General features: G+C 51.7%; 4 protein-coding genes and 1 pseudogene across 12 annotated transcripts; all 5 read left to right on the top strand.

Annotated features, from left to right (window-relative positions):
• Window positions 1–18210: 18210 nt before the first annotated feature.
• SYT3 (synaptotagmin 3) lies at window positions 18211–31935 on the top strand. 3 transcript variants are annotated; one of them, XM_066374103.1, is made up of 11 exons: window positions 18211–18260; window positions 19021–19155; window positions 20726–20891; window positions 23715–24240; window positions 25303–25690; window positions 25883–26101; window positions 28367–28487; window positions 28631–28802; window positions 28903–29035; window positions 31195–31263; window positions 31431–31935. In XM_066374103.1, the coding sequence occupies exons 3-10, from the start codon at window positions 20741–20743 to the stop codon at window positions 31258–31260; spliced, it is 1776 nt and encodes a 591-aa protein (XP_066230200.1). In that variant the 5' UTR covers window positions 18211–18260; window positions 19021–19155; window positions 20726–20740; the 3' UTR covers window positions 31261–31263; window positions 31431–31935. The 3 variants fall into 3 exon arrangements, with proteins under 3 accessions (XP_066230200.1, XP_066230202.1, XP_066230201.1); XM_066374105.1 differs by lacking the exon at window positions 18211–18260 and adding an exon at window positions 18371–18410; XM_066374104.1 differs by lacking the exon at window positions 18211–18260 and having other exon boundaries at window positions 18960–19155.
• Window positions 31936–46772: 14837 nt separating this feature from the next.
• Window positions 46773–51809, top strand: LOC136398190 (small ribosomal subunit protein eS1-like; annotated as a pseudogene).
• Window positions 51810–73838: 22029 nt separating this feature from the next.
• Window positions 73839–113089, top strand: LRRC4B (leucine rich repeat containing 4B). Of its 2 annotated transcripts, none has more exons than XM_066374100.1 (3): window positions 73839–74184; window positions 89349–89680; window positions 110617–113089. In XM_066374100.1, exons 2-3 carry the CDS (start codon window positions 89384–89386, stop codon window positions 112456–112458), a joined length of 2139 nt encoding a protein of 712 aa, XP_066230197.1. In that variant the 5' UTR covers window positions 73839–74184; window positions 89349–89383; the 3' UTR covers window positions 112459–113089. The 2 variants fall into 2 exon arrangements, with proteins under 2 accessions (XP_066230197.1, XP_066230199.1); XM_066374102.1 differs by lacking the exon at window positions 73839–74184 and adding an exon at window positions 87296–87486.
• Window positions 113090–115522: 2433 nt separating this feature from the next.
• On the top strand, window positions 115523–117740 carry ASPDH (aspartate dehydrogenase domain containing). The gene is made up of 7 exons (XM_066374113.1): window positions 115523–115692; window positions 115927–116071; window positions 116336–116420; window positions 116513–116662; window positions 116745–116965; window positions 117035–117189; window positions 117474–117740. The coding sequence occupies exons 1-7, from the start codon at window positions 115542–115544 to the stop codon at window positions 117515–117517; spliced, it is 951 nt and encodes a 316-aa protein (XP_066230210.1). The 5' UTR covers window positions 115523–115541; the 3' UTR covers window positions 117518–117740.
• Window positions 117741–117799: 59 nt separating this feature from the next.
• Window positions 117800–122858, top strand: JOSD2 (Josephin domain containing 2). 6 transcript variants are annotated; one of them, XM_066374134.1, is made up of 5 exons: window positions 117800–118140; window positions 118677–118904; window positions 120485–120610; window positions 122309–122503; window positions 122587–122858. In XM_066374134.1, the coding sequence occupies exons 2-5, from the start codon at window positions 118759–118761 to the stop codon at window positions 122684–122686; spliced, it is 567 nt and encodes a 188-aa protein (XP_066230231.1). In that variant the 5' UTR covers window positions 117800–118140; window positions 118677–118758; the 3' UTR covers window positions 122687–122858. The 6 variants fall into 6 exon arrangements, with proteins under 6 accessions (XP_066230231.1, XP_066230229.1, XP_066230226.1 ...); XM_066374132.1 differs by having other exon boundaries at window positions 117884–118131; window positions 118742–118904; XM_066374129.1 differs by having other exon boundaries at window positions 117884–118182; window positions 118745–118904.
• Window positions 122859–136297: the final 13439 nt, after the last annotated feature.

The raw sequence follows: 136297 nt of genomic DNA, 5'->3' as shown, positions 1-136297 counted from the left end.
CTCCCTGACACACCTCATTTCTGAAAATCTCTGGGCCCTTGCTGCAGACACACTTGGGACACCCTTTCCCTCACCCACTCACAGGCTCTGTGCACACATTTATTCTCTGGAATACCCTTGTCTTTGTTCAACCCTTGCACATCCACTATCCTGTGCACCTCCCCTGACACACTTGCCTCCATTTTTTAAGCACTTTCCCCTCTTACTCTTGAACCCCCACTTTCTTACTCTACCCACCTCTCTGTCAGTGACACTTCGACCCCTCCTTATCCCACCCCCTCACTGTTACTTCTTATCACACGGCTTGCACACTTGCTTCCCAGGAACTGTTTCTCAGATGCCCATTCCTCTCCTCTTTGCCAGGCTCCCACACTCATACCCCCTCCTTTTCCAAATCTTTGTCCATCTCCATCACTCTTTTGTGGACCTTCCTGCACACTCACTCTTGCACATGTATTCTCCTCAGCATGTCCACTGCTTTTTTGGAGCCTTTTCCTTTTAACGATGTTCTTGCACACGTGGCTTTGCTGCTCACTGATTCTTTAATTTGCTTGCTCTTGTCAGCTCCTGGGTGGCTTTCTCCATCTCCAGTGGGGAACTCGACTGCCTCTTGCTTCTTGCACACTCGGTTCACTGCATACTCTTGGCCTGGATTATTGTCTCTTTTCCTGGCAGCTATGTTTTTGTCCCTGTGAAGGAACAGCTCTTGCAGCTGCTCTCACTCCGCCTGTTCTCCTGTCTTTCCGCTCTTTTCTCTTTCTGGCAAGAGAAGACCCTATGCACACTCACTCCTTGCTCACCATGCTTCCTCCTCTCTTCCTAGTCCTTCCTTGGCCGTTTGTCCTTCCATTTTGCACGAAGACCCCCCATACACACAACCCTTCAGTCTCTCCAAGAAACTCCTCCCTCCAGCATGGCTTTCCTTCCTGCACGCTTCCTCCCTTCCTTTATTCCTGGGGCTTGGGAATTTTGAATCACCCCTTCCCCTGGGAAAGCCCCCTCCCCTACTGTGGGAAAAGGGGGGAGGGCATTGCCCTCAGGTGCCCCCATGTTCAGCTGCCAAAGAAGGGAGCTCCCCCTCCTTCCCCCAAGCCCATTCCCCCTCTGCTGCCCCCACCCCAAGGGGGGGGGCTCCGTCCATGGGGGGAGGGTGCTTGCAGCCCTCTCCCCTCACCACGTCAGGGATCTGCGGGGAACCTCGTGGGAGGGTCGTGGGAGGAGGGAGGGGTGGCAAGGAGGGGGCGGAGGTCGCGCTGGGCCCCTACCCGCCCCCTCCCCCTTGTCGGATGCCCCCAGTCCGCAAGGGGCCTGCGCGGCGCCTGTCTATCAAGGGCTTGTTCATTCCGGATGGGTGCCGCGGGGTTGGGGAGGGTGTAGGGGGTGGGAAGGGGGGGGAGGAGAAGTCGGGTGGGAAGGGGGAAGGAACTAGATGGGGTTGCAGCGCGGGGCGGAGAGGAGAGACAAAGCAAAAAGAGTTACAATAGCAAAAGAAAAGACAAAAAAGAAAAAAAAAGAACCCTAACCACACACACACACACACACACACACACAAATTCCAGGAAAAAAAAAACCTGAAATAAAAGCCCGGAGAATTGTCTTCCAAGGGGGGTGGGAGGAGGAAGAGGAGGGGGACGGGTCAGGACGTCTGGTTCTCGCCGAGACGGGGATCGGCACGCGTTGAAAGCCCCGGCGCCCAGGTCTTCCCTCTCGCGGGCCTCAGTTCGTCCCTCAAGGAATTGGGACCCAGGCATCCATTTGCAGGGATCGGGGTAAGATTAGGAAGGCAGGATTATATTATGGGGGTTTGTCCCATACCCCCTATCATCTCCCCTGACTCCCCACCAAGATTTTGCAGAGAGAAATGGCTTTTGTACCAGGTCATTCTTTATAATTAAACTCACAGTATCCACCCCCTCGAGCCGGCCCGCCTCCTTTCTGGGGAGGCAACGCCCCCTTTCCTCCCGGGTTGCGGGTGAGTTGCTTGAACCAGCTGGGCGGTGCGCAAGCGCAGCCGGAGCCCGTCCCTACTTGTCAGTCTTCCACGGTTGGCTCCGCCCCCAGAGCCTCGAGCATGCGCTGTCGGACCAGGGAGCGGCGCAGGTGCAAGCGGTAATCGCCCAGCATCAGGTTGTCGTAGCGCACTAGGGGGTGCACGAGACCGCGGAGGCGGAGTCCGGAGCGCAGCAGGCGAGAGCGGGTCTGGAAGTCCTTGACCGTGATGAGCCACCTGCAAAGGGGCGGGACCATGAAGAGGGGGGTTGAAGACGGAAGTGTCCCTTCCCGCACGCTTCGCCCCTCCCTTTATTCCTGGGGCTTGAGAATTTTAAACTACCTCTTCCCCTGATGGTCCCAGTCTAGTCCCTGTTTGTTTACCGACTCTGGTCCTTCAAATTGTCACTCTGTCCCTAACCCCCTCTTCAGCCCAGCCCTCTCCCCAAGGTCAACCTGTACTTCGACCTTCCACTGGGTCATTCTAGGACTCGTCTTCTCTCTCAGCCTGGTTTTGTCCTCTAATCGAGGTCTGTCCTTTCAAACCGCAGCTCCATGACCAGACCTTCACCCAGCAATTCCAGATTCCTTCCCTTTCCAACTCGCTCCTTTTAGTGTGTCTATCAGGCCTGTATCTTGATCTCCGCCCCTCCTAGACCCTCCCTCAACTACACACCTATCATCTGAGCCCCGCCCCTACAATGCGCTCAGCCTAGGCTCCGCCCCCACACTTTGTTTTAGCCTGTCCCCGTCACCACCTGAGTCACTCCAAGTCCCTTCACTCCAGCTCCTGCCTACTCTCTGATCTCACCTGGCCCTGCCCCCTTACCTCGCCCACTCCCGACTCCGCCCCTTTCCTGTTCCCATTCTCAGCCGCGTCATCCCGCGCTTACACCAACTGGCCCTTCAGGCCCCGCCCCCCACTACCCGAACTTCCCGGACCGGCCCACTCAGCCCCTCCTTCCTGACTCCGCCTCCTTCCCCTGCTCTCGCTAGACCCCACCCCTCATCACCCTCAGTCCCGGCCCCATCTCCGCCCCGTCCCTCTAGTCACTCAGGCTCCGCCCATTTTGGTCCCTCTAGGCCCCGCCCCGGCTTTCCGTCGCCTCACCCCTTCTGGTTGCTCCAGGTCCCACCCCCCGCCGCGGGCTCACCGGTTCTTGCGCCCCGCGGTCCCACAGATGACGTTCATGTTCTCAAAGCGGATGCTGCTCACGCGGCCGTTGTCCATGGCCTCGGGTAATTCGGCCTCCAGCGCCTCCAGCAGCTCCAGATGGGTAAGGTCCTCCTCAGGCTGCGGTAGTCCGAGAGAGAGCCTCAGCCCGTGACACCGGGTTCACTCCAGGTTCACCGCAAACCCCACTTGCAGAACTTGCCTGAGTCCCAACTGGCATTTGAGAGGCAAGGATCACACCTGATCGAAGGGTCCTACCCCTCTTGTTAGATAGAGCGGGGAGGACAGGTATCTCTCAGGTAGAAAAGCTTCTACTCTCATTCAAGGCCATTCTCCAAAAATATCAATTCTCTACAGGCTAATATGTCAAAAATCAATGAACAGTGGGCTGAATGATTCACCAATTTGGCTGTTTTCCCAATCTACTGAAAACTTTTCCAGCAACTTGCATTGGATGGCAAGTTTTAGCAGCTCTTGAAGATCTAAGTCACACACTTCTTTTATATTCATATTAGCATTTTAGGGCAGTGGTCCCCAACTCCCAGGTCCCGGACGGTATCGGTCCGTGGGCCATTTGCTACTGGTCCGCAGAGAAAGAATAAATAACTTACCTTATTTCCATTTTATTTACATTTAAGTCTGAACGATGTTTTATTTTTTTTTAAATGACCAGATTCCCTGTTACATCCATCTAAGACTCACTCTTGACGCTTGTATCGGTCATGTGATACATTTATCCGTCCCACCCTAAAGGCCGGTCCGTGAAAATATTTTCTGACATTAAACCGGTCAGTGGCCCAAAAAAGGTTGGGGACCACTGTTTTAGGGGAATGTTCATTTGTCAAAAACTGAGGGTCACGGGGGTTGACTTTCTGTGAATCATTTAACATTCAGAGATATATAGTAATCACTATCATATTTTAGTGTATAAAATTGCTAAGTACCTAAAATGAGATCATAAAATTGGTCTCCTACAGAAGGCAAGCCTTCTATGTGTATAGGAGGGGAGGTTCCATGTTCAAAGCCATTAACATGAGGAGCCAATTGGGTGGGGATTTGTCCCTAAACAAAGACAGCAATCCTGTGTTAGGATAAAGTCACCCAGATCAGCTGAGGGAGAGCCTCTGAGCCCTGTGCCTGGCACGCAGTAAATGTCGCATTAATATCTACTCTTCTCACTTAACTTTTGCATGAGTGAGATCCTAATAGATACCTCCTCTGACTGGCTAGGGATCGCCAAATTATATGTATACTGAGTGACCAGTTAGCTGAATTTATTAAAAACATGGGCTTTTTCTTATGTTTTTGCTATATCTGTAAACTTGACAGAATTTCACAGTAGATGGATTAGCAGAACTCCCTTGTCCTCAGTCTCCCTTCTCTCTACTCCTCTGGGATCAGCAGTGATACACTTGATGAGTGACTATTTGACAAATTCACAATCAATATTCAGCAACCTGTCCTGGTGCCAAGCCCACAGCTAGTAAGCCCCAGGACCTGGATTTAGACTCTGTCCACCTGGCTTTGTGCCTATGCCCTTTCCACCACCATACCCAATGCCACAGGGGTGGGGGCTACTCACCAAGGCCTCCATGCACAGGCAGAGGGGCTGGGCAGTAGGTGGCTTGGGAAATTTCCGGATGCATGGGAGCTCTCGGTCCAGCGCCTCATATTCCACAATGACCTGGCGCAGGTACTGCTTCCTGGGGAGAGAATGAGTGGGCAAGGACCTCCAAGGCCAGGGGTCGCTGTCATCACCCTCCAGGGGCTGAAGTCAGAAATCATGGGGCCAAGGACTACTCACGAGGGTTTGCTGGGCCTGCCGAGGCTCCAAGCCTGCGTCTCTTCTAAGGTCTTGAGGTCCACAAGGAGGGCTCCTGGGGACAGAGAACCGGTGTCAGCTGCCCTGAGCACTCCTCACACATTATTCTGCCTAAATGGGCATCACCAAGTGCTATTCATGCCATCCCCAAAATAGCTCTTGTTATTAAGCTAACATCACTCAGCTCCAAACTCCACCCTTCTACACTGGGCTCTACCAACCCCATCTCAGCTCTGACAGCTCAGTCGCTATTAGAGTCCTATTAGGCTCTGCCTAAAGGTGGTGCTAGAGGGAGACAGCAAGGCAAGAGGAAGAGGAAGGAACTGGACTCTTTGCTTCCCAATGCAGTCGCCCTAGCCTCGCTTCTCTCAGCGTCAGCTCGCTCCAGCAGCAGCACTTGAATCCAGTCTGTGGGTTTTGTCAACACTCTCAGAAACAGCCTCCTAATTGGAACTTGACTGATCCCAGCTCTCAAATCTGGCTGCTTCTAGACAACCCCACAGTTGGCTAACTGGTTCTTTATGATCAGCTGCTAATTGCCACACATAATCCATTTTTCCCTTCCTCTACAGTCCTGGAGTTTTACTTGCACATGGCTGCCCAGCTAGAGACAACAGTTCCCAGGCTCCCGTGCAGCAAGGTGTGGCCATGTGACCAAGTTCTCACCCATAATGTTAGAGGGAGTGAGGGTGCATCTTTGGAGTCATTTGCTTAAAAAAGGGTTGTCTAGATGGGTTGCGGCCCTGGCCAGTTGGCTCAGTGGATAGAGCACCAGCCCTGAGTGAGGACATCCAGGTTTGATTTCCAGTCAGGGAACACATAAGAAGTGACCATCTTCTTCTCTTTCCCTCTCTCTCCCCCTTCTCTCTCTCTTCCTCTTTCACAGCCAATGGCTCAGTTGATTCAAGCATCGGCCCCAGACGAGGGTTGCCGAATGGATCCCGGTCGGGACACATGTGGGAGTCTGTACTCTATCTCCCTTCCTCTCACTTAAAAAAAATATAGTTAGCTAGATAAACAGACAGACTGCTTACCCCTTCCCTTTGCCCAGAATGTGGATGTGACAATAAACCATCTTCAACTATGCTAAAGATGGTCGGAGCCACAATACGAGGGAACCTTGGTCCCTGAGTCATCTCCTGTGGTGAGAGGTCCCATTGGTCTGGAACACCTGCTTCCCATTACAAAGAGAAATAAACCATCTTAATGCCATTGTGTTGGGGGGGGGGGTGTCTCTTTGTTACAGCAGCTGAACAGAGCGGAACACAGCCCCGGACAGCCAGGAGCTGGCTTAGCATCCTGCTGGAGTGCTGTCCTGTGGACAGAAACAATTTCACAGAACACCAACACCAGCCAGGGCCACTCTGTGACCAAGATGGACCAAGATAAAAGTAAAACTACTCCAGAATCATGTCTCAACACAACAAAACGCAAACACTGCCCAGATCACAAAAATGACCAAATATCCCCCTCTTGGCCCAGAGCTGCTGCTGCTGCTTTTCCATCGTGTCAGCTCTATTCATTCCTCCTGCCTCGGGAAGTTGCCCTCACTTCCTGCCAGCATCTGATCCAGAGCAAAGCCCTGCTTCCCGGAACCCCCCGGCCCCTGAAGTCACCCAGCTCCTATAAAAAGTCCTCTCTGATACCCTCTTCCTCAGAAGTTGCACGTGTTATTGTCTCCCTCCTTACAAGTCAATAAATTCAGCAGTGTGCCTCTCTCTCTCTCTCTCTCTTCCCTCCTCTCTCTCCCCCCACCTCTCACACACAGACACAGAGATTGCAGCATTTGCCAGTTTTCATAGTGTTAGTACTCCCACTATGGCTAATTTCATGCTACCCACAGTTTTAACAACCAGTTTGCAAAACTCAACCATGGGCTGTGGGCCGGTACAGGCTGTCTCCAGCACTCGGCTGTCACAACCATGCTCCTGGGGATCTCGGATTTCAGGGCACTGACATAGTTCCCAGGGGCAGTTTTACGTCTCAGCATCCCATACTTACAAGCCATCAGAGGCTTCCTTATGCCTTCAGGATCAAGTCTCTCTGTTTGAAACACAACATTGCAGGGTCCACCCCAGACCCACTGGACCAGAATCTGCATTTTAACAAGATCCCCTGTGAGAAGTACCTATGCTGTGTGTGGTCACCCCTGCTGACCTCTCTGATCCGTCTCCTCCAGCCTTGCTGGCCTCCCTTCCATCCCTTCAATACAATCATCTCCTCCTAGAATCCATCCACTTCACAATAATAATGACCACATGTTTACAGTTCCTTTTAAAAAACCAAACATTTTCAAAAGTGCTTTCCATTGCATCCTCGCAACAACTTTCTGAGAGAGTGTAGTGTAACAAATGATGGAATGAAAGCCCAAAGAGGTTAATTGGCTTGTCCAAGGTCACAAAGCCCAAAGTGATAGAACCCGGATAAAAATCTAGGTGTCTGGCCCTGGCCGGTTGGCTCAGCGGTAGAGCGTCGGCCTAGCATGCGGAGGACCCGGGTTCGATTCCCGGCCAGGGCACACAGGAGAAGCGCCCATTTGCTTCTCCACCCCTCCGCCGCGCTTTCCTCTCTGTCTCTCTCTTCCCCTCCCGCAGCCAAGGCTCCATTGGAGCAAAGATGGCCCGGGCGCTGGGGATGGCTCCTTGGCCTCTGCCTCAGGCGCTAGAGTGGCTCTGGTCGCAATATGGCGATGCCCAGGATGGGCAGAGCATCGCCCCCTGGTGGGCAGAGCATCGCCCCTGGTGGGCGTGCCGGGTGGATCCCGGTCGGGCGCATGCGGGAGTCTGTCTGACTGTCTCTCCCCGTTTCCAGCTTCAGAAATGAAAAAAAAAAAAAAAAAAAATCTAGGTGTCTGTATCCGAAGTCTGTGTTCCCAACACCTCTGTGTGCTGCTGTGCTTCTCACCCCACTCTTGTCTAAACAACAGCTTCCTAGCCTCTCTTTCTAGTCACACAATCAACAGAGCATTTTGAAATATAGATCTGATCATATCGATGACTTCCTCCCAAGACTTCTCAATTGGAGCATCCCAATTATCTTTGAGGTAAATTAAGTCCCAAGTTCTCCCTGCGGCTCACAAAACCACACATAATCGACCCTACTATTGTCATAAATCTGACTGCGCATGGTCGCCCTCATTTGCTGTATTTCAGAACCACTGCCCTTCTGTGACTGGAACTCTCCATATCCCCTCCTGCTTCAGGACCTTGGTCTTAAAGCAAAAGAGAATATAGTCATCTGCAGAAGCTTCCCAGAATTCTCTTCAACCCTAAGACTCAAGAGCACTTACGGCCACTGTAGGTTATTAATTATTTGTGAGATGACGTGTTTTGTGTCTGCCCTCCCTGCCGAAGAGCAGGCTCTGTCATTTCATTCATTAGCTCCCCAGGCAAAATGCTTGGGAGCCATGGACTTCCTAATGGACTAGGCCAAAGTTTGCAACCTGATAAACTAAAAATGTTATTGGTTTCAAAATACCACAATGAAAACAGCAAAACTGAAAATGAACAAATGTTGATCTACAAAGCCAGCCACTGGTCAACTCAATGCACTCAGCTTTTCTGGAGCTCTATACAGATTATATTGATGAAGTAAATGCCTCAGTCTAGTTAAAGATGGTGTCAGGTGAGGTCTTTAAAAGAAAGAATCCTTCACCCCGACCAGATAGCTCTGTTGGTTGGAACATTGTCCAGAAGCACAGAGGTTGTCAGTTTGGTTCCCAGTCAGGACACATACAGGAACAAATCGATGCTCCTCTCTCTCTGTCTCTCTCTCAAATCAATAAAATAAACATTAAAAAATAAATAGGAAACTTTTTTTTTAAAGAGTCCTTCAAAGACACTAAATGAGAACTGAGGACAGAGACATGGTGTCTGTTTTGCCACTGGCCATTTGTTATGCCTAGCATAGCACCTGGCACGAAGCAGGTGCCTACAGCAGACACCCAGTGGGAGGCCCCTTCAACCATTCCTATCTTTCTTCCCTCATTTGAGGGGATGGGGGTCCACTCCTCACCCATGCGACTCAAGGGAGACTCACTGAGCTCCAGTTTCCCTCCCTAAAATTCCATCCAGTTTAAATCAGTGCCTTCCAACCTCACTGTTCATCATAATTACCTGGTAAACATTAAAAATATACAGATGCTGAGACCCCAGTCCTAGAGATTCAGGTTAAATTGGATCTGAAGTGGGATTAGGTGTAAATTTATAAAAATCTTTCCACCTGGCTCTGGCCAGGTGGCTCAGTGGATAAAGCGTCAATCTGGCACATCAGAGGTCACAGCTTTGACCCTTGGTCAGGACACATACAAGAAACAATCAATGAATGCACAACTAAATGGAACAACTAAGTGGAACAAGTTGATGCCTCTCTCTCCCTCAAATCAACGGGGAAAATTTTTTTAATCCTCCCACCTGATACGTAGTTGGAGTTGAGGACCACTGACTAAAATAATCATGATAATTTCTTTTCTTTTGCCAGCAATTATGACAAGAGTGAGCACGTGACTGAGTGCTTGTCAATGAAATATGAGAAGATATCATTTGGGAGTTCTTAAGATGCAGATCTCTGGATGTAATGCCTGGAACTGTGGCAGCCATCCTGTGACCATGAGGTTAGCCAGTGTAAGGTTGGCCGAAGGAGGACACCCAAGTTCAGGCTAAAAAAAAAAGTTTATTAGGGGGTCATCTGTCAGGCTGACTCCTAAGGTGGAGGTCAGCACCTGGTTCTCTAACAGGTAGAGTTCAATAGGGGATTCAAGGGTGGGGGCTGGTAGTCATTAAGGAAAAATGTAGCTTTCAGCGATTTATGTAAGATTAACCGTAAGTAAGCTAGGGGACTTTCCACACCCGGATTAGTCATCCTGATGCCCAGAGGGTAGTGACCTGAAACATCCAGTTTGTCATTGTCCCTTTGTCCACTTAAGGGAGGAGGGGCTCATGGCCCCCACCTGCAACCCTATCAGGCAGCAGGCAGAGGGAATATATCCTGGACCAAAAAGCATGAAAATAGAAACTGAGTTCTCAGTGACATCATTGAGTTGCTGACTCAACCAAACCCAAACCCCACCCCACCTGTGGCCTTCTTTTTGAATGAAATAATGAATATCTTATTCTTTACACTACACTAAGTCTAGTTTTCTATGACCTGCTAGCCAAACACATTCTTACCAAGACATTATTCCATAAATGTTGAATGTGTGGATGAATGAATGCACTGTGCTAAAGTAGAATGCAAGCAGGGAGCCCTGGAGCATGAACCTGACGTTGTTGTCAGCAGGTGTCAGGACACAGAGGACCTCCAACACCAGGCTGAGCCTCTGGGACTCTATTTTTGGGGTGATGAGGAATGAGGGAGAGCTGTGAGCAGGGGAGAGACAGAATCAGCGCTGTTGTCAGAAAGACTCCTGTGGAGCCATGTAGGGGATGGCTGGAGGGGAGAAACTGGAGACCGGGGAGTCAGGTGGAGAAAGGGTCCATATGGAAGAGGACAAGACCTAAAGTGGGGCTGTGAGGATGGAGAAGCAGGGGTAGGGCAGAGAGAGCGGGCAGGAAGATGGGGACTGATGGCTGTGGGAGGGAATTAGGGGTGCAGCACCTGGAATCTAGCCCAGTGGTTGGGTTGGCAGCAGGGCCACTAGAAGTTGGGAAGCAGGGAGGAGGAGTGGCTTTGGGGGAAGATACAGAGCTCAGTGTGGGAGACAAAAAGGGTGTGAAGGACCAAGGCAAGGCACTTAGGGAGATAATGGCCTCAGAAGAGTAGTTAAGGCCCCAGAGGTTCATGGGAAATGTGGTTCTGGACCTGGAACATTGGCCAGGGGACTGCAGAGGCTCATGGGAAATGTAGTGTGAGGTCAAATGGTACTGTTCAGGGATCTGGTCAGCCTAAGAGTCTGGGTGGTTCTCTCTAAAGAAGGCCAGTGACTCATTTGAGGCTACAGTGGCACTCACTTGAGGACAGGGCTATGACACAATATATGAAGACAATTTTCACACACATACACACAAACATACAGATGTACGGGGTTTAGTACCTGCTTCCCTGTGCATAGCGGGGGTGCCCATGGTGGAGCAGCACAGGGGCTCCACCTCTTGCTGCATCCTGGGAAGGCGGGTGGGGGTTGTCTCAGGAGGATGGGAAGAAGAGCTCTGCCTGGGCCACCCAACCCAGTTCCTTCCCCCCACTGCTGCCTCTTCTTCCTTGTTGAAGCTCAGGGGAACACACACGGGAAAACTAGGGCGCTTAGACCATGCTGAGGCCCAGGCCCCCCTAACCTCGGGGAACACCTGTGTGCCCCGATTCCTTCTTTCCCACTTTCCTGTTCCTCCCTCCCTCTCTCCCTGTCTCTTTGAGTCTCTGTCCTCACCCCCCTCTCTCCGTCTCTCTTCCTCATCAGCTCCCTGTCTCTCTGGCCCCCTCCCTCTCTCCCTCTCTCTCAGTCTTGTTCCCCTGAGTTCTCCTAATCTCTCTCCCCATCGCTCCTCCATTCTTTCCCTTGATTTCTCTGCCTGCTTCCTCCCCACTTCTTTCCCCTTCCCTGGTTCCATCTCCCCAGTCTTCTCCCCTATCATTTTCCCCAGTATCTCTCTCTACCCCCATACCTCCCTCCACTCATAGTTGTCTGCCTCCCTCAAACCCCCTCACCCTCTCTCCCCATCTCCCCCCATCTTTCTTCTCTCATGGCTGCCTCTGCCCTGCCTCTTGGCTCCCCTCCTCTAGATCATTCCCTTTCTGTTCCCACTTGCCCTCCACTCATCCTGGTCTCCCACAGGAACTGGTTAGACACAGTCAAGATTCAAACAGAAACTGGATTCTCTATGGGGGAGGGAAAAGTGAGAAGGGGGTTTGGTTGCCATGGTTCCTACGGAAGGAGGGGGAGGGGCAGGGGACTCTGACTTCTGGGTCTGAGATTCTTGGGTCTGGATGGAAAGGACCTGGGGCTTCTGGAGCTCCAAATGAAGGAGTTTAGGGCTCTAACCACACAGGTGCCCGCTAGGCATCTTTTTATTATTTTTTTTTTTAATTAAATTTATTTATTTATTTATTTATTTCTTTATTTTTGTATTTTTCTGAAGTAAGAAGCCAGGAGGCAGAGAGACAGACTCCTGCATGCGCCTGACCGGGATCCACCCAGCATGCCCACCAGGGGGCGATGCTCTGCCCATCTGGGGCGTTGCTCCGTTGCAACCGGCCCCATTCTAGCGCCTGAGGTCGAGGCCATAGAGCTATCCTCAGCAGCCAGGTCAACTCTGCTCCAATGGAGCCTTGACTGCTGGAGGGGAAGAGAGAGAGAGTGTGTGTGACAGAGAGAGAAAGGAGAGGCGAAGGGGTAGGGAAGCAGATGGGCATTTCTGCTGTGTGCCCTGGCCGAGAATTGAACCCTGGACTTCCACACACTGGGCCAACCTTCTACCACTGAGCCAACCAGGGCTAGGCACCCCTTTTTGTGTGTGTCTGCAAAGCTCTTAGTGGGAACTGTGCCAGAGGAGGCTAGACTTTCTTTTATTTTTATTTTATTATTATTATTATTTTTTGTATTTTTCTGAAGTTGGAAACAGGGAGGTAGTCAGACAGACTCCTGCATGCACCCAACCAGGATCTACCCGGCATGCCCACCAGGGAGTGATGCTCTGCCCATCTGGGACATTGCTCTGTTGCAACCAGAGCCATTCTAGCGCCTGAGGCAGAGGCCATAGAGCCATCCTCAGTGCCCGGTCCAACTTTGCTCCAATGGAGCCTTGGCTGCAGGAGGGGAAGAGAGAGACAGAGAGGAAGGAGAGGGGGAGGGGTGGAGAAGCAGATGGGCGCCTCTCCTGTGTGCCCTGGCCGGGAATTGAACCCGGGACTCCTGCACACCAGGCCAATGCTCTACCACTGAGCCAACCGGCCAGGGCTGGACTTTCTTAGTTATCCTGTCTGTCCTCTCGGTATGTCTCTGTACCTGTATCTCTGGTTCTCTTTTCTCCACTTCCAGATGGTCACTGTCATGAACTGTCCATTATTTCTGCTTGACAAGCATCAGTTGCCTGCGCTCTAGGTAGTAGCACCTTGATTTTCAGAGTGATTTGTTCAGGGGTGAGCTTAAAAATCAAGGAAACAGAGTCAACCCTTGGACTTCTGCTGAATTTGTTATTAAAGATCTTTATTTTCCCCCTGAGGTTGCCAGGCTGGTCAGAGTCTCGGTTAGAGTTGGGGGGGGGGGGGCATCATGTTGCCATATGGTGAGACAACCTGCCTAAAAGCAAAGACCAAAGGAAAGCAGACACCAAAGACACAGTCAGATTCCTGATGATGATTGGGGTACCTGGGTCCAGCCATGCCTGAAACCCTCATCTACACAATTAGTTCCCCCTATGCTTACCTCATTTCTGTTTTTGTCATTGGCGATGAAAACAGTCTACATTTATGAATAAACTCATGTCCAGATTCAGTTCCTCTGTGGCCCTGGCTTCCTTTCTGCCTCTCCAAGTCTTTGTCTCCCATTAGGCTGTCCTCTGTTTCCAGTTGCCAAGTTTATCCGTATACGACGGGGACCATCTTTCATTCCCATGACCACAGGCACATCTAGCCCCCAGAGCCCATCATCAGTCCCCAGGCTCAATTCCTTCTGCCTCATGACTGCTTTACCTCCTCTTCAATTCTGTAGCCAGGACAGCCACTCAGGCTTTGTTCTCTCTGGCCTGAACCCTCTCCCCAGCCTCCTTCTTGCCCTCCCACCCCCATTTCTTTCCCCCACAGGGGGCTTTCTTCACCCAGAGCTGACCCTGCCCCTCCCCTGCTTGCAGACCTCCCATGGCTCCCCAGCATTGCTGAACAACATTTCTGCCCCTCCACTCTTAGCTGTCTGAGACCTGCATGATCTGGCCCCGCCCTCCTCTCCCCTCTCACCCCTTCTAAAATTCTCTAGTCACCTTTTATGAATTATTTTATTGAATGAGTGTCTTCCAGCCATTCCTGTCTTTACTGCCCACGTGCTGTGCCTTCCAGAATACCCTTCTATACTCTCCCTTTCCCACATCTTTTAATAAAAAGCTCCCTCCTCCAGAAAGCCTTCTCTAACTTCTCCCAAGTTGTGTTTTCTGTATTTTTTCTCTGCATGTTCTTTATCTGTTCCTTTCCCAGACATCTGAATATTGTCCCCTCCGTGTGTCTTGTTCAGGGATTCGAACCTCTGCCTGCCTCCCCCACCAGACCAACAGCTCCTAACCTTCTCTGACTCTCCAGCATCACTCCTCTCAGGGAGGTACAAAATGGTTAGGTTGAGTGAATAAATGAGTGACTATTTATTTCCTTCTATCACTGTGACTCACACTCAGCAGCTCCAACCCTGTCGTTCTGTCCCTTTTGGTCCTCCAAGACAACACAGGGTGAAGAAGAGAACATGGGCCCTGGAGCCAAACAGACCAGCATTGAATGCCACGTCCAGGTTGCGCAGCCTTGGGCAAATGCCATCCCTTCTCTGAGCCTAGATTTAGTTGCCTTTTCTAAAGCTCTCTCCTTCTTCCCTCCTTGGTGGGGCCCTCCCTCCATCCCTCTCTTTTTCTCCTTCTAAAGTCTGCATCTCTATGTTTCCCTCTGTCTGTCTCCACTTCTCTCTGTGTCTTTGTTTTTCTTCCACTGTCTACCTGTCTGTCTTTGGAACCCAGCCTCATCTCGCTCTGTGTCGTAATTTGAATTTCTATTTCATGGATCTCTAGTTTATGTCCTTCTTTGTCTGTCTCTTTCCCTATCTGCACGTCTCTGTCCCTCTCTGTGTTCGTCTCCATGGCCCTCGTTCACCATCTCTGTTTCTTTCTCTATGTCTATCTCCTTCCCTGTCCCTCTGCCATAGCCCCACCAGCCTCCCTCTGTCACTTACCCCATCTCTCTCAGGCCATATCTGTCCCACTCCCTGGCCTGGCACTCAGCCTGGAACACAAATCCCTGAATCAGCATTTTCCTCCTATTCCAGAAATTATGTCAGCACCACAGTGGGGGGTGGGGCTGGTCGTAGCCCAGTCAGAGGCTGTGCCTCCTTACATCCTCATCCTCACAGGCCCTGGCCAACCTGGCCTACCTCTCTTCCCCATGTTTGTTCTCTCCAAGAGGAGCACCAGAAAGGAACCTGTGTTTATACACATATGTGCACGTGTCTGCATTTATTTCCAGGTACATCTGTGTATGGATCTATAGGTATCTGTGCAAACTCCTTCATTCACTCATGCATCTATGCATGTATGCATGCATTCGTCCATCCATCCATCCATCCTGCCATCTGTCTAGCCATCCATTCATCCATCCATCCATTTATTTGCCCATCTGTTCATCCATTCTTCCATCCATTCATCCATCTGCTCATTTATCCACTAATCCATTCATTCTTCCATCCACCCAACCATCCATCCATCCATCTGCCCACCCATACTTCCATTCATCCATTCATCCATCTCTCCATCCATCCTTTCATCCTTTTCTTTATCCATACATATCCACTCACCTAGCCAGCCAGTCAACTATGATCCACTCACCTATCCATCCATCTAAACTTCCATTCATCCAACCATCTACTCTTCCTTTCTTCTTTTCATCTATCCATTCCTACATCTTTCCCTCCCTCCCTCCATCCATCCATCCATCCATCCATCCATCTATTCTTCCTTCCATCTGTCCACCTGTTTATCTATCCATTCATTCATCCATCCACTCCTCTATTTATCCATGCACCCATTCATCCATCCATTCACCCATCCATCTATTTATCCACTTACCTGTTCACTCATTTATTCATTAAACAAACCAATATTTATTCAGTGCCAACTGTGTGCCAGGCACCGCATCAGGCAGAGGGGACACAGCAGCAAACAAAACAAAGTGCTGCCCCCTAAAGCTTATGTGCTTGGCTGTCCCCTTCAGTGAGCCAAACTCCCTCCTGCCACAGGCCGTTCCTTCCCCCTGTAGCTGTTCACCTTCTTTCCCCCATCTTCACCTGGCTCATGTCTACTCACCTTTCTGAGTTCAGTGTAAATGTCACTTGCTCTGTGACCTCCTTCTCACACTCCCTGCACATGGCACTTCCCATTATGTCCCTTGTCCCAAGGCTGGGATTTTTGTCTGCCTTGTTCCCAGCTGCATCTCTGCTGCCTAGAACACTAACTGGCATATAGTAGATGCTCAGTAAGTATTTATCAAATGGCTGTGTGAATTGACTTGAATGAATATGGAAGACTCTCTCTGTCTCCTGGTTCCTTGTCCAGGGCTGTTCGCTACTCTACATTCCCGGTGGCGATGACAGGAAGGTCCTCAAACTTCCTAGATGCAAACAATGTAATGACTGAATGGCAGGACTCTAGGTCCAGACCCATGTGGTTTTGAATCTCCACTTTGATGCTTCCCAGTTGTGTGACCTTTGGCAGGGCACTTTCCTTCTCTGAGCCTTGGTTTCCTTACTTGTAAAATGCAGTTAAAGAATACATAAGCAGGCCCTGGCCGGTTGGCTCAGCGGTAGAGCATCGGCCTGGCGTGCAGGGGTCCTGGGTTTGATTCCCGGCCAGGGCACACAGGAGAGGCACCTATCTGCTTCTCCACCCCTCCCCCTCTCCTTCCTCTCTGTCTCTCTCTTCCCCTCCTGCAGCGAGGATCCATTGGAGCAAAGATGGCCCAGGCGCTAGAATGGCTCTGGATGCAACAGAGCGACGCCCCAGAGGGGCAGAACATCGCCCCTTGGTGGGCGTGCCTGGTAGATCCCGGTCAGGTGCATGCGGGAGTCTGTCTGACTGCTTCCCCGTTTCCAGCTTTGGAAAAATGAAAAAAAAAAAAAAAAAAGAATACATAAGCAAATGCAAATAATTGTGACAATACTACTAAATACTAACCATTTTTTACCTTGTATAAATTTAATTTAATCTTCAAAATAACTTAATGTCATAGAATCTGGGTTTTTAAAAAATTATCCTCATTCATAACTTGGTGAGTTCAATTGTCAGCCTCAGGTGCTGAAGATAGCTCAGCTGATTTGAGCATCAACCCCAGACAGGGGTTGCCGGGTGGATCCCAGTCAGGGCACATGCAGGAGTCTGTCTCTCTATCTCTCCTTCTCTCACTTAAAAAAAATCATTCTTGTTCACAATTAGGGAAACTGAGGCATTAAGAATATAAGTAATTCATACAAGGCAGTGCAGTGATGCCAGAACAGAGCTGGAATTTGAAATCTGGTGCTCTGCCCCCAAAGTCACACACATTGACTAAAGCTGCCCCTCTCGATGCTTGGACAGCCTTAGATTCTGAGTGTCTGGGAATGTACCACGGCGATCCAGCAAACCCACTTGTGCCCGTGTCTCTGATTCACGCATTGCGGCACACCTCCTTCCGTGTGTCTCTCCCTGTGGGACGAGGCTGCCTGTGGATCCTGGGTGGGCCCCAGCTGGCCGCCAGGGTTGCGCTCTGAGCGTGGCATTTGGGGTGCCTGGATTGGTGTGTACACATTTGTGACTATCAGCTCCGGACCTCATTCATTTGTCTCCTCTGTGAAATGAGAATAACAGAACTGCACCCCGTCCTAGGGCCACAGTAAAGATTAAATGAGAAAACCCTTTTGTCGTACTTAGCCCAGTACCCAGAACAGTGAGTGGCGATTATCATTAACTGCTATTAATACACCAGTAACTGTTTCTTGCTGCTTTTAAGAAATATTCATTAAGCACTTACTTGGTGCCAATGCTTTATTTATATTGACTGTTGTGTTCAAACCTCTGGATCCCTTAGGAAACAGGTTGATTGTCTATATTTTGTTGATGTGGAAAGTGGAGCTTATAGCAAAAGCGCAAAATGACAAAGGCACGAGCCAGCCCAGGCAGGATTCAAACCCAGGTCCCTGCCGGCACCTCCATACCGGGCTGAGACTCCCCGCCAGCGCTGAGGCTCCGCCTCCCCTCCCACCGCCAGCCCGCAGAGCTCCTTAGGTGGGAGGACTTGAAGTCCCGAGCCCGACGGAGAAGGGGGCTTGGCGGGCTGCGACTCCAGGGTCCCGGAGTCGGAGGGGGCGGGAGGGGTGGATTCCTGGATCTGAGATAGGAGATTGGGTGGGAGCTCCGTATCCTAGGTCCTGAGAGATGAGGTGACTGGGGTCCTGGACTTCTCTGTTTGAGAGAAGAGGGGCTGCGGGCTGGCACCCTGGATCCTAGGGGAGCGATGCCAGGTCTCTGGATCCTCTGAGGAAGCGCACTGGGTCTCTGACGCCTCGGTCTGGAGAAGTCTCTCCTTCCTCCCAGCGGCCGCGCGATTTCGGCTCTCAAGCCGCAGGTTCGGAGGGGAAGCGGGGGGGGGGGGGGGGGGGGGGGGGGGGGGGGGCAGGGGAGGAGCGGCGGACCTGCGCCAGGGGCGGGGGGAGGGGCCGAGCTGGCACCGCGGCGGGCGTGCGGGGCTGCTGCGGCGGCCGCGGTGGCGGCTCCGGTGAGTCCGCCCCCCTACCCTTTTGCCCCAGCCCCCGCCCCAGCCCGATCCAGGGGGGCAGCCCGGGCGCGTGGGGGCGGGGGGAGGTGCAGAGGCGCGCGGATCTCCCGCGGGGGAGTGGGAATGCTGCAGCGGAGGAGGGGCACGTGGTCCTGGAAGGGGGGTCCCGAAACACCTGGATGTACCCCAACCTCGCCCACCCATCCTCTGGCGTGTGGATCGTTTAGCCACTGCACAGCCCCTAAGGACTTGGGACGCTGCGGCCGCTCTGGGTACTAGACTTTATTCCTGTCCCCTGCAGTGCTTTGGGACCCCGGCATCCCCTAAACCGCCCCCCCTCCGAAAAAATTCCCATCCTCTCTGCAGCCGGGAGAGGCATTAAGGACTTCAATTCCCAGTAGACCCTGCAGCGCCGGGCCTATAAAATCGGTGCAGTGCGAGCGCAAGGCCTGCCGGGAATTGTAGTCTCTAAGCTCAATGGGAGGTGGGAGCCCGAGGGTGGGAGGCGGTGGCTGGGCCTCCCCGAGGTCGCCTGGGGTCGAGCAGCTGGCCAGAGTAGGACTAGATGTGAGGTTCAGACTAAGGTTTTTCTCCTGGCCACGGTCCTCAGATCCGGCACCCCCTCTCACCACCTGGCGCGCGCGTGGGGACGGGTCCACAGCCCCTTGTCTGCCCTCCAACCCCCATGGGCTGCCGCCAGCCGCCGCCTCGGCTGCCACCCAGGACACGGCAAAGATAAGCGCAGGTGAGTCTGATCGTGCCTGTCTCGGAGTCCTGGCCTTCTGAAGACCCCCCACGACACCTGTCCATCTGTGAGCCCAGGGCTGTCTGTCCGTGGTTTTCCCTGCACTCTCCTAGTCCATCTCTGATGTCTGGCTCCAACCATGTGTCGCTATTTCCCATTTCCCCACCTCTTTCTTCTCATTCCTTTTATTTATGTTTCCCCCCTCCAACCTTCCTTCTAGACCCATGCCTGTCTGCCCAGCCCTCCTGTGTATCCTTTTGTCCCTCTGTGCTCTCTGCCCATTATCTGTCTCTCTATTATTTCTGCACCCATCCATTCTCCTGTTTGCTGTTTCTGTCTCGGAGATATTGCTGCCCACAATTTGCCTGGCCCTCATCACTGCCCTTCTGTCTGCCCATCTCCCACACTCCTGTGAATTACACACCAGCCTATTCTCTCTTTTTATTTCACACCAGCCTGTTCTTTATAGCTGGCCATCCCAAGTCTCAGTCCGACTTCTGTCTGTCTCTTTATTCTTCCTTCTCTTCTGAGCCCAGTTTGCTCTTCCCATTATCTCCATCTCCCCTTCCCTTGTCTCTCCCTCCCTCAACTTGATCCCTGTCCCTGCATCTTGCAGCTCCATTCATCCCCAGCCACCACCACTCATAACCACATCTCTTCTCTCTCTACTTCCATCTATCCCTCTCTTTTAGTCCTCTCCCTGTCTATGCCGATCTGGCCTCCTCTCCATCGTTTGGACCTGCCAAGCCCTTTCCCATCCTGGGCTGTTGCTCATGCTGTTCCTGATGCTTTTAATGCTTTTCCCGACTCCAGCCCCCCTGGGCAGCTCCATCTCACCCTTCAGGTCTCCGAGATCCTCCCCACCCCCCACCCCATGACCTGCTGCCTCCCAGTTCCTTTGTGGCACACCCTCCCACTATTTTTTAAAGCACTGCTCACAGTCTGAGAGTGTTTTGTTGTTTGTGTGTTTGCGGATCTGTTTACTCTTTGTCCCTCTCGGTGGATTGTGACACCAGGAAGTTAGGGAATGCATGGGGTTCATTCCCTACTGGGTCTGCTGCAGCTGGCATAGCACTTGGCATGGAGTTGGCGCTCAGTGACTATTTGCTGAAAGCATGAGTGATGAATGACTGTCCCTTTGTCTGTCCATCCCTAAATTCGGTCTGTTCACCTCTGCACCCCTAATCTTTGTCTCCTTGTCTGTTCACCCCTTTATTTGTGCATCCTTAATGTGTGCTCCTTGTGGCCTTCCTAGTCTCTCCCTCCTGGTCCATTTGTCCCTATTCTCTGTCCTCTTATCTATTCATCCCATCTCTGTCCCCTTGTTTGTCCAATCCCTGTTACTGTCTTCCTGTTTGTCCACCCCTAATTCCAGTCCTCTTGTCCATCTGCCCCCAATTTCTTTTTCCTTGTTCATCCCTCCTTAATCTTTGTCCCCTTGTCCACAAACTCCCAATACCTGTCCCCCTGCCCATCCTTCCTTTTCTCTTTCTCTTTCTACACTTTATCCATTCTCTCTCCCCCATCTTGTTCCCCATCTGGACCCTTGCCTGACCCCTCCCACGCGCAGGACCCTCCGGTCACCATGTCAGGAGACTACGAGGATGACCTCTGCCGACGGGCACTCATCCTGGTCTCAGACCTCTGTGCCCGGGTCCGAGACACTGACACCAGCGACAGGTGCCAGGAATTCAACGACCTGCGAATTCGAGGCTATCCCCGGGGCCCAGATGCAGGTCAGCACCCCCAGCTGTCTTGACCAGCCCCCTGCGCCCTCTACAGCCAGGACAGAGATTCAGAACAAACCTGCCCAGCTTTCTGCTCCCTGTGGGACCGGTCCCTTCTAGAGTCTTGCCTCCATCTTACCTGCTGCTGCTCCTCCAAAATTCTGACCTAAGGAAAAGGAGTTGTGTGGTCCATTTGCCCCTACCTTTTGGATTTTTGCCCTGTGAAGCCTCCTCCACCCCCCCTCATACCGCTACCACACATTCTCCACAGACATCTTTGTGATTCTCACATAGTGCTTAGAAACTCAGGCTCTTGAGTCAGACTGACTTGTCTGGGTTCAAATCCCATCTCCCCTACCTATTAGTTGGATGGCTTTAGGCAGGTGACTCTTCTGTGCCTCAGTTTCTTCATCTGGACAATGGAGATAATGAAAGTGACTACCTCGTGGGACAGCTGAGAGACTCAAATGATATAACACATGGAAAGAGCTTAGAATAAGCCGGGCACACACTGGGCATTTCATAAATGTTGGGATGTACTTATTAAGCACCAACTGTGTACCAGGCCACATGCAAGGTCCTCCACCTGTTTCATTGACAACTCACAGGAACCCTTGTGGTACATATTATCCCCATTTGCAGTGAGGGAAACTGAGGCTCAGCAGGGTGAGTTAACTTGCCCAAGATTACCCAGCTAGGAAGCAGCAGGGTTCTAAGAGTGAGGCAGTATTGTGAGTGTCACTGTCCAGATGAGGAACCTTGCAGAAGCATGTGCTGGGAAGTTGGATGACAGTCACACTTGCTGAGCACTGGGCAGGGCTTGGCATCTCACGTGCAGGATGTCCAGGGGACAGGAATAAGTAGTGAGGCCCAGAGGACTGTGGTTCCTTGCTCAGGGTCTTACAGCCTATAGGCAGAAAAGCCAGAACATGACCTCAGGAAGGCAAAACCACCTTCAGGGCCAATGACTTCCTAGAAGGATTTACAGAATTCAGAAAAGCAGTTATAGTCGCGGTTACAGTTTATTACAGCAAAAGCCCGAAGATTAAAATCAGTAAGGGGAAGCCTGACCTGTGGTGGCGCAGTGGATAAAGCATGACCTGGAAATGCTGAAGTCGCCGGTTCAAAATCCCGGGCTTGCCTGGTCAAGGCACATATAGGAGTTGATACTTTTCGCTCCTTTCCCCTTCTCTGTCTCTTGTCCCCCCCCCCACCAAAGTGAATAAAAGCTTTAAAGAATTTATTTTTTTAATCAGGAAGGGGAATAGGCACATTGGGTAGGGTCCAGGAGAGACCAGGCCTGAGCTCCTAATTTTCCTCTCCTGGTGGAGTCACACGGACAGCACTTAATTCTCCCTGCAGTGATTTGTGACAACACACAGATTATTACCCACTACAATGCTCACCCAAGTCTTGGTGTCCAGGGTTTTTACTTGAGGCTCATTCATGTAGACATGGCTGACTGCCCATGTGGCTAACCTTGTTCTCTAGCCCAACCAGGGGTCAGCTGATACCACGTGGCCCAAGGACCCCACCATCCATCACATTGTTACACGGACTACCTGGTGTGACCCAGAGTTTCTCAGGTGAACAAAAACACTCAGGCACGATGTTCCAAAGGCTTAGAGGGTCCCTCAAAGGCCAACCTTTCTCTGGGCAGGGTGAATCTTACAGAATACCCTAAGGGGGGGTAAGACTCTCAGGGTTCTGCCCCTCCCTGCTGGATGACCCTGCGGAGTCACTTGCTCTCTTTTAAAGCCTCAGTTTCTTCATCTGTGAAACAGGATAAATCATCCGTAGGTTACACAGTGTAGTGAGGATGAACGCTGTGGGCTGCTGACTTATGCAGAGTCACTGGGCAATTCAGGACTGACAGGAATTCCCTCGCCACGGGGAGTCCCCTGAAGTGACACGACATAGCCATTCCACTCAGCTATCCTTGCTGCCAGGGCCTTGGTTACTTGCTCCCCTTGCCCCTTGATCCTCAGTCAGTGTGGATTAGGAATTTCCCCTCTGTTCTACCTCGATGAGACCCAAGATTCAATGTCAAATAAACGCCCAAAGACATTCCTTGAAGGTTTTTTCTGACACACATTACTCCTGGCACCAATTACAGAATGGGTCAGAACCTTTGGATCAAGAACTGTACTTTGTCTGAAAGGCACTTCAGCACATAGTTGGCATTCAGAATGCGGTGGCTGTGGTGGTGGATACACGTTTGAACTACCATTTACTGGGACATGTTGAGGTGTGGTAGCATAATGGTGGAAACAGTGGCTCTGGAGCCAGGCACCCCAGAGAGGCAGGACTGGATTTTCCTATCTGGCAAATGGCAAATGGAAGACTCAGAGTGGTTAAGATATCTTCCTGAGGCCACACGACAAGCTAGGATTTGAATCCTGACCAGCCTAACGGTACCATACACTCTTCTTTCTTTAACCATCTCTGAGCATGTTGGGGGACTTTGGTCCTATTTCGGATGGTGTATCCTCTTATAGAGAGACGTTTTGTGCTAGCAGTAAAGAGAATAAAATCTGGAGACAGACAGCTGAGTTCAAATCCCAGACCTGTCACTTATTACCTATGCAGCTTTATACAAGACCCTCAGTCCCTCTGTGCCTCAGTTTCCTCATCTTTCAAATGGCTATATAGAAATACCCACCTCATAGGGTCATGGAGTTTAAATAATATATGTAAACCACTTTGGGCAAGGCATGGCAAAAGCTAAGGATTATTTTTTAAATTATTTTAAAAAGCTTAGCTCTTCAGGGACAGCAGTGGGAGGGTAAATTGTGACCCCCCACCCCTGACCTCTGTCTTCACTCCCTCCAGACATCTCTGTGAGCCTGCTGTCAGTCATCGTGACATTCTGTGGCATCGTCCTCCTGGGCGTCTCCCTCTTCGTGTCCTGGAAGCTGTGCTGGGTGCCCTGGCGGGACAAGGGAGGCTCGGCAGTGGGCGGTGGCCCCCTGCGCAAAGACCTAGGCCCTGGGGTGGGGCTGGCAGGCTTGGTAGGCGGTGGTGGGCACCACCTGGGGGCTGGCCTGGGCGGCCATCCTCTGCTGGGGGGCCCACATCACCATGCCCACACCGCCCACCACCCGCCCTTCGCGGAGCTGCTGGAGCCGGGCAGCCTGGGGGGCTCGGACCCCCCTGAGCCCTCCTACTTGGACATGGACTCGTATCCAGAGGCTGCGGCAGCTGCAGTAGCTGCTGGGGTCAAACCGAGCCAGACATCTCCTGAGCTGCCCTCTGAGGGAGGGGCAGGCTCTGGACTGCTTCTGCTGCCCCCCAGTGGTGGGGGTTTGCCCAGTGCCCAGTCACATCAGCAGGTCACAAGCCTAGCACCCACCACCAGGTGAGACAGGCTGCTGGGCTAGGGTTCACTCTGAACACCTGCTCCTCTGTGTCTGTTTCCCCTCTATGGTTCTCCTCAGCTCTGGAGGAGGAAGAGTCCTGAGTCCTGGGGCAGTGGGGGGCTTAGGGTGTGGACCCCATGGATCCTGGGGATAAAATGAGCTGGGGTTCCAGACACCTAGGTCTGAAAGAGGAGGAGGAGGAGACTAGAGTCCTTGGACCTAAGGGAGGAGGAGGCTGGAGGTCTGTGCTCCTGGATCCAGAGGAAAATGGAGGCTGGAAACAGGACTCCAGAGTCAGGGAGGTGGAATGAGGGTTAGGCCACCCAGACCCTGAGGCAAAAGGCAGTTTACAAAGCCTGAGTGTTGGAAACAGAGATGAGCAGGCAGACCCTGTACCTTCATGTCACTCACAGTCTAAGGGAAGCAGGTCCCCAAATCAGCCACCCCGGTCCAGCCAGCCAGGCCAGTGCTGCGTAAAGCAGCTCAGAGAACTGCGCTGCAGGATGTGATGTATCATGTTGATTGACTTGTGGGTGTTGAATCATCGTTGCATCCTTGGGGTGACTCCCACTTGGTCATGGTGTATAATTTTTTTTAATGTATGTTGAATCTGGTTTGCTAATGGTTTTTTTTTTTGTTTTTTTTTTTTGAGAATTTCTGTATCTGCATTCATCAAGGATGTTGACCTGTAATTTTCTTTTCTTTCTTTTTATTTTTTTTGACAGAAAAGACAAGTTAGGGAGATCTGGAGGAGAGATAAGCGTTGAGGAGGTCTGGGCAGTGGGCTCCCCAGGGGTCCACAGGGAAGTTATTCTGAGTGACCAGCTTGAGTTTCAGAGGTGCCTGGAGGCTGCTGCCCAAGCAGGGCTGGGATGGAGCTAGCTTAGCGAAGGCAATAACCCCTTCCCCAATACGGCCGGGGAAACGGAGGCTCACAGGGCACAAATGGTTTGCTCCAGGTCACAGTGAGCAAAGGTGGGAGTTTGGGGCCCCCTGGCTGTGGGGTTTGGGGAAGAGAGGGGGAGCCATCCACCACAGCTAGGTCTCCCCACCCCCTGCAGGTACCCAGCCCTGCCCCGGCCTCTCACCCAGCAGACCCTGACCCCCCAGCCGGACCCAGGCAGTGAGGAGCGGCCCCCTGCCCTACCCTTACCCCTTCCGGGCGGCGAAGAGAAGGCCAAGCTCATTGGACAGATCAAACCAGAGCTGTACCAGGGGACTGGACCCGGCAGCTGGCGGGGCAGCGGGGCCCCGGGCTCTGGGGACGGGGGCACTGGAGCGCCCTGTGGCCGCATCAGCTTTGCCCTGCGGTACCTCTATGGCTCCGACCAGCTGGTGGTGCGGATCCTGCAGGCCCTGGACCTCCCTGCCAAGGACTCCAACGGTTTCTCCGACCCCTATGTCAAGATCTACCTGCTGCCTGACCGCAAGAAAAAATTTCAGACCAAGGTCTGGGACAGCGGGCTGGACACTGGGTCCCCTGGAGGAGAGGTCGGGAGTCTGGGCCCCCGGGGCTGAGGGAAGGAGGGTCCTGGGTTGTTGGGGCTGTGGGAACAGGGGGCTAGCTGTCAAGGCTCCTCAGTCCTGGGGAGGAAGGGACGATGGGCATGGTGTCTGTCTCTCCCCCGCCCCCTCTCTCAGGTGCACAGGAAGACCCTGAACCCTGTGTTCAATGAGACGTTTCAGTTCTCGGTGCCCCTGGCAGAGCTGGCCCAGCGCAAGCTGCACTTCAGCATCTATGACTTCGACCGCTTCTCTCGGCACGACCTCATCGGCCAGGTGGTGCTGGACAACCTCCTGGAGCTGGCCGAGCAGCCCCCGGACCGCCCGCTGTGGCGGGACATCATGGAGGGCGGCTCGGTCAGTGGCCCTGCACCCCCCTTGGTTTGCAACCTCCTTGCCTTTGGGATTCATCACCTTCTCACTTCTGGGCCCCCGAGTTTTCTTTTGAATTTTATTTGATTGCAAAATATTACAAGTGTGCAAGAAAGAATAGAGAACAGACCCCCAGGACTATCACACTTTGTCAAAACAGTAACATCAGGCCTGGGCCCCAGGTTTGCTCAATGCCGACCCCCTTGACGTCTGATGCTAACAGGCAAGAAAGCTGTAATGGACAACCATGTACCCACCAGGCAGCTTTATCAGAACTTCGTGCCGTGACCCTGTGGCTTCTGCCCTCTGACCCCGGGCCCCTGACCCTCCAACGTCCTGACCTTAGAGTACTGGCTTCTGTTTTTCCGACTTCCTGACTTTCCACTTCCCAGATCTCCTGAACCTCCAAGCCTGCTGGTCTCGGACATGTTACATTTCCAACCTTGAGCTTCGAACTCTCTCATGTAATGTCATCCTGTCTCTTCACAGTCTCCCCCTGAATCCTGACAGCCGGATCCCCCAGGCCTTAGACACTCTGGGACCCTCATGACCTGACACCTCCAATTCCCCAAGATTCCGATTGTAGGGCCCCCCACATGCCCCACTGCCCCCCTTTCTCATTTCTCATGCTCCTCACCTTCTGGAATCTCACTCTCCTGTATGCCAACCACCCCCAGCCCCACTTTTAGGTCCTTGTTGGGTTTCTTGACCTGAACTTCAGCCCTCTGTTCCAACCTAGGGATTTCCAACATCGCAGCCCTGCCAATCCGGGGAAAGCCGCGTGTGTCAGAGGGTGGGGGGTGAGCTTGTCCTCATACCAGGAGAGGGCTGGCTGCCCACATGATGGTCATGGTCAAGGTCCTTTCTTTCTCTGAGCCTCAGTTTCCCAATATGTACCAGGACACAGTTGCCCCGGTGGCCGTGGCTCTGCCTGAGGTCCCCTTTGTGGGGCTCTTTGTGGTCTACTTGCTCGGTCCAAGCCCAGCCTCTGAGAACCGAGTGCCTGATTCTCGAGTCCTTGTTCCCAGGGCCCCCCTCTATCCCGCCGGCCCTCGCTCCTCGTCATAACCTGAGGCAGCCCACATGAAAGCCCTCTCCCCGCATCCCTCTTTGTCTCCTAAGTCTGTCACCTGTCATTTTCTCTCCTTGTTATTACCCCGGGCCTTGGCTCATTCATCTATTCATTTATTCCTTCAACCACTGAGTTCTCTCTGCAGGATTGGTCCCGGGGGACCCCAGACTGCCCTCGGGAGCCCCAGGTCTAGGCAGTCACACAGTTCACTGTCGGGAGCCAGCAGTAGGAGGGACGGAAGGAGCATCCGCTCAGGGCTGCGGGGGCTCTGGGGGCTTGTGGGAGGAGGTGAAGGCTGATCGAGGCTTGAAGATTAAGAGGAGAGGAGAGTCTGGGGCAAGGCCTGGAGGGGGTGAGTGCGGAGTCCAGGACCAAGGCCCACGCCGGCGTGGTTGGGAGGCCAGGGGCCCAGAAGAGGCCACAGGGATGGGCAGGGCCGGCCATTGTCCTGGCTGTCTCCGGCCACCGCCCTGTCTGTGTGTCAGCACGGAAGGCTCTGTCTCCTGGGTCTGGCTGTGTCCCTTGCCCTCCCCAAAGCTGACTTCTCTGGGTCTCTTCTTGGTCTCTGTCTTACTATCTCTGGATCCCTGTCCCTTTCTCTAGGTAGGTCTCTTTCTCTCTCTCTCTCTCTCTCTCTCTCTCTCTCTCTCTCTCGGGTTGGCACCTCCTCACCAAGTCTCTGTCCCTTTCTGTAGCTCTCTGGTCCTGCCCCTGGGGGCTCTGGCCCCTGCTCAGGACTCTGTATTCGCCCTATGCAGTCTCTGCTCCCCCCTCTGGTTCTAGGCCTCTGACACTCTCCGGGACTCCATCTTTCTGAGCCTCTGTTCTTCTCACTTTAGAATTCTGTGGGTCTGTCTTTCTAACTGTCTCAGTGTTTTGGTCTCTGTCTCAGTCTATTTTTCACCGTAATCTTTTTCTCTGTGTGTCCCTCTCCTGCTCTCTCCCCCCACTCTCGCCTCTTCCCGTCTTTGCTGCAGAACAAACAGGCTTTGACGGTGGCAGGCAGCTGTGGCTGGGGAGTTACCAGATTTGGCCCAGAGTCAGATTGTTAAGTGGATCAGAAACCTGAGTCCTGGATGTTGGGGAGGAGCACGCTGGAGGCTCGGGGTGGGAGAGAAGTCAGAGAGAGATGGGGAGACTGAGGCAGGGTGTCACTAAGCCCCTGTCCCCAACTGCAGGAAAAGGCAGATCTTGGGGAGCTCAATTTCTCACTCTGCTACCTCCCCACGGCCGGGCGCCTCACCGTGACCATCATCAAAGCCTCTAACCTCAAAGCCATGGACCTCACTGGCTTCTCGGGTGGGTCCTGAGAAGGCGCTGAGATCTGAGGGTGGAGGGGACTGGGGGAGAAAAGGCTGGGGACCCAGACCCTTGGGGGAGGACAGGGGAGAGGGGTCCAAGGGAGGAAGTCGTGGTTCAGTGCTGTCCATGCCCACCCCTAGACCCTTATGTGAAGGCCTCTCTAATCAGCGAGGGACGGCGTCTCAAGAAGCGGAAAACCTCCATCAAAAAGAATACGCTGAACCCCACCTACAACGAGGCTCTGGTGTTCGACGTGGCCCCAGAGAGCGTGGAGAACGTGGGGCTCAGCATCGCCGTGGTAGACTACGATTGGTGAGAGGCGAGGCCTGGGCGCATGGGCAGGAGGAGGGTGGGGGGCGCACCGGGTTCGCCCCCGCCCTACCAAGATGCTCATCGCCCACCCCACCCCCAGCATTGGGCACAACGAGGTGATCGGCGTATGCCGCGTGGGCCCTGATGCTGCCGACCCCCACGGCCGCGAGCACTGGGCAGAGATGCTGGCCAACCCCCGCAAGCCCGTGGAGCACTGGCATCAGCTGGTGGAGGTGAGTGGAAGGCGGGGCCACCCAATGCCACTCCCCTCACCCTTCCCCCACCCGCCTCTTCACCCCTGCTTCACCGGACACATCACGTCCTGTTGGGCTTCAGAATAATATTGTCTAGATTCGAATCCCTGTTCTACCAACTTCCGCTGCGTGACTGAACCAGTTATTTAAGCTCTCTGTGCCTCAATATTCTCTACTGGAAAGCGGGGTTGTTAATAACATCTACCGTTAGCATAGATGTGAAGATTCAGTGAGTTAATGCAGGATTAAGTGTCTGCCTCCTAGTAAGGGTTCAGCAAATGGTCAGCTACTGTTCTTACTATTTCTCATAATGCTAAATCCAAAATAAAGAAGAAAAATTGAATGGAGCAGGGTTAGGGTTTATTTTTTTGTTTTGTTTTCTTTTAAGTGGAGTGTGAAATTTTGTAGATTGTGGTTTACTGGATGGGAATCAACAATTTTTTCTCCATTGATTTGAGAGAGAGAGAGAGAGAGAGAAGCATCAGCTCGTTTCACTTAGTTGTTCTATTTAGTTGTGCACTCATTGATTGCTTCTCATATGTGCCCTAATTGGGGGGGGGGTGGTGTTGAACCCATGACCTCTGGGTTGAGGCTTTATCCACTGAGCCACCCAGCCAGGGCCTCAACAATTTTTTTAATGAATAAGAAAATAAAGTAAAATAGAACAGAACAGAAAATTTCACAGAGAAGTACCCATTGTAAGGACCGTGATGTGGATTTTTCCCCCATTGCTGTGGATTGTGATCCAAAATGTTTGGTTGTCTGGAAAGAAGAAGGAATGCGGATGGAGAGTGGGGCTGCCCCTTAGGTGGTCTGGGAGGGCCTCTAGGTGGAGGTGACATTTCAGCAGAGGCCGAGAGGACGAGAGTGGATGGGCTCGGGTGAAGATTTGAAGGAGAAGGCTGCAGGAAGCTGCGCCTGGTATCCTCAGAAGCAGGGGTGCAGGCGGGTGAGCCCAGAACAGAGAGGGAAGGGGGCAGGGCGGATCAAACGAGGCCTTGGGGGTCACGCGGGAACCGGCGGGACAACTTTTTTAAATTAAAAATCATTTAAGGTCGTCACATGGTCCAGAGAAATTTGCAAACATGGCCACTCTCTCATTTGAAACCAAGAAAAACAAAGGAGTCGATTTTGAAATATTGTTGAGTTTGCTGCCTTTAAAACCAAGAAAGTAAAATTATACTAAATTCTGTTTAGGGTATAAATAAAACATTTGAACTGAAAATTATATAACTTTTAATACAGTTACTCTTCATTTTTTCAATATTTTCCAATTCTTTTCATATTCCAGAAAAAAAACAACCATAAAAAGGACGTAAAAATTGGGGTGTATTTTTTGTTTGTTTCAGGTTCTGATATGTCATGGGACTGGCCTTTATTAAATTTTATATTTTGCTCAGCATAGATCTTTTTGTGTTAATTTTGATTTTTAAAAAATATTTCATTCCCATAGTATTTATCCTGACTGCTAGTTTGGGCGCACCTTAAATTTTGCACCCTGGGTGAATTCCTCACTAGACTCGCTCTAGTCCAACCCAGCTCTGGGCTTTTTTCCAGGGGAGGGAGGGATTTAAAGCAGCTGATCATGGAACTCAGCTCTGAGTTTTCAAAAGATTGTGAATCTACTTAGACCAACAGATGGCAGCTCCTTCTGGCGTTCACTGTTCTCCTAATTCATTCACTCATTCATTCCACAGGCTTCTTCGGAAGCTTCCGTGGGCTGTACTCATACTGGGCAACGCTAGGGGCACAGGGAGAAGCTGAACCCTGGCTGAGTCTGGCCTTGACCCTGACTTTCAGCCGATGTCGTCCCAGAAGGTCTTCCATCCCTGGAGCTGACCCTGCCCCCTCCCTCTGCTCACAGCCCTCTGCAGTGACTCCCTAGAGCCCCCAGGCAGCCTGCCCCCCTCACCCCTGCAGCCTCATAGCTCCTCACATTTCCAGTGACTTTATTTTTTGTGCCTCAGCTTTCCCATCCATAGAATAGAACTATAATTCCGCTTGCCCCATCACTTCAGAATAGAGTGAAAAAAAGTCCTGTGAATGAGGAAAACAGGATTGGTGTCTTATTATGTTGACTGTTAGTGATTGTTTTGCATCTGTCCCCACTCCTGAACCTTCTGGATTTTCCTCTTTAGGAAAAGACTTTGACCAGCTTCACAAAAGGCGGCAAAGGATTGTCAGAGAAAGAGAACTCAGAGTGAGGGGTAAGGAACTCAGATGAGAGGGAGGGGTGGGGGCCTGGATTCCCACGTCTGAGGGAGGAGGGAAATGGGAACGGGATTTCTGGGTTCCTTGGGTGTGATGAAGCTATAGCAGGTCATGGGCCCCTTCTCTGCCATCACTGATGTCTCCTCCCTGCCCGGTCCTGCAGGTCTGGCCTAGGCACGGGATCAGACCAGGCCCCCTCAGGACCCCCATCCCTTCCTGCCCGGACTGTGAATTCATCTCCTTGAAGCCATAACGTCCGAGCTGCGTGGTGCGGGGCGGCCCCAGGCCTGCCCATACTTCAACCCCTAGAGCCGTGAGGGTGGGAGACAGGAGGGCCCAGCTCCCTGTTTCCGGGCTTCAGGCATTCAGTCTCCACTGTGTCTGTCTATCCTTCCCTGGGCTCCTCTTCCAGGCGAGGGGCCGTGCATGTCTGGGGGACCCTAACCCCCAAAACCCTCCGTCTGTCTGTCTATCTCTTTGCTGTTTGTTCAAGACTTGGTGTCCTGACCCTCATTTTCACCGTGAATGTCAATAGACCAATCCTCCGTGTTCCCTCAGACACACACACACCTGTGTCTACCCCTCCGTTCGCCACACCCGCGTCTGGCCGATCCCCCTGTGCTGCTGCTATTAATGCCAGAATAAACACACGCGTGGGTCTCACTCCACCACGGCTCCTGTCCTCTCTGGGATGGGAGAGCTGGGTTGGAACATCCTGGCTCAGCATTCAGACAAATATTTTAATCACAGGATGGGTGACCTTTGGCTACCTAATTGATCTCTTTGGGCCTTAGTTTGTAAATGTTAAATTGGCCAGGACCACCATTATTATAGGACACAAAATGCAACCCAACCTACCATAACCACAAGCAGAACTGGAATACCTCTGTGTATGGCAAGTCTGAGGACAGAAGGTATGGTTGGATCCAGATGTTCAAGCAACCGCTTAGCTCTTTACTGGCTTTATTCTCAAGCAAGTCTTTGCAATGCTAATAAGATGGCTGCTTGAAGCTCCAAGTGTATCATGCTGCATCTGTTAGGATGCCTTCAGCTGCATTTTCAGTGGGAAAAGCTGTAATGATAAAGATATCTTTTTACTCAAATAACAAATCTTGCAAAGACACAGAGTCCCAGGGTTAGTTCTGCTACGGTGGGTTTGCATCTCTGAGATTCAGTCCGCCTTCCCCTCGTGAGTACAAACCGTCTGCCGCAGCGCCATGCGCGTTCTCACATGGTAGCATAGAAAGTGGGAAATGTGGACAGGGGCCTCCCATAGATATTCATCTCTTTTTTATCCCATCCACAGAAATGGATTCGAGAGCCACCCTGAGTTGCAAAGCAGCCTGGGAAAGTGAACAGCTGCCATCATGGTGTGGGTTTTGTCAGTGAAGAAGCATAGAGGCCCTGGCCGGTTGGCTCAGTGGTAAAGCATCGGCCTGGCGTGCAGGAGTCCCGGGTTTGATTCCCGGCCAGGGCATACAGGAGAAGCACCCATCTGCTTCTCCACCCCTCCCCCTCTCCTTCCTCTCTATCTCTCTCTTCCTCTCCCGCAGCCAAGGCTCCACTGAAGCAAAGTTGGCCCGGGCGCTGGGGATGGCTCCATGGCCTCTGCCTCAGGCGCTAGAATGGCTCTGGTTGCAACAGAGCAACACCCCAGATGGGCAGAGCATCGCCCCCTGGTGGGCATGCCAGGTGGATCCCGGTTGGGCGCATGCGGGAGTCTGTCTGACTGCCTCCCTGTTTCCAACTTCAGAAAAATACCAAAAAAAAGAAGAAGAAGAAGAAGCACAGAGAGGGGAACGGAATGGTTGTTGGGCAGGAAATTCATAGGACCTGCTATAAGCACCCGCAGAGCAGATAATTTCAGAGGAAACAAAATCAGGGTCTCTCTCTCTCTCTCTCTCTCTCTCTCTCTCTAACACACACACACATACACATACACACACACTCAGGAAAAAGATTATGATTGGTCGCTTCTGGTCTTCAATGACTACCTCGAACCAATCTGGTGTCCAATTAGCAAGCTTGCTCTTGGGCCCCCCCCCCTGCCGTGGCTGACTTCTCCTCCCCTGCCTATCTCATCTGGGATTGGCTCAGCCCCCTCAGGACCCCACCCTTTCTTGCCCAGCTGAGAATTCATTTATTGAAATCATAACCATTGGTTAGTAGAGAATATAAGGGTTCCTTGATTGGCAGCTCCAACAGAATCACATGGCACTGAACAGGGGACAGTCCTTCAGAGTAGTAAATGCCCCAGTACGTTCCGCTCTTGGCTCCTTGGCATTAATTCACACCTACTTGCCTATAAACACCATTTCAAAAAAATAATTGTACCATGAAAAATGGTACAACCACTGCGTTAGATTACTAGGGCCTGTCGTTACAAATGACCACAAACCGGCTGGCTGAAAACAAATTTATTCTTTCATAGTTCTGGAGGGCAGGAGTGTGAAGTCAAGGTGTCCACATGGTTGGTTCTTTCTGAGGCTCTGAGACAAAATCCAGCCCATGCCTCTCTCCCAGCATCTTGTGGCTGCAGGCAATCTTTGGCGGTTCTTAGCTTATAGATGTAACATCCAACCTCTGCTTCCGTCATCACATTGCCCTATCTCAAATCTCCCTTTGCCTTTCTCTTTTTATGCACATAAAATACTAATGTTTTTAAATTTATTTACTGACCTTAGAGAGAGAGGAAAGGAGAGAGAGAGAGAGAGAGAGAGAGAGAGAAACACCCACCTGTTTCTGTATGTGCCCTGGCCGGGATTGAACCGGCCACCTTTGCATATCCTGATGATGCTCTCCCCGAGCTATTCAGCCAGGACATTAATTGCACTCTAACTAAGAGGATATTTACTCTCTTTTCTCAAGGAGCAAGCTGAATTTTTCAAACTATAATGAATGGCAAAGTTATAAAGCAGGGGTCAGGAACCTATGGCTTGCAAGCCAGATGTGGCTCTTTTGATGGCTGCATCTGGCTTGCAGACAAATCTTTAATAAAAAAATAATAATGTAAAAAGTATAAAACATTCTCATGTATTACAATCCATTCATTTCCTACTGCTCATGTTCATTGTTGTGAGTGGCTGGAGCCAATCACAGCTGTCCTCCAGGACAACACCAAATTTTTATTGGATAATGTGTAATGTACATGGGCCGTTGTATGGCTCTAACAGAATTACATTTTAAATGTCCTAATATTTTTTTTTATTTTATTTTTTTTTCTTCTATTTTATTTTTTATTTATTCATTTTAGAGAGGAGAGAGACAGAGAGAGAGAGAGAGAAGAGACAGAGAGAGAGAAGGGGGGAGGAGCTGGAAGCATCAACTCCCATATGTGCCTTGACCAGGCAAACCCAGGGTTTTGAACCGGCGACCTCAGCATTTCCAGGTCGCCGCTTTATCCACTGCGCCACCACAGGTCAGGCTAACAGAATTACATTTTAAAATATGTGGTGTTCATGGCTTTCTCAGCCAAAAAGGTTCCCGACCTCTGTTATAAAGGTACAATATTATTTGTAAAGTTTACCTTAAGAGTAAACAGGGCAGCCTATTAGCATTTACAAGAATTGCAAGTTGCCCTGCCCAGATAGCTCAGTTGATTAGAGCGTCATCCAGGAGTACTTGGTTCAATCCCTGTGTCAGCGCAAATACAGGAACAGATGAATGTTCCTGTCTCATGCACATACTCACTCTCTCTCGAAAATAAATAAATACATTTTTTAAAAACCTAAAACACTCTGACCAGGTGGTGGCACAGTGGATAGAGCGTCAGACTGGGAAGCAGAGGACCCAGGTTCGAAACCTCGAGGTTGCTGGCTTGAGCATGGGATCATAGACATAACCCCATGGTCACTGGCTTGAGCCCAAAGGTGACTGGCTTGAATTCAAGGTCACGGGCTTGAGCAAGGGTTCACTGGCTCTGCTGTAGCCTCCTCCCCTCCCCCCTGGTCAAGGCACATATGAGAAAGCAGTCAATGAACAACTAAGGCGCTGCAACAAAATATTGGTGCTTCTCATTTCTCTCCCTTCTTGTCTGTCTGTCTGTCTCTCTCTCTCTCTCTGTCTCTGTCAAAAAAAAAAAAAAACAACTAAAACAAACAAACAAACAAAGAATTGCGAGTTAAGTTTAACATAATAAATATCTTGAGCCCTGGCCGGATAGCTCAGTTGGTTAAGCAGGCGTCCCCAAACTATGGCCCCACAGGCTGCATGCGGCCCCCTGAGGCCATTTATCTGGCCCCCCGCCGCACTTCCTGAAGGGGCACCTCTTTCATTGGTGGTCAGTGAGAGAAGCACTGTATGTGGCGGCCCTCCAACGGTCTGAGGGACAGTGAACTGGCCCCCTGTGTAAAAAGTTTGGGGACCCCTGGGTTAAAGCCTAGTCCTGATACGCAAAGGTTGTCAGTTTGATCCCAGGTTAGGGCATATAGAGGAACAGATCGATGTTTCTCTCTCTCTTCTCCTCTCTGTCTCTCTCTCAAATCAATAAATAAATTTTAAAAAGAAAATAAATACATATCTTGAAAATAGACATAAGAAGACATTCCATCATGCTAAAGAAACGTATCCTTTAAATTAATGTCAAAATCAATTGGTATCTTGGGCAGGCTGCTAGATTACCCTTTGTAATCTATGATGGTGCCCTATCTTCAGCGAGATAGTGCAAATAAGCTTTGAAGTCAGACAGCCTAGATTCAAATTCCTCCTCCCCACATGTCAGCTCTGTGAGTTTGAGCAAAGTTTATAACCCCTCTATGCCCAGTTTTTTTAACTGTAAAAGAAAATGATAATGCCTACCTACATCATAAGAATGTGATGAACATTAAATACAATGTGCAATGAGACATTTAGCACAGTAGTTGCATATAGTAACATCACTCAAAAGTTATTAATATTGATAATAATAGTGATTATAACTGCTAATGATTACCATATATTATTAGAATATGTTTGGGCCTTACGGGTCCTTGTAAGCACTTTAATACTGACTGACTTCATATATAAGCCTCAGCTGTTCCAGAAGGGATGAAGATGTTCCAGCAGGGAATGGAAGCAGGACAACTTTTCACGGCCAGTTTGTTTTGAATAGACTTATGTTGGTTGTAATCATTCCAATGTGTCCTTTTTTGAAATTTTTTTCTGTCTTTGTCTTATAAGGACACCTGTCATTGGATTTAGGACCACTCTGAATCCAGGATGATCTTAACCAGAGATCCTTAACTTAATTATATTTGCAAAGACCCTTTTCCAAATCAGGTCACATTCACAGGTGCTGGTGGGTTAGGACATGGACATATCTTTTTGGGGCCACCAGTCAACCCACCACACTCCTCTTGAAAAATGGTTTATCATTAACATAAATTTAAAATTAAACATAAATGTATCGTGTGAGTCAGCAATTCCACTCTTGAGTATTTACCCATAAGAAAAACATATGTCCACGCAAATGTTTATAGCAGCCTTGTTCATAAGAGCTCCAATCTGGGAAACTGGAAACAACTGAAATGTGCATCAACAAGAATGGGTCACCAATCATGGTACGTCTACAGGATGGAATACTACTCAGCCACAAAAAGAACTACCTTTTGATGAGCCTAGTTCCATGGATAAATCCCCAAACAGTGTGACTTGTGAAAGGATCCAGACACAAAAGATTACAAATTATATGACTCCAGTTATGTGAAATTGTAAACGAGGGCACAGTAAACTATAGGGACAGAAATCAGATCAGGGCTGCCTGGGGCTGAGGGGTAAGAATGCAGGCATGACTGTGGAGGTGGTCACACACTGTAGATAATTGTCAAAAGTCACTGAAGTCCTGGCCAGATAGCTCAATTGGTTAGGCCCTAACCGTTAGGGCATTGTCCCATATGCCAAGGTTAAGGATTTGATTCCCAGTCAGGGCACACACAAGAATCAACCAATGACTACTGTATGGCCAGTATCCACGGCCACCATCACAGCTGCCTGGCCCATGCAGGTTCGCATTGGATTCAGACAGACGGTAATGAAACAACAGAGCCCCGAACTGGTGAGTCATTATCTTTAATCCTAGCTTGCACCCAGTGGGCAAGTAAAAACACACACTGGGCTCCAAAACCCACTCATTCAGTGTTCACAAAGCTACTGACTTATCCGAGTTTCCTAGAATCAAAGGTTTCTAGCTCACCAGCCTCATTCTCCTTTGTTCCCCATCTCCTTCTCTCTACACAAACTCTGCACTAACTGGCTTCTCTTTCAGCACTCTGCCATCTTGGCTGCCTCTCCTCTCCTTCACATGGCCTTACTGTGCTCTCCAACCTGCTCTCTGCTCTAATGCTAATCTCAGGAACTGAGAGAGAGCAAGCTTCCAGTCTGCCCCACTTTGTAGTGTAGAAATCCAGACCTTTAATCCAATATACAAACAAGGAAGTCTCTGATACAAAGTCATGTATCTGAGGCATAATGGGATTCCTCATGAGAGTGCACCACCCACATCAAAAAGGGTGGGAAAGGCTTAGTCCTAAAACCAAGCCCCAAGATACAAAGATCCTGCCTGCCCACAGCCCACCCCCAACACACATTAATATAATCACACCCATCTCAAGCAATCACCTGGGTGACGGGCTTCCACGTGGGCAGTGCCATCTTTAACAAAGTGAGAATAATATATTTTATCTGCCCACCAAATACATAAATATATGGAACAAAAAATTGATTAAAAAAAAGAATAAGAAGTCTTAAAGAGTACACTTCAAATTGGTACATTTAATTTATTATTTATTTATTTACTAGCTGTACCCGGCCACACGTTGCTGTGGCTCAGTCTGGTTAAATGGAAAAGAAAAAAAAGAGAAAGCACACGTTTCTAATATGTTTAATTTCACAATGCTTGCGGGTATACAATATTTTTTGTTGTTGCATTGTCTGTGCAGATACAGAGATTGTCTGGTTTGCCAACTCTAGAACACACGACATATAATTGTCCATGTAAGAAGCAATCCGTGTTTAGATCTAAACCGCACAATTCTAAAGATTGGTCCTGAGCTTTGTTGATGGTGATTGCAAACGCCAATCGAATTGGAAATTGCAATCTCTTAAATTGAAATGGCATATCCACTGGAATCATAGGAATGCGAGGAATGAGGGCATCTTCACCTTTGAAAGGTCCTGTCAAAATTGTTGCTTCTACAACGTTGCTCATTAATTTTTTTACTGCAAGCCGCATGCCGTTGCAAAACTTTGATTCGTTGATATTTCGCAACGTGATAATTGGCAAGCCGATTTTCAATTGCAGTACATGCGGTGGCATCCCTGGCAGATCTAGTGAATTCAAATATTCTGTTACATAATTAACCGCTTCATCTGCTTCCACAACAGTGTCAATGGACTTGTATGTGACTGCCTCACTTTGAATGTTAGACTGAATAATATTAAGTTCAAAGACGTCTTTGTTCTTGGCCGCAAGAATAGCTCGTTCACTCAGCCAATCATGATTCTTATCATTGGTTTGAATATTGAGAAATACTTTTTCAACCAATTCTTCTTTTGACGTCACTAAATTGCAGAAGTTATGAAGCAATGAAATTCGTTCTGAGGTCAGATCAACCGGCACCTTTCAGTTCCCAATTTCCAGCAATTGATGTGAGAATGTCTCAGCTGATAGATCGTTTTGCAGCTGGACACGCATATTTGTAGGTAATTTTAACGTCTTTACATGTTGCCACAAAATGGAGTTTTTCAAGCAAGCATTTATTTCATCCACTGGTGTCGATCGAGGAATCACAGGTAATGTTTGCCTGAAATCTCCTGTAAGCAATATTAATGCATTCTTGAATGGTCTGATGTTTCCACGCAAATCTTGCAATGATCGATCAAGAGCCTCAAGTGACTTTTTGTGCACCATTGTGCATTCATCCCAAACAATAAGTTTGCATTTCTGCAATACTTTTCCCATGCCAGATGCTTTGGAAATATTGCACATGGGAGTTTCAACAAATTGCATGTTCAATAGCAATTTCAAAGCGGAACGAGCAGTTCTTCCACCTGGTAGCAATGTCGCAGCTATTCCGGACGACGCAAGAGCTAAGGCTACGTCATTTTGGGATCGAATTGCTGCCAGAATCAATCTAATTAGGAACGTTTTACCAGTTCCTCCTGGCATATCTAAGAAGATTACTCCAACCCCGTTATTGACAGTTTGCATTATTTGATCATAAATGCCTTCTTGCTCAAGCTTTAGCTTAGGAATATTTGATTGTACATACGACAAAAGATCACCTGTGTTGTATTGTAATTTTGTTCACGACACAATTCTACATTGAACGAAGCAGGAGCAGATCGATTCGGTGATGGCATTCCCAATTGATTGAGAACTTTGTTTGTGATATCTAAGCACAAATCTTCAATCATTATCAATGCTTCGTTGTAGATTTCTGCTGTGAAATCCATGTTCATATTTAAATTTTTCTTGCGTATTTGACAGAAAATATCTTCAGTCATGTGCGATGTGTGATTTATATTTCTCCCATAACATTGAAATGGAATCATAAAATATTTAGTATAGCATGTGTTGCTTTTATGTCCAACAAATGGCGCTTTTTTAAAAAAGCATGTTTTTACCTGTCACAGGTGTGACATCTATATAATAGTAGGTATATAAGAACATAAAAACATGTGCGTATTCGAATGCAACGTTGTGTCAAAATTTCAAAGCAATTGGTGAAGAACTTTCGAAGATTTAAGATTTTGAACAAATGAACATTTACATTTTTATTTATATAAATTTATTTTTTGTATTATTCTGAAGTTAGAAGCAGGGAGGCAGTAAGACAGACTCCCTCATGTACCCAACTGGGATCCACCCAGCATGCCCACCAGGAGGCAATGCTCTGCCCATCTGGGGCGCCACTACATTGGGGCCGGAGCCATTCTAGCGCCTGAGGGGGACAGAGGCCATGGAGCTGTCCTCAGTGTCCGGGCTAACTTTGCTCCAATGGAGCCCGGCTGCTGAGGGGAAGAGAGAGACAGAGAGGAAGGAGAGAGGGAAGGCTGGAGAAGCATGTGGGCGCTTCTCCTGTGTGCCCTGACCAGGAATCAAACCTGGGACTTCCACACACCAGGCTGACACTCTACCACTGAACCAACCGGCCAGGGCCAACATTTTTTGAATTGTGGAAAATACACATAACATAAAACTTACCATCTTAATCCATTTTAAGTGTACAGTTCAGTAGTGGTAAATAACATGCACATTGTTGTGCAGCCAATCTTTAGAACTCTTTTCATCTTGAAAAATGGAAACAACTCCCTAATCTTTCTTCCTCACAGCCCCTGAAAACCACCATTCTACCTTCTGTCTCTGTTAATTTGACTGCTTTAGGTATCTCAGATAAGTGGGATCATATAGTATTGTCTTTAATTGTAACAAATGTACCACACTAATGCAAAATGTTACTAATAGGAAGAATTAGGACACAAGGATTCATTATGCCATAGACCCCACTGCAGTATATGGAAATCGTCTGTACTTTTTGCTCAATATTTTCTGTAAACCTAAAACTGCTAAAAGAAAAGTATGTAAAAAAGAATTTAATCCTGGCCTGTTGGCTTAGTGATAGAGCATTGGCCCAACGTGTAGATGTCTTAGGTTCAATTTCCGGCCAGGGAACACAGGAAAAGTCCATCTGCTTCTCCACCCGTCCCCCTCTCACTTCTCTCTCTCTCTCTCTCTCTCTCTTTTTCTCTATCTCTTCTTCTCCTGCAGCCATGGCTCAATTGGAGCAAGTTGGTCCGGGGCAATGAGGGTGGCTCCATGGCCTCCGCCTCAGGCGCTAAGAAGAGTTTGGTTGCTCAGCAATGGAGCAACAGCCTTAGATGGGCAAAGCATCACCCTAGTGGCTTGGTGGGTGGATCCTGGTCAGGGCACATGTTGTAGTCTGTCTCTGCCTCCCCTCCTCTCACTAAATTAAAAAAAAATTAAGTCATGGATAACAGATGTCAGTCAGACAAACAACAGGTGTCCATTGCATGGGTCCATAGCTCTAGCAGGTTTTTTCTCTAATGATAGTTTGCACGTCTGGGAATGATTATGGAGATTAGAAGAGATAATAAAGGTGTATTCCCTTTGCACATTTCGGCATTTGAAACCAAGGTCGTATATTACTTCTGGGCACACAGTTTCTTTTTTCTTCCCTCCTATGATACAGTCCTCTAAGGCTTCCCTTATGACTTTGCTATTGCAGAGAAATGTAGCCAATCAAGAATGGCTGGCCAGTGACGTCATCAGTCACCAAGACCTCCAAGGGACCGGCATACTGTGTCGCCCTCTGGCGGAGTACAGGGAGGCTGTACCTGAAAGAACCCGTCTGGTCAACCGCTACCGGCTGAATTGCAGTGCCCTGTACAACACCCTTCACATCCCCCTGGCGACTCAAGTCACTTTCCATTGCCAGTGCTTGTGGGAGACATCCCTCCAGAGGAAAGAAGTGCCGGGAAGGGAAGATCAAAATTCTCTGGCATTCGATCAGATACAGGCGTTTACTCGACAAATATCCAATGAGATTAATGTATCCAACCCAACAGCTCAGGTATCCAGTTAGTGTACAGTTGCCATGACGACACGCGTCTCTATAAGGTATGCCGGGTATGCTAGCTCAGGACCTGAGCGCCACCTGGTGCTTGGCAACGCTTAGCTACCTACTCTAGCAACCGCCCGCTGGTTGAGGCCTCCAAGGAGGCGGGAATAAAGCCCCGTGACGTCACCAGTTGCTTAGCCAGCCGCCGGAGCGCGTGAGCTCGCGCGCGAGTTCGCTTGAGCTGCCGCGAGCCCGCAGACGGGTCGCGCGCACTTTCTCGAGTGCGGTGGTTGATGCGCCTCGAGGTTCCTTTTAGCGTGAGGGGCGATTGAGGGCGGGAAAGGGGGTGAGGAAAAGAGGCGTGAGGCGAGAGGCACGGAGCGGTGGGGGAGCAGCCAGGCCAACAGACTGATGGGCGGAGGTGGGCCCCGCTGCCCCGGAAAAGGCCTGGGAGAGGACGTGGCGCCATAAAATTGTTGGCGAGGGGCAGAACCCTGAAGAGTAACATCCAGAGACGGATTGGAGAAACAGCGCCAAAGGGCCAGAGCCCCCCACATATGCAAACCCCCAGGAACAGAAGACGGTGGGAGGCGGGCAGAGAGCAGCAGCCAGGGAGACGCAGAATGGGGCAGAGGAAGAGGAGGACGCCGCAAGGGCCCAGAGACCGGGCGACAGTGACCTGGGCGGGACCAGAGGAAGGTTGCTATAGAGACGGAGGAGGCAGCAGTGGGGCCCCGTCACGGTGCAAGACCCGAAGGCAATGAGACCAAAGCCCAGCGTCGGGGACAGCATCAGAGACCCGGAGTTAGAGAAGGCCACCGAGGGGCCTGGGTTAGAAGAGGCTACGGAAATCCCTTGACAAGTGGAATAAAGGAAACGGAGACAAACTAAACAAGGCCAAGTCATTTACGCAAGTTACAGCCAGCTAATGAATTGCAAAGTTTTCTCTTCCCTAACCAAAGACACTTAGGAGCAAATGGTTTACACATTTCAGACCGTCCAGGGGCAGACTGGTCTTGGTCCTGGTCCTTATTTTTAATTATTTTATTTTATTTTTTTATAGAGAGAATGGTAGGGAGGAGTGGGAAGCATCAACTTGTAGTAGTTGCTTCCCTTATGTCAGGGGTTGGGAACCTTTTGGCTGAGAGAGCCATGAACGCCACATATTTTAAAATGTAATTCAGTGAGAGCCATACAACGACCCGTGTACGTTAGGCATTATCCAATAAAAATTTGGTGTTGTCCCGGAGGACAGCTGTGATTGGCTCCAGCCACCCGCAACCATGAACATGAGCGGTAGGAAATGAGTGGATTGTAATACATGAGACTGTTTTATATTTTTAACATTATTATTTTTTTATTAAAGATTTGTCTGCAAGCCAGATGCAGCCATCAAAAGAGCCACATCTGGCTCACAAGCCATAGGTTCCCGACCCCTGCCTTATGTGCCTTGTCCAGGGTTTAACAGACAACCTCAGCATTCCAGGTCGATGCTTTATCCATTGCACCACCACAGGTCAGGCCTCTTTTTAATTTTTTTTAAAAGATCTCTCTTTTTTTAATTGATAGATTTGAGAGAGAATAAAGAAGAGAAAGAGAGAGAGAGCATTCATTTATTGGTTGCTTCCCATATGTGCCCTGACCAGGATTGGGGATCAAACCCACAACTTTGGTGTTTCCGGACAATGCTCTAACTGACTGAACTAACCAGCCAGGGTCCTGATTCATTCTTTTAAAAATGAAACCAACCAGCCTGAACTGTGGTGGCGCAGCAGATAAAGTGTCTAACTGGAACACTGAGGTCCCCAGTTCAAAACCCCTGGGCTTGCCTGGTCAAGGCACATATGGGAGTTGATACTTCCTGCTCCCCCCACTTCTCTCTCTGTGTCTTTCTGTCTCTCTCTCTCTCCCCTCTCTAAAATGAATAAATAAAAAATTTTTTTAATTAAACTGACCAGAAATTAACCCTGCCACCTCTTTATGCACATTTTAATGAATTATAGTAAAGGCCACCCCTGGAAAGCTAATATATTCTACTGAAACCCTCCCCCAAAACCTCCCCTAAGGTTCCCAGAGGCTAAAGAAAGATAAAAAGCCTGGACACCAAGGACCCAGCCAGCAGGCTCTCTCTGGAGCATGCCCATACTTTTCTCTCTTACTCTAAAGGTCCCCACAAGACTTGCAACCCAGGAAGCAGTGGGCAGCGGCAGCTCGTCCCGGGTTTATACCCAAACCTGTCTCCAGGGCCCCTTTTCTCTGATTTCCCAGGGAGCCACAGCCCCACCTCAGCTCTCTCCTTTTGTTTCTTCTATTTTAAGCCCTTCCTTCCTTGCAGCATCCCCAGCTGTTATAAACATCCTCTCAAAATCACCTGGACTCGTGTTGTGAACTCTTTCTGTACACATTGCCAGCTGTCCCAAGACAGGCCCATTCTGGGCCCAGTCCCCATCTGGTAACAGAATTGACTCTGACAAAGAGGTCAGAAGCAAAGGGGAAAGTATCAGAGAAGATGGTGAGTCAGAGATGAACGTTGCTGAGGAGACAGGAAGTCAGAGACAAGGAACTGAGACAGAGACCTAGGCATCCTGGACAGAGTCCACAGGGTCTAAGAAAGAAGGGAGAGAGACCAAGAGGACAGTAATAGAGCAGAGCAGTGTCATGAAGAGAGAAAGAGGACAGTGACAGAAGGGACAAGGACCAAGGGGACAATTATAGGAAAAAGAAGGGGGAGAGTGGCAGATATAGAGGTGACAGTCATAAAGACAAAAGACAGAGGTGCAAAAGACAGAGACTCAGAGGACAGTAACAGAACAGCAAATAGAAGTAATAGAGGGGAAAGTGATAAAAATTAAGGAGAAAGTGCCAGAAATAAAATCGGAGGCAACAGTGACAGAGGCAAAGGGACATAAAGGTAACAATGTTAGAGATGCAGGAAACAACATTAGATGAGGAGTGGACCGATTTTCAGAGGGCACAGAGAAAGAATGGGGAGTGGCAGACGGAACAATGGAGGGAACAGAAATAGAGGGGACAGAGATGGAGGGTTCAGAGTTGGGGGAGGCAGAGGAGACAGATTCAGAGGGAACAGCAACACTGCACACACTTAGAGTGAAGAGTAACAGTGGTGACCGTACTGGGTGGGAGTAACAGAGCACATCCAATGACACAGTGACAGGTGAAGAAATAAAGGCAGAGGAGCTGGCAACAGAAGGGACAGTGATAAAGGTGATAGAACAGAAACGGAGTGTAGAAAAAGAAAAGGCACAAAGACAAGAAATGGGGTGGGGCAGAGATAGTGAGATTGGTGACCAGGGTGGACGTTGGCTTGGCAAACATCCTAGAGATAAAGCTAGGGAACAGGGGTGCAGGCGGAGTCAGAACCGTTGGAACTGTGTCTTACAGAGGAGGGAAGAGAAGGGTACAACAAAGGAAGACAGGGACATAAAAACAGAGACCGACATAGAGATGAATACAGAGAGACAAGAGCAAAGCGAAAGGAAATAAGAGAGTCACAGACACCTGAGATTCAGTGAAAGGTAAGGATGACAGATAAAAGCAGAGATGAGTGAGAAAGGAAACAAAGTCCCAAAGAGAGTAAAAGGGACACACATGGATATCAACTGCGACCCACAGCCCAGACTAATACCTGATCCTGGGAAGTACCGAAACCAGCGAGGCTGTGTATACTTCTTCATGCCACTTTGCTAAGTTGTGACCTTGATTTGAGATTGTGCTTTAAAATGTCTTCCCACAGATTCCTGATTTGTAACCATGTTTCTGAATCCCCCCCCCCCCCGTGGTCTTGCTTTAGCCCGTTGTAGCCACAGCACAAAGAGGTTGCAAACTTGCTCTTTTTTTTTCACTCATTCATTCAACAAACACTGAGTAGTCACTATGTGACAGCCTGTATTCTGGGTGCTAGGGAACAGCAGTGAGCAAAACAAAGCATAGGTACCCATGAAGCTTTCAACCTATTTTTGTGGACAAATAAATATACAATGTCAAGTAGTGTTAAGTGCTAAGAAGAAAAATTACGCAAAGCTAAGAGGCCAAAGTAATTGAAGTTGTTGATCATGGCAGGCTAGGTTATTCACATAAACCCTCCCACTGAAACAACTAAAAATGCTGGATGAAAAAAATTTTTTTCAGTCTTAAAAGCACTGAAGGTCTCACAAGATTTATCAGGCCATAACTGAAGGGAAATTGAGAAGCCAGAGAAGTAATCAGAGTACTTCAGCCCTGAAGAAATTTTACAGTCCTGGCAAATTTAAACTTTTACTTTGATGGCTTCTCAGATAAGAGAAATAAAAAAAGCTCAGGGCCTACCCAAGGTGAGGAGTCCACATTAAACTGGGAAAGCGCTGGCTATACCTTCAGGGTAAGGGAGGCTAGAAGGAAATTTGTGAATTTCCAACCCATTTACACGGGTGGTCCAATGAACCAGATTGTGAATTTAGTTTAGTCTCACACTGGTAGTGTTTCTAAGCTTCGACAATAATACACAAAAAGTATTCTCTGGGGGAAAGACACTTCATTAAAAGACAATGTGTTCCTTTAAACATATTGTCAAGGAAAAGTGAGTAGCACACAGATACAACCAAATAGACAACATGCCAGGAAAAGAACTAGCAGAAATAAGAGACACTAGAAACAGATGCACTAAATACCTATGACCTTAGAATTATTAGACAAGAACAATTTACTTTGTTTATATAAAATGTAAGGTTGCCATTTTTTTGCAGGAATTGAGGAACTATAAAAAATAATCAAGATGCTTTGATAATGACAAAACTAGTAGAAACTGAAAACTTTGTGAATAAGTTTAAAGTTAAAAGCAGCAGCTGAATAGAGAGATAGTGAACTGTGACATAGGTCAAAGGAAATTATTCACAATGCACCATGAAGAGACAGGGCAGAAAACATATTTTAAAAATTGAGGAACATGAAGAATGGAGGTGAGAAGGTCTTACCTATATTCATTCTGAGTCCCCAGAAGAGTGAGAATGTGGCAAAGGAATATTTAAAGAAATAATGGTGGATTTTCAAATTTTTCAAAATTGATGAGAAGCTAACCCAAAGATTCAAGAAGCCCAATGAATCAAATATAAAGAAATTCACACCTAGAAACATTACTGTATGTTTGAAGAATACCAAATGCAAAGAGATGCTCTTCAAAAGACCAGTAGTCAGTTAGCAACTGACTCCTCAACAATAACCATGAAAGCCAGAATCAGATCAATGTGCTGATAGAAACTAATTGCCAATTTTATAACCAGTGAAAAATAAATTTCAAAAATAAAATAAAAATACATTTTTGGATTTTAAAAAATGAAGAGAGTTTACCACTAGCAGCAAATCTTAGTAAAAGACAGTTTAAAGGATATAATTTAGGCAGAAAAACAAAGTGATCCCAGATGAAATATTTGAGATGAAAAAAGAAATAAAAAGCAAAGAAAGTGAAAAATGTGTGAATAAATATGAACAAATTTTGGTTGTGTAAAACAATAGCAACAATAACCATGATATCTTGTACGTTAAAGAAGGGATTTAAACACACAACAATAAAAACATAGGTTAGGAAGGGTAATATGGTTGAAAGTATTCTAAAGTCTTTGTATTGTCTAAGTAGAGTTGTTGATTAATTATGTTTTATTGTTAGAGATTTGATTTCTTAGACAAACACTAAAAGAAGCAGAATTTATTATTTAAAAACTAGTATATACTGTAGTAAAATAATAAAAATTAATAAATTTGAAGGGAAAAATGCAAGAAAATAAAAAACAGAGCAGATAACCGTGGGCAGGTAGCTCAGCTGGTTGGAGTGTCATCCCCATATGCCAAGGTTGGGGGTTAGATCTCCAGTCAAGGCACCTGCAGGAGCCAACCAGTGAGTGCATGCAGGAGTGTAGCAACAAATTTATGTTTCTCTCTCTCTCTCTCTCTTCCCACTTCCTTTTTCTCTCTTTCTAAAATCAATAATTAAACTTATTTAAAAGATAAAAAACTAGAGCAGATAGAAAACTAGTGCAAAAATATAAGAAGGCAAATTTTAACTCAGCTTGAGCTGTAGTGGTGCAGTGGATAAAGTGTCATCTAGAACACTAAGGTTGAGGGTTAAAAACCCCAGGCTTGCCTGGTCAAGGTGCATATGAGAACCACCTTCAAGTTGATGCTTCCCATTCCTCCTCTCCCTCACCTTTCTCTAAAATCAATAAATAAAATCTTTTTTAAAGAATTCAACTTAAGCCCTAGCCAGTTGGCTCAGTGGTAGAGCGTCGGCCCAGCGTGTGGAAGTCTTGGGTTTGATTCCCGGTAAGGGCACACAGGAGAAGCGCCCATCTGCTTCTCCACCCCTCCCCCTCTCCTTCCTCTCTGTCTCTCCCTCCTGCAGTCAAGGCTCCATTGGAGCAAAGTTGGCCCGGGCGCTGAGGATGGCTCCGATTGCAGTGGAGCAATGCCCAAGATGGGCCGAGCATCACTCCCTGGTGGGCATGCTGGGTGGATACTGGTTAGGGACATGTGGGAGTCTGTCTGTCTGTCTCCCTACTTCTCACTTCAGAAAAATACAAAAAAAAATTCAACTTAGCCTGACCAGGCGGTGCTGCAGTTGATAGAGAATCGAATTGGGACGCGGAGAACCCAGGTTCGAAACCCTGAGGTTGCCAGCTTGAGCGCAGGCTCATATGATTTGAGCAAGGCTCACCAATTTGAGCCCAAGGTCGCTGGCTTGAGCAAGGGGTCATTCGGTCTGCTGTAGCCCCCTGGTCAAAGCACGTATGAGAAAGCAATCAATGAGAAACTAAGGTGCCACAACAAAGAACTGATGCTTCTCATCTCCCTTCCTGTCTGTCCCTATCTGTCTCTCTCTCTGTCTCTCTATCTCTGTCACACACACACAAAAAAGAAATTCAACTCATATGTAACAGTAATTTCATTACATGTATATATATGGACTAAATACTTATGTTAAAAGATTGCAGAGTGACCTGACCAGGCAGTGGCGCAGTGGATAGAACATTGGCCTGGGACACAGAGGACCCAGGTTCAAGGTTCTGAAGTTGCTGGTTTGATCATGGGTTCATCCGGCTTGAACATGGGCTCACCAGTTTGAGTACAGGATTGCTGGCTTGAGCATGGGCTCATAGACATGACCCCATGGTCACTGGCATGAGCCCAAAGGCTACTGGCTGGAAGCCCAATGTTGCTGGCTTGAGCCCAGGGTCCCCAGTTAGCAAGGGGTCACTGGCACAACTAGAGCCCCCCTACCCCAGTCACGGCACATATGAGAAAGCAATCAGTGAACAACTAAGGTGCTGCAATGAAGAGTTGATGCTTCTCATCTCTCTCTCTTCCTCTCTCTCTCTCTCTCTCTCTCTCTCTCTCTCTCTGTCTCCCTCACTAAAAAGATTGCAGAGTGGATTTTCAAAATTTCAACTATGAATATTTACAAGATACATTTAAGACCTAAGAATATAAGAAAGCTGAGCCTGGCCTGTGGTGGCATGGTGGATAAAGCGTTGACTTGGAATACTGAAGTTGCTGGTTCAAAACCCTGCGCTTGCCTGGTCCAGGCACATATAACAAGCAATCAATGAACAACTAAAGTGAAGCAATTATGAGTTAAAACTTCATGCTCTATCCCTTGTTTCTCTTTCTCTCTGTAAAATCAATAAAGAAAATCTACAAAAAAAAAAATATATAGGAAAGCTGACAATAAAACAATAGAAAGAAAAAGGGATATATAATACAAATACCAAAATAAAGTTGGCATAGCTGTATTAGATAAAACATAATTTAAGGAAAAAAATTACAAGAGATAGAGATATTTTAATGATAAAAAGTCTGATGCACCAGAGAATTCTGAAAAGTCTAAATTTATATGCTCCTAACAACATAACCTCAAAATACATAAAGTAAAAATTGACATGGAAGGAGGAAGTTAGGGGGAGAGGAGCAAAGGGGGTATAAACAGCACACAGGGGTGGGGTGAGGGGGCTATATTCAGTGGGACACTTGAATCCATGTAAACACAATAAATTAAAAATTAATAAAAAAATTTTAGCCCTGGCCGGTTGGCTCAGCGGTAGAGTGTCGGCCTAGCATGCGGAGGACCCGGGTTCGATTCCCGGCCAGGGCACACAGGAGAAGCGCCCATTTGCTTCTCCACCCCTCCGCCGCGCTTTCTTCTCTGTCTCTCTCTTCCCCTCCCGCAGCCAAGGCTCCATTGGAGCAAAGATAGCCCGGGCGCTGGGGATGGCTCTGTGGCCTCTGCCTCAGGAGCTAGAGTGGCTCTGGTCGCAAAAGAGCGACGCCCCGGAGGAGCAGAGCATCGCCCCTGTGGGCGTGCCGGGTGGATCCCGGTCGGGCGCATGCGGGAGTCTGTCTGACTGTCTTTCCCTGTTTCCAGCTTCAGAAAAATGAAGAAAAAAAATTTTTTTTTAAATAAATAAAATAAAAATTGACAAAATTTTGAAGAGAACTAGATAAATAAACAATCATAGTAGGAGATTTGAACCCACTTATCAATATATGATAGAGTCAACAGAAAAAATTATTAAGTTTATAGAATATTTGAAAAACAAAAATTTGACCTCATGGACATGTATGATATACTGTAATCACCAACTTCAGAATACACATTCCAATCAAGCACAGTCAGCATGTTCAGAACAACTAACCTCATTCTCAGCCATAAAGCAAGTATCAGCAAGTTCAAATGTTTGAAATCAAAGAGAATATGTTCTTTGCCACAATAAAATTAAGTTATAAATTAATAACAAAAAATATAACTTAAAATCCTTACTTATAAATCAAGAACTACTCTTTGCCCTTTGGCTCTCTGAGCAGCACCGTGGCAGTGGGCAAGAACAAGAGCCTTGCAAAAGGCGGCAAAAAGAGAGTCAAGAAAAAAGTGGTTGGTCCATTTTCTAAGAGAGATTGGTGTGGTGTGAAAGCACCAGCTATGTTCAATATAAGAAATATTGGGAGCCTGACCAGGCGGTGGAGCAGTGGATAGAGCTTTGAACTGGGACAGGAGGACCCAGGTTTGTAACCCTGAGTTTGCTAGCTTGAGCACGGGCTCATCTGGTTTGAGCAAGGCTCACCAGCTTGGACCCAAGGTTGCTGGCTTGAGCAAGGGGTCACTTGCTCTGCTGTAGCCCCCGGTCAAGGCACATATGAGAATCATATGCAATCAATGAACAACTAAGGTGCCGCACCAAAGAACTAATGCTTCTCATCTCTCTCCTTTTCTGTCTGTCTGTCCTTCTCTCTGTCTCTGTCACTAAAGAAAAAAAAAGGAAATATTGGAAAAACACTGGTCACAAGAACTTAAGTAACCAAAATTGCATCTGATAGTCTCAAAGGTCATGTTTTTGAAGCGAGCCTGGCTAACCTGCAGAATGATCAAGTTGCATTTAGAAAATACAAGCTAATCAACAAAGATGTTCAAGGTAAAAACTGCCTGACTAATTTTCATGGCATGGATCTTTCCCATGACAAAATGTGCTCCATGGTCAAAATATGGTAGACCATGACTGAAGCTTATGTCAATGTCAAGACTACCGATGGTGGTGTGCTTCGTCTATTTTGTGTTGGTTTTACTAAAAAAACATAACAATCAGATTCAAAAGACCTCTTATGCTCAGCATCAACAGGTCCGCCAAATCCGGAAGAAGGTGACAGAAATCATGACCCGAGAGGTGCAGACAAATGACTTCAAAGAAGTGGTCAATGAAATGATTCCAGATAGCATTGGAAAAGACATAGAAAAGCTTGCCAATCGATTTCTCTGCTCCTTGATGTGTTTGTTAGAAAAGTCAAAATGCTGAAGAAGCCCAGGTTTGAATTGGGAAAACTCATGGAGCTTCACAGTGAAGGTAGCAGTTCCAGGAAAGCTACTGGAGATGAGGTAGGTGCTGATGTTGAACGAGCTGATGGATATAAACCCCCAGTCCAAGAATCTCTTTAAAATTCAGACATTTAATGGTGACAAATATAAAGTCCTATTTGTGAGAGAAAAAAACCCTACTCTTTAAAATAGCCCCTGGCCCTGGCTGGTTGGCTCAGTGGTAGAGCGTCAGCCTGGCGTGCAGGAGTCCCGGGTTCAATTCCCGGCTAGGGCACACAGGAGAAGCGCCCATTTGCTTCTCCACCCCTCCCCCTTTCCTTCCTCTCTGTCTCTCTCTTCCCTTCCCACAGCCAAGGCTCCATTGGAGCAAAGTTGGCCCGGGCACTGAGGATGGCTCCATGGCCTCTGCCTCAGGCACTAGAATGGCTCTGGTTGCAACAGAGCGATGCCCCAGATGGGCAGAGCATTGCCCCCTGGTGGGCATGCCGGGTGGATCCCGGTCGGGCTCATGCGGGAGTCTGTCTGATTGCCTCCCCATTTCCAACTTCAGAAAAATACAAAAATAAATTAAAATAAAATAAAATAGCCCCTGGGTCAATGAAGAAGTCTTAATGGCAATTAGGAAACATTTTGATCTGCATGATAATGAAATACTATCTATTAGAACTCTGTGATGCAGTCATGCAGTACTTAGAGGGTAAATTTTTACACCAGCATGGTTGCTGGTTTGAGCCTAAAAGTAGCCAGCTTGAGCAAGAGGTCACTGGCTCAGCTGGAGCTCTCGGTCAAGGCCCATATGAGAAAACAATCAGTGAACAGCTAGGGTGCTGCAACTATGAGTTGATGCTTCTCATCTCTCTCCCTTTCTATCTGTCTGTCCCTGTCTGCCCCTCCCCCACTAATGAATGAATGCATGAATGTGAATCCATGTTCTGGATTTTTCCATAATGGCTTGTTGCCAATATTAAATCCCCCCCCCCCGCCTCAAATTATGGAAAGCCTTTACTTTGCTGGTCCTTGAACATGTACTTGGTCTGCCTCTTGGTTTATCCAATATTGTTTGGCGCATTTGAAGAACAGAAAGCTGATATAGCTGGAGGGAGTATGAGGAATGAGAGGAAAAAGATCTCAAAAGAGAGGCAGGGACCAAAGTGTATAGGGCTGCTGGCAACAATGAGGTGTTGTTTTATTTCTTTTCTTTTTTCCTTTCCTTCTTTTTTCTTTCTTTCTTTCTTTCTTTCTTTCTTTCTTTCTTTCTTTCTTTCTTTCTTTCTTTCTTTCTTTTTACTCTAATAGGAAAGTGAAGCCATGGAAGGAATCCTAATATGTAAACAAGATAACTAGGTCAGACTTCAAAATCTTCACACATTTGCTGTGTGTCTTGGGCAACTCACTGTGCCTCTCTGATCTTTAGTTGTCGCAAGTGTAATAAGAGATAAAAGAGAGAGAAATAATCAAGGAAGAAGGTTCAAGAAATCCTGAATTTTCCCTCATCTTATACCTTCCCTCCAGTATATTCCAAAAGAGCTAAAAGATTTCCCTAAAAGTAGCTAAAAGAGACGCAATGCCCAAAGATGCTTTTTGTTAGTGGTGTTTTTTATTTATTGGTTTTAAAGAAAGAGAGGAAGGGGGAGCAAGAAAGAGAAAGATAAGCATTCATTTGTTATTCCAGTTCATTGTGTATTCATTGGTTGACATGTTTTTGTTTTTTGCAAGAGAGAGACAGACAGACAGACAGGGTCAAACAGGCAGAAAAGGAGAGAGATGAGAAGCATCAATTCTACATTGTGACACCTTAGTTGTTCATTGATTGCTTTCTCATATGTGCCTTGATGGGGCCAGCCAAGCTACTGACCCCTTGCTCAAGCCAGTGACCTTGGGCTCAAGTCAATTACCACAAGTCATGTCTATGATCCCACACTCAAGGTGGACCCCACGCTCAAGCCAGTGACCTCGGAATTTTGAACATGGGTCCTCAGCATCCCAGATCGATGCTCTATTCACTGCACCATCACTTGGTCAGGGCATTGGTTGATTCTTTTTTCTTTTTCCTAGTGAGAAGGTGGGGAGTCAGAGACAGACTCCCGCATATGCCCAACTGTGATCCACCCTGCAAGCCCACTAGGGGGCGATGCTCTGCTCATCTGGGCCATTGCTCCATTGCAACCGGAGCCATTTTAGCACCTGAAGCAGATGTCATGGAGCCATCTTCAGCACCCAGGCCAACTTTGCTCCAATGGAGCCTTGGCTATGGGAGGGGAGGAGAGGGAGAGAGAGAGAAAGGAGAAGGGGGAAGGGTTGAGAAGCAGATGGGCACTTCTCCTGTGTGCCCTGGCTGGGAATCAAACCCAGGACTTCCACACACCGGGCTAACACTCTACCACTGAGCCAACCAGCCAGGGCCCCATTGATTGATTCTTGTACGTGCCGTGACAGGACATTGAACCTGCAACTTTGGTATATGAGGACGATGCTCTAACCAACTGAGCTACACGGCTAGAGCCCAAAGACACTTTTGCACCTTTCACAGAGAGTGCCGACCTTTAACTCCCTGATCCAATCAATTGTCTATGACCCAAACCAAAGCTCCTCTGCAGGAGTGGAGGGAGAGATCCTGGACTCCCTAAAGACAATCTCTCTTCTCTCTGTCTCTTTGATGCCTCATGACACATTTGGAACAGAACAGGACTTCATAACCTAAGGCCCGACTTCAGCGGGGGTCAGGCGTTTCCCTGAAATTGTATGCAAAGATTTGTCTGCATGGGTTTTTCTCTAGGGAAAGGACTTGTAGTTCATCAGCGTCTCAAAGGCTTGTTTCACTTGCGAAGGACAAAACTCCAATTCAGATTGGAGCAGTGGAGATTTATTGCCTCGTTTAAATAAAAAGTCGTGGCTAGCCCAGAACTCCAAGCATGGACCCAGTGGCCCACATAATGTTATCAGGAAGGTGTCTCTTTACACTGCTGAGCCCTGACCTCCTCAGATTGGCTTCATCATCATGCAGGCTCTCCCTTCCGGATGGAAATATGACCTTATGGTCACACTGCCCCCCCCCCAAAAAAAATCCAAGCTACTCTATTTTAAAGCCAGCTCATTAGCACATTTAATTCTCTTTTACTGTCTAACCTGACATACTCACAGGTTCTAAGGATTAGGACATCTCTGGGGAGCCATTAGTCTCCCTACCAGAGAGGGGGTAAAAGCTGAGGAGGCATCTACAAGGTGGCCATCACAAGCTGACTGCTGGGTTAGAAGCAAGGTTAGAGTTAGGAGGGGATGCAGGAGGGGCCGGGAATGGGAGGGAAGGGAAGAGAATTAGCATTTAATTGGATGTGTAGTGCCTACTTACAAGACAGTTCTGGAAACTTTGCATACCTTATTATTTCATTTTTATGACCATCCTATTTAATGCACATGAGTATCGCCATTTTACATATGAGAAAACAGAAGTTCAGAGTGATGGAGTGACTTGTGTCACAGTTGCTAAGGAGGCATGTTTTGAATTCAGGCCTATTTGCCTCTAAAGGACATTTAAAATAGACTCTTAGGCCCTGGCTATGAACCTGATCAGGGCACATACAGAAGAAGATGGATGTTCTTGTCACTCATTCTCTCTCTCTCTCTCTCTTTCTCTCATAGTCTGCCTACCTTTCTCTATCACTAAAATCAATTTAAAAAATTAACATATAAGCCCTGGCCAGTTGGCTCAGTGGTAGAGTGTTGGCCCCAGGTGTGGAAGTCCCAGGTTCAATTCCCAGTCAGAGTGCACAGGGAAAGCACCCATCTGCTTCTCCACCTTTCCCCCTCTGTCTCTCTCTCCCCCTCCTGCAGCCAAGGCTTCATTGGAGCAAGGTTGGCCCGGGCACTGAGGATGGCTCCATGGTCTCCACCTCAGGCGTTAGAATGGCTCCAGTTGCAATGAAGCACGCCCCAGATGGGCAGAGCATCGCTCCCTGGTGGGCATGTCGGGTGGATCCTGGCTGGGTGCATGCAGGAGTCTGTTTCTGCCTCTCTGCTTCTCATTTCAGAAAAATACAAAAAATAAATAAATAACATAACATAACATATATATGTAGTATGTATGTATATATGTTCATTATATTTCTTTCCTTTGAGAAAATTAATGTCCAATTGTACAAGTAACATATGGATCGATTGTTTTTTCTTTTTTAAAAATAGTATTACAGATAAAGCTAACGTCTCCTTTTATCACCTCTTCCCAGTCTAGGTCTCTGTCCTGGCAGTAACCATGTTTTCAGCCTGCATTGGGTCCTTCCAGATCTTCCTCTGACGGTGTGCATATATATCTCGGAATACCATGTATGCAGAGTACTTACTGTACAGTAAATGAGTACTGTCGTTTTGAGCGAGCGTGTGAGTATGGTTTAACATAAATTGCATCGCACTGTACATATTGTTCTGCAGTTGGCTGTTTTAACTCAATAGCATGTCTCAGAAATCTATCCAGCTTTATTTAAATCACTCTGCACTGTTTCTTTTAAGAGCTGCAATGATATTCCAGAAAACTCGTGTTTCTTTATCCATCCTCCGGTTGCTGGACAGTTAGGCTATTTTTGGTTTCTTTGCTCTTACAAACGATGTTGCTGTGAACATTTTTACACACGCTTCCTTGGGCATGTGCATGTTTCTGTAGGGTCAGTCAGGAGAGACGGAATCATCAGGTCATGTGAGCGGATTTATTTTCATTTTAATAAGCACTTCCTATAACTTTCAATGAGTGCTATATAATAAATATCAGAAATTCAGCAACGTCAAGTAATAACCACATGTCACTGTTTGTGTGCCCGCTGACCTAGACCAACTTGTCCAGGGCTGCTGTGCCGTCGGCTGTGGGTGGCGCTGGCTCGGGGACGCTCCAGTGGCCCATTGGGGAGCCCGGGCCAAGGGCAGGTCAGCTACAACAGAAAGCTTCTCAGCCCAGAAAGGCCCAGGACTAACGACAACACATAAGGCCTCTTAAGTCCCAGACTCAGAATTAACACCCTGTCGTTTCCACCAACATACCGTTGTCCCAAGCAGTTGAGCGACCAAGCCCAGAGTTAAGTGGCCCCTGCACATGATGAAACCAAAACGAGGGTGTGGCGGGAGGGGACGCATCTCCGTTTTTCCTCGTGGGAGTGATGGAAAAGCGCGCAGCTTCTCCACGTCCTCAGCAACACCTGACTCACCAGTCAGCTTAGTTGTTGCTACGAGGAAGATATACGTTGACATTTTTTCACCCTAAAAATATGTTTTTATGGCTGTTATTAGCCAAGAGGCGGCACAAGTGGGAAAACATGAGTGGAAATCAGACAAGCCTGCCCCTAATTACTCCTCCCGCAGTTCCCTGTTTTAAAGCTGCTTTGTCTACGAAGATCAGCGCGTACCTACCTGTCAGTGGAACACGGGACATGGAGCCATGGAACGCAAGGTCCAAACCCCAGCGGCATTGGGACAAATCACTTAATCGCTCCCGACTGCCGTTATTTCAGTGGCAGCATGGGTCAATAGACTCTGCCTTCCCTACTTCGTGTAGCAAATAAGAGGCACTGCTGATTCAACCCTTTCGTTTCAGAGCTAAGTAACCCGGCAGCCCACAAGGAGGAGCTGGAGGGTGCTGGGTGGGGGGAGGAGACGGAGTCAGCAGGTAGGCCCTCACCGGGCCAGTCCGTTCTGGGCACCTGCAGCAACAGAACCTCACTGGAAACTGGTTTAAGAAAGAAAGAAAGAAGGAAGGAAGGAAGGAAGGAAGGAAGGAAGGAAGGAAGGAAGGAAGGAAGGAAGGAAGGAAGGGGTTCGTGTAACTGTAACTGAAAAGGTCACGAAGAGAGTTCGCATCAGGAATGGCTGGATCAAGCACGCAAACATTCCTGTCAGGAACTCCTCTTTCTATTTCTTCAGTGTGCTTTCCTCTGTCTTCCCTTTGTTCTCAGGCAGCCTCTACTATGGCAGAGTCATCAGCTGCCTTAAGGGAAAATGATAACAACTAAAAAAGAAGAAGAAGAAGACAGCCGAGGAGGAGGAGGAGGAGGAGGAGGAGGAGGAGGTGGAGGAGGAGGAGGAGAAGTCACCTCTGGGATGGGCAAATTACAAAAGCCACCGCCTCTGGGTGCATAAATTTCCTAAAGGCAGCCTGTCGGCCCCGCCCTGGCACAGCGGTGCTTGTGGGATGTCCGTTTGGGCAGAAGGAGCGCGAGCAGAGTTGGTGCAGACACAGCCGGCCGGAATGTGTGCAGCAGGCAGCGCATAGCAAGGTGGCCACAGGCAGCTCGGGGTCTCACGGCTTCCATCTAACCGAGCCCAGTATGGAGGTAACTCCAGAAAAGGTCCCAAGATGGGTTCTCATCAGTCAGGAGAAGAACCTTCTCCGAATGCCTAGGACTGGGTTAGCGCCCCTGGAATAGCATACAACGAAAGTAGGACAGGGAGGGTCCCCAGAGGACATGATCGTGCCATCACCTGAAAGAGAAGGAAACACCTACATGAGAGGCCAACAAGACAATGGATCACCCGCTACTCCCGCACAAAGATTTCAGTCTAATGAGGGGGAGCATTTAGAAGTTGGATTTGGAAGGGCACAGATGGTCGCCCAAAGCCCCTGTCTTTTTCTTTTCTTTTTTTTTTTTTTAGGAGTTTGTTCTCATTCTAATTAATCATTTAGGACTAATTATTTATTTGTGTGTGTGTGTGTGTGTGTGTGTGTGTGTGTGTGTGTGTGTGGCAGAGACAGAGAGAGGGACAGACAGAGGAAGGGAGAGAGATGAGAAACATCAATTCTTTGTTGTGGTTCCTTAGTTGTTCATTGATTGATTTCTCATATCAATGACCCGGGGGCTACAGCAGACTGATTGACCCCTTGCTAGGGCCAGCGACCTTGGGCTCAAGCTGGTTAGTCTTGCTCAAACCAGATGAGCTCGCGCTCAAGCTGGCGACCTCGGGGTCTCGAACCTGGGTCCTCTGCATCCCAGTCCGACGCTCTATCCACTGCACAACCACCTGGTCAGTCTCATTTATTTTTAAAAGGACTTTATTTTGGCTTTTGCCACATAGCTCAGTTAGTTAGAACATTGTCTTGATATACCAAGGTTGGGGGGTTCAATCCCGGTCAGGGCACATACAAGAATCAACCAATGCGTAAATAAAGTGGGACAACAAATTGGTATTCCTCTCTTTCTCTCTCTCCCTCTCTCTCTCTCTCTTCCTCTCTTTCAAATCAATCAAATAAAAATTTTTAAATGTTTAATGAATTTACTTTTACTGAGATATAATTGACACACAACATTACATTAGTTTCATGTGTATAACATAATGATTCCATATTTGTATATTTTCAGAAATGGTCACTGCAATAAGCCTATTTAACACCTGTTACTGTCCAAAGTCACAGAATTTGTTTCCTGGGATGAGAACTTTTAAGATCTATTCTCTTAGCAGCTCTCAAATATGCCACACAGCATTATTGCCTTACTGTACCTTCCATCCGCAGGATGTATTTATTTTATGAGTGGAAATTTGTACCTGTTGCCTTCCTTCACCACCACCACCACCCCACCCCTGGCAACTACCAGTTTGTTCTGTATATCTATACACTTGGTTTTTTTGTTTCTTTTTGTTTGTTTGTCCAACTCCCCATTTTAAAAGATGGAAACCTGAGGTGAAGCAATCCTTCCATGAGGCAACGATAATCATTATAAGCTTCACAAGGGCAGCTTTATATTCCCGGTTGTTTTGTCCATCACTACATCTCCAGCTGCCAGCAGAGAGCTTAAGCCATGTATAAGATGAATGAATGAAATAATGAGCAAATGAATAAATAAGAAATAGATAAGGCAAGAGTAATTAGAAATAAAAACAACAGGCTGCCATTACAGTGACTTCCCCAAGATCACACCTACTCTATGAATTTTTAACATTGAATTTGTTTTCAAATTGGCCATTACAAAGGATACCCTCATATACAACATCGAGTGCATCTTTGCATCTACCACTCTGATTATTTCCTTAGTGTAAGCTCCTAGAAGTTGAACGACCAGGTCATTAACAAAACTCTGCAGTGAAAGCTAAAGCGATTTTCACGTTAACCATTTTGTTTGGTTCCTTTTGACTAAGCCTATCGGCACAGCATTCAAGCAGCTCAGTGGTTCTTTTTTCTGCCCATCAAATGAGCAACAAACGTTTTCAGGTTCTACTCAACGCTGGTGAGAGCACAGCAAAACAGACTTTCATGCTCGTACAGCATCAGAATGTAAATTGCTGCCACCCTGTTGGAAAGCAATTTGGCAACGGATGTCAAGTGCAGGAAATATGTTCATGCTCTTAAAGCCTGGGAATCTACCTGAAAGCCAAGCAGAGACTTATATACAAAGAGGTACACCATGATGCACTTATACAAGTTTTCTGTTTGTTTACTTGCTTGTTTGTTTTTTGAGAGAGTCAGGGAGAGAGAGAGACAGGAACATCGAGCTGCTCCTGTGTGTGCCCTGATGAGGAAATCGAACCGGCAACCTCCTTGCTCTGGGGTGACACTCCACCCAACCAAGCTATTTGGCCAAGGCTTAATTTTTGTATTTATTGATTGATTTTTAGAGAGACAGAGAGGGGAAAGGGAGAGAAAGGGGAGGGGGAAGGGAAGCATTCATTTGTTGTTTCACTCAGTCATGCATTTAATTTTTTTATTATTTTTTTTTCCAAAGTTAGAAGCAGGGAGGCATTCAGACAGATTCCCGCATGCGCCCGTCCGGGATCCACCCAGCATGCCCACCACGGGCAATGCTCTGCCCATCTGGGATGTTGCTCCATTGCAACCGGAGCCATTCTAGTGCCTGAAGTGGAGGCTACAGAGCCATCCTCGGCACCCGGGACAACTTTGCTCCAATGGAGCCTTGGCTGAGGGAGGAGAAAAGAGAGATAGAGAGGAAGGAGAAGGGGAAGGGTGGAGAAGCAGATGGGCACTTTTCCTGTGTGCCCTGACCTAGAATCAAACCTGGGACTTCCACACGCTGGATTGACGCTCTACTGCTGAGCCAACTAGCCAGAACCAGTCATGCATTTATTGGCTGCTTCCTGTATGTGCCCTGACTGGGGATCAAACCTACAACCTTATCATTTTGAGACGACATTTTTTTTTTTTTGTATTTTTTCGAAGCCAGAAACGGGGAGGCAGTCAGACAGACTCCCGCATGTGCCTGACCGGGATCCACCCGGCACGCCCACTAGGGGGCGATGCTCTGCCCATCCGGGCGTCGCTCTGTTGCGATCAGAGCCATTCTAGTGCCTGAGGCAGAGGCCACAGAGCCATCCTCAGCGCCCGGGCAAACTTTGCTCCAATGGAGCCTTGGCTGTGGGAGGGGAAGAGAGAGACAGGGAGGAAGGAGAGGGGGAGGGTGGAGAAGCAGATGGGAGCTTCTCCTGTGTGCCCTGGCCGGGAATCGAACCCGGGACATCTGCACGCTAGGCCGACACTCTACCACTGAGCCAACCAGCCAGGGCCTGAGACGACATTCTTAACCGACTGAGCAAGCCGGCTAGGGCTATATGAGTTATTTTTTAATAAAGTGACTAGGGCATCCAACTAGAAGGAAATGGTTAAGTTAACAAACTCAATAGAATATTACTCAGCCATTTAAAGTGACATTTTGAAAAGTATTCTCAGCACGGAAATTCCAGTGAGGTCATGCTTAATGACAACAGCAGAATGCACATGTTTTCTATGACATATGAATGCAACTAGGCTTTTAAAGACCAAGTAGAAATGTACCAAACTGTTCAGGAGTGATTGTATTTGGGAGGTGAGACTATGGAAATTTTTTTTCTACTTTTCTCTGTTTTCCACCTGTGCTTTCATGATCATTGTAGCAGTTTATTCTGCCTACATCTAATCCCCGGAACCTGTAAATCTGTTGATTTACATGGCAAAAGGGAGTTTACGGATGTGATTAAATTAAGGGTTTTAAAATGGAAAGATTATCCTGGATTATCTGGGGAGCAGAGTGTAATTCGAAGGGTCCTTATAAGAGGGAGACAGAAGGATCAGAGGCAGAGAAAATGATATGACGGTAGAAACAGACATCACTGGAGTGACGGGCGGCTACAGCCAAGAAATGTGGGTGGCCTTTTAGAGTCTCCAGAAAGAACACACCTTGGTGTAAGGTCAGTGGGATGGACTTTGGACTTCTGACCTCCATAATTCTAAGATACTAAACCTGTGTAGTGTTAAGCTACTAAATTTATGGTCATTTGACATAATGGCAACACAAAACTAATACATTTATGAGTTACTTTACTTTAACAGGTAAACCTTCGGCCCTGGCCAGATGGCTCAGTGGATAAAGCATCAACCTGGAGCACCAGAGGTCATGGGTTTGACCCCCAGCCAGGGCACATATGAGAAGCAACCAATGAGTACACAACTAAATGGAACGGCTTAGTGAAACACCGGGTTGATGCTTCTCTCTCTCTTCCCTTTCCCTCTCCCAAATCAATTTTAAAAATGTTTACTTAAAAGAGTATACCTTTTTTTTTTTTCCAGAGAGGCAGGGAAAGAGAGACAGGAACCTCAAGCTGTTCCTGTATGAGCCCTGACCGGAGAATTGAACCAGCAACCTTGTTGTTTCAGGACGACACTCTTACCCAACTGAGCTAACTGGTCAGGGCAAAAAGTAAAACTTTTCTAAAAAATACATAATAAGCACAGAGAAAACTACACAAATTATAAGTGTCCAGCTCAGTAAATTTCTATCACGTGAACACGCTCCTGCAGTCAGCAGCCAGGCCAAGACGCAGAACATCCCAGCTTCCCAGAAGCACTTTCGCAGGCTCTTCCGGCCACGCCCTCCCTCACAGGTGCTCACTTGTCTACCCTCAGACCCCATACTGAGTTTTGCCTCTTCTGTGATCTGATTGTCTTCTTTTTTTTTGTTCAATACAATGTTTGTCAGATTCATCTGTTTTGTTGCATTGACTGTAGGTCATTTACTCTGTTTGCTCATGAGATGTGACTACACCACAATTTACTCACTTATTCTATTGTTGATGCACATTTGGGTTTTGTTGGAGGGTTGGCTATTATGACGGGTGCCGTGCTACTATGAAAGTCTTTGTATGTGTCTCTGGGTGTACACCTGAATGCATTTCTGGTGGGCACGTACCTGAGTCCCAGGGTACGCAGATGGTTAGTGTTGGTGAACTCCACAAAGCAGCTTCCTGGAGTGGTCATACCCGTCTACACTCCCACCAGCAGTGTGACAGTCTGCTGGCCTTTCTGTTGGTTTGTCCAGCATCTCTTTAAAGATGCTGGATGAAAATCTACCCCTGTCTTTGGTTTGCCTTTTCACTTTCTTCATGGTGTCTTTTGATGAAAAGAAGTTCTTAACAGAATTCAATTTATCATTTTTAAAATTCATTTTAGGGAGGAAAGAGAGGGGTGATAGGGGGAGCAGAAAGCATCAACTCCCATTTGTGCCCTGACCAGGCAAACCCAGGGTTTCGAACCTGCAACCTCAGCGTTCTAGGTCGATGCTTTCTCCACTGCGCCACCACAGGTCAGGCTCATTTATTTTTCCTTCATAGTTAACTCTGGTCTTACCTGAGAAATCTTTTCTGCTCCAAGTACACGAAAATGCTCCCCTACACTTGCTTTTTAAAGGCTGTATTTTAAAAATACACTCTGTTAAGAATACACTGCAATTGGCTTATGAATTCCATTGTTGATAAAAGTTGGAGTTGTTTCAAGTTGTATGTTATTATTAATAAATATGCTCCAAACAGTCTCACCAAAGTCTTTGTGTGGACTGTGTAGACACATGTTTTCATTTCTCCCAGGTAAATACCTAAGAGTGAAATTCCTGGGCTATAAGATAGGTTATAGGACCACAGTTCTCTTCATATTTGTTTAGTGCCTGAAAACGTGGCCTTATGTATTCTTTCCAGGGTTATCTCAGGAGGGCCCAGCATGGCTATAAGCAGGACTTCCCAATGTACAGATGCTCCTTAGTTTGTGATGGGGTTGCATTCGATAAAAACCATTGTAAGTTTAAAATACTGTAAATCAAGAATGCATTCAGCCTGACCTGTGGTGGCGCAGTGGATAAAGTGTTGACCTGGAACACTGAGGTTGCCGGTTCAAAACCCTGGGCTTTCCCAGTGAAGGCACATACGGGAAACACCTACTGCGAGTTGATGCTTCCCACTTCTTCCCCCTCTTTCTCACACTCTCTAAAAAAAATTTTTTAATGCATCTAACATACCTAACCTACCACACATCCTGGCTTAGCCACACTGACCTCGAATGTGCTCACTTAAAATTATCAGGATATAACCCCATCGCAAGTCCTCTGTGGTCACCTTCCTCTTTTTACCAGAAGCAGGAGATGCCGGCGGATGTTTGTAGACATGATGGGATGTGAAAACATAAAACACAATATCCCAGAAATGCTGACAACACAGTTCACTGTGGAGTACGGCTGTTTACGCTCGTGATTGGGCCGCTGCATGGAGGCTGCGCTCGCAGCCACTGCCCAGCATCTTGGGGAGGACCCACCACACACCGTCAGCCTGGGCAAAGACCGAAATTCCAAGCAAAGTTTCTGCTGAATGCATATTGCTTTTGCAGCATCGTAAAGTCCAAAATTGTAAGTCAGATCATTGAAAGTCAGGGACCGTCTGTATTATACTTATAATGTGGTTCAGAGATGTCCCAATGTGATTCAGCAGCGCAGAAGGAGCACGTGTTTGGAGTCAATATAGCAGGTTTGGGAGACAAATCTAACGTGTGTTCTTGTGGTCTCATACTCTCCTACTCATTCACATTCTCTGAACCTGAGTCTTTTCCGTAAATGGGGAGGGTAGCAGCTCCTTCCTGGCAGGATCGTTGGGAGGGTTAGGTAACGTGAGTGCCTGTCTAATGCAGAGTAGACACAACAAAACCAGTTAATGTTTGCTGTATACTGAGTGATGATTTTGTCTCAAGAAGAATAGCTGAAGTATGTAGAAGATGGATGGATTGTGTGTGGTATTCAGTAAATTGAATGACAATACATAATTTTCCTGACACTTTCTAGACACTGGGAATGTAGTAATCACTGCGACCGGGTCTCTCTTCTCAAGAAGTTTGCCTTCTAGTGAGAGAAGACAGCGGTGAATAGTAGGCATACACATAAGATGTTGGTTATGGATAAAGGCTGTATAGGAAAAAGAACAGAGGAGTGAGATAGAGAGTGGCCAGGAGTGGGTATGAGGGTACCTTTTAATAAGTTGGACAAAGAAGGCCCCTTTGTGGGTGCAAGATCTGAAGTGACACCTGAAAACTAGAGAAAGCCAGCCATGTGAAAATCTGGGGAAAGAATGTTTCAAGCATAGAGTAGCTGGTGCAAAGGTCCTGAGGTAGGAATTGGTTCACTCTAGTGGAAGGAGCTAGAGTGTAGTGAGTGAAGGGGAGAGGGACAGGAGATGAGAGTAGAGGGGTATCAGGCCCAGACCATGCAAAATCTCAGAGGCCGCCATAAGGAGTGCAGATTATTTTCCTTCTTTTCCAAGTGAGAGAAGGGGAGGGGAGACAGAGAGACAGACTCCCTCATGTACTCTGACCGGGATCCACCCAGCAACCCCTGTCTGGGGCAGATGCTCTGCCCATCCGGGGCCATGCTCCCAAATGAGCTATTTTTAGTGCCTGAGGTGGAGGCTCCAAAGGGCCATCCTCAGTGCCCAGGGCTGATGAGTTTGAACCAATTGAGCCATGACTTCAGGAGGGGAAGAGAAGTGGGGGAGGGAAGAGAAGGGTAGGGAAAGGGGTGGAGAAGCAGATGGGCGCTTCTCCTGTGGGCCCTGATGGAGAATCAAACCAGGGACATCTACACAATGGGCCGACGCTCTACCACTGAGCCAACCGGCCAGGGCCAAGGAGTGCAAATTTAACTCAAAATAGTCCTCAGAATGTATTCAGATGAAGAGTATGATCTGACTCGCATTTTCACAAGGCCGCTCTGCCTGCTATTGGGAGGCAGGTGTGGCAGCGAGTCATGGGAGTCAGCCATGGGAGAGGGGTTGGTGGCTTTGGCTGCCGTGGTGGCAGAACAGATAGAAAGAAAGGACAGTTTGCAATACATTTTACAGATAGAGCCACAGGACTGGACGATGGGTTGGATTTAAGGGTGAGGGAAAAAGCACCATGGAGAACAATTTCTACATTTTTTCCTCAGCAACAAAAGGGAGGGTGGTCCAGTTTTCTGAGAGAAAGGGAGACTGGGGGCAACACAGGGGGTGGGGTCAAGAGCTCCGTTTGGGACATGTTGCCTTTGAGGCGTGGAGATGTCAAGTCACCCGTTTGTGGGCAGACGAAGAGCTCCGTGCAGAGGTCGGGCTTGGAGACCCACAGTCATCAGCTGACTGTGGGTTTAAAGCCAGGGAACGGCGTGGGGTCACCTCGGTGGAGAGAGCAAAGCACAAAGCTGGCCTGGCCCTTGCGCTCCCCTCCCCTCTAGGCACAGGGATAGGCCTAGCGAAGGTGGGGAGGCCGACAAATTCTGGGCAGGGAGGAGGAAACCAGGGAGGGTTTGGATTCAGCAAAGCCCAGAGAAGAAATGGTTGACCGGGAGGTGGGGGGTGGGGGGGTCCTGTGTCAAGTGTCACTAAGGGGATGAGCAGGATGAGGCACAGACGTGGCCCCTGGTTTTGCCGTGTGGAGGTCACTGATACCCTTGACCAGGACAGCTTAAGGAGCAAGGGGCAGAAGCGTGGCGGATGTTTGAAGAGAGAGCAGGGCCCTGGCCGGTTGGCTCAGCGGTAGAGCGTCAGCCTGGAGTGTGTATGTCTTGGATTCATTTCCCGGCCAGAGCACACAGGAGAAGCGCCCATCTGCCTCTCCACCTTTCTCCCTCTCCTTCTTCTCTGTCTCTCTCTTCCCCTCCCACAGCCAAGGCTCCATTGGAGCAAAGTTGGCCCCGGGTGCTGAGGATGGCTCATGACCTCCACCTCAGGAGCTAGAATGGCTCTGATTGCAGCGGAGCAACAACTCAGAGGGGCCAAGCATCGCCCCCTGGTGGGCATGCCAGGTGCATCCTGGTCAGGCACATGTGGGAGTCTGTCTGCCTCCCCAACCCTGCTTCTCACTTGGGGGAGGGTTGAAAAGAGAGAGTAGGGCGTGAGGACATGCAGCTACTGAGCCTTTCAACTGTTTCAGAAGTTTTGCTGTAAAGGACAAAGACTTGGCTGAGCTGCAGGGGAGCTGAGTGATTTTTTTATAGATGAGAGCTACCAGGGCAACCTTAGTGCTGAGGCAGAGAGGGAGAAATTGTTTATGCAGGAGGGGGAGGGCTTCCTTGCAAGTGACAACCTGTTACTTCTCTCAGCCTACGCCCCTCCTCCCCCTAATTTTTTCTGAAAAACTGTCAAATATACAGAAAATTGGAAAGAAAATTTAGTGAGCAAGCATATACCCACCATGTCAATTCAACAATTATTAACATTTCAAATGCTGAATTATTTGAAAATTGCAGATATGACTACTTCAGCATGACTATCCTAAAAATAAGGACATTCTCTTATGTATTCACAATATCCTATCATCATCACATCTAAGAAACTTAACATTAATTTCCTAATGTTCCTAAATTAAGCCCAACTTCACAGTTTCTCCAATTGCTCAGAGACTGTCTTTTAGGGTTTATATATATTTTTTTAAAGTTCAAACCAGGAGCCAAACAAGGATCAAGCATTGCATGTGGTTGTTATAACTCTTTAATCTCTTTTAGCCCAGAGCAACCACTCCAACCTTTCCTTTCTTCCTCATGATACTGACTTTTTTCTTTAAAGATTTTATTTATTCATTTTAGAGAGAGAGAGAGAGAGAGAGAGAAGGGGGGAAGAACCGGAAGCATCAACTCCCATACATGCCTAACCAGGCAAACCCGGGGTTCAGAAGCAGCAACCTCTGTGTTCCAGGTCAGCACTCCATCAACTCTTCCAAGCCCATGATACTGACTTTTTGAGGAGATGGACTGATTATCTTGTAGAATGCCCCACCTTTCAAATTTGTCTGATGGTTTCTTCGTGTTTTTATTATTATTGTTGTTAATTTATTTTGAGAAAGAGGGGGGGGAGAGAGAGTGAGAATCATCGATTTATTCCACTTATTTATTCATTCATTGGTTGATTCCTGTATGTGTCCTGACTGGGGAGTGAAGCTGTAACCGTGGGGTATGGGGATAATGCTCTTACCAACTCAGCCACTCAGCCAGGGCTCTTCATGGTGTCTTTGAACCTGTTCCTCTATCTTATTCTCTGTAAGAAAGGACTCTAGGTCTGGAGCAGAAGTTCCCAGGCATTCTCACTGCATGGCACCTCTTACATCTCCCTCATTGTTTTATGGTGTAAGGAAGCCCAGAAAAATACCTAATGGTCCATTTATTAAGTGATTAGATCTGTACAACTTAAGAAGTATTTATGTCCTAACAACTTAACGCCAGGTGAAAAAGTAATGTGCAGAACTTGAAAGAAAAATATTTTATTGCATCTTGACCAGGCAGTGGCGCACTGGATAGAGCATCGGACTGAGACACAGAGGACCCAGATTCAAAACCCTGAAGTCGCTGGCTTGAGCATGGGATCACAGACATGACTCCATGGTCACTGGCTTGAGCTCAAGCTTGCTGGCTTGAGCAAGGGGTCACTCGCTCTGCTGGAGCACCCTCCCCAGTCTAGGCACATATGAAAATGCAATCAACAAACAACTAAGGAGCTGCAATGAAGACTTGATGCTTCTCATCTCTCCTTCTTCCTGCCTGTCTGTCCCTATTGGTCCCTCTCTCTTTTTCTATCACAAAAAGTATATACAGATATAGATATAGATATAGATATAGATATAGATATAGATATAGATATAGATTATATAGATGTAGATATAGATGATATAGATATTATTGCATTCTTAATTAACACTACCTACTAATGGGATGTGTGCACCTGTTTGGCACTTCCCACCCTCTCGGACTTCAGAATCAGATCAGACACCACTACCTTCCTGTCCTGGTCCACAAACATTTTCAGGGGCTTTTAATTAAAAACCCAGATTCACAAGGATATTCCTTCCCCCAAAATGTAGGGCAAATCTAATGCTGAAGCTGGTGTCTAGTAGGTATCAAATGTTGCTATTCACTTGAAAATGTTAAATAACATGTAACCAGGTGTGTGCTGGAGGCAGCCAGTCCTGGCTTTCCGAGAAGGAAGAAGGAAGACGCTCTTGTCAACTGAACACTGATGTCACAGTGCTCGGTGACAACCGTTTCCCAGAGCTGGCTGTTAAGCACAGCCCGCACAGCATGGCTGTGGCTCCTGTGAATGTGCTTCGCTTCCCCCAGGGTGCCTCGGCATGCGGTTTGGGAAACAGGGCTCTCAAGGCTTAATGTGATTCTATTTAAACATCTGTAGCAAGAAAACTTCATAAATGATACTGTGTTTTTGTTATGGCATCTCATAGGAGGCACATGTCAGATTGTCCCACAGTTAACGATGCTAAATTTCGTCACTTTGTTAATGGGGTGATGACTGTATCTCTCCATTTTAAAGATATGAGAGTAATCTTTAGGGTGAGGTCTTAGCAATAGTGAATATTCTTGCAGGAATGAATTTGGGGATTCAAAGTGGTGATTATCATTCTATTATATATGAATATCATCATACCTATATATGGTGTACACATGTATGTACATACATATGCATGCATATATATGTATATGTGTTACACACCAAATGTTGCCATCATAACAGTCTTTCCTTTTGTTGCTCAAATCATGTCAAATTTTGCCAGTAGGAACCCCTTCAAGCTAGCTCCTGTGTCCTTCTAATGTGATACCCCATTAGTCTAGGAGTACTTCCTTGCCTTTTTGTCACAAAAGGTGTCCCAGGCTTTCTTTGTATTTGCCCTGCCCAGCATCTGGAAGCAGTTACTTTTCCAAGGAGTCTAGTTCCTTCGTGGAGGCATAATATCTAGAAACCAAGACTAGGGTGGGGCACATGCTTATTTCAGCCAAATTTTCAACCACTGACAGAAGCAGGTGATTTGAGATCGTCCTAGCCGGTAAGGAACCAGAGTGCTCTCGTTCTGTGTTGCTGACTGCTGTACTTATCTATTCCTGTGTAACAAATCACCCCTGACACTTAATGGCTTAAAACAACCAAATCAGCTTAGTATCAGTTCATGTTTCCATGAGTCAAGAATTTGAGAAGGACCCCACTGGGCAGTTCTGGCTCTGGGTCTCTAACAATTCAGTGAGACAGTGGCTAGAGCTATAACAGAGGAAAGCAGCTGTGTGCTGGCCCAGCCTCTGTCCCTTTTCAGTGTCAGGGCCTCTCCACACAGGTTAGTTGAGCTTCCTCCCAGCATGGCAACCTTAGGGCCATCAGTTGGCTTATATAGCCACCAAAGGCTCAAGAGCAAATATCCCAGCAAGTAAAGAGGAAACCGCATCTCTTTTATGACCTAGTCTTGGAACCCCTATGGCATCACTTCTGCCACACTCCATCGGTCAGAAAAGTCACAAAAGCTCTTCTAGGTCCAAGGGAAGTGCTCTTGGAGGAGCATCAGTGTGCATGGGATAAAGGTGATGGTTGCAACCATCTTTGAGAAATATGGTTGGCCACCCTGACGCAGGACAAATATAGATGTTTTGGAAACCAGACAGCAGGAAACAGGGATGTTACTCTGTTGTAAGAGTTGCGCATCCAACTCCGTGTTCCTTTCTCAGTGGTTGCCATCTCTCCTAAGAGGGTTAGGGTTTGAGTAGGCATGGTGAAGGTCAGCATTGGAGGTAAGGTCTAGGGGCTAGCTTAGCAGCTACTGTAGGGTTCACCCTTCCTCGACCTCTTGGCCAGCAGTGACAGACCCAGCGGAGAGGCAGGCTCACAGCAGTTGCTCAATGTATACATATCAAACAACATACATGAGCAATGGGGGGTCCCACCTTGAAAGAATTTTCTGAGCAAACCAAACTATATTAAGTAGAAAATTTCTCCCTTTTCCCCCTATATTTTATTTATCAAAGGTATACCTAACTGCCCATCAGAACTTCTAATTAAGTAGTTAAAACATGAAGTAGGTTTAAAAAAACAAAACACTTTTTTTTTTTTTTTACAGCTTGAAGTAAAGAAATGTGATGTTTAGTTTAACCTCTGAAACACCATCCCAGAGGAAATCTATCATTTCCTCTAGGTTTTTTGAGATAGTAAGCATACCTTTTGAGTCTCCATTACCATGGGGGTACCTGGGTCACCAGCACTTCTTCTCGGGTGACACAGTTTTCTTCCTGGTGCATATAAGCCCCTGTAGATGTTGGAAATGTGAATGAAAAATGGGGCTCAGGGCTTAGGACTGCTGCTTGAGTTCAGCTTTAGGGCAACATTTAGGGGACAGATAGTAGCACTGAGGTTTGGTTTTGTGTTTGAGCTAAGCCAGGGCTCTGTCCCCCTCTCTCTCCACTCCCCCGGTCTCTTGTATCCCTTCTGCCTTTAGTTCCTCTCCCAAGTAGGCCATGCTTGGGGCTTCTGCTCCCCGTATTCCTCTGCCTGGGGACTCTTCCCTGCACACCCACATGGCTGCCTCTTTCTCATCATTTAAGTCTCATCTTAAAAGCCACTTTCTCCAGGAAGACCTCCTTGATCACCTCAAGTCTGTTGCCCCATGGCCCCACCAGCCCCTGTCCTCCCTAGGCCTCTCTTTTATTTCTCTGAGATAAGTCCTCGGGTTACCTCTCCTGGAAGGCCACCTCCAGGGCAACAGAGACAGCTTTGTCCTGGTCCCCAGATGATTCTCAGGGTCCCCAACAGTGCCTGGGACGGATTTGGCTCTCTGTGAACACTGGTGGTGGGTGATGACTCCTTTCTCCTTCCATCACACAGGGGTGGTCCTCTCCCACAGACAGTGCTTAAGACACGGCTCAGGAGGCCTCATGGTTTGCTGAGATACTGAAATTCTTCCTTATTTCCCTGCTCCGGCCTCTCCCCACAACTAAAGGGTTAACGCTAGGCACAGTAACAGCCTCCAGACCCTGCTCTGCCTGTGCCCACCAGGGCCCACATCTCTAAGAGTCAAGTTTAATGTGGTTATAAGGAATAAATGAGGTGTTCCTGAAGTGCTCAGCACAGTATCTGACCGCAGCAAGAACACAGGACAGGCCGCTGCTCTTATTATTATTGTTCTATCAGTGCTGCCGTTGCCCTTGGGTCTGTCCAGCTCTGCTGCACTCCGGGTGCCCACACGTTTGCTCCTCCAGTCTCCTAAACCGGATTTTAATGAAATCTTTTCTTTTTATTTTTTATTTTATTTTATTTTATTTATTCATTTTAGAGAGGAGAGAGAGAGAGAGAGGAGAGAGAGACAGGGGGGAGGAGCTGGAAGCATCAACTCCCATATGTGCCTGACTAGGCAAGCCCAGGGTTTCGAACCGGCGACCTCAGCATTTCCAGGTCGACGCTTTATCCACTGCGCCACCACAGGTCAGGCCCTAAACCGGATTTTAGCAGCACCCAGGTGGAAACCCAAAGCTCCGCAACCCATCTGTTGCTCTCTGGCCCTCACCTGTCTCTCTTTTCCTCAGTTTCCCCTCTCTATAGCTCTCAGATCTCTGGGTTCACCAACCCCCACCCACAGCTGCTTTTTATGCACCCAAATGTGACCTCATGTGTCCTGGGTCTGCCTCCAGCTGTGGCTTATTACAAATGTCTGTCTGGCCCACTTTCCCTCCCTGCATTCCAGCCCGCTCACTCCCCAGACAGCCTCTGCTCTGCCCCATTTCTGCCTTCAGGGTGGAGGGGCCATCTTCCCCCACCCTGGGTCTCCCAGAATTACATGGGCCAAGAGGGAGGGTCAGTCTCTTGGAATGGTTATCTTTCCTCTCCTCCCTGTCCAGTTAGTACCCCACTGTTTGAGGGGACAAGGAGGAGAGGAAGTTTCTACCCTGAGTTCAGAACCTGGAAGGAGACTCAGTGCCCTGGATGGGGGCTGCCTCCTTTCAGCAGGCTTCTGGGTTTCTCTGTCCCCGAATTCCTGCCCCCTAATTCCTTGAGCACCCCATTGTTGGTGCTCAAGCCTTTGGGGATCGTGGACAAGGGGAGTTGTTGGGACGGGGGGAGGCCAGGTGACCTCTCTCTTGGAGGCCTCTGCAACCTACTACCCCTGCCCTGCACTCAAGGTGCTATGCTAGCTTCACAGTTCTAAATGTGTCCCCACACCCTCGCCAACACCTGGGGGAGGTGAGAGAATAGGGGGCGGGATGCTATGGGACCCGGTCCTCTGCCCCCTCCTGGGGCACCTCCACCTGACAGGCCTGGGCCACGGGCTCCTAGCCTGGGCTCCACCTCTTCTAGCTCCTTCCAACCAGTCCGGAACTCAGGACTGGATTTTCGTCCTTTAGGCCCTGCTGACAGCCCCGCCCCCTGCTCCACCTCTCTCCCGCCTCCCTCTACATCACCCCAAAGTTTTGCCTTCCTCTTTTGTCCAGTCCCCTCCAGGCCTCTCCAGTGCCTTCACACCCTTCTCCTTTCCCGGCTTGCAGCTCCTGGGCCTGCCCAGCTGACCACCTCTGTCCTTCCCTCCATCCTGTCTCTCTGACCCTGTCACCCTTCCCTCACCACACGCATTCACCATCCACCGCCTGTGTTTACACAGGTGGACTTACTACCTCTTTCTCCTCCTGGGCCCTCTCTCCCCACTTCTCCTCTCCCTCCTTCTCCCTCTCTCCTTCCTTTTCCCTTCCCTCTTCTTTCTTCCTTCCCCTTTTCCTTCCTCCCTCTTTTTTTCTCCCACCCTCCCCCTGTCTCCCCATCCTCCCTCTCTTCTCCCTCCCCCACTCTCGTCCCTCCCCCTTCCCTCCCTCGCCCATCCTGTCCTTTTTCTCCCTCCCCTTTCCCCTCTCCTTCCTCTCCCCCTCCCCTCTCGGCCTTCCCTCCCCTCTCTGCTCTCCCCCCTCCTTTCCTTCCCCGGCAGCCTCCCCCCTCCCTCCCCTCCCTCGCGCTCCCCCTCCATCATCAGTATTCCGCTCCCGTCTCCGCCGCTCTCGGCCGCTCTCGGTCGCTGCCGCACCGTCCCAGGCGGGGGCCGGGGCCGGGGCCGGGGCCTGGGGGGGGTGGGGTGGGGGGAGAGCGGCGCCGGCGGCCCGCGGAGGGGGTGAAGGAAGGAGGGAAGGCTGGAAGGAAGGAAGCAAGGAAAGAAAGAAGGAAAGAAAGGAAGGCAAGAAGGAAGGCGGGCGGCGGGCCGGCGGGCGAGGGCTCAGGGCCGGCGGCCGGCGCGAGGGCAGGCGAAGAGACAGAGCGGCCCCCGGAGCTCCGCCGCTGCAGCTACTGAAGCCCCCTCCCCACGCGGAGCCGCGGACGGGGGAGAGCGCCCGAGACCCCGGCCGGCCGCAGCCCCGCCCCCCGCGCCTGCCCGCAGCGGCCTCGCGCCCCACGTCCCCGTGCCTCATTGGGGGGGTCCTCCCCCCGCCGGCCGGGCATGCTGCCCCCCGGAAGGAGCCCCTTTCCTCGCTGTGAGTACATGCCAAGGGGTGCCGAGCGGGGGCGGGAGGCGGAACCGTGGGGGCCATGTGGGGGGCATTCTCTAATTCGGGGACAGTGGTCTCAGGCCTCCTCCGGGATGGGGGGGTAGCGGCAGAGGACAGTAGGAGGGGCCTGATGGAGAGCTGTAGCGGGTGGGGGAGGCAGCTAGGTGGGGGTTCTCCGGGCCAGGCGTGTTCTGGGTTGGGGGGTCGCTGCTGCCTGGGGACAGGCAGAGGTGGGGGTGCACGTCCCGCGGTCTCTGCGCATCCATCTGTGGGGTTGAGGATGTAGGCTTGGGGTGGGGGGGCTCGCGGGTGTAGGTCTGAACCCCCTTATCTGGGGCGGGAGTCTGGGTTCTTTCCCCCCATTGCCCCTCCCACCCTCCACACTGCTGCTGCTTGGGGTGGGGGGGCACGCCAGTGATGGGGAGGGGGGTAGAGGCGGGCACGGGGTTTCCTTGGTGACCGCGCCTGGCAGGAGCGGTTGCCGTGGCAACCAGGGAGAACCGGGGAGTTTGGGAAGTGAGAATGGGAAAGACGGAGGGGGTGCTTAGAGAGCGAGACAGCCCCCTCCCCAATCTTCAGTCCTCTCTCTGGGCACCCCCCCTACGGCTGCGGGTGAGCAGCGAAACCCCTGCCCCTCCTTCTTCCCAGGACCCCCTTCCATGACCCCATTCTGCTCCCGGGCCTTCTATCCTTGGGCACGTGTCTCTGGGACCACCACCTTCCTCCTACCGTCCTGGCCTCTCCTCTTGGGGACCTCCCCTCCCCCCTTTAGCTGCCCTCCAGAGCCTTCCCACCCTCACACCTGCTTTTCTAGGACTTCTAACTGCACCTCAGCTTCCCGTCAGGACCCCCTCATCCCCACCATCTCTGACTCACCCCCCCATGCCTCCTTCCCTTGACCGTCTCTCCAGGAGACCCCAACTTCAGCCTCTCTCTCCTAGCACACTGGGCCTCCTTTTCTCAGACCCATCTCTGTCTGGGACCCCTTTCAATGACCTTTCTTCAGGTAGAGCCCCTGTCCCTATCTTCTCACCCTTGGGACTCCCAGTCCCAGACCCCCCAGTACAAGGGTCCTCTTTCCCTCAGCTCTTTCCAACTCCCCATCGGCCCTGCGATCCTGAGGCCGGCGCTCTGTCCAGGGTTCCGCCCACGTTCTCAAGACCCCTCTCCCTGAGCTCCTGTCCGGCCAGGGGCTCGGCCATTCTCTCCCCAGGGTCTGATCCCCGCTGCCCGTGGGGTCCCTTCTCCCTGCCACTCCCACCTGGACCCTTCCCTCCCCACCCCCACCTCTGCTGCCCGTCCCGAGCACTCTTCCCCTTCTCCAGCCTTGCTCCCTGCGGCCTCGTTCCCGCTCTCCTAAGGACACTTTCTTAGGGTGGGGAAACCCCTGGGGAGAGCCCAGCTGGGGGCGGGGCGGGGAGGGAGCCTCAGGGCTGCCCTTCAGCCCCCTCCCCGCCCCCTCCCCAGCTGGGAGCTGCAGTCGAGCCTCCGCAGCGCCCCATTGCTATGCGCCTCACATCCCAAGTCCGGGCCGCGCAGCCGCCAGACAGGAACTCGGGCTCCAGCGGCAGCTGGGAGTAGCCAGAGTCGCTTCCCTCCCGGTCCAGGCAGCCGGCAGCATCGTCTCCCAATCCGTCCCCAAAACACTCCCACCGCCAGGACCGTGGCCAGGATCAGCTCCTCCCTCTTCCCCGTACATCTTCCGTCTCCTCGCTTTTTCTAACCTGCATCTCACGGCCTCTTCTTCCTCTTCCCACCATGCTCCTGCTCTTCCCTGGGTCTCTTCTCACCCTAGCCACCTGATTGTCCAAATGTACACGGAGACTGAGGGACGCAGAGCCGCGCAGCAGCGAGGCCTGAGCGACCCTCAGACAGAGCAGAGAAGGTGGGAGTCAGAGAGCCGGAGGCACAGTGGGAGGGAGGGGACACACACACACACACACACACACACACACACACACACACAATTAGCGAGCCAGACGTACACAGAGTTACTCACTTAATTTCCAAAAGAAAGGGAGAGTCAGGGACACAGCGCAACACCATCTACACACACAGAGGAGCCAGGGTGAGCAGGGGAGGCAGGGACACAGGGAAGGTGGGGACAGACCCAGGGTGCTGGCCAGAAGGAGCCAGGGAGCACTGGCCAGCAGAGGTACAGGGGGGGTGGAGGCACGGTGTGTGCTTGTCAGAGGGACCGTCAGCCACAGGCAGAGGGTGCGGGTGTATGAGAGACACAGAGGCACGTGTCAGCAGAGGTGTGGGGACACACACACACACATACACACAGTCCTTCACTGGTAGCCAGAAACCCAGGTGTGGAACCAGAGACCCAGTCACACAATGTGGCTGCGGTGCCCAGAGTCACCCAGATGCCCACAGAAAGACCCGAGTTCAGTGCACACACGGAGACACAGACAGCCCCCCATACCCAGACCTGGAGGAGAGTGACAAAGGCAGTAGTACCTCACAGGGGCAGGCGCTGGCCGAACAGGTGTTCTCGGGCCCTCACACTCCTAGAGGTTCACAAAGCGAGAGGCACATGCTGCAAATATGGTCACAGAGCCCAGTGTGAGGGGCACACGTGTGAGCTGGAGGGGCATCTAGCCCCTCGGACCTCCGTAGCAGCCCTTACTCCCACCCAGAGGCGAATCCTCCCACCTGCCCAAGTCAGAGGGCTCCCAGGAGGTCTCCTGTGCAATCGGAGGGATTAGCAGAATTAAGACATTAGGTATATAGCCTGGCCTATGGCGGCGCAGTGGATAAAGCATCAACCTGGAACCCTGAGGTCACCGGTTCCAAACCCTGGGCTTGCCCAGTCAAGGCACATATGGGAGATGATGCTTTCTGCTCCTCCCCCCTTCTCTCTCTCTCTCCTCTCTAGAAATGAATAAAGTCTTTAAAAATTAAATTAAATTTTTAAAAAGACATACATTAAGTATAAGAGTGCCACTGACACATCTCTCGAAAGTACAGCCAAGGCTAAACACACCCGTGCACACACACTCCCTCACGCACACACACACAGAAGCCACAGGAGAGTGGCAGCTCTTCAGCAGAGGTGCTGTGGGGAGCAGGAAGGGGACTCGCTGAATTCTCAGCGTCTCCCTGCGCCCTGGCTCTTCCCCCTCCCCCGCCACGGCCCCCTACCCCCATTGCTCACCTGTCGTGCCTGCAGGGACCTTCCTCATTTCTCCACCTCTCTGGCCAAGTATCTATCACAGGGTGTCACCTGGACCTCCTTATCAAGCGTCTCACCTTCTCACCTCTCTTCACCTGTGCCCTAGGCTGTCTCTTCACCCGCACTCCCAGTCTGGGCCTTCCTGTCCTCACTCATCTGTCTATGCTCTGCACCCATTCATCAGTCTTTTTCTCTCCCACCCCATCTGCTGTGAAACCTGCCTCTATTTCTGCCTGCGCTCCGCACGGGTCTCCCTGCCCCGGTGTCGCGCCCCCTCCCCCACCCGGCACCTCCCCCTGCCTCCTCCCGCTTCTGCCCAGCGCCCTGCACGCTCTGCGCTCACCTGCCTCCCCGAGTTTAGTTCCCCAGTGCTATCAGAATGCTTCATCATTTTTAATAGATTAACGATTTCACATGAAAACCCATTCTCATCACAAGAAAAAAAATGTAACTTTGCAGTGATGGATCAAGAGGGGCTTACGGTGGCGATTGGTTCACAAATAACGAATCATTACACTGTACACGTGAAATTAATATCATGTCACTTCAATCATTTCTAAAAAAAAAACAAAACAAAAAACAACCACACAGATTATCAGCTTCTGTTGAAAAGTCCCACACACACATACCCTCCCTACCTTGCTCTCATCCGCCTCCCTCATCTCACAAGGTTGGCTGAGTTTTCCACCTCTGCTGCTTTCTTGTCTCTTTCCTCTCCACGTGGCCAGCTTTTTGCCCTATCTCTCTCTCCACACTCCCTTTGGTTTCCATCGGAACTCCGAGCCCCTCGGCCAGGGGCCCCCGCCCTCCCCTCTCCCTACTCCATCACCAGGCAATGTGGCCCTGGCTCTGAGCAGCCCTGGAGCTGGGCCCTGCTCAGGGACCACCAGGCTGCCAAGCACTCACAAGTGCTCCATGGCCACTGTGGACCCTGCCAATATCCTAGGAGTCAGTGCTTCCTGAGGCCACCATGTTGCAGTCTGTCCTCAGCCAGTTGACAGCTGGGCCAGCCACAGGCCCCATACTCCTGTCCTCGGTGTCGGTGTGTGCGATTGTTGGATTGCAAACCCCAGGCAGGAGCAAGTTTCCTTGGGTGGCACTGGGGGTTGGGGGACACATTTGGAAGTTTATCTGAGTGCCGGTCTCAAAGGGCAGGGTCTGGAGGGGTACTTATCACCGAACCGCAGTGATGGGCCTGGGACCCTGCTCCAGAGGGAGAGGGGCTTCATGTGGTATCACCTCCTGGTCAGGAAACAGATGGGAGTGCTCAGGCCCCAAGTCAGGCCTCCACCATCGCCCTGGTCCAGTGCGTCCTGGCTTCCTCTCTGGCAGAGTTGGGGAGACACACTCATCTCAGTCCAGTGGGGAGAAAGGCCCTCTCCCCTCCCTTCCTGGTCCCTGTGGCTCTCCCTGACAGGAGGGTGGCAGGGAAGTAAGGACAGTGGCAGGATGGCCTTGTGTTGCCTAGAAACCTACTCACAACTGTTGTCACAGCTGGCCTGCAGGCGGAAGTGGAGGGGCTGCACTGGAGGCCTGGGAGATGGGTGGTGGGTGCCCTGCAGTTGGGGAGGCGGGCAAGAGCCTGTCTCAGTGGGCACGGGGCTCCCCAGATGGCTGCTGAGAGTCAGAAAGCTGGATCTTGATGGGGGAGTTGAGAAGCCTATGTATGACCCAGATGCAAGTATGGCTGGGGGCAAAGCCCAGGCCACACCCTTCCTGTCTCAGCTGTGTCCCCCTGAACCTCCCAGCACAAGGTCCCACCCAGGGAGCTGAGTGAGGCCCCAGAGCTGTGGTTAAAGCACTAACACAAAGGTCCACGGAAAGCAGTGGCAGGCCCACCCTCCTGGAGGGGCAGACCCCGGGCACCATCACAGAGACTGGCCCCTTCAGGCCTAGAACCATCAAACTGGGGCTGGCGGTAATACTGAAGAGCTCACGTCTGTCTGCCAAGCGCTTCCCAGGAGCCAGGCTCTGTGCTGAGCATCCCATGTGGGTCCCTTCGTTTACTCCTCCCCTCCTCCCAGTAGTCCTGAGAGGGAGGCCCCATCATCATCCCTGGTGTGACATATGGGGAAACTGAGGCCCCCTGCCCCAAGATCATACGGTTAGTAGCTGCAGAGCTGGGACCGCAGACCCAGGCAGTAGCCTTCCCCAGTGGCGACCACTGCTCTCCAAAGGAGAAACTGAGGCCCGAGGAGGGAAGCATGCTGGTGCATCAGACCCTCCCAGTGGAAAGCAGCTATGGTTGATAATTACAAGAATCAGGCTGTTAATAATCGTGGGCGCACAGGGGACTGGGCTCGCCCACAGACGCTGGAGCTGCCGGAGCTCAGAGGCCCCAAGCCGCCCAATCTCAATGCTCTCACAGCCCCAGAGGGGAGGGAACTCCCCACAGGACTCTCGCAGTGGGCTGTCCACACCCAGGTGGGGGCGTCCAATCCATGTCCAGCTGGGGGGGGGCAAAGACCTTCCAGGTGATGGACAAGTGGTTTTGATTCAGCCAGAAATGCTTGAGTTTACCCATGGGGACTAAGGGGTATGGGGATAGAGGCATAGAATGAGAAAAAGATTTGTTCTCCTGACCCAGTGAGAGAATAAGTGATAACTTAAATTTTATTCTTTTAATTTTTATTGATTTTAGAGAGAGAGGAAGGGGGAGAGAGAGAGAAAGACAGAAATATTGATCTTTCCTGTATGTACCCTGACCAGGGATCGAATTGGCAACCTCTGCACCCCTGAGTGATGCTCCTACCAACTGAGCTATCCGGCCAGGGCAGAATAAATAAGAATCTTTAACACTGCTGTTATTCAGTGCCCAGCACTGAGCATGTCACCATGAATGCCCCCACAGGGACCATACCACTGAAGCCCCACCACCCTGGTAGATAGAATACTATTTTCTCCACTTCATAGATAAGCGAACTGAGGCCCTGAAAGGGGATGTCCCCTATCCAAGGCCACATGGCTAGTCGTGGTGGCACTTGAGGTTCTGAGCAGGTCTGGCCCACCCCTGCATAGAGCAAGAGGGAGGACAGAGGGGAGATCCTTACTCATGCTGCAGACCTTGGCTCCTTGCTCCTCCGAGCGCTGGGCCAGCAGTGTCCCCTGGGGATGTGCACTATCACCCACCTCGATCCACCAGCTCAACATCGGTACTTGCACAAGGCCCCCCGGATGATCTCGGCTCGCGTTGATGTCTGAGACACACTGCTCTGGTTCAAAAGTTTCCAATTTTTTACTACTCTTGGTAGTACTTCTTTCTTAAAAATAAAATATCTGAGAGAGAAAACAGATCTAAGCATTGGGCATGGAGGCCAGAGTCAGGCTGGGTGGCACCACGCCCCTTCCCGCCTGCAAACTCAGCCTCCCGCAGCCCTGCAGCAGCCTTGGCAATGGCCTCTGTTTGTGTGTGGGGAGGGGGGGGAGGGTTAAGGTTTTACTGTTATTAGAGAGAGATAGAAGGAGAGGGAAGCATCACTATCATAGTTGCTCCTCATATGTGCCTTGACCTGGCAAGCCTGGGGTTTCGAACCAGCAACTTCAGCACTCTAGGTTGTGACTTTTTCTACTGCACCACCACAGGTCAGGTGGCAATGGCCTCTGTTTTGAAAATCACTAATAGCAGGCCAGGCTCTACCTCACTCCTGGGTAGATGCAGTTCAAGGGGTGCTAAGCCGCTCCCACCTCCCAGGCTCACACCGAATGTAGGGAGCCTGGAGGGTCAGCTTCCATCTCAAGCCTGCCTGGGCCTGGGTGTCCCTGGGCACAACCATGTACTTGCCGTACCTCAGGGGGTCCTTCTGTAAAGCGGGCAGGTGGCTCCCTCAGCACCTCCAGTGACACAGGCATGTCACACTCAGTAAGGTCCAGTCTCCAGCTTTGATCTCCTGGCTCCCAGAGAGCCCTGTGAGAGCCCCAGGAGCCAGGGAGGAGGGCAGCAGAGCAGAAGGGGCCCAAGCTCTGGGGACTCAAGCAGAAGCTGTTCCAAGCGGAACTGGGGTTCAGCTGGGACACCTGTCCCTGTGGTCAGAACCACACTGTCTGATACAGTAACCACTACAGCCACAGTCACGTGTACACTTTGACATCTAGATTAATTCCAACTAAATTAACAATTCAGGTTCTCACAGGTAGGGACGAGAGCAGGGTGGCCCCACATGGTGGTGGCTGCCATGCTGGACATGGGAGGGTGCAGAAAGCTTAGCCACCATGGCAGACAGAGCCAGAGTGTCACAGACAGTGACACCTGCAGTGTGACACCTGCAGACACTGAGATAGGTGCACACTGCTGGCCAACAGCTGTGCTCTGGCCCTTCCTGCCAGACTCCTGCCCTCCCAGCCCGGGGTCAGATGGTGCCTGTTATTAATTCCCATTTCTCAGGTATGGAAATGGAGGATAGCAAGGTACCATTCCCACATCTCGCTTTACAAAAGAGGAAATGGGAGCCCAAGGGCCACAGCCACCCCTTCTCCACCCACTGTGCTTTCTGTAAAAGCCTGGCCCCGCCCTCCCCCTCAACTCCCGCATCCCCTCCAAGTCCAGCCTTTGCAAAGTTCTGCTTTCCCTGAGTCTTCTCACTCTTCCCTCCTCTCCATCCCCACGACCCCAGCCATGGCCCCATCCTTTTCCCCAGCATGTGGCCTAGCTCCTCCCCAGCCTCCAGCCCACTCGGAGGGGTCTCGCCACTCCAGAGGTGACCCTGCCCGCCCCGTCACAGCCCCGCCCACACCCCTGCCTCTCAGCGGGCCGTGCAGGTAGGACATCTGTGACTGAGCCGGACTCCACACAGCTCCCTGGTTCCCACCCGCCTCTCCCGCCAGCACGCCTGGGCACAAAGGGGCCCCTCCACCTCCCGCCTGTCCTTCAGGCTTCAGCATCCACATCGCCTTCGCTGGGCCAGGAGCGGTGCCCATCCGAGAAGGTTCCCCCGCCCCCCAACCCCGTGCTCTCCCCCTCACTTCGCCTTTGACCATCGGTGGCGTGGATCACTAACTCCCTAAAGACAAAAAAAAAATAAAACCAGGTCTCATCGGCCTCGTACACCGGGTGCTGGCAGGAGTCCCAGAGGCAGGGGGCGCTAGCTCACTCATTCTTCAATCAGCATCGCTGACTTGGGAGGTGGGGGGCGTGTCCTAGGCACTGAAGACTGGAGTCAGTGAGCAGGACACACAGAACTCCATGTTTGGAGTCTAGTGAGGAGACAGATAATAAACAAAGAACAAATCGTTGTCCATCGGGTGACCAGGCCATAGGAAGGCTGTAAGAAAAAGAAGTGTAAGAGGTAGGCCTGGCCTGTGGTGGCTCAGTGGATAGAGCCCCGACCTGGAATGCCAAGGTCACCGGTTTGAAACCGGACTTGCCCGTCAGGGCACATACGACAAACAATCAATGAACAACTGAAGTGAAGCAACTATGAGTTGGTACTTCTCACTCCCCCACCCCTCTCCTCTCTCTGTAAAATCAATAAATAAAATATTAAAAAAAACAACAACGAGGTGGGGCAGGGGCAAAGAAACCCTCTCCAAGGTGGCATTGTAACAGAGACTAGAACAGAGGCAGGGAGAGCCTTATAGACCCAAGAAAGACCTCTCAGGGCAGCAGGAAAAGCAGGAGCAAAGACCCTGAGGCGGAAATGTGCCCCTCCCCTGGGTATGGCTGGAGTAGAAGACAAGGGCCACCCAGTAAATATTTGTTAAATGAGCCAAACAAATGACCAGTCAGTACCTCTAAGTAGGACAGCCCCTCTCCTCCAAGCAAGTCGTCCCTCCCCAGCTCTGTCCCTGCTCCCAGAAAGCCTAGTCCTGCTGCCTAGAGGCTGGTGGCCAGGCCAAGTCCTGAGCTGAGCCTATAGCCCTGTGTCCTCATCAGCAGCTAGGAAGGCCCTTCACAATCCTTTTCTCAGGCTTCTTCTATCCCAAATGTTAGGGACCTGTCAATTCTCAGGGCTTTGGGGTTGCTTTTATTTTAAAAGCATTTAAGACATGGGCTGGCACAGAGGAACACACATGTGAAGTTGTTTCATCCATTCCCGAAGCCTGTGCTGCTCATATCCTTCCCCCACACCTTAACAGTTCCCGGTCCTGCCCATAATTCAGGCATCCAGTGTGTGAAGTGTTCAGCTCTACCTAGCTTTGATGTCTCTCCACCCTCCTGGCTCCAGGCTCCACTTCCGCCCCAGTCTCTCACAGTTGGGAAGTTCTTCTTTAGATCTAACCTCTACCCCTCTTGCTGCAACAGCAGTCAATTTCCTATTTTTTCTCTCACCCTCTGAACTTCCCCCAGAAAAATGAGTATGCCTGACGAGAATGTTCCCTGCCTCCCTTTTCTCCTCACCCTGCCTCCTCTGGGCCCCCAAGTTTTTCATCTGCTATCTGCCTGAACCCTCTCAGGCACAGTGCCTGAGAGCTCAGAACTCGGGCTGGAAAGGGTGGCAGGCCTCAGCCCCACATCTCATGTGCCTGGGCCTCCTCATCTCTGCCTTCCCTGGATCTTACCTTGCTCCCTGCACATCTCTCTTCCTCTGCCCCTGCCTCCAGCCCCTGTGGCTGGAGAAAAGGTGTGCTCCCATTGAGACCCCTCTCCAGGCATTGATCTGGCCAAGTTCTGGACCTTGGGTTCCAATCCCTGCTGTCACATACAGGTCATGGGACCCTTGGCCAGTGTCTTCAGCCCTCTGGATTTGCCTCTCCACCTGTAAAATGGACACAAGAACAATCTCCTTCTCTTGGGGCAGCAGGAAGAAGCCAGTGGCCTGAGGCGTGGGCCAGGCTAAGCACGGCACAGCACGAAGGCGGGTGTTCAGTAAAGGCTTCCCATCCCATCACCATTAGGGGGCTGTGGCCAGTGGAAAGGTCATAGGAGGCAGGCCACAGAGCCTCCACCAGCAGGGTGTGGGGCAGGGGTGAGGTTGTCAGATCCTGTACCATGCGGCTGAGGGCAGGGGCTCACAGGAGGACAGCCATTGCTCAACATGCCCCCCAGGGACCTCAGTGGGACTTGTGGCTGTCATGATAAGCTTGGAGATCTCTGGGGTCCCTCTGGTGAGGCTGACCAGGAGGGGCCACTGATAGCAGGTGTTTAGCCTTGCCTCTGTGCCTCGGCTTTCCTATCTGTGAAATGGGGGTAATGGCAGTCTCCTCTCAGGAGGCAGATGGGGGAACTACAGAACGGTGCCCAGTTAGGGCTAGGTGTGTGGCAAATGTTACTGGTGGTGTTATTCAAGGTGTTATACAAGTCTGATGCGTAAGAGATGCCTGGCTTTGGTAACATGCTCAGAAGAGGAGGGGTGAGCCGTACTCCCGTTTGGGGTGTTGGAGAGATGTAGCTCATTCGAGTGGTACCTAGGGCGCAGCTCTCCTCAGGGCATGGCATTAGTGGGGTGCACCAGGCACCTGAAGTTTGGAACTTGGGATATAGCATCTGAGACTGAGCCAGCCAGGCGGTGCCATGATCTGGACATGGTGTTGAGCTAGAGGCAGCTGTGTCTGGGGCCTATGGTTATGCTGCCTCTGCTGGGGAGGCCTCCTGGCATGGGGAGGGACCTCAGAATCGGGCACATGTAAGGCGTGAGCCTGAGGTGCGCAGAGCGGGGGATGTAAGGGCCCGATGTGCCTCCATGGAACTGTGACAAAATGCGGTGTGACGGGAGAAATATAGACTAAGAGCACTGGCACCATGTCTGTTCATTCCTTTTTGAAATTTGATTCATTGATTGGGAGAGAGAAACACCAATTTGTGTTGTACTTATTTATGCATCCATTGGTTGATTCCTGCATGTGCCCTGACCAGGGATTGAACCCACAACCTTGGCATATTGGAACAACCTCTAACCAACTGAACAACTGGTCAGGGCCTATCCGTTCATTCCTGATGTTTCCTGAGCACCTACCACACACCAGGCTCCGTGCTCTGTGGTAGGTGCTGGGATCACACCATGCACAAAGCAAGCATGGCCCCTGCCCTCGGGGAGTTCACACTCCAGAGTATAACTTACAAGAAGCTGATGGTGAAAAAAAAAATTATAAAAATAAAAATAATGCAGAGAAGTTTCTGGAGAGGCCTGTTGGGGGTGGGGGGGCTATGTGATGTCAGGTGGTCAGGAAGGCCTCACTGAAAAGGTGGCATCTCAGCAAAAACCTGAGAGAAGACAAGAACAAGCAGGGATGGCAGGTCCAGAGAGAGGGCAGAGCAAGTGCTAAGGCCCTGAGGCAGGCTTGTGCACAGCCTGTTCTGGGAACAGGGAGAGGGCAGGGGGGGGAGTGAGCCTGGGGTGCAGAGAGGAGCTGAAGTCAGAGAAGCAGCCTGGCCTGGGGAGAGGCTCTTGGAAACTGGGGATGTCTCTGTCCTGACACCCAGTGAGGACAGATGGAGCAGGAGAGGCTCTGAGGAGAGGCAGGCAGGGTCTGACTTGAGTGTCCACCAGACCTTGTGGGTGGTATGGGAACAGACCGGGAGGAAGCCGAGGGTGGAAGTGGCAATGAGGAGGAGGGGGTCTGCATGTCTCAGAAGGGGAGAACCACTGATTGAGCATTTCACTAGTCAGTCCCCAGCAGCCCTGGGAGAGATACTATTATCAGCCTGGTTCCCACAACATTTTTCTGCAGCTCAGAAAAGTGAAGTCACTGGCCTGAGGCTACACAGCAAGCAAATGGCAGATCCAGCCTCCAGACCCAGACCCTGGCGCTGATCGGTGTCTCTCTTCTTGCTGCTTGTCCTCTGTGCCCTATGACTGTCCTGGGTTTTGAGTGTGGAGCTAGCATTTGTCAGCACCTGTACCAGTGTCTACACATAGTAGGGACTTGGAAGATATTGGATGGATGGATGGATGGATGGATGGATGGATGGATGGATGAATGTGTCGAATGAGCAAATGCAGACCCACTGCCCATTTTGCAGACATGTACCAGGAGGCGAACATCAGGACATGGCTGAGGTCCAAGGGAGAGCTGTGTGTGGGGGTCAGTTTCTTGTGCATGAACGAGGCTAGCCCTCAACAGAAAAACTGGGTGTCCGTGGTGCGAGTCCCAGTTTAAATGGCTGTGTGGTGTGCTGGGGGGCTTTGGGAGCCCGCGGGGTCCTGGAAGGAGTGCCTGCAGGGGAGCCTGTGCTAGGTTGTCTGCCCCAGCGCTGGGGGGTAGATGCAGGAGGGGCGGTTTCAGCCCGCGGTGGGCGGGGGGGGGGTCAGCCTGGTTGTGCAGTGGATGAGGCTGTCTGCCACGAGGCCAGGCTTGGCACTGCCCAGACCCCCCCCCCCGCCCCCTGGCAGCCCAGCCGTCCATGTCCTCCCCCGCTTCTCCCGACCTTCCCTGCTGCCCAGAACCAATGGGTTAATTAGATAACGGAGCCTTTGATTAGCGGGGGAGGGGGAGGCCTCTGGGCGCAGGGAAGGGGGGTGGAGGAGGGAAGAGAGGTGCCCTCCCCGTTCAGAAGGAGGGAAAGACGGAGGGAGGGGTGAGAGAGAAGGAGCCCAGGCAGAGGCACAGCTTGGCTCTGCACTGCCGTGTGACTAGAAATTGTAATCGCGGAGAAAGAGAGAGGGAGCGAGAGACGGACAGACAGAGCCTGGCAGAGGGAGACCAAGACAGACGGGCAGATGGAAAGAGAATCTGACTGAGACGGGCTTCCGGACGGACAATGAGAGGGTGACGGGGACCGAGGGAGAGTCAGGAGGAGATGGAGGAGAAGGAGAGAGGGGACCTGATGGTCCCAGGGGAGGCCGGACAGTAAGGGGGCAAACTGACAGGGGGTAAAGGTCTGAGGAGGGGACAGGGACCGGAGGCAGAGGGCCAGGGGTCTGAGGGTAAAGAGAAAAGAGGCTGTCAGTGGGGGGAGAGTGGAGACAGATTTGGGGGTGGGGGCAGGGACCCAAGGAGGCAGCAGGGAGGGGAGAAGACTGCTGCAGTGGCCTACGACAGCCACCCCCAGGGGTGGGAAGGGCGACGAGGAGGGGGGGGGCGCGGGGAGACCCAAGAAGCCCCTGCGCCCCCCCCCCAGCACGACCTCAACAGAAACCTCAGAGAACTGGAGAGGCAGAGCCCAGGTGGCTGGAGGCATGTGGGGGGGGCTGGGGTGCAGGGAGAGGCCCAGCGGAAGCCAAGCCACTGGGGTGAGTGTCCCTGTGTGGGAAGGGGACAGGGACGAAGATGGCGAGGGCTCAGGAGGGAAGGCTGGAGAGTTCCGGCCGCTGCAGAAATGGGGATGGGGGGGGGGGAGATGCGGGCTGATGGCAGGAGAGAGGGGGCCTGGTTCGTGGGTACCCCAGCCTCAAATCCTGGCCCCGAAGGGCTGCACCAGTCCCCTGGCTTAGAGGGGGTGGGCTAGGTCATCGCCAGTCTTAGGAGCCGTGGGCTCAGGACAAGGACAGAGCATTGGCCTTCCTGCCACACTCGGGGAAGCAAGGACCCCACCGCACCTCACATCAGACAGAAGCACACACAGCCCCTGGCCCTCCAGGTAGAAAAATGAGTTCAGGATACAGACAGACTCAAACCTCCCTCTCTCAGTCCCTCTGTCTGTCTCTCCTTCTGTCCCTCTGTCTCTGTCTCTTTCTTTGTCCCTCTGTTTCTCCATTTCTGTCTCTGTCTACCTCTCGCTCTCACACACGCGCTCAACACACACACACACATGCATTTTTATCGGAGTTGAAATAATCTAGGAAACTGCAGGAGAGAGTGAATGTGTGTGTGCACGCATGTGCGTGGAGGCCTGTGTCCGTGGGTCTGAGTCCCAGGAGAGGGCGTGCCCTGTCGCTGCTGCTGGTGTGAGTGCGCAGACAGCTCGCGGGGGACTCAGGTCGGCGTGCTGGGTCAAGGCTTCCTGGGGTGGGTGCGTCTGTGTGACCTCCACACTGTGTGCAAGGGGGCTACGAGCCACAGCGCTGACCCACGGCCACCTCCCCCTGCCCTCCCAGATGAGCTCCATGCCTGGGGACAGCCAATTTCTCTCCTGGTGCCTCAGTGTCCTCATCTGTAAATTGGGCCCCTAACAGCTTTCTCTTGTGGTTACCACAAGGCTCAGAAGACAGCTGTATGCAGAGTCAGAGCATGGTGATAGCTTGCTCAGGGTTGCCGAGCAGCTTTGATTATTGTTGTTATTGCTCTGATTACTACAAGCTTGTCTTCTTTTCCTTCTTTTGTTTAATGGAAATGGGGGCAGGAAGACCTGGTCCCACACTACCCACCCCCTCCCAGAACTCGGACACAGGGTGGCGGGTCCCCCCAGCGCAGGCCAGTCCAGGGCAGCCTGGGCCCCGCGCCCCATTCCCCAGCATGGCCCCCAGCTTCCTCTGCCCCTGCCCCTCCACCAGCCACACCCATCCCCTCACTTCTCTGGCACCTCATGTTCCTTTAGGTCCCCCGTGAGTCTAACTCAATTCCCTGCAGCTGCTGTGAGGCCCAAGGGCCTGGACCGGCTCAGAGGTGACTGAGAGCAGCAGGAGGCTGGGCCGGGTGTGGTGGAGGCCATGCAGGCACTGGGGAACTTGGCCTCCTTGCCAACACTCTGGGAGAGTGAAGCAACGGGGAGGGGGGGACACACAGGAGGCTGGGCCCTCCCGGCGACTCACGCAGGTAGCCAGGGGACTGCAGGGGGTGCTGTGACGGGACCGCACCCCCACTCAGACTTCCAGTTTGGCTCTTCACCCTTTCTCTGTCACCTTAGTCTCGTCTGTGTCTTTCTCCATCTCTACTTGCTTATCTACCTTTTTGAAATCATGCAAAAACACTTGGTTTTGAATCTGGCTGACTTCTCTACTGTCTGGCCACATGGCCTTGGGCAAGCACTTTCTCTCCCCAGCCTCAGTTTACAGCTCTGTGAAATGGGCGTGAAGTCTTCCCAGCAGGGAGAGATGAAAGGAAGGGAGGGAGGTGATGAGGTGGCAGCAGCGTCCAAAGGCTGGGTGTTGGGAGCAGATAGGCCAGGCCGTGCAGGCACCTGTCCCTCACTGAGCCTCTCCTCTCTCCCCGCCAGCCCCCCGGCGCCCAAGTGGAGCATGAACATTGAGGATGGCGCGTGCCTGCGGCTCCCCGTGCCCCCCGCTGCCGCCTGGTAGGATGTCCTGGCCCCACGGGGCCCTGCTGTTCCTCTGGCTCTTCTCCCCACCCTTGGGGGCTGGCGGGGGCGGCGTGGCCTTGACATCGGCTGCCATAGGGGGCTCCTCACCGGCCACCTCGTGCCCCGTGGCCTGCTCCTGCAGCAACCAGGCCAGCCGGGTGATCTGCACACGGAGAGAGCTCGCCGAGGTCCCGGCCAGCATCCCTGTCAACACACGCTACCTGAACCTGCAGGAGAACAGCATCCAGGTGAGCCCTCGGCAGCCGGTGGGGTGGGGTGGGGGGCACAGGTGTTAGCCAGTCCCTCCTCCCCGAGCTGAGCAGGGCCTTCTCAGCGACCCCAGCTGCTCTTCACATCAGCCCTTGGGCACCTATGAGATGCTGTCTGTATCCTATTAACTTGGGCCAGGGCCACCTGGGGTTTCTCAGGTCCAAGACTCCGCATCTCCGTGGCCAGCTGTTGGGGCCAGGGCAGAACCACCGCCTGCTTCCCACAGGGGCGCAGGCAGTGCCCCCCCCCAGCCACCCTTCCTCAGGATCTCTGTGCTGTGTGCGCACCCCCCTGCAGCGTGGCCTCGGGCCCGTGATGGCATGAGTCTGCACCTCAGTTTTTCCATCTGAAAAAGGGGATAAGAGCCCCTGCTCGAGGGGTTGGTGTGTGTGCTGATGGGTTTTATACTTGTCGAGGGTTTTGAATGGTCTCGGCACCGGGCGAACCCTCCCTGCTGCCTGTTCGGGGCTTGCACCCTGCTCCCCGAGCTGGTGTGAGAACTGGAGCTCCGTGAGAGCCGTGCTGCCTGTGGCTGGCGCTTGGACGGGACCGTGGCCACCAGATTCATTATGACTGTGACTCAAACGAGCCCTGCATGCGGCTTTGGGGCAGAGCTGTGCATGTTCAAAGCTCGGTCTGTTCTCTCTGTTCTGTTGATGTTTGGGGCCGGATCACCCGTGGTGGTGGGGTCCTCCTGTGCACTGTCGGGTGCTTGAGCAGCCTCTCTGGCCACTAGGGGCCAGGGACACCTGTCCCCAGTTCCCAAAATGTCTCCAGATGATGCCAGGTATTCTGTGGTGACTCACCCCTGGTTGAGGTCCACTGTTTCAAAGGCCTCAGTCAGTCCTCTGTTCCTGGCCAGGCCTCCTTTGTGAATATCTCAGGCCCCCAGCAGCCTTTGTCCTCTGCCATCACGATTCCTGGCCTGTCCCCTGGGAGAAGAGGGTTCTGCGGCCCTCATCTCACTGTCCTGAGAGCCTGGAACCAGGGCTGTTAGCGGGGCAGTGCCAGGGGGCTGCCAAAGGCAACAAGGCTGTCCCTTCTTTGGTGGCCATGGGGCCAGGACCAGTGGAGACAGAGTTGGGGTCCAGAAACATCAGAGGCCTGGTGACATGGCCCCACCCCTGCTCCCACAGGACTTACTGTCCTCTGGGTCCAGGCCTCCACCCCAGACCCCCTCCAACAGGGTGCCTCTGAGTCCACCTCAGTCCCTCACGCTGCAGTCCCAGCAGACCTGTCCATGTCTCCCTTCAGGGGTGACACTCGGCACCTCATGGTCATCATCCACCTGCCCCCATACTCTGTCCATCCTCCATTTATTCACATAACAGTCAACAGACGCCGCCTGTTCTAGGCAAAGACTGAGACCACACAGCCCTTCCCCGCCCCTGCCTGGCTTCCGCCTAGAAGGGAAGAAGCAAGGCGCAAACAAACGAGATGGCGCTCAGGCGGGATGGCTGGGTCAGGAAACCGAAGCCACGGGGAGTGTGGGCTTCAGGGTTGCAAGAGTGAGGAGTGGCTGCGTCCACTCCAGCCGCCCCCCAAGGCTGAGGCAGCGCCCCTTTTCTCTCTGCGGGACTCGGTGAACAGTTCAGTCCCACAAACACCTGCTGAGCAGCAGGTGTCAGGCCGCTCTCGGCACCGCCCACAGGCCCAGGATGGACCACTCCAGGCCCCTGAGCGCCCCCAGCTCCTAACTCCTTCAGTGCACAGCCCAGCCCCCCAGCAGCCACCACGCAGAGCTCTCTGCCCAAAATCCTCTGAGGAGTGAAGTCCGGGCCCTTTGCTGCGATCACAGAGTCACATAGCTGGGACTGGCCACCAGCCTCTCCAGCTGCTGCAGGTCACATTCCTGGCGCTGAGATTGCTCATGCCATCCCTCTGTCTGAACATGCCTCTCTTTGGTCCTGGGTCCCCCCGGCGAGCCTCCCTTATCGCCTTCCTCTCTGGGTCCAGAGCCCACCCCAGACACCCTAACCCTCGACCTAAATGCATCTCATCTGTTCAATGTCTCCTGGTTTCCTTCTGTGTGGGAGTGTCCTGGGCACTTAGGAAACATCAGTGACCAAAGCCCACAGCCAGCCCTGCCCTCACTGAGCCCTGTGTTGGGGAAGCGGGCATGGTCACTCAGTGGCGGGTGTGAAAGGGGGAAGGGCAGTGGGCACAGCTTTGAAGACAGGGAGATCAGGGTGGCCTCATTGCAAAGGTGACATTTGAGCACAGATTTTCAGGAGGTCAGCGAGGAGCCTGTGGCTTTCTGGGGACTGGCACTCCGGGCAGGGGGCTGCCCACTGGGCTGAGAGGGGACAATGGGGGCAGATCCTGCTGGGCCTTGCAGTCACGGTGAGGACTTGGGCTCTTCTCTGAGGGAGACAGGAGCCGGTGGTGGCTCTGGCAGAGAACAGGCTGTACCTGACATGGGTGTGTCCAAGGTGCTGGGCCTTGACCGCAGGGACCAGGGGACAGCCGGAGGCTAATGCAGAGGTCAGGGGAGCTGTGGCAGCTCAGACATGCTGGTTGGGGCGAGGTGCTGATGGGTAGACAGATTCTGGTTCTGTTTTGTGTAAATGATAGGTTTTTCCTGCAGAACAGGTGTAGGAAATTCCAGGAAGAGAGAAAGAGGGTGACTCCAAGGTTTTAGGTCTGGACTGAGCTTTTTGGTTGGACCTGTTTGCACATGTGTCTGTCACCCCATCTCCAGGCCACTGGCCTCCAAACCTTTCAGGTCCACACCCCTGTCAGAATATCCATGTGGCCCAGTGGACACACATGAATTCATGTGTAAGCCATGCTCGGTCTCCTGCAACCATGCACCACAGATGTGAGAAAATACACACAGAAACAGAATCTGCCAAAGGGTCAGAACGCCCATACTGAGGTTCCGCACCCCCACTCTGGAGACCACTGACCCCCCACGGCATGTTCCCTGAGGGCAGTGGGCATTCTGTCCACAAGCACAGGTGCTGTACACCAGCAGCAGGCACCTTTCAGGGGGTGGGGATGGGGACACCTCTGGAGCAATTAGAGACGCTCTAAAAAATAATAACGTTGGCCTGACCAGGTGGTGGCACAGTGGACAGAGTGTCGAGCTAGGATGCAGAGGACCCAGGTTCAAAACCCCGAGGTTGGCTCTGGCCAGTTGGCTCAGCGGTAGAGCATCGGCCTGGCGTGCGGGGGACCCGGGTTCGATTCCCAGCCAGGGCACATAGGAGAAGCGCCCATTTGCTTCTCCACACCCCCCCTCCTTCCTCTCTGTCTCTCTCTTCCCCTCCCGCAGCCAAGGCTCCATTGGAGCAAAGATGGCCCGGGCGCTGGGGATGGCTCCTTGGCCTCTGCCCCAGGCGCTAGAGTGGCTCTGGTCGCGGCAGAGCGACCCCCTGGAGGGGCAGAGCATCGCCCCCTGGTGGGCAGAGCATCGCCCCTGGTGGGCGTGCCGGGTGGATCCCGGTCGGGCGCATGCGGGAGTCTGTCTGACTGTCTCTCCCCGTTTCCAGCTTCAGAAAAATACAAACCCCCCCCAAAAAAAAGCCCCGAGGTTGCCAACTTGAGCATGGAATTATCAGCTTGAGCGCGGGGTTGCTGGCTTGAACCCAAAGGTCACTGGCTTGAAGCCCAAGGTCACCAGCTTGAGCCCAAGGTCGCTGGCTTGAAAAAGGGGTCACTTGCTCTGCTGTAGTCCCAGTCAAGGCACATATGAGAAAGCAACCAATGAACAACTAAGGTGCCCCAATGAAGACTTGGTGCTTTTCATCTCTCTCCCTTCCTGCCTGTCTCTCTCTCTCTCTCTCTCTCTCTCTCTCTCTCTCTCTCTCTTCTCCTCCAGCAGCCATGGCTCAATTGGTTCAAGTGAGTTGGCCCCAGATACTGAGGATGGCTCCATGGAGCCTCCACCTCAGGCACTAAAAAAATAGCTCATTTGCCCAGCAAGGGCCCTAGATGGGCAAAGTATCACCAGTAGGGGGCTTGCTGGGTACATCTCAGTCTGGGTGGGGTGCATGCAGGGATCTGTCTGTCTCTCCTCTTTTCACTTAAAATAATAATAATAATAATAATAACTTTTTAATTATCCAAATTAAAAAATTGTTTTAATTGGCCCTGGTCGAGTGGCTCAGTGGATAGAGTGTTGGCCTGGCATGCTGAGGTCACAGGTTCAATCCCGAGTCAGGGTACATAGCAAAAGCAACCAATGAGTGCACAACTAAATGAAACAACTAAGTGGAACGAGTTGATGCTTTTCTCTCCCTCTCTCCCTTCCCCCTTTCTTTCTCTCTCTCTCAAATCAATGGAAAAATTAAAAAATTAGTTAATAAAAATCTCTCCTAATCCCACTATCAGGATATAAATAACTGCTACTTACATTTTGTTTTAAAGCCTTCCTGGCTCTTTTCTGTGCTTCTGTAAAGGTATTTTTAAATTTTTTATTACCCAATGAATACAAATTAGTATAGAAACTCTATACCTAACTAAGAACACAGCAACGAAAGCCAAGTGTGACTCGACAGCTACAGATGACACTCTCCATGCACGTTCTCGGCATGTGCGGTAGGCTAGGGTTAAGCAACCAAAGTCTTGCTTTTCTTACTTTTCAAAGAAAAATATGAAATAACACCATTTTATATTGGTTTGCAATGGGTTTTTGACACCTAGAAACTTAATAATGAACATCTTTCTACCTGACACTAATCTTTGTCTACTTTTTTTTGTTTGTATTTTTCTGAAGTAAGAAGCGGGGAGGCAGAGAGACAGACTCCTGCATGCGCCCGACCATGATCCACCCAGCATGCCCACCAGGGGGCAATGCTCTGCCCATCTGGGGTGTTGCTCCGTTGCAACCGGAGCCATTCTAGCATCTGAGGCAGAGGCTATGGAGCCATCCTCAGCATCCGGGCCAACTTTGCTCCAATGGAGCCTTGGCTGAGGGAGGGGAAGAGAGAGACAGAGAGAAAGTAAAGGGAGAAGGGTGAAGAAGCAGATGGGTGTGTCTCCTGGGTGCCCTGACCAGGAATTGAACCTAGGACTTCCACATGCCAGGCCGAGGCTCTACCACTGAGCCAACCAGTCAAGGCAATCTTTGTCTACTTTGTCAGTTTTGGTGACAGCATAAGATTCTGGCATGTAGGCGTCCTCTGTCCCTTCTTCTTCCTCTTTTTTTTTTTTTGTTTGTTTTTATTGATTGATTGATTTTAGAGAGAGAGAAATGGAGAGAGAAAAACACCAATTTGTTGTTCCACTTATTTATGCATTCATCGGTTGATTCTTGTATGTACCCTGACTGGGGATCAAACCCACAAACTTGGTATATAGGGACGATGCTCTCTAGTCAACTGAGCAACCCAGCCAGGGCTCTCTTTGCCCCTTCTTATGCCCAGGGTGTCACTGATATAAACAACACTGCAGTCAGCATCTTCGTGCTGTTCTTCCTGACGTTCTGGATCCTCCCTTTGGATAAATCCCCAGAAGTGGAATTGCTGGGTGGAAGGGGTGATCAGAGAAGCGCTGGCCCATCAGTCCCATTTGACTGTTGTCCTCACTCATGGTGGTTGTGACCTCCCCAAACACACACACACACACACACACACACACACACGCACACAAGCCTGACACCAAAGCTCTATAAGGAAGGTCTGAGTTCTGGAGATATGAGAGCCTCCCCGTCTATGGTCACTTGCTTGTCATCTGGCCCTTGCATGGACTGCCACCTCCATGAAGGCAGGGAATTTGCCCACTCGCTGCTGTCTCCTCAGCACCCGGAACAGAGCCTGGCGCACAGTGGGTGCTCAGCAGAATAGAAGGCCAGCTTGTGAGCTCCTGCCCCAAGGGATTGGCAGAGGTGGGGAGGCATCTGTCAGCAAACAGGTGGCAAGTCCCTACGGTGCTGTGAGAACGGGAGTGCCTGGGTCCCCCTTACCTGTTGCCTCTGTCCTGTCCTGTGGAACAGTGAGATCCGAGGGTCACACAGGGACTGTGGGGAACTTCAAGTGCACCAGGTGGCCACACTGGCCTCTCTCTGGGACCAGGGTATCGACTTTTGGGGAGAGTCCAAATGTCCTTCTGTGACATGAAGGACAGCGGTGTGGAGGTGGTTGTTCTGCCTTCATGGGCCAAATAATTTTTTGAAAAAAATCAGCAATCTTACATGGGGCCCCAAATTCTGCTTGACATTGGAGGGGCCTACGGAAAGGACTTCTAAAGCAGGGGCCCAGGGACACGCCTTCCCTCTGCCTCGTAGCCACAGGCCACCTTCCTTGAAGGCCCCTGGAGAAGCATCCTCAGGCAGAGCCAGAGCCAGAGCCGTTGCCACCCCTGCGCTCCCTCCCCGGTCCTGGGGTACCAGGGAGAAGCTCAGCACCCGCTGGGCTCTGCTCAGTGAGGCCCATCGCTCAGCTCCGGCGTCAGCCTCCTCCTTCCTGGCCTGCGTGCGCGCTCCTCCCGCTTGGGTCCCTCCTCCCCGCAGCCAACCACCCTAATGTGTTTACTGTGGATCTTTCTGCTTGTGTGTGTTCTGGAAAATGCTTATTGTTGCTTTGTGTGCGTATATTTTTAATTTATGTAAATGAAGCTGTATTATAGATGGCTTTCTTGTCTCGCTGTTTTCACTCGGCCTGGGTTGTTAAGAGCTAGCCACGTGTCCGTGTGTGTGCGCATGCGCGGTGCCTCTTCTGTTTCCTTTAATTGCTGCAGAATCCCCTTGGATGGGCACCCCCTCATGCCTTGCCCCCCCACCTCAGTCAGGACAGACACTCAGGAGGCTTTGGGCTCCCCCACCACAAATCCTCCCTTGGGACCCCTTCGGGGCGTACGTGATAATGTTTTATAATGTCTTGGAATGTGCACCAGGAGCATTGGTAGCTCAGAGAACATGCACTTAACCTAACAAAGTACCAATCCTCCCCTCCGAGACTTGTAGCCTGCTGCGCTGGGTCCCTCAGGGCCCCCCCCCCCCCAGGTCATGTGTACAGTGCGTGTGATGGCTCTTGGCTTCTGTACTAAGAAACAGATCATTGCCTGCCCAGGCAGTGGCACAGTGTATAGAGCATCAGACTGGGGCGCAGAGCACCCAGGTTCGAAAACCTGAGGTCACTGGCTTGAGCTCACTCTGCTGTCCCCCGCCAGTCAAGGCACATATGAGAAAGCAATCAGTGAACAACAAAGGTGCCACAACAAGGAACTGATGCTTCTCACATCTCTCCCTTCCTGTCTGTCTGTCACAAAACAAAAAACAAAACAACAACAAAAAAAAAACTATCAACCCATCCAAAGGAGGTGCTGCAGAGTTAGGTTTAAGGCTAGCCCAGCAACCGTGGGGCTGCAAAAGTGGCCTTCTTTCCCCATAATATCCAGGTGCCAGATAAATGAGTCACAGTGCATTCTCAAGGCGGAAGTTTATACAGCTACTTAGAATGGAGTTTCAGGCCCTGGCTGGATTCCTGGTCAGTGCACACAGGAGAAGCACCCATCTGCTTCTCCACCCCACCCCCTCTCACTTCTCTCTTTCTCTCTCTCCCCTCCTGCAGCCATGGCTCAATTGGAGCAAGTTGGTCCCAGACGCTGAGGATGGCTCCATGGCCTCCACCTCAGGTGCTAGGAAAAGCTCCATTGCGGAGCAAAATATAATAGAACACCCCAGATAGGCAGAGCATCACCCCCTAATGGGCTTGCCAGGTGGATCCCTGTCTGGGCACATGCAGGAGTCTGTCTCTGCCTCCCCTCCTCTCACCAAATTAAAACAAAAAACAAGAATGGAGTTTCAAAGATTATCGAATGACATAGGAAAATACTTAGAATGCAAGACTGAGTTTGCAAAGGATGTGAGCAGGATGTCAAATTTGGTTTTAAAACTTATTTTAAGCCCTGGCCAGGTGGCTCCGTTGGTTAGAGCATTGTCCCAGTATACCAAGGTGTGGGCCCAATCCCAGGTCAGGGCACATACAAGAATCAACCAATGAATACATAAATAAGTGGAACAACAAATCGATGTTTCTTTCTCTCTCTTTCTCTCTCCCTTCTCTCTCTCTCTAAAATCAATCTATAAAAAAATGTCAATGCTTTAAAAAATGCTATCCTGGCTAGATAGCGAGGTTGGTTGTAGCATCGTCCTAAAACACAGAGGTTGCTGGTTTGATCGCTGGTCAGGGCACATATTGGAACAGATCAATATTCCTTCCTCTCTCTCTCTCTCTCTCTCTCTCTCTCTCTCTCTTCCTCTCTCTCTCAAATCAATAAAATAGAAACATTTAAAAAGGAAAAATAAATGAAGACAAAATACTTAAAAACTTTTTAAAAAAAAACAATAACAGGGACCACTCAAATATGTCAGAAGTGCTTATGATTGTGGGGGACTCAAACTTACCTCGAGCCTATTATCAAGCCTGTCTGGGCCTCAGTGTTTTGGTTTTGGGGGGTGTTTTTTAATTTTTTCCATTAATTTAAAAGAGAGCAAAGAGGAGAGAAAAAGAGAGAGAAACATCAACTCATTGTTCCATTTAGTTGTGCACTCATTGTTGCTTCTCATATGTGCCCTGACCAGGGAGTGAACCCGTACCCTCAGCGCGCAGGGGTGACATTCTATCTATTCAGTAACCCACCCAGGGCCTGGGCCTCAGTTTCATCACTAAAATGGAGATAATAACAGTCTCCCCCGTCACTGAGCTGTTGAGAAATTCAGTGCCTCCCCTCTTGCACAAGCATGTACTAAGCACCACCGTGTGCCAGGCTATCTTTGTGGCTCTGCAGATGAGGTGGTCAACAGAGGTAGCCTGGCAGGTGCTCAGGGGCTGAGAATGCCAGAGAGTGTGACAGGGAGACTGGTTTCACTGTTGGTCACTGTCATCTTTTTTTTTTTTTTTTGTATTTTTTTGTATCTTTCTGAAGTGAGAAGCAAGGAGGCAAAGAGACAGACTCCCGCATGTGCCGGACTGGGATCCACCCAGCATGCTCACCAGGGGGCGATGCTCTGCCCATCTGGGGCATTGCTCACTTTCAACCAGAGTCATTCTAGTGCCTGAGGCAGAGGCCATGGAGCCATCCTCAGCGCCAGGGTCAACTTTGCTCCAGTGGAGCCTTGGCTGCAGGAGAGGAAGAGCAAGACAGAGAGAAAGTTAGGGGGAAGGGTGGAGAAGCAGATAGGCGCTTCTCCTGTGTGCCCTGGCCAGGAATCAAACCTGGGGCTTCCACACGCCAGGCCAACACTCTACCGCTGAGCTAGCCAGCCAGAGCCGAACTGTCATCTTTCTTGAATCAGAGAAACATCTACCTGAGAGGCACCTTCTCTGAGCCCCTAATCCAGTCAAGCCCCATGGGACTCCATGCCAACCCCACCCCACTTTGTGGACATCAGCCTCCGTCACTGCTGGCCCAGCACTCGGCACAGAGCCTGCCGAACTGTTGAATTACCCCATCGGAGAAGCACCTGCTGTCTTGAAGAGCCATGTAGCCTCTGACAGACCCAGGGAGGGAAGGTGGGAGTCCCACCCCATTTTTCACTTGAGCAGACAGGTCTCAAGAGGCAGAAGATCCATGTCCCACCTCCATTAATTACACTCCCTCTCTGAGCGCCTGGCCTGCCTCCTGCATCACTCTGAGTCCTAGTTCCACGGTTCATGAACTCTGGCCTCCGACCACCCTGTCAGTGGCTCTATTCTTATCCCCGTTTTACAGACGAGGACACTGAGGCACAGGAGCGAGATTCCTGTGCAGGAAGCCACTGTTAGTAAGTGGGATTGGGGCTTAGCCCGGCGGGTTGACTGCAGAACTTAATTACTTAACTTGCATCTGATGCTTCCTAATGTGTAGCTCTCTGGGCCCCGCGCCCTGGTGACTTGATCAGAGCTGTAACCCAGTCCTGACTGTGTCTGCACAGCCTGTCCGGGTTCTGGAGGGCTCTGACCTCGTCCTCGCCCACCCAAACGCTCACCCCACTTTCCTCCCAGCCTCCTGGCCTCCGTCTGTCTCCCACCCCCAGCCAGAGCCACCACATCATGCCTGAGATTTAAAACAACCGCTTCTACCTCTTGCAATGAAGACCCTACCAAATCTAGCTGTCCCATCTTAGCCACACAGCACTCAGGGGCGCCCCCTGCTGGGCCCAGATGCAACTGCAACCCAAACTCCCTGCTCTTAATCCTTGAATAACCAGTCTTCGTCCCCACGTGCCCCATACCAGGCACTCTTGCGAGTTACAGATACCGCCTCCGCGAAGAGGGTCCCATCTCTACCTGGAAACAAGCTCTGAGCGGGAACCCATTTGAAACCATGAGTCCTTGTCCCCTCCTCTACCCTCGGGTCTGAAAGGCCCTGCTAGTGTATCTGCAGCACCAGTTCCTGTACCTGATTGGTTCATTGAGCACCTACTGTGTGAGCAGGACAGGTAGACATCCCTGCCCCCGCGAAGCTTGGTGGAGAGACAGACAGAAGGCCCACAGAACAGCCAAGCCTTAAACAGCACAGGAGTTAAGGGCACCAACAGCTCCCCCAAGTCAAAAACGCACATATAACTTTTGACTCTCTTAAAAGTTTACTGTCCTTCAGCTGATTCCAGGATCCCTCTAAAATACCCAAATCCATGAACGCTCAAATATAAAAAAGTGTAGGCCCTGGCAGGTGACTCAGTGGATACCCTGCGCACCTGAGGTCACAGGTTAAACCTTCCATCAGAGCACATACAAGAAGCCACCAAGGAGTGCACACCTAAATGATGCTTCTCTCTCTCTCTCTCTCTCTCTCTCATCAGTAAAAAATAATAATAAAAATAAATCATACAGCCTGACCAAGCAAGAGCGTCGGACTGGGACGCAGAGGACCCAGGTTGCAAACCCGAGGTTGCCGGCTTGAGCACAGGCTCACCAGCTTGAGTGCAGGGTCACTGGCTTGAGCATCAGATCATAGATATGACCTCATGGTCGCTAGCTTGAGCCCAAAGGTCACTGGCTTGAAGCCCAAGGTAGCTGGCTTGAGCCTAAGGTCACTGGCTTAAGCAAGATGTCACTCGCTCTGCTGTAGCCCCCCCCCCCATCAAGGCACATATGAGAAAGCAATCAGTGAACAACTAAGGTGCTGCAACAAAGAATTGATGATTCTCATCTCTCTCCCTTCCTGTCTGTCTGTCCTGATTTGTCCCTCTCTCTGACTCGCTGTCTCTGTCAACAAACTTTTTAAAATAATAAATAAATAATACGGTGTAGAACAATGGATGCATAGAATTCACCCTCTGCAACCATGGACTCCCAAGCACAGATCAAAAACAGTGCAGGTATGAATGGGGAAACTCTGCATTATAATTGAACCCGCTCAGCTCCAACCTGTGTTGCCGGGCACCGCCCGTACCCTGCAGCACACTAGCCGCAGCTGAAAGCCGAGCCCTGAGCCATACAGGCAGGAGAGGGCTGGGGCCAGGGACGCCTTCCTGGGGACAAAGTGGTTGACCTCTGAGCCCCAACCTAACCCTACTCTCCCACCTGTCTACCCACCACCTTGGGCAAGGTGGGGGGGGGCACTGAGCTGCTGGTCAGTGCTGACATGGCCTGGAGACTCCTACAGGGACAAGTTTAGGATTTGTTACTGGATGGGGAGGGGGGCAGGCTGATAATGACCAAAATGGTGATAATGGATGTCACTAAAGGAGGAAACGCTGTGTTCTGTGTGGCCACCCTGGTGCAGGGCTGGGCTGTGTGCATTGCCTTGTCCCCAGGAACCCTGTCCCCATGCCGCAGAGGGTACCACGGCCCCCTGGAGACCGAGTCTAGTCCTGAGAGGCTCAACGAGCGAGCGAGGTGCCTGCCAGGCTCCAGCCACGTCCTTGGGGTCAGGCACGTCCCCATTGAAAGGGGGGGGCACAAGCTCCTTATCTCAGGGAAGAAGGAAACAGAAGTCATTATAAACGTGACTGGGAAAATAATTTTTTAAAATTCATTAAGATTTTTTGCCTAACCTGTGGTGGCGCAGTGGATCAAGCATCCATCTAGAATGCTGAGGTCACCGGTTCAAAACCCTGGGCTTGCCCAGTCAAGGCACATATGGGAGTTGATGCTTCCTGCTCCTCTCCCTTCTCTCTCTCTGTCTCTGTCTCTCTGTCTCTCTGTCTCTCTCTCTCTCTCTCTCTGTCTCTCTTCTCTAAAATGAATAAATAAATAAAAATAATTTTAAAATAATAATAAAATTCATTAATTTTTTTTTTTGAGAGAGAGATAACAGCTTTTGCTGTTCCATTCATTCATGCTATCACTGGTTGATTTTTGTATGTGCCCTGACTGGGGATCAAACCTATAACCTCAGCATCTCAGGAAGACACTCTAACCAACTGAGCTACCCTGCCAGAGCCCAAACATAACAATATTTTTAAAAATTGTGAATGTAGCCTGACCAGGCAGTGGCGCAGTGACTAGAGCGTCAGACTGGGATGCTGAAGGACCCAGGTTTAAGACCCTGAGGTCACCAACCTGAGCACGGGCTCATCTGGCTTGAGCAAAAAGCTCACCAGCTTAGACCCAAGGTCGCTGGCTCGAGCAAGGGGTTACTTGGTCTGCTGAAGGCCCGCGGTCAAGGCACATATGAGAAAGCAATCAATGAACAAGTAAGATGTCACAACGAAAAACTGATGATTGATGCTTCTCATCTCTCTCTGTTCCTGTCTGTCTGTCCCTGTCTATCCCTCTCTCTGACTCTCTCTGTCTCTGTAAAAAAAAATAAATAAATTGTGAATGTAAAAATATCAAAGCCAAAGGGAAGTAAGCTGACTAAGTTTGTTATCAGTTCCTTGCATTCAAAATGTATAAAAACAACTTATCTTAAGTGTTAAGATGAACAACTCAATTAATCATTTTCTTACCACAGTTAAATTTTTAATAAAGGATTTCCTAACAGTTTATTTTCTTAAAAACCTCAACACACCTGTGTCCTCCACACTCAGCGCAGAGCCAGGCACAAGCAGGGCTGGGCTCAGCAAATGTGGAAGAAAACTGGAGGGGCCCAGGGGCCGGGGGCAGTTAGGCGGCTGTCGGAGGCAGGACCCCAGGCCTCTCTTGTCAGGCTGGGAAAGCAGGAGGGTTGTTTGGTCCAAGAACCAGTCCCCACCTTGTCCATCCTCCTCTGTCAATGGCCACACCTGCCCAGCCTCCTGCATAAGAGGGTTTGATCATCTGCCCTGTGCTGTGGAGGGGCCACCAGCCTGCCTGCCCCCTGGACCTGGGGGACAGTCGTTATACTCACTTAAATGGCCGTGTATGTAATTATTATTATTATTATTATTATTATTATTATTATTATTAGCAAGAGACAGAGAAAGGCACAGAGAGAGGCAGACAGGAAGAGAGAGAGATGAGAAGCATCAACTCATAGTTGTGTCACTTTACTTGTTCATTGATTGCTTTCTCATAGGTGCCTTGACCAGGGAGCTCTAACCGAGACAGTCACCCCTTGCTCAAGCCAGCAACCTTGGACTCAAGCTGGCGACCCTGTGCTCAAGCTGGCAAGCCCTCACTCAAGCCAGTGACCTCAGGGTTTCAAACCTGAGTCCTCAGCCTCCAAGGTCAAGGCTCTATCCACTGCGCCACCACCTGGTCAGTCAGTCGTGTATGTAGTTATTATGTTTGGTGTCTCTCTTCCCCACTCGAGGTCAGGCTCTGGGAAGAAGGCTGTCGCTGTCTCATCCACAGATGGATCCCCAGAGCCTGGCATGGTGCTTGACATGTAGCAGGCATCCAGAGGCTGTCTCGTCAAGTGAGCAAATTTAGACATGGTAACATTTGAATGACAAACAGGCCGTGCTGCTCAGAAAACACACTGAAACCCACAGAGAGTCCAGACCTCCAGGTTCAGGGTGGGCAGGCCGAGTGGGGACCTTTTGTTCAGATTCAGGAGAAGTGGACTTCCACCTGGTTCTGCTGCTTTGGGGCTGTGAGGCTGAGGGCAATGACATCACCTCTCTGACACTGTGACGCCCTGTCACAGATAGAGTCCTCCCACTGACTTCCTCAGAATGGCTTTACCGATAAATAAGAACACCATGGATGAAGAAGAGGCATTTTGTCAGGATCCATGTGGGTGCACAGGAGTTGACCAGACAGATGAAAAGGGAAAGGCATCTGAGCAGAAAGAACAGCCTATGCTAAGTGGAGGAGCTGACAAGAGGTGTCCAGGATTTGAGGTTGGCTGACAGGGAGCTGGAGGGAGGCTGCCCATGATGGGGGCCACAGGGAGGGAGGAAGAGGCAGGCAGACACCCGGCCATGCAGGGCTACCTTCCACACAGGCTGAATGCCCTCTGAGGGCACTGGGGAGCCATGGAGAGCTCTAGAGGAAGACAGAGGCAGGCTCAGCCTTGAGGGTAGTGAGACCCTGGAGATGGACTGGGGTGAGACCAGAGGCCAGGTGCCTGAGGCCTGTGCTAGGCCGCGGGGATGAAGGAGAGAAGGTGGCTGCGGGACATTGAAAGGGACAGCACCATCCATCATGCCAGCTGACCCCACGGGTGAGGCCCCGATGGCGCACGGTTTAAGGGTCCAGGCCCGCCTTTGACTGGGAAGGTGGACCAGAGGGGCCATGCTGAGAACAAGGACCCTGGAAGGAGAGAGGAGCAGATGGGACAGGCAGCACATTTCTGCTGGGCTTGCAGATGGGCTTGCTGGGGACTGGGGAGGGACACTACTTGAGCAAGCATCACTACGAGAGAACGAGGGGGCGCCTTCCCTAGAGTTCTTTTCAGCACCTGGGCCAGCGACCCTCTGTTCTTAGCTTCTCAGTCCAAACACAGGTGTAAGCTTTCTGAGCCTACCTCCTTCTCTCCGTGCTGCTGGGTGAAAATGGGAACCTCTTCCTCCTATTATTATTGTTGCTGTTCATTTTTATTAAATTTTTAGGGGTAGAGGAAGGAAGAGAGAAGAGAGAAACATTGGTTTGTTGTTCCACTTATTTATGCATTCAGTAGTTGCTTCTTGTATGTGCCCTGACCGGGGATCGAACCCGCAACCTTGGCATACAGGAAGGACGTTCTATATTGTTATTATGATGAATAGAAACCGCAGTGAAGGCCTACTTGGTGCCCTACCAACGTTTCGCAGGGCGAAAAAGGATAAGTGAGAAGGGCACGGAGGCAATGACGTTCACCCCGGGTTTGCCAGACGTTCTGCCTGTGGCACTGAGCACTGGCACCTGCAGGGGGCGACACGCGGGCTCCAGATGTGTTTCTGTGTTGCTGTTTAGGACCCCACAGGATGAGGAAAGAACTGAGGCTCCAGAGGTCCATGTGGAGGAGCGAGGTTCCCAGGGCTGAAGTGCAGCAGGGTTCTCAGCTGCCCTCTCCCACATCCGGCACAGGCACCACCCCATGGGGGGCTGAGGTCTCCCAACCCTCCCACCCCTGAGACCATCCTGCTATGGTCCCTGCCCACCCATCCCTAGGAAGCCACATCCGGTTGTCAGTTGCTTCCTTGGGCCCATCACCTTCCAGCTCGCTTTAGAAGGGACTCACCCCCTCCTTTGTGTGAAATAACATTTGCCGAGGTTTTGAGGTTTCATCTGGCTCAAAGCGTCAACCATGTTCCTTGGAAGAAATTAGAGAAAATGGAAACATATTAAGGAAAATAAAGAACTGACCTCATTCATTCCATCTCAATGTCCAAGAGCAGGTGTGGTCTGGGAAAGATCTCGCTAGTCACGAAACCGTTTTTGAAGCATATTTTATTATATGGGGAAAGTGCATGCTATAACCTACTCCAGGGCCATGCAGGGCCCAGGAGGAGATTGCATGTCACCAAAATGTTGCAAAAAATTAGAAGATGATGAAAAAAGATACCCCTGCATCGTACACATAGAAAAAAAGATTGGAAGAATGTGCACCATGGTGTGAACAGGAGCGAATTCCAGGTGGAGGCCCTTTGGATGATTTTTTTTTCTTCTTATGCTTTTTCCTAAAATGAGTATATATTATTCTTATCGGCAGGGAAAGAAAGGTATGTGGAGAGTTTCTTCGTTATGCTATCTAACCTGGTACCCAGTGCAGGCCTGACCCCAGGAGACATCTATTTTCTGTTTATTAGGGGAGGAGGGAGGACGGGAACAGAAGGGGACAGTCCCTTCCTGGACCTTGACTCTGTTCTGTTACCTCAATTCTACCCATTTCCCTGTGAACCCTTCAGTGACCTGAAGACTCCTGTCTTAAGAGCCCAAACATCTCTCTTCATCTGTCCTTTACACTGTGGCCCCGAGGGCCTTCCCTCAGGTACGGTGCCGGGTTGTTTTCCAAATTCCCAGGAATCTGATTCCTACCCTAGTTCTGGTCAAAGAAGACCCCTCAAGATGGGAGTTACGGAGAGGGGCCACTTTCAAATTTACTAGGTTACAGCCCTGGCCGGTTGGCTCAGTGGTAGAGTGTCAGCTTGGTGTGTGGAAGTCCTGGGTTTGATTCCTGGCCAGCACACAGAGGAGAAGCACCCATCTGCTTCTCCCCCCTCCCCCCTCTTCTTTCTCTCTGTCTCTCTCTTCCCCTCTGCAGCCAAGGCTCCATTGGAGCAAAGTTGGCCCGGATGCTGAGGATGGCTCCATGGCCTCTGCCTCAGGTGCTAGAGTGGCTCCGGTCACAACGGATTGACGCCCCAGATGGGCAGAGCATCGCCCCCTGGTGGGCATGCCGGGTGGATCCCAGTCAGGCACATGCGGGAGTCTCTCTCTCTGCCTCCCTGCTTCTCACTTCAGGAAAAATAAAATAATAATAATAATATAAAAACAAATTTGCTAGTTTACAAAACCCAAAACCTGTGTGTGCAGTACTTTGCCCTGAGGCACGCAGCTGAGACCCAGTGCCCTGCCTCCTAGGGGGCCTCTCTCTGGGGGACTCAGAGGTAGACGGGCAGCAGGGGGCAGTGGGGCTAGGACATCCTCTGGAGCAGGTGATCCCCGAGCTGGGTGCTGAAGGCAGATGGGAGGTAGCCAGAAAAGAAAGTAGGAAAGGTGTTCCCAGGAGAGGGAACAGCAAGAACAGAGGCCAAGAGGCAGGGGCGAGTTTGCTGTGTTCCAGAGAATTGTTTGAACAGGAGGGAGATAGGGGGGAAAAGGAAGGGAGAAGGTCACACCAGGCTGATAAGCTTTTGAAGACAGAAGTTCTTATTATGGGATGGACAATTAGGGCCAGTTGTCTCGGTCTGCAGCAGGGTGTGGAGTAGCGGACTCGGGCTCTGGGACTGATGGGGGCTCTGGGAGGGCTGTGAGCGGGAGGAACAGGGAGCTGTGGGTAGGAACAGACCTTCTGGGGCCAGGTGTCAAAGTGGGGGAAGGGAGGCTGACCTGGGGCTGGGGCCACAGACTAGAGTGGAGGCAATGGAATAGAGAGTCAGCCGACAGAGGGCCGGCTCGGGGACAGCAAGTGTCAGACTGACTACCGGATTTTGGGGTTTCGCTGCCCTGGGAGCCATTCTTCATAGGTGGTGGCAGAAGGCTCAGAGCTGTCATCCCAGTGACACCAGTAATAACAATAAAAACAACAATGTGACCAGAGGCCCCCCGAGCACCCTGCAGGAGCCAACACTGTGCCTTTCTTTCGTCTTCCCAACTACCCCAGAAGTGCCAGCTGAGGGCCAGAGGCCCCGACTGCTCCACTGACAAGACAGGACAGGGACATAAGGGATAAGACTGGAGCTGTGTCTTCCTGGTCACATCCTCAGCCTTGGCTCCTGCATCTGTCAAATGGTCACAGTTGCCACCTCTGTGGGCTGCAGGTCCCTCCTTCCTAAAACAGGGCCCTGACAGTCCTCCTTCACAGGCTATTGGGGAACAAAATGCCACTGTGCCCCCAAAACATTGGAGAGCTGAGGACACAACTCATAATAACCTGCGCCACCTCTGGCGCCGATCACAGGGACTGGAAAACACGTGCAGCATTTGGAAGGCTGAGTGTGAAAACAATGTCAAACATCGCCTTCGTTCGTTTTCATCTTGATTACCTGTTGAAATCATCATATTTGGGATCTAGTGGGCTAAATAAATATACGATTAAAATAGATTTCACCTGTTTGGGTTTTCTTTTAATGAGGCTTTTAGGAAATTAAGTACCATATATTTGCTCCATAAGACGCACCTGACCATAAGATGCACCTAGGGTTTTTGTTTTTTGTTTTTTGTTTTTTTTTTTTCATTTTTCTGAAGCTGGAAACAGGGAGAGACAGTCAGACAGACTCCCGCATGCGCCCGACCGGGATCCACCCGGCACGCCCACCAGGGGCGACGCTCTGCCCACCAGGGGGCGATGCTCTGCCCATCCTGGGCGTCGCCATGTTGCGACCAGAGCCACTCCAGCGCCTGAGGCAGAGGCCACAGAGCCATCCCCAGCGCCCGGGCCATCTTTGCTCCAATGGAGCCTCGGCTGCGGGAGGGGAAGAGAGAGACAGGGAGGAAAGCGCGGCGGAGGGGTGGAGAAGCAAATGGGCGCTTCTCCTGTGTGCCCTGGCCGGGAATCGAACCCGGGTCCTCCGCACGCTAGGCCGACGCTCTACCGCTGAGCCAACCGGCCAGGGCCACCTAGGGTTTTAAGGAGGAAAATAAATAAGAAAAAAATATTCTGAACCAAATGGTGTGTTAAAATATTTAATAAAATAAAGCACAATAATATTTCAACAATGTCAACTCAATAGCAGTATTAACAACCATTAGCACTGTTATTAACAAATGACAAGAAACTTTTATGTTCAAATACTCTTCTAGCTGTCCAGGAACCCTCAGCAGCTAAAAAAAAAAAAAAAAAGAACATTCACTCCATAAGATGCATGGGCATTTATTTATTTTCCCTTCCACTTTTGAGGGAGAAAAGTGCATCTATGGAGTGAAAAATACAGTAAGTTGTTCACGTCAGAAATATCTGTTGGATCGCCCTGGTGTAAATAATGGCTGTTACTGTTCTATGAGTGTCATGCTACAATATATTGTTCCTTGCACTGGGTCTTGTTTTTTAAATTTTTGAAAAAGTGTTTTCCTACTTATTATAAAAGTTGTTTTTGTCCATTGCAGAAAAGAATAGAGTAGAAGTTGCCAATAATCCCTAACAGCTGGAGTTCACTCTAAGAAGAGCTCATACAATCTTCTTAGGTCTTTTCCTGGTGCATATGTGCAGACACCTAATTCTCCAGCCTCGCTTTTTAGGTTTTACGAAGTAGCAACCACACAGTATGTTCTTGGGAACTCTCCACTTTCCCCTTAATATTATGACAGCGTCCACAGTGGCATTGGCTAGGCTTTAGAAATGTCATCTAATGGCTGCATGGACTTCTGTGCCTCAGTGTACCCAGCATGGTAATCAGTGAGGAGAATCTAGTGGGACTCTGCCTCCCAGGCCTACCCCAGCCTCAACCCTGAGAAGTGGCGGCCATGTTCAAGGGTTAAGAGTCAGGACTCTGGAGCCAGACAGCCTTGGTCCAATCCCACATTGGGCACCCCCTCCCATGTGATCCTGCACAAGTCACTACACCTCTCTGGGTCTCTGTGTCCTCCCACTTAAATGAGGATAATTCATAATGGCTCATGTGAAACCTTGGGGTCACATATGTCTTTTTGTTTTGTTTTTTTGTTTGTTTGTTGTTGTTTTTTTCTTTTTTACAGGGACAGAGAGAGGGATAGATAGGGACAGACAGACAGGAACAGAGAGTTGAGAAGCATCAATCATTAGTTTTTCATTGCGACACATTAGTTGTTCATTGATTGCTTTCTCACATGTGCCTTGACTGTGGGCCTTCAGCAGACCGAGTAACCTCTTGCTCGAGCCAGCTACCTTGGGTCCAAGCTGGTGAGCTTTTTGTTCAAGCCAGATGAGCCCATACTCAAGCTGGTGACCTCGGGGTCTCGAACCTGGGTTCTCTGCATCCCAGTCCGACGCTCTATCCACCTCACCACCGCCTGGTCAGGCATATATGTCTTTTTGTAGCACCCCAGTAGATCTTATTATATCCCTTACAAATGTGGGGATATTTTTAGAGTGAAAGGTCTGACTCATCACATGAGTGGGATCAATAAAGGGCTTAAATAGCCTACGTGAGGTCTGGTCAAGTTTTGCCACCAGAAGAGATTTGTTGCCAAAGTTATGAAATATATTCTGGTTTTCTGAGCTTGTGGATTTGAGTTGTAGGTATTCAATAAGGACCTATTTATTGCACAGGGCAGTTTGGCGGATTAAATCAGTTGTTGCCAATAAAGCATTTAGAACGGGGTCTGACACCAAAGACGTGCTCGACGCATGTTAGTGCTGATTGATTCCTTTTTATAGGGGGTCTAATTTACATACAATGAAATGCCTTCCGGTTTTATGTGCACAGCTTGGGAAATTTAGAGTTACATTCACCCATGGAGCCACCTCCCCAAACATTTCTATCACTCCAGGAAGCTCCCTCAGTCCTCCTCCCAGCTTTCGGCCCCACACCCCCAGACGCTCAGAGACTAGCACGTCGAGAGAGCAGAATGAACGGGATCCCACCCAAAGCGCATGTGCATCTGGCAGCTCGCACTCAACCCGATGCCAGTGAGATTCATGCGCCACGTCACGTGTGTTGATAGTTCGTTTCTTTTCACAACTGAGCTGATTTGTCCCACCGTATGGACACAAAGGGCTTGTCCTTTAGCCTTTAGGAACATCTGGGCAGCTTCCGGTTTAGGCTGTAATGAACACAGACTGTCCGCACCCACCCCAAGCAGTTTGATGGGCCTCTACTCCCATTTCTCTTGGGAAAAGTCTCAGGAGCACAAAGGCTGGGTCACGCAGTAGCTCTATGCTTAACTTTATAAGAAACAAACTATTTTTCCAAAATGGTCTTAGGGTCATACGCTCCCACCAGCAGAGATGGAGAGCTGGGGCCACTCCGTCCTACCCCGAGCAGCACTTGGCGACTTGGTGCTTATCATTGTTATGAGTGTCACTGATCGGTGTCTCCCCTCCTCCGCCCCAGGTGATCCGGACAGACACCTTCAAGCACCTACGGCATCTGGAGATCCTGCAGCTGAGCAAAAACCTGGTGCGAAAGATCGAGGTGGGTGCCTTCAACGGGCTGCCCAGCCTGAACACGCTGGAGCTGTTCGACAACCGGCTGACGACGGTGCCCACGCAGGCCTTCGAGTACCTGTCCAAGCTGCGGGAGCTCTGGCTGCGCAACAACCCCATAGAGAGCATCCCCTCGTACGCCTTCAACCGCGTGCCCTCGCTGCGGCGCCTCGACCTGGGTGAGCTCAAGCGGCTGGAGTACATCTCGGAGGCGGCCTTCGAGGGCTTGGTCAACCTGCGCTACCTCAACCTGGGCATGTGCAACCTCAAGGACATCCCCAACTTGACAGCCCTGGTGCGCCTGGAGGAGCTGGAGCTGTCGGGCAACCGGCTGGACCTGATCCGCCCCGGCTCCTTCCAGGGCCTCACCAGCCTGCGCAAGCTGTGGCTGATGCACGCCCAGGTGGCCACCATCGAGCGCAACGCCTTCGACGACCTCAAGTCGCTGGAGGAGCTCAACCTGTCCCACAACAACCTGATGTCGCTGCCCCACGACCTCTTCACGCCCCTGCACCGCCTCGAGCGCGTCCACCTCAACCATAATCCCTGGCACTGCAACTGTGATGTGCTCTGGCTCAGCTGGTGGCTCAAGGAGACGGTGCCCAGCAACACTACGTGCTGCGCCCGCTGCCACGCGCCCGCCGGCCTCAAGGGGCGCTACATCGGCGAGCTGGACCAGTCGCACTTCACCTGCTACGCGCCGGTCATCGTAGAGCCGCCCACGGACCTCAACGTCACCGAGGGCATGGCCGCTGAGCTCAAGTGCCGCACGGGGACCTCCATGACCTCGGTCAACTGGTTGACGCCCAACGGCACCCTCATGACCCATGGCTCCTACCGCGTGCGCATCTCCGTCCTGCACGACGGCACGCTCAATTTCACCAATGTCACCGTGCAGGACACGGGCCAGTATACGTGCATGGTGACGAACTCGGCGGGCAACACCACCGCCTCAGCCACGCTCAACGTCTCGGCCGTGGACCCCGTGGTGGCCGGTGGTGCTGCTGGCAGCGGGGGCAGCCCTGGGGGCGGCGGGGGCGGCGGCGGGGGCAGTGGTGGCTACACCTACTTCACCACGGTGACCGTGGAGACCCTGGAGACGCAACCTGGAGAGGAGACCCTGCAGACGCGGGGGACGGAGAAGGAGCCTCCAGGGCCCACTACGGATGGCATCTGGGGTGGGGGCCGGCCTGGAGATGCGGCTGGCCCGGCCTCATCATCCACTACGGCTCCTGCCCCGCGCTCCTCTCGACCAACGGAGAAGGCATTCACGGTGCCCATCACGGACGTGACGGAGAACGCCCTCAAGGACCTGGACGACGTCATGAAGACCACCAAGATCATCATCGGCTGCTTTGTGGCCATCACGTTCATGGCCGCCGTGATGCTCGTGGCCTTCTACAAGCTGCGCAAGCAGCACCAGCTCCACAAACACCACGGGCCCACGCGCACCGTGGAGATCATCAACGTGGAAGACGAGCTGCCCGCCGCCTCGGCTGTGTCTGTGGCTACTGCAGCAGCCGTGGCCGGCGGCGGTGTCGGCGGGGACAGCCACCTGGCCCTGCCCGCCCTGGAGCGCGACCACCTCAACCACCACCACTATGTGGCGGCCGCCTTCAAGGCACACTACAGCAGCAACCCCAGCGGCGGGGGTTGCGGGGGCAAGGGCCCGCCAGGCCTCAACTCCATCCACGAACCTCTGCTCTTCAAGAGCGGCTCCAAGGAGAACGTGCAAGAGACGCAGATCTGATGCCGCCACCGCTGGGTGGGGGACAGGGCTCGGGCCAGACTGGGACCCTCCCCACAGACCTAGCCCCAGGGACCGCCTGGGGAAGGTCAGGGAAGATGGGCTCAGAGCCTGTCTGGACCCCAGGGCAGCTGGCCCTGCGAGGACAGGGTGGGGCCCCCCAGTGTGGAGCCCCATGTTTCCCACCTCGCCCCATCCCCAGTGACCAGAGGGGATGCAGGATTCAGAACTGGCCAGAATCCCCCCACCCCCACCCCAGGCTTTTCCTTTTGGCTCTCCTGCCAACCGTCCCAGCCCTCCACCTTCCAGGGGAGAGAAAAGCTTTTTTGAGGGGTGTCCTTTGCCCTCACCCACAACAACCCTCCTTTTATGGTTCATTTTTTGCAGTTTGACGCCTGTCCCCCCACCCCACCCATCCAACCTCGAAACTGAAGAGACAGACACGTGGTCATCAGCACCTCCAGACACCCTGGCCCTGCCCCAGTCCTGAGCCCACTCCCACCCCTAGACCCATTGCCTGGGGGTGGGCAGCCTCAGCCGGCCCCCACCCCACCCCAGCCCTCACCCACCCCACAGACTCTTTTGATACTGAAGGGAGGTTTGCGTCAACGACTACCTGCTCTGTAATTACTTTAAAAAAAAAAACACGGAAAAAGTAAAAAAAATATTTTTTTTTGGTCATGAAAGCATGGAAGAGAGAGAAAACAAAGTGAATGTGGATGGGAGTAAAATGAAAGGATGCGGGGACTGGCCCTCTGGGTGTTGAGACCCCTCACTCTTTGCCTTGGAGGCCCCAGGAGGGGCTTGGTCACCTGGCACATTAGTATTTAATCTCCCTGAAGTCCATTTGAGGCAGGTCCTATGGTCTCCCTGCCACCATTTCTGCAGAAATGGAGGGGCTCATATTAGTTTTATGAGGTTGCCATAGCCAAGTCACAAAAACTGAGTGGCCCAGAGCAGCATGAATGTAGCATCTCATTGGGTCAGGATGCAGAAGTCCGAGATCAGGGTGGCCAACGCCCTCTGGTCACCCCAGACGTGCCTTGGCTGGCGGCAGCTTCACCCAAACCTCCACCTGGCATCTGCCCTGCATCTCCACGTCATCTTCCCTCTGGGCCATCCATCTCTGTGTCCCAAGTCCCCCTTTCTGTAAGGACACGGGTCATCCGGGGTGAGGGCCCTTCCTACTCGAGTGTCACTTCACTTGATCATCTCTGCAAAGAAGGCTGTGTCCAGATAAGGTCACCCTCGCAGGTCCCGGTCAGAACTTCAACATGTCTTATAGGGGGAAACAATTCAACCCATTACAGAGCCAAACCAGAGTGTCTGCCTCCACTGCAAACCTATTCAATGCACTGCCCAGGGAAAGTGGATCATGGTGAAGAAAACAGGGTGCAGGAAACGGGACAAGAGGTGCTCCAGCAGCAGCCAAGTCCTGCAGACAGGAGGGAGCTGCACTGTCTTGTAAAGGCAGAGACAGGAGGGCTGGGGTCCCGGCCTGGGGAGAGGGAGGGGCTATGCTCAGGGCAGAGGCTGCTTATAGAAGCCCCAGAGGGACAGGAGCCAGTGAGTGGGAGCAAACCCAGGGGTCCGCTGGGGTCAGTGGGCAGCTGTTGGTGGGGTCGGGATGGGGGGGGGCAAGGTCCTGTTGTTGTTTCAGCCTCTAGGTAGCTGGGCTGCCGTCTGTGCTGTTGAGACAGCAGAGGCCAATGAGGAAGCAGGTGCACTCAGGATGAGGCCCAGCCATAGCCATGCAGAGCCAGGCCAAGCTCTCAGCCCCCTTTCTCCCGTCACCTCAGCCCAGCCTGGCTCCATACATAGCGGGTCGGGGTGCTGCGAGGGACACCCAGGCCCCATGGATTTGAGGACAGAGATGGAGGTCCATGGGAAGCCCCACAACCCTACCCAGGGCCCTGTTTCTGCCCCACAGCTTCTTATCTCTCCCGCCCCTGCTGCTCTCACAGCAAACTCGTATCTGCAGAGACAGCAGCTGCCAGGGCTGGAGTCTTGGGGCCCTATCTGTCTGCGCCTGTCTGCTCTACCGCCTGTGGACTTGGGACTCCCCCTCGCTCCCTCTTTCAAGCTCTTTCTCCCTCGTCCTCTTTCAGAGCCATCCTGGTTGCCATGGCAACACTGCAGCGAGTACCAGGTGGTGGCTGGGGGCAGGGAGCCAGCACTGCCGCAGCCTCCACTTCCGATGCCAGGCACCCACGAGGCACACTGGCTGGGGCTCATTTTGGGGGGCACTTGGCCTCTCCAGGCCTCACAGGCTTCTCCTTGACCAAGAGGAGGTGGGGAAGAGAGGAGAGGGACAGTGTGAGGGTGAGAATACAACATGGGTAGGGGTGCCTGCGGCATGGCGGTAGGGGAAGGAGAGGATGAAAGGGGAGAAGTCAAGGTGGACTGAGGGAGGTTCCGGACAGGGCTGGGAGACGGCCGAACTCCAACTCCTGCTGTTTTGTGGGGAGATGAGGAATGACCAGGCCAGGCCTCCTTGGGACCTTGTGGTGGGTGGGGAGACAGCCTGGCCTGGCTGGGGATAGAGCAGCCAGCCCTGATGAGGTGGGGGCAGGGCTGGAAGGATGGTGGTCCAGGGAGGCTGAGAGACAGAGGCAGAGCAGGACAGGGACCAGAGACAGACGCAGAGACTAAAAGGGAGGATGCAGACAAGAAACACAGTGCCCAGGCTGGGGGAGTGGCCACCAGGGTGGGGGTCGGAAATGCAGGAGCAAGGGGACAGACTGAGAGCCCAGAGTCCCTGTCACCATCGCTCTTCCCTGCTCTCAACCCTCAACCCCCACCCCAAGCAGGATGCAGTTTCCATGACAACCGGGCCAGCCAGAAAGGGGGCAGGGGACTGCAGAGGAAATTTTCCACATCAGCAGGAAGGGAGGAGGGTGTGATGGAGGGAAAGAGCTGGCCCGTACAATGGAGGCCACGCAGGGACCCAGGAGCCCAAAATCATCACGCCCACTGCCCCCAGGATTCTCACCCCACCCCCACCCAGCAAATTGGCACCCTCACCTCCTCATCCCTGGACCGCTGTGGGGGAAGGGAGAACGCTCCGGGAGAGGCTCAAGGGTCAAATGTCCAAAGATCAGCAGCTGCCCAGGCCTTCTGTGTGGGGGGCAGGCTGGCAGAAGCTGACAGAGCTTGGACTGCAGACCACCAGATTCAAGGACATGGCCCTTGACAGGGTCCCACGGAGGGTGGGGGTGGTGGGCTACGGCCGTCTTGGTGAGTCCTTGACTATTTGGAGCCTCTTCCTAAGGCCCCTTCCTGAAGCCCCAGAAGCCCTTGTGTCTGCCACAAACAGCTTTCATATGTTTTTACCTATGTCCTGGCTGTGTGTCAGCCTGGACAGCTTCCCCTCCCCACCGCGGAGCTCCGTCCCCCTTGCCCCCTCTCTGAGTCTGTTGTCTCCTCTGAGTCTCTGTCCCCTACTCTCTGAGTCTCCTTCCCTCTTTCCAGGACAGTCCCTGGTCTCCCACCTGCTGACTCAGGGGCCAGAACTGGGCCTACAACTTGTTTTTGTCTGGAATCGTGACCCAAGACGAATGGCAGGGACTGTGCCCTACTCCCTGCAGCTCCAGGACCTCGCTGCCCTTGGGGAGAGGTCAGTAACCTCGCCATGAGAGAGTGGGTCCCCCAGAGAGAAGCTCCTGTTCTGGTCTCCTTTAGCTGCTGTGATCTCAGACAATCCCCTTACTTACCCTCTCTGGGCCTTGGTTTACCTAAATTTGAAATAGGACAAGCCCACCCATTCCGTTTCCCCTCCTGGGCCAGGGTGAAGAGTGACAGGCCTCTATAGATTGAGGAAATCTGGACAGAGGAGGTCTAATGCCTCTCCAAGGCTCTCTCCATCTCTCCCCTCTGCCAGGCACCCTGACCTTGTGGTAGAAGTGGCCCATCCCAAAATAATCCACGAATCTGGGGCACAGATCCTGCGCCATGCTAACCTCCTGGTGAGCCCTGCCTCTTCCTCCTTGGCCCCCCACCTGACCCCAAAGAGGGATGGTCCCCTGACCCCTACCCCTCCTACTTTCACCCACCCCAGGTGGGGTCCCCCTCAGCCTTGGCTGACCAGGCCACAGAGCAGCAGCTTCTGGAGGCCTCAAAGCGCTGGGACCATGCTGTGTTTGTGGCCCGGGGAGCCCTGTGGGGCACTGAAGACATCAGCAGATTGGATTCAGCTGGAGGCCTCCAGGTGAGGGCCTGCTGAGATCCCCAGAAACTGGAGGGACCCTGCAGAGACCCCTAGTCCGCCTGACCCTGGCTCTCATTTCCAGAGCCTCCGTGTCACTATGGCCACACATCCCGATGGCTTCCGGCTGGAGGGACCCCTGGCTGCAGCACACAGCACTGGGCCTCGCACTGTGCTCTATGAAGGCCCCGTCCGTGGGCTCTGCCCTTTTGCCCCCCGCAATTCTAACACCATGGCAGCTGCTGCCCTGGCAGCCCCCAGCCTGGGCTTCGACGGTGTGACTGGGGTGCTTGTGGCGGATCTCAGGTGAGCTGAGCTGACCAGGGGGTTGGGCTGGGGGCAGGCCTGCCAGACTGACCACACTGCCTGCCCCAGCCTCACAGACATGCATGTGGTGGATGTGGAGCTAAGCGGACCCCCAGGCCCCACGGGACGAAGCTTTGCTGTGCACACCCACAGAGAGAACCCTGCTGAGCCAGGCGCTGTCACCGGTTCTGCCACTGTCACTGCCTTCTGGCGCAGCCTCCTGGGTATGGCCTGGCCCCTCCTTAGTGATAGTGGCCCCGGTCCCCAAGCCATGGGCTCTAGATCTGTAGTTCTAATTTTGTCTTTGTTGATTTATCTTATATCCGAGTCGCCTTAACCTTCTACGCCATGACTTTGAATCTCTCTCTCTCTCCACTCCCCAGGACTCTGTCCCTCTCTCTGGGTCTCTGCCTCTCTCTAGGTCTTCCTCCGCTCCACACTGGTCTCCAGGTGTTTGTCTCTCCTTTCTCTGTCTCAACCTTCCATTCCCCCCGTATCTCCCCCGCAGGCTGCTGCCAGCTACCTTCCAGGCCAGGAATCCATCTCTGCTGAGAAGTCACCTCCTCTCTTCCCCCGCCCCCCTCGAAAAGACATCCTCGTCTTATTTACTTCCCCACCACCACAGTCGTGCGGCTGCCATGGTCTCAGTTTCCCCGCACCTCCCTCCTGTCTCAGTAAAGACTGGAGGTTCTCACTGCACAGCCTGGTGTCTCTCCTTCCCTGCTACCTTTCTGTGACGTCACCCGCGCCTGCACACTACGCATCAGGGGGCAGGCACACCTGGGAGCAAAATGCCTGGAAGCTATCGCGAGAGCCTATCCACTACGTTTCCCAGAATCCTCTGAGCAGGAAGCGGGAGAAGTAGTGAGTGAAGGCGAGGGCCTTTGCAGGGCCCACTGCCGAGATTCACCGCAAACAGCGACGGAAGTGGCCCTCCAGCGTTCTCAGGCCAATAGCAGATTTCCGGGCCGCGCTGCGCAAACGTTCCGGCGGAGCAAGAGCCCTTACGGGGGGCCGCCGGGAGTCGTAGTCTGGAACGCGGTGGATGCCGGGAGCTGTAGTCTGTGCCGTCTGCCCAGTCAGCGCCGTGCTTCCCGCCCCGCACTCGGATCCCAGAACCGCCGCCCAGGGGGATGCGGGAGCCCCTGGTTCCGGGGAGCAGAGAGGCAGGCGGGGTGAGGGGCGTTTCCTGGCAACGGGCAAACGCCGCGGTTGGGGTACGGGTTGGGGAAATGACTGTTATTTGGAGAGCGGGCCCTGTTGCCAGGTGACAGGACGAAAAAACCCTGTTTTTTAGTGACGGGGGAGGGGAGTCGTCTGTTGCTAGGCGACCAGAAGAGACCCTGTTACCTAGAGACAGAGGAGGAGGATTCTCTGTTGCTAAGTAACCAGAGGAGAGACTTGTTACCTAGTGGGGTTGGGGGGGGGGAATCTCTGTTGCTAGGTAACCAGAGAGGGAACCTGTTAACCTACGAGACAGGAGAGGAGGTGTTGCTCTGTAGCTAGGTGACCACTATAGGACCCTTTCACTTAGGGATGTAGTGGGGGTGGTCCTCTGTTGCTAAGTGAGCAGAAAAGGGAGCCTTTTTCCTAAGAAGTGGAGATGTTAGTACCCTGTTGCTATGAGAGTGACTAGGGAGCAGGGTCAGGGGCCCAGTGTCCCCTTAGGCTGCACTCAACCCCATCCCCGTGTTAATGGTGGTACCCTCAGAGCCTGCTCTCAGTTGGGGCCTCCAGATCCTGGTTCCCTGAGCATCTTCTCCCGTGCACCCCAAGCAGGAGCAGAGGGCGGCATGTCCCAGGGCCCAGGAGCGCAGCCAAGCCCACCCTCTGTTTACCACGAGCGGCAGCGCCTGGAGCTGTGTGCCATCCATGCCCTCAACAACGTCCTCCAGCAGCAGCTCTTTAGCCAGGAGGCTGCCGATGAGATCTGCAAGAGGTGAACATCACCTACTGGGGACCCTGGAGAAGCAGGGCTCACAAAGGGAGAACCACCCATCTGAGTCTTTGTGAGGCAGAGGCAAACCCAGGGGCTTGCTGCTGCCCCATCACCGGCCTGGGCTGGACCCTGGGACTCAGAAGTGGACATCACACACCTGGCTGTCCCCGGGCCTCACCCCAACTCAGGCCTCATCCTCTTTTATCTGGGCCTTCGTCCCCAGCTCACCTTCTCTTCTCTAGGCCCCTGGTCCTCACTTCCCCTCTGGCCTCCCAGCTTCCTGTTTTTAATCTCCCATCTATTCTACACACACCCCAGTGCTGCTAGGTCTGCCCTACCCCCCAATCACAGCCCTCCCAACTCCCCAGCACCCCTGGGAGAAGTCCCAAGACCCGCAGGCTGATATCCAAGGCCCTGCATGCTCTGCTCCCCCCCTGCCTCTCAGCTTCATGCCTCACTACTCCCCCAAACCACATTCCTCTCCAGGGATGAAGGAGCCCACTGTGATGCCTCTGGGCCTTTGCATGGCCTGTTCTCTCTGCCTGGCATGACTTCCTTCTCACTATCCAAGATTTCAAACACTTCTTTATTATCTTTCTGCCTACCTCCCCCCCACACACACACACATACACACACATACACACACATCCCTGGCCCCAGCTCAGGCCCCATCGTCCCCTGGGCCCTCCCCTCAGCCTCCAGTCTTCATTCCAGTCAGGTCCTCACATGAGCCTACACCCAGAGGTGACCCTGTGATCTCTTGCTCACAGCCCTTCTGTGCCCCACCTCCCCCCACCAGCCACCTCAGGCTGAGTCTCAGCCCCTCAGACTGATTATTAGAGAACTGACTCATCTCCCCTGTCATTCCAAACAGGGACAGATCACCTCTTTCATTCCAAGGCTAGGCTGGAAACCCAGAGTCCAATATCCAATATGAGGGTGGCCAGGGGAACAGATACACAGAAAAATAATACGCAAACTTTCCCTTCCCCTTCCCCTCCCCTGCCTTGCCCACCAAGGGCCCAGAGAGACAACAAAGGTACTGTTTGTTCAGAGGTGGCAGGGCCCAGAGAGACAAATGGTGGCTGGGTGGCCCTTCTGGCTAGGGGACAGCTGGAGGAAAGGCTGGGGCAGAAGCACAAGAGATGTGGGGAACAGGTGGCTGGGAAGGGGTGGAGGAGACTGAGGCTAGGAGACCACAGAGAGCTGACTATGTGGGACCTTGAAGGCTAGGCTGAGGGGCTGGGACTTTATCCTGTGATCACGGGCACAAGGGAGGGCTGGGAGCCGAGAGGGGCAAGGTCAGCGCCAGGCTTGGAAGGAGCCCCTGGGCCCTGTGGGAAATGGACTGGAAGGGGAGACTGAAGGCTGGCTGAGAGTCCAGGTGGAGGAAGACAAGGCCTGAGCTGGGAGCTTTGGTTGGAAGACAGAAGAGAGAGTTGGAGGACAGGGAGAACAAGGCTTGGAACTGATGAGAGAGGAGTTCAAAGGCTGGTCGACTCACTAGGCCTGTGACTCTCGTGCTTTGTGGGGAGGCTAGGGTCTTCAGCTCAGGCTCTGACCACCCTTCCCCCAACCAGGTTGGCCCCTGACTCCCGGCTGAACCCCCATCGCAGCCTCCTGGGCACTGGCAACTATGATGTCAACGTGATCATGGCTGCCCTGCAGGGGCTGGGCCTGGCCGCTGTGTGGTGGGACAGAAGGAGGTGGGACCCAAAGCACTGCATCATGTGTGCTGGGCGTGGCATAGTGGGTGTGGTGTGGTGATAGTGAGTGTGGGATGGAGGGAGGAGGAGGGGAATGCATGGGTCAGAAGGAGGGAGGGAGAGAGGGGTAGATGGGGGAAGGTTTGCATGGTGGATAATGGCTGGCAGACTGATGGGTTAGAGGTCAAAGAAGGACATGTGGGTGACTAGACAGTCAGCAAATATTGACAGATAGATGCTGGGTAAATTCATGATAATTGGGTGACGAACTGGCTGGCGAATGGGTGGTTGGATGTGTTGGGTAGATGGTGACTGGGTGATGGGCTGTATGAATGGATTGGTGAGTGAGTTTAGTTGATAGGTAGTGTTTGGGCAGATGAGTGGTGGATGGGTATATGAATGGGTAGTGGATGGATCGTGGATGGGAGGTGGATGGACCGTGGATGGGCGGTGGATGGATCGTGGATGGGCGGTGGGTGGATCGTGGATGGGCGGTGGATGGGCCGTGGATGGGCGGTGGGTGGATGGATCGTGGGTGGGCGGTGGGTGGGCGGTGGATGGATCGTGGGTGGGCGGTGGATGGGCCGTGGATGGGCGGTGGGTGGATGGATCGTGGGTGGGCGGTGGATGGGCGGTGGATGGATCGTGGGTGGGCGGTGGATGGGCGGTGGATGGGCGGTGGATGGATCGTGGGTGGGCGGTGGATGGGCGGTGGATGGATCGTGGATGGGCGGTGGATGGATCGTGGGTAGGTGGTGGATGGGCGGTGGATGGATCGTGGATGGGCGGTGGATGGATCGTGGATGGGCGGTGGATGGGCGGTGGATGGATCATGGATGGGCGGTGGATGGATCGTGGGTAGGTGGTGGATGGGCGGTGGATGGATCGTGGATGGGCGGTGGATGGGCGGTGGATGGGCGGTGGATGGATCGTGGATGGGCGGTGGATGGATTGTGGGTGGGCGGTGGATGGATCGTGGATGGGCGGTGGATGGATCGTGGATGGGCGGTGGATGGATCGTGGATGGGCGGTGGATGGGCGGTGGATGGATCGTGGATGGGCGGTGGATGGATCGTGGATGGGCAGTGGATGGATCGTGGATGGGCGGTGGATGGATCGTGGATGGGCGGTGGATGGATCGTGGATGGGCGGTGGATGGGCGGTGGATGGATCGTGGATGGGCGGTGGATGGATCGTGGATGGGCGGTGGATGGGCGGTGGATGGATCGTGGATGGGCGGTGGATGGATCGTGGATGGGCGGTGGATGGATCGTGGATGGGCGGTGGATGGATCGTGGATGGGCGGCGGGTGGATCGTGGATTATGGATGGATAATGGATAGATCAATGGTGGATGTGTGAAGAGCAAATGGAGAGTTGGGTGGATGGTGGAGAAGTTGTCTGGTAGATGATCGTTTGGGGCTTGGATGGGTGGGTGTTGGTAGGATGAGCGTAGAAGGTCAGCTGCATGGTGGCTGGGGGTTCTGATGAGTGGGTGGGTGGTGGTGGATGGGTAAGTAGGTGGGTAATGGATCGATGGGTGGCAGATGGGGGAAGAATGAGTCCCTGTTGGGTGGCTGGGTGAACGAGTGAAAAGGAAACAAAGGGTGGGCTGTTCAAGGAGAGTCCTCGGGTGGCTTGGGCAGCACACTCAGTAATGTTGAGCCCTGACCATGGTGTTTCTGCCCCACCTGCACAGACCCCTGTCCCAGCTGGCCCTGCCCCAGGTGCTGGGGCTGATTCTGAACCTGCCCTCGCCCGTGTCACTGGGGCTGCTGACCCTGCCGCTGCGCCGGCGGCACTGGGTAGCCCTGCGCCAGGTGGACGGTGTCTACTACAACCTGGACTCCAAGCTGCGGGCACCCCAGGCCCTGGGGGACGAGGACGGCGTCAGGTGAGGGGGGATGACTAGGCCTTTTACCCCAAGAGGCAACGCCCGGGCCCCCTGGGGCTCAGTCTCCCCATTTCTCTGCCCAGGGCCTTCCTGGAGGCTTCCCTGGCTCAGGGCCTGTGCCAAGTGCTGCTGGTGGTGACCAAGGAGGTGGAGGACATGGGCTGCTGGCTGCGGACAGACTGACCCAGCCAAGGAGGATCCACGGCTGCCCGCCCTGCGAGGCCCTGCCTGTCCACGTTCGTCTCCCGCGCAGGAAAGGACCCGGACTTCACTTCATGGGCTCTACGGGGCTTTAGCCCCTTCCCTGCTCCCAGTGCCGCTGCTGCCTCAATAAATGTGCTGATTTGCTCCTGGCCTGGCCGGCTTCGGATGTGGGGTGGTTTTCTGTTAGTTGTTCTCGTTATCAGCACGTCTGGTCACCCAGGGGGGCCACACCAGCCCAAGTGCCGTCTCCCTGCTGCCCCCCAGCTTTTTGGCCTCCTGTGGTCACACAGCCCTGGGCCTCCATTCTCTCCATGCCCTGTGAGGCCCTCATTCCAGTGGGGGGTGGGGAGGACCAGAAGCCAACGTCTAGAGCAGGAGTCCCCAAATTTTTTACACAGGGGGCCAGTTCACTGTCCCTCAGACCGTTGGGAGGGCTGGACTATAAAAAAAACTATCCCTATGCACACTGCATATATCTTATTTTAAAGTAAAAAAACAAAATGGGAACAAATACAATATTTAAAATAAAGAACAAGTAAATTTAAATCAACAAACTGAGCAGTATTTCAATGGGAACTATGCTCCTCTCACTGACCACCAATGAAAGAGGTGCCCCTTCTGGAAGTGCGGTGGGGCTGGATAAATGTCCTCAGGGGGCCATATGCGGCCCGCAGGCCGTAGTTTGGGGACCCCTGATCTAGAGCATTCGGTGGGATGAGTACCAGGGAGAAAGCAAGGGTGTATGTCCTGACTGCCGGTTCTGTCCCATCCATTGCAGCCATGGCTCCAAAACATGGGCCCATCCTAATCCCCAGAAACAGGCAAAGGGGAACACAAGTCGCTCAGAGCTGACCTTGAGACAGGGAGAGGCTCCTGCACTCTTGGGAGAATCATGAGGGTCCTGAAAAGTGGGGCGGGGGGCAGGAGGAATCAGAAAAAGACATGAAAAAGGAAGCAGGGTCAGAGAGGCAGCTTGGAGGCTTTAAAGACAAGGGGCCACAAACCAGGAAATGAGGGCCAGAACAGACAAGCAGGCCTCGCCTCCAGGGCGCCCAGAAGGACCAGCCCTGCTCTTGCCTTGGCTCAGGCCCATTTTTTTTATTTTTTATTTTTGTATTTTTCTGAAGCTGGAAACGGGGAGGCAGTCAGACTCCCGCATGCGCCCGACCGGGATCCACCCGGCACGCCCACCTGGGGGCGATGCTCTGCCCATCCGGGGCATCGCTCTGTCGCAACCAGAGCCATTCTAGCGCCTGAGGCAGAGGCCATAGAGCCATCCCCAGCACCTGGGCCAACTTTGCTCCAATGGAGCTTCGGTTGCGGGAGGGGAAGAGAGACAGAGAGGAAGGAGAGGGGGAGGGGTGGAGAAGCAGATGGGCGCTTCTCCTGTGTGCCCTGGCCGGGAATCGAACCCGGGACTTCCGCACGCCAGGCCGACGCTCTACCACTGAGCCAACCGGCCAGGGCTGGCTCAGGCCCATTGAGATTCATTTTGGACTTCTGACTGCCGCAAGTGTTAAAAGAACGTGTGTGGCTTTAAGCCAGTGTTGTCAGGATTCATTTAGGGCAGTGGGCCTCACAGAAAGGTCAGTGAGCAAAGACTGGAACAAGGGGAAGGAGGAAGCCATGGGCGGGTCTAAAGGAAAAGCATTCCAGGCAGAGAGAATAGCTAGTGCAAAGGGCCTGGGGCAGGCCTTGGCCTGGTGTGGAGGGAGACAGGGCAGGAGGGGTGGGGGAAGAGGTGACAAAGGAAGAAGACGGGTGCCTAGGGCAGCAGCAATTTTGAACAGAACAAGGAGAGTCCCCCATTCAGAGACTTCTTCAAGTTCTCACTAGATCAGGCCCCCCTCCTGCTCTGAGTCCTTCCCCTCAGGGCCTGCTGCCCCTTCCTGCAGCCTCCTTGGTCTGTCTGCCTTTCAGTTGTCTCCTGAGCCCCGCCCCACTTTTTGTGGGTCTGGCCTGTGCAGCTGGGCACTTGCCCACCCCAGCTCTCAGGTGGGGAGGAAAACGCAAAGGGACAGAAGGACCCAGTGTAGGGAGACTTTAGCAGGGGTCCCAGGGGGCACTTCAGGGCCATAGGAAGGTGGGCCCGGGAGGGGGGAGGCCGGCTGTAGCAGACAGAGGGGGCTTCTGCAGAAGGCCCATGGGAAGGGAGGAGGGGGCCTTTCCAGAATTAGAACCGGCTCTGAGACAAGGAGCGCTGAGGGAAGCAGTTAGCCCTGTAGTTATCTGAGGAGGTGATGAGGGGTGGGGGTGGGTCCTGGCCAGGCCTAAACCTGCGGGGCCTCCAAGGGGGCACTGAGGGGGCACGGGGGGGGGGGTTGGCTCTGAGCAGGGAGCCGGGAGTAGGTCCATCCTAGGTGCAGAAAGCCCTCTGGAGCTGCTGGGCAGATGGAAGGTCAGGAGGCCCAGGAGGAGGCTAAGGGTGATGGGAGATGACAGGCCTGAGCCAGGACCCTGGGGACAGAGAGGAGGTGACAGGACAGTTCTGGGTCTGGCAGGCTCTGGGTGAGGGAGAGAGGGAGTGAAAAGATCGCCCAGGGGTCCGACCCTGACACCTGGCGGGAAGAGCAGTGGGATAGGGGGACAGGTCGTACCTAGTAGACTATAAGGGATGTGACAGGCTGGGTGACTTCAGGGAAGGGACTAGGGCCAGAGACTAGGGAAATGGCTTCAGGGGCTAAGGGCTTTTTCTGGGAGACATGAATGTATGTGAGCCCAGGAAGGGAAGCCGGTAGAGAAGGCCTGGGCAAAGTGGGGTCCCCCCTTAGGATTGGGCAGAAACGGGGAACCAGAGGCATAGGGAGGTCATGGGCTGGGAGAGGCAGGTGAGACAGGGCTCAGGGTGTGTCTCCCCAACTTAGCCTTGGGCCGGGCTCCACCCAAACAGAAAATTCATTCAAGGAGCTAAACCCTGACACCCAAAAGCAGGTAAGGCACGGGTTCTAGTCCCCAAGACTTCCAGAGGTCAAAGGGTAACTTGTAAAGTGAGAAGTCAAACAGCACACGAAGGGAAAATGGCTGGGGTCCCAGACACCCCGACTCCGGGGCAGCCCCCACAGCCCACCCTGCCCACCAGGGTCTCCCTCCTCCCTCCCTCTGCCTCCCCAGTCGGGTCTCTGAACCCGTCTCCCCCTTTATGTCCCGCTCAGTCTCTCTTTCTGAGCATTTCTCTCTCTATCTATCTCTCTCTCTCTCTGCCTCTCTTGCTTTGTCTGTCTCCCTGGGTGTTCTGGGGCCCCCTCCTCCCTCTGTGCTTGTCGCCTGTCCCACTGGGTCCCAGACAGCCTGGCGGAGCCTCCCAAAGTGTTTCTATTCTGGGCCCTGAGTGACCTCCACAGGTACCTTCCCAGCTGTGGCCTAATATGGTCCGAGTGAGGAGTGAGGAGGAAAGAGGGAGACTTGGGGAGAGGACAGGAGAGGAGGGGAAAGGTCAAGATGGCCTCCAGCCCCCCTCACTTACTATCCCTGCTGGGCACGGGGCCTGCGCACTGATGCACCGATTGGGCAATTACTCTTCGCTCCTACCCTGCGCAGACCGCCCTCACCTGCTGACCCCCACTTCACGGGGGAGCAACAGCTTCCTGCCTCGGGCTGTCCCTTGCCCCAGGGTGCCCAGCCAGGCTGGTCCCAAATCTGGTGGAGGCTCTGGGGGTGCTCATATGCCCACTAGGAGTGCCCCACACAGACCCCCAAGGGCCTCTCAGCAACTGCTCCCGTTGCAGGAGGGGTGGAAGGGAGGGGCCCTGGCGGTGTCACGGCAGGTGCAGGAAGGGGGGTGACAGCTGTCCCATGCCCTGTGGTGCTGACAGCTGAGGCCTAATTTAGCTTGTGGAGCCTGAGGCTGACCAGATAAGGCAGTGGGGGGAGCAGCTCCGCCCCTGGGGCACCCCTTAAATTGCACGGTTGGGCTCAGGGGCCCACCGCCGCCGACGCCAGGTGAGAGGGGCACGTCCTTCCTCAACCTCCCCGCACCCTGCCCACACAGCGCTCCCTCCCGTGCTATCTCAGTCCCTCCTGCTTCTCCACCTGCCTTTCCATCTCTTCCCATCTCTGTCCCTCCTGCTCTTCGTTTCTTCCGCATCCCCACTGCCTCTGTCCTTTCTGTCTCTTCCTATCATCCCTCACTCTTCCCCGGCTCTCTCCACCTCTCTCCCCTCTGTTTCTTTCTGTGTGTCTCTCTCCACCTCTCCCTCTCCCTCTCTCTCTCTGTCTCTGTCTCTGTCTCTGACACTGTCTCCCATTTCTCTCTCCTTCTCCGACTCTTCCTCAGCCCATCTCTCTCCCTTCTCCCTTCTGTGTCTCCCCCCACACACACACTTCTCTCTTGGTCTCTGGTCTCTTCCTGTCTCAATCTCTCTCTCTCCCTCTCTCTTTCTGTATGTCTGTCCCTCTGTCTCTTTTGGGCTCTCCCTGGCTTCTGGCCTCTGTCTCTCTCTCCCTGAAGACCCCTCCCCTCCCTCTCCCCAATGAAGGCCCTGTCCAGCCTCTGCTGCGGTTTCTGCTGAATAAAGCTGTTTCTGTCCTCACCTCTCTCACTCCTTCCTTCCTCGCTCCTCTGGCTCTGAGCTCAGGCCCCCGCCCAAATCCAGGGTGCGGGAAGGGGGACAGGAACCCGGGCCAGGGCTGGAGGTCAGGGTCCTCCCTCTCAGAGACAGCAAGAAACAGAGGCAGAAAGACAGAACTGAGCCAAGGAACAGAGACAGAGAGGCAGAGGGAGACCCAGAGACAGGAGAGACAGGAACTCAGAGACAGAGACCAAGACAGGGGGCCACAGACTCAGAGATGGGAGAGACAGCAGGACACAGAGACAGACTGAGCCGGGAAGATGCAGAGACAGAGACTGAGAGACTGAGAGACAGAGTCCAGGTGGTGCCCCAACCCCGCCCCCAGACACAACAGACAAGGGCTGGGCAATCCCCCTCCCTCCCGCCAGGCTGTGCCAGCCCCAGGACAATACACCCTTGTCCAGGCTCTAGTCAGGGCAGCTGGGGGTCGACTGGGCCCCGGGGGAAGGGGCAGACACCCCCCCCCACCTCCACCCTGCGACTCCCACTCCTCCTGGCCTTCCTTCCTGTCTCCATCTGCTCCCAGCACTATGGAGCACCTGCTGTATGCACCTGAACTGCCTCCTTGCCTCTCCTGTCCCTTCCTGTGCCCTCTGCTTGTTCTTCCTGTGCTGTGGGCTCCCTTCCTTTGAGGCAAGGTTGCATTTATTATATTCCCAGTGTTTGCCCGGCAATTCCCACACACTGCCTCTGCACCACATCTTTTTTGTGCACTCCTGTCCCTTCCACCTGCTGCCTTTCATTTCCGCCCAATCTTTCTGGTCTCCCCCAGGAAGGAAATAAGCATTTACCCAGCGCCGACCTTGGGCAGGGAGTTTACACCATCTCCTCTCATTACACCTTTTCTGCATATATTCCTTTCTTCCTTCTCCACTCCCTCTCCCGTCTTTCTGCCCCTCCTATGGGAAGGAACGAACACACGTTGAGGGCCTACTGTGTGCCGCCCTCTCTCCCTTCCTCACACCCTCTTCCTCTATCTCTCCTCTGTCCGCTCCTTATTTTTCTGGCCTCTCTGCTCTTCCAAAGCAAAGAACACACATTTATTTATTATTTATTTATTTATTTAATTTTTTTGTGGCAGAGACAGAGAGAGAGTCAGAGAGAGGGACAGATAGGGACAGACAAACAGGAAGGGAGGGAGATGAGAAACATCAATTCTTCGTTGCGGTTCCTTAGTTATTCATTGATTGATTTCTCATATGTGCCTTGACGGGGGTGGGGGGGGGGTGGCTACAGCAGACCGAGTGACCCCTTGTTCGAGCCAGTGAGCCTTGCTCAAACCAGATGAGCCCGCGCTCAAGCTGGCGACCTCGGGGTCTCCAACCTGGGTTTGCCGCATCCCAGTCCAACGCTCTATCCTCTGCGCCACCACCTGGTCAGGTCACATTTTTTTTAATGTTTATTTTATTGATTTTAGAGAGAGGAAGGGGGAGAGAGACAAGAACATCAGTCTGCTCCTGTATGTGCCCTGACTGGGGATCGAACCAGAAACCTCTGCACTTCGGGACAATGCTCTAACCAACCGAGCTATCCAGCCAGGGCATAGCACACATTTATTGAGCACCTACTGTGTGTGGGACGATCTTCTTCCACTCCCCCACCCCCATTCTCCCTGTTTCTTCATCTGTGACTTCTGCTCCTTCTTTCTGCTCCGCCTGCTCTTTCTTGGAGGCGAAGGGAATCAACCATGGAACACTCACAATACTCCAGGCAATTTAGCATCCCGCCTCGGCTCCTCGCCGCGCTCTCTGGTCCCCTCCCGGGGGCGAGTACGGCGTTGACTGAGCGCCTCCTCTGCCCACCGCCTCGCCAGCACACTCTCTTCCCTCTGCTCCGCTCCTCTCCTCTCCCTGGCTCTTCCTCAGCTCTGGCTTCGCCCCTCCTCTCTGCCCTGCAGCACTGCAGACAATCTCGGGGCAGGGGTGGGGGACTGCAGCTATTGAGCACCGCTGTGTGCGGCTCCATCCTCTCTGATGCCTGTCGCTGCCTGACTCAGCGGCTCGGTTCTCCTCCTGCCTCTCTGCTCGCCTCCCTGCTCTGGGCTGCTTTCTCTGTGCTCGCTGCCAGGGGATGGGGTGGGCATTTAATAAGTACCTACTGTGTGCCCACTGCTTGACACGTGTCCTTCCCTCACAACTTCCTGGATTTGTTCTCTGGCTGGAGTTCTCCTCACCCTTCCTGGACGTCCGGCCCCTCCCACCCGGGCCGCTCTTCCGCGGCCGCGCCTCCCGCTGGTCCCTTCGCCTTCTTTCTCACTTGTTGCCTCTCTCCTCAAGGGATGAACGGAGCATGGACTGAGCACCTACCCTGTGCCAGGCTCTTTCTTCATAAGCATGGCCTCCCCTCCTCCCACTTTCTTCTTCCCCTGTGCCTTCTGGCTGCCTTCTCTACCTTCCTGCCCTCGGTGCCCTCTGCCAGGAAAAGGAAGGAGCTCTGAGTACCAAGTGTGTGTTGGGTGATTGACACGCTGCTCGGACAACCCTCTGCTCTTCTCTCCCCCTCCCTCTCCCCCTCCCTCTCCTCCTCCCTATCCCCCACCCCCACCCCACCCACACCCCCGGGCTTCCTCTCTTTTCTTCCTCTCAGCGTCAGAAGCTCTGTATTTTCCGGACAGAGGGTTTAGGTGTCCTCTAGGACTGTGGTCCCAAACCTTCTTTGGGCCACGGACCGGTTTAATATCAGAAAATATTTTCACGGACTGGCCTTTAGGGTGGGACGGATAAATGTATCACGTGACCGAGACAAGCGTCAAGAGTGAGTCTTAGACGGATGTAACAGAGGGAATCTGGTCATTTTTTTAAAATAAAACATCGTTCAGACTTAAATATAAATAAAACAGAAATAATGTAAGTTATTTATTCTTTCTCTGCGGACCGGTAGCAAATGGCCCACGGACCAGTACCGGTCCGTGGCCCGGGGGTTGGGGGCCACTGCTCTAGGACCCTCAGTTGAAGGGCCAATCATCTTCACCTCACAGTGATGGTGACAACAGATTGGGAGTCCAATCTGGCTTCTTCATTGTGGATAGCAATAGCCACTCCCCACTGGGGGGCAGGGGAGAGGGGGACTGAAGGAGACAGTGAGAGAAAGATAGAAAGTGCTAGAACAGAACCTGGCAGGCAGCAGTGCCCACCAGAGGGGCGCTGATTCTTCTCCGGCCTGCAGTTAAGTGTTACGTTGTGAGTTATGACCTCTCCCACCAGCTGGGGAAGCAGAGGAGGAAACTGAGGTTCAGATGGGGAAGAGATCTTACCTGTCACTCACTGTCTCTCTCTCTCCCTACCTTCCTCTCTGTCTATGAGCCTCTGCAGCCCTCCCTCCCTTCCACCTCATTCTCTGAAGGGATGGCGCTCTCTCTCGCTCTCTCTCTCTCTCTCTCCTCTTCTCTCTTGGATTCCCTCTGTCTCATTCTCTCCCTCCCATTCTCTGAGTCTCACTCTCTCTGCACCCCACCTTCTTTCTCCTTCTCTCCTCTGTTCCTGTCACACACAGGGTGTCCCTTCTAATAACACACTTTCCCCAGGGGCTAGTTTCCCTCTGTGCTCTGCTCCTCTGCTCCCACCTCCTGAATCATGTCTTTTTTTCATCCTCTCTTCAGGCCACCGACTCCTTCCCACCCCATCTCAGTATCTCCTTATTGTCTGTCTGCTCCACACACACACACACACACACACACACACACACACACGCACGCACACGCACACACGCACATGCACACACGCGCGCGTTCCTCACTCCCCCAACCCTGGCTCTCACCCTGGTCCTCCCCTTGTATTCCTCTACCTCACACACTGCTCCCCACTTCTCTTCCTTGAACCAAGTTCCTGTCCTTTCCCACCTTCTTCCCCCTCAATCCCCACCCTGGGCGGGTCCTCTGCACTCAGGTTTGCCCTCCGCACCCTCCCTCTTATCCGCTCCTGTCTCTCCCCCCTCTGGGCCCTCCCCCCAGTTCTCTCCGCTCCTCACAACGTCTCCAGCATCTTCTGCTGGTGCTCCTGGAGCTGCTGCTTCCCAGTGTCTTCTCCCCATCCCGTTCCTCTATCCTCTGTCCCTCTCTGTCCCCCGTATACCCTTCCTCCGTCCTCCTCTGCCCCCCCACCATAGGGGCCTCCCACGTCCTTTCAGCCTGTCCTTATTCCTGTATCTTCTCATTGGTTTTACCCCCTCTCTCTCCGACCTTCACAGCCTCGTCCTGAGGGCACGGCCCCGCCCACCATGCCATCCTAGTCCCTCTTCGAATCCCCTTCTTTCCTGCATGACTGGGACCCTCCATTTCCCCCTCCGTTTCCCTGCCCTCCGTCTTCCCTGAGCGGCTCCCTTGTTCTCTCCCGTCTCTGTCCCTCTCTTCTGTCTCGCAGTCCCGCCCCCCACGCCTGCTGTCCGCAGCCACTCCCTCTCCCCTCGAGGTATTCGCCCCGTCCCCGCGCCTGCCCCTGCCCCGGTCCTGTTTCGGTGCCACCGCAACAGCTGGGAGGCCGGGTCAGACACCAGAGAGCCCACAGGGCAGGCAGGCGTCTCTGCCTGCTGATGCCACCTTGTCCCGCCTGTGGACGAACAGTCCTGTGATTTATGTTACAGTTGATGAAACTGACTTCATGTCCCGCCAGGTTCGGACCGCCTGCCGGCCTGCAGCCGGGCGTTTCCTCAGTCTGCAGCTCAGCTCCTCAACTGGGCCAAGGGGACAGGGGGACGTGTCCTGGACTGGGACGAGGGGACAGAGGGCCTTGCCCTGACTTGGAAGGGCTCGTTCACCTTCTCTTTCCTCTCTGTCTCTCCCTCTCCCTGTCTCTCTCCCTCTTCCTATCTCTCCCTCCCTCCCTTTTCCTGTATCTCCATCTGTCTCTCTCCGTTTCTCTCTTCTCTGTCTCCTTCTCCATCTCTCTCTCTCTCCCTCTCTTCTCCCCCATCTCTCTCCCTATCTCTGTCTCTTCCTGTCTCTCTCTCTGTCCCGTTTCTCTATCTCTCTGTTTCTGTCCCGTTTCTCTCTTTGTCTCCCTGTCTCTCTGTCCCTTGTTTCTCTCTCTCTGTCTCTCTGCCTATCTCTCTGTCTCTTTCTCTCTCTCTGTCCCCTGGGTCTCTCTGCCTATCTCTGTCTCCCTGTCTCTCTGTCCCTTGTTTCTCTATCTCTCTGTCCTGTTTCTCTATCTCTGTCCCTTGTTTCTCTATCTCTCTCTGTCTCCCTGTCTCTCTGTCCCTTGTTTCTCTCTCTCTGTCTCTCTGCCTATCTCTCTGTCTCTTTCTCTCTCTCTGTCCCCTGGGTCTCTCTGCCTATCTCTGTCTCTCCCTGTCTCTCTGTCCCATTTCTCTCTCTGTCTCCCGGTCTCTCTCTGGCTATCCCTTTCCAAGTTCCACCCTCCCCACTTTATTCACTGGGCTCCTGTCACACCTTAGGCTTTGTACAGTCTCTTTGTTTTCCCAGTTGTCACTCTTTTCTCTCCCTAGGCCACAAAAATGCCCACGCGGTAGCTTCCAGGCTGTGGAGAGGGAAGAGGTGTAGGCAGCCTACAGGGCTGTGACCTTCAGCAGACTGCTGGCCACTCTGTCCGCGGGCCACTTCCTGGCCCTGCTGAACTGGCCCACTTTCTCCGGTCCTTTCAGACCCCTCCCCTTGCCACCCACTCCCTCTTTCCATCGCCCCTTAGTCCTCCCTCCACTTTGTCCTCTGTCTAGACAGCCAGCCCCCTCAGCCTCTGAGTGCTGTGTGTGTGTGCGCGCGCGCGCGCGCGCGCGCGCCCCCCTGTGCAGGGTCTCTTTTCCAAACACTTCTGTCCCTGCCTCCCTCTCCCCTGAACCTCTGTCCCCTCTTCAGACCCTTGTTGCCCACGGTATGCACTCCAGCACTCTGGCTCTTCTCAGCTTATCCCTTTTGCTCTTTCTCTCCGTACTGTTTTCTTCCCCTAGGGTCTCTCTTCTCATACTTTCACCTTCTTACCTCCCCCTCTTTCCCAGCCTCGCTCCTCTGCCCCCCCCCCCACTCTGGCTCCCTAAGGGCCCTTTTCTTCCTCCTCCAGTTCTCTCTTTTCTCTGCCTCCCTTCTTTCCCTGCTTCTACCCCCACTGCACCCCCAGCTCCTGGCTTTCTCTTCTCCATATTTTTTTTCCTACCCTGTTTTCTGGCCTCTTTCTCCTTTTCTACTTCTGCTCTCTCCCACCTTCAAAATCACCGACCTTTAATCCTCTTTCTCCTGTGGTCCTTGTCCTGCTGGCTCCTTTCCTGTCTGTCCCCCCCCCCTTCTCTTCCTGTCTCATGGACTCTCTCCTCCTCCTTTCTCCCTTTCTCTCCCTCCTCTCCTCTGGCCAGACTCTCCCTTCTTTCCCTCTCGACCACCCTTTTCTCCCACTCTGGTCTTCTCCCCCCTTCCCAATGTGCCCTCTCCCCTAACCTCCCGCCCCTCCGGCCCCGTGTCCCCTCCCGGGCCCTCCCTCAGTGCTGCTGTCTCTAACTTCTCTCCTCCCTTCTTCGGAGTGGTCCTTGTTACACTCGCCGGGTAAAACAGACACTGGAGACGTTTGGAGAGTTTCAGACAAAGTTTTATGGCCAAGAGAAAAAGAGAACAAAACAAAGCAAAATTAACCTGCGCAGGGGTGGACCCTCAAGTGGTAGTCACAAGAGCCACACCGAGCGCCTACAATCTAGGGGTTTTTATAGCGTAGCAAGCAAGCAGTTCATACAGAAGTGAATTTGGCATTTAGCAATTGGCTCCTCCAAATCAAATTTTAGTCATGTGCCTTAGTAACCAGTCATACAGTTGAAAGCCCCCAGCTGGAAATGTCCCTATTTATCCCTTAGGATGTGGTCACATTAACTATCTTAGGAGTTTTTACGACTTCCTTATTTCAAGGACTTATCAGCTCCTAGTCATCCTGGGAGTCTAGCGACTTCCCTATCTCTAGGACTTATCTGTCTTATTTATCCTGGGAGTCTGGTCTCATCTATTCCGGGAATGTGCTGTACTTACTGGACCAGTTTTTTTTAAGTTATTTTACCAAGCCTATTAATGTATTTTATAGTTTTTATTCGAATGTCACATTTCCTCCTCTTCTTTGTCCTAGTTAAATCCTTAACTATAACGAAGATTCTTCGGCGTTGGTATGGCTGAGATAAAACTATTATTTTAACTGTTTCTATTCTTTCTGCCTTGCATTTTTTTTTTCTGTACTAACTTTTTACAACTTGCACAAACCTTCTGCAATTTACACAAATTTTTTGCAACTTATATAAACCTTTAACTTTTATGCACTTTTTTATCCAGAAATAACTGGCCTTCATAACAACTTGCTTTTCCTTTTTTTTTTAAAAGTATTTTTATACCTTATATCTTTTATTATTAAAACCATACAATTTTTTTCTAGTTAAAATTTTTGATTTTTTTTTTAAAAACCTTAACCTTCAGCAAAGACTAAGTTAGTACTAAGTAATTCTTTTTTAAAGATTGCTTTTTGGAGGTGTCCTTTTTATAAGTAGCCTATTGGACACATGACTAATATTTATAGGTTATTTTATAGTGGTAGCTATGAGCATATATATAATTTTTATTTATTTTATAGCTTTTCTCTCAGCTAAGGGACTTACACCCCCTTTCTGTATACTCATAGCAGTATATGCATCAAACCTTAAGATGACTTACTTGGCTTTTCTTTACCTTAGTTTCCCTCCCTCCCTAAAGTCTCCATGCGTGGACCAGTTAACTTCTGGTTTGTGGCTGAAGCAGGGCATGCTGTCCTTCTCAGGGTCAGCTTACAAGGGTTGGCAGGGTCAGTCTTCGCTGTCCACAAAGGTGTCTCTGCTGGGACTGCAAGCTTCAGCCGGCTGCGGTGGACCCAGGCGGGTATGCCTTCTACCTTGGCAGTAGTGGGGGTGCTCAGGATTATGGTGTGTGGACCCGTCTACGTGGGAGTCAGTCCTTGGGTGATGTACTGCTAGAAGTGCCTCTTGAACAGTCTTATTTGGGATACCATTGTCCTGGCTCCGGTGGAGTTGGCAGTGGAAGTCCTTTGAGTTGGCCCTTCTGCTGGTGTCTAAGCGCCCGTACTTCTGCACGTATTAGTTGTAATGCCTGTAAGGACTTTAGAAAACTTTGATTAGAATCCTTAATTTCTTTCCTTGTTATTTGTGGAACCAAAGGAGTTGGTTGCCCATACATTAACTTATAAGGAGTCTATTTTCCTGTATAAGGTGTATTTCGAACCCTATATAATGCAAAAGGGAGTAGCTCTACCCAATTTTCGCCAGTCTTCTTTCTTAACTTAATTATAGTCTCTTTAAGGGTCCTATTCATCCTCTCGACTTGCCCTGAACTTTGAGGCCAATAAATGCAGTGTAATTTCCAATTGATTCCTAATCTTTTTGCCAATTCCTGTGATATTTTGGACACAATAGCAGGTCCATTATCTGATTCTACAGCAATGGGAATGCCATATCGTGGAATGATTTCTCTTAAAAGTATTTTACAAACTGTTGAAGCAGTTTCTCCTTTTGTAGGAAAAGCCTCAGTCCATCCAGTAAAGGTGTCTATTAGAACAAGCAAATATTTGTAGCCTAATTTCCCTGGAGTCATTTCGGTAAAGTCTACTTCCTACAGTTCTCCAGGAGCTTTTCCTCGGTGCCTGATGAGAGGAGGTAATTTCTTATTGACAGCATTTACTTTGGCGCAGGCCTGACACCTAGACACAACAGAGTGTATGATATCTCTGATTTCCGCTTCCTCATAATATTTTCTTACTAGATGTTCTAGTTTTTGTTGTCCTAAGTGGGAGCTGCTATGTATTTCTTGAATTATTTGTCTTAACACTCCTTGTGGTAGGTATATTCTGTTGTCTGGTAATTCTATTCATCCCTGTTTACTTTTCTTACCCCCTAGTTGCTTACCTTTCTCTTCTTCTTTTGGCTCATACCTCGGTTCTATTTGTAAAGTAGGGGGTAGGATGAGTAGCAGTTGGTTAGTGTGTTCCTCCTCTTCTGCTGCATTCCGTGCCGCTCGATCAGCAAAGTGGTTTCCTTTTACTATAGGGGAATCCCCCTT

Source organism: Saccopteryx leptura, chromosome 3 (genome assembly GCF_036850995.1).
Source record: "Saccopteryx leptura isolate mSacLep1 chromosome 3, mSacLep1_pri_phased_curated, whole genome shotgun sequence".
NCBI lineage: Eukaryota > Metazoa > Chordata > Mammalia > Chiroptera > Emballonuridae > Saccopteryx > Saccopteryx leptura.
The sequence above is the reverse complement of the archived record's forward strand: the minus strand, read 5'-3'. Positions and strand labels throughout refer to the sequence as shown.

Bases quoted from the DNA above. Each gene is read 5' to 3' on its own strand.
- SYT3 (XM_066374103.1), top strand. From the start codon at position 20,741: ATGTCAGGAGACTACGAGGATGACCTCTGCCGACGGGCACTCATCCTG. The intron at 24,241-25,302 runs GTGAGACAGGCT...CACCCCCTGCAG, and splicing joins AGCCTAGCACCCACCACCAG to GTACCCAGCCCTGCCCCGGC. The intron at 28,488-28,630 runs GTGGGTCCTGAG...GCCCACCCCTAG, and splicing joins GGACCTCACTGGCTTCTCGG to ACCCTTATGTGAAGGCCTCT.
- LRRC4B (XM_066374100.1), top strand. From the start codon at position 89,384: ATGGCGCGTGCCTGCGGCTCCCCGTGCCCCCCGCTGCCGCCTGGTAGG. The intron at 89,681-110,616 runs GTGAGCCCTCGG...CCTCCGCCCCAG, and splicing joins TGCAGGAGAACAGCATCCAG to GTGATCCGGACAGACACCTT.
- ASPDH (XM_066374113.1), top strand. From the start codon at position 115,542: ATGTCCAAAGATCAGCAGCTGCCCAGGCCTTCTGTGTGGGGGGCAGGC. The intron at 116,966-117,034 runs GTGAGCTGAGCT...TGCCTGCCCCAG, and splicing joins GTGCTTGTGGCGGATCTCAG to CCTCACAGACATGCATGTGG. The intron at 117,190-117,473 runs GTATGGCCTGGC...TCTCCCCCGCAG, and splicing joins CTTCTGGCGCAGCCTCCTGG to GCTGCTGCCAGCTACCTTCC.
- JOSD2 (XM_066374129.1), top strand. From the start codon at position 118,011: ATGCCGGGAGCTGTAGTCTGTGCCGTCTGCCCAGTCAGCGCCGTGCTT. The intron at 118,183-118,744 runs GTACGGGTTGGG...CACCCCAAGCAG, and splicing joins GGGCAAACGCCGCGGTTGGG to GAGCAGAGGGCGGCATGTCC. The intron at 122,504-122,586 runs GTGAGGGGGGAT...TTCTCTGCCCAG, and splicing joins GGGGACGAGGACGGCGTCAG to GGCCTTCCTGGAGGCTTCCC.